Source organism: Labeo rohita, chromosome 5, assembly GCF_022985175.1.
Source record: "Labeo rohita strain BAU-BD-2019 chromosome 5, IGBB_LRoh.1.0, whole genome shotgun sequence".
Classification (NCBI taxonomy): Eukaryota; Metazoa; Chordata; class Actinopteri; order Cypriniformes; family Cyprinidae; genus Labeo; species Labeo rohita.
Genome location: NC_066873.1, coordinates 8,091,423 through 8,222,432, shown reverse-complemented (window position 1 = coordinate 8,222,432; position 131,010 = coordinate 8,091,423). Strand labels below are relative to the sequence as shown.

Genomic DNA, 131,010 nt, shown 5'->3' with positions numbered 1-131,010 from the left:
TTTTCAGAACCAATTTTAGTACCATAGCAAAATAAACTAATTATATCAGAAGTATTAAATTATTTTATTTACCTATTTGAAAATAAAAATAAATTAAATCAGTTCATTATTTATGCTAACAATAATATTGAAGAAAAATATTTTGAAATATTGGCATGTATCCTTCAAATATTAAGTGTTGTTTTAAAAGGGTCAAGTGAAAAATGAGTGGATTCTCACTAACTTAAACACCTCTGATTGGCCATTGCATATCACTGTTCACAGAAAATGATAGAAATATTCACGGAAGTGTTTGAATTGAGTCTGTACTTGTACTACAGAAAGACCGGTATTACTTTGCGTTTTAAAAATTTCAGTATCGATGTGGTACAGAAGAACTAATAGCCTACTGACAATAATCAAAATCATTAGTTAACATTTTTTACTGAATTACAGTAATTGTACAGTAATTTATTGAATTACTGAAATACTTCTCTTAAAGTTGAACATTAGATAGAAGGTTTGGAAACACATCAATGTTCAAACTGTCAAAAGTCAGTAGTGATTTTCATGCCCGATTTCAAGCAAATTCTGATTAATTAAAATTTTTGAATTTCAAGAGATAAGATGAAAATGAGAATTAAAATATAAATATAAATATAAAATATAAATATAAATTCTAATTTTAAATGGCTATAAATTTCTGTAGCCATTTAAAATTAGAAGTAACCACTACATTTTAATCACGATCCAATAAGGCTGGACAATACATTTTGCAATATATTTTTTTCTATAACAGTGATATGATTTCCGATATTTCAATATACATTATTAGTGTTTCCTATACATTGTTTTATTTGTGGTGGTTGACTTCTTTGAATAATCATGAGCACTGCACATTTCAAAATCACCCGCAGGACGGGTGTTTAAATAGAAATGTATCTTTGAAGGGAACCGACTGTCTTCGGAAAAAGTTTTGATGCCATTTTCATTTTATCTGATGAAATAGCATTCATGAGTGAAATATGGATTATCTTCCAATATTTCACACATCATGAACAGTGAGCTTGGTCTGCCAGTATTTTCTCCTCTTTGCGTTCGTCTTCAGCATCTCTGGCCTTTGTTAATGTCCCACTGACAAATGACATTTTAGAAGATGCTTGCAATACAGTCTTATATATATATATATATGAAGAGTTCAGATGCAAAACCAGCTAAATCCATCTGACGTCTTTCTTTAAAAAATGCATTTTATCAGGCTCAGATGTATAGGTTTCTATGTAAGTTCTGGTACTTCTGATTGGGCTGAGGCTGGTATTTTAGTGAGTTTGAAGAAAAAGTATTTGATGGACATATAATATGTGTCGAGAGCATTCACTCAGTATCATTATCTCATTTTTGACCGAGATGGCTTTTAGCTGGTTTTGCATCTGAACTCTTTATATATATATATATATATATATATATTGGCAGGACCATGAAACAAACTCACCTAACAGCAGGTTACACAGCGCAAAGCTAGACAAGAGACAATGGAAACAGGAAAGCTATATATACACAGAGACTAATGACTGGGCACATCTTTAAATAATCAAACAATGAACAGGACACACAAACAGGGGTAGCACATGTAAAGAACACAAGAGGAGAGGGGGACACATATGACAAGAAGCAGGAACCAAACAACAAAATAAAAGACATAAAAAATAAACAAACCTAACCAAAACCTAAAAACAGATATGACATCCTATTTTTAGACACTTCACTACAATAAAAGTATACAGATTCAAGAAAATACAGGTATCAGTCATTGCACACATCCTGTCCTAAAAATTTACAGATAATGTATAGTACTCACCCCATTGTCATCTAAGATGTGCTAGTCTTTCTTTCTTCAGTTGTAAAAAAAAAAAAATAATGAGGAAAACATTTCAAAACTCCCATATCATTTTCTCCTCCAACTTCAAAATCATCCCACTTCGCTGCAAAAGTACCGACCCAGTGTTTACAAAGTGCAAAGAAGGTCAAACGCACTTTACAAAAAAAGGTAAAACAGCAATGTAGGATGAGGTTAAAAAGTATATAATTTTATTTATTTATTTATTTATTTTAGAAAATGACAGATCGTTTTGCTAGATAAGACCCTTATTGCTTGGCTGGGATCGTTGGACATTCAAATTTGCGGGCACCATAGAAGTGGATTATCACCATATGGAGATAATTCCTGAAAGGTTTTCCTCAAAAAAACATAATTTCTTGACGACTACAGAGAGAAAGGCATGAACATCTTGGATGACAACGGGGTGAGTACATTATCTGTACATTTTTGTTCTGGAAGTGAATTTCTCCTTTAACTCACCCGGTGGGACCACGATGACCTCACTGAGTGGACAATGTACACACTCTTTGGTGGGAACACACCCTATTTGCAACTCGTAAGACAGAGAAGACGTCAAATTCCACAAAACACATTCTTTGTTGTTTTCAGACTGTTGCTGAGGAAGACAAGAATACAGAATTAGATGGAACAAGTTGGAATCAGTTGGAAATTTTACTTCTAGACAAGCTAGTCAAGACAAACTTATAATGTGAGCTTGACAACTTAGAACATTTTTAAAAAATGTAAACAATGTAAACAGGTTGAAGGATAGAATGACAGAAAGATAGAATGACAGATAGAATCTATTCTCAACTATACTTCAGCCTTGTTTTTTTCACACTGTGGTAGCCCACCACACCGCTACTATGTTCTATACCAAACCGTCCATATTATCAGCTGACTTGCATTCTACTCAACTCCAGTGTGTTACACCACACTGTAACATGCTGCACAACTAGATACTGCCAAACAGTCTACACAGTCAGGGACTCAACAGTGGGTTGTGCAACAACTTTTAGCTTACCAGCTCTATATTTCCTATGCACAAAACTGCCATCCATACACATCCACACAAATTTTAAATGAGAGGACAACAGGAAGCAGTCTTTGGCAGTCTCATCCAATAATGAGTCATGAGATGTTAAAAATTGTATTATTTCCGTCTCACTGGCCACTCTTAAAACGGAAGTTGAGCGTATTAAATTGTGGGTTGTAGCGTGCCTCTTAGTGTGCTATAATTGTACACTCTCAGAAAAAAAAGGTACAAAAGTTGTCACTTGGGGCGTTACCATTTAAAGGTTGCTATACGTAGTGCAGAGGTTTTTGAAAAGGCACCGTCGGAGTGACCAACTTTATTCTGAATGATTAGGTGTGTTTGATTAGGGATAAAGCTAAACTCTGCAGGACAGAGACCAGAGTTGCCAATCTCTGTAGTAGGTCATGAGTGTAGTTTAAAAATATATTAAAATGTAGCTAAAGGATGGAAACAGATGTAAGTTTAGACCAGACTTAGCTTTAATCCATGTGTAATAATTCCTAAGTAACTAACTGAAAAAGGATTATACTGTACATATAAATTACTCATACTGTATAGTTTTTCTTTTGCATTCTTTTGGGGTTTAAACCCACACAAAGGTTTATAAATGAGGATCTTTAACCACAAAGCCACACCACACCCTAGTATACAGTGCTGTCTCAAAGCTACACTGATCCACACTCTTACTGTAAACTTTACACAAGGACCCAAACTTAATCAGGGTTTGGACAAAAAGATATGGCCAAGATATTCATGTAATTTGATACATTACAAACAATACAAAAACCCTTTTGTACTCATATGACATAAGGATGGGCAAATTATTTAACGTGTTTTTTTTTTAATTATTATTATTGTTTTTATTGTATTGTTTTATTATTGTTAGTAGTAGTACTATTATTATCATCCATTATTATTTCTGATAATTTTACTAAGAAAATATTATAATTATGAGTTTTTTTTAAGTAATTAAGTATTTTCACAAATGAATGTTATAATGTGCTGTTATTTAGTTATGAAATAACCAAAATCAATTCCGTAAGATGAATACTGTGCCTTAATTAAACTGTTAATTTCTGGCACAGCTTTAAACAATTCAGTTGAACAAAAGAGTTGTACATTGTGATGTTTCACCCTGTTTTACATATGTGCAAATGCAGAATATACACAAGGAGGCATAATGATTGTATAACAATTGGATCCCCCAAAACTGCAATGTATTGTTACTGACCTCTTTCCACCTTGTAGTGTTGAACTCCGTGTATTTTACACGGAAGTTTTTAATATGTTTACTTTCCTCTCCCCACTCCACCTGAACAGACAGGTAGCCTGAACTTCTTTCGTAAGTTAGTTTTAAATAAGGACCGCACAGTGCTGAAAAAAAAAAAAAAAAAAAAAAAAAAAAAAAATTGCACATTCCAATGCAGAATCACATACTAACCCGCAAAAATGTCTTTTTGGTAATTTAAGGGTATTTAAGCAGCTTTTACTAATACTAGAACTTTTAGTAAAAACTCTTTTTACTATTTCTGGAAAATGCAGTCTAAATCAGTATATTTAGATTAAGGTCAGGGGTTAGAAAGAGCTAAAAGAATAATAATTTTAAAGTTACTAATACTAATATTGTTGAGAAACATACTCATCATGGATGGAATTCCACTGAAATTTTTGTAGGTGCACCAGGGCAAATCTTCACTGTTTGCAATAATGTGAGATGTAATATTCCGATTTGGGGTAACAACAGAGCCCTCAGAAGTCCAAATTCCGTTCTTCTGATGTACATTTACACATTTACAGCTCCTCCTACACAGCAATATAATTCTCAGTTATCAAATGGAGAAGATGTTCATTAACTTTTAAATCTGGTATGAGGAAGCCATAACAATCAAACAATAGCAATGGTGTGAAACTCAGCCTCGGACTGCAAACAGAATAAAGTTGAAATCATCACATTTGTCACTTCTAAACTTATAAACTTACTGTTGTGTGTACAGTGTGTATGAGGTTGATATGTCTCCTTTCCATTCACAGATGGACAAATGATCAGATTTCTTATACTTTATGTAGCATGCCAAATCATAAACTCCTGTGAAATGAGAAATATCCACTGATAATATAAACAAAAAATAATGTCACTTGCTAAAAATACAGTACACAACAGAACTTCAAAGTTTTAAAAATGAAAGGTAAACAAAGTATTTGCCCTACTCAGGAGGTCTAAACCATTTTATTTTCTAGTCAGTTTCTGTATTTGAATAAAAACAAAGAAAATAAAGACAAAAGAAAAATAAAAACCCAAAACAAAACAAACAAGCAAAAGGGGGGAAAAAACTGTTTCACCACTATTTTGACAACAAATGTTAGTTTGTAGTTATTCATAAACTTTGGTTAAGGGGCTGAAGGTGGAGCTTGTGAATGCAGACACAACTTTTCATGTAAAATCAGAGAAATTTAACGATTAAGTCAAAATTATGACATGATACTTTATGACTTTCATTGTTAAACAGTTAGACAAGTTTTAAACAAGTTTAAGGTAAAAAAAAATGTTCAAAAGAAGAAAATTGTTGGCTTACATCATTGGTGGAAATGATAATTTCTTACCTTCTGTGCTGTTACATTGATCTTTAAATAAATTCAGCTTTTCAAGTCTGCAGTTACAGGGTCCTACAAAGGTACAATGATAAGATGTGTTATTTTATTCAATTTAAGTCATTTATAATTCATGCATTTATTTATTTGTATCTTTTGAGTTTAAATAGAAACAAGGAAATGTGTACAACCATTTTTTGTACAAAGAAGTGCACGTTGTTCATTACTGACCTAAAACACTCCAGAATCTTAAATGTCTTTATTTTATGTGAAAACGTGCCTTATTTTCTTAAAAAAAACAATTTTTTAATCCTAAAACATGTTTATTGTTTACACGGTTAAATGGAAAAACAAAAATCGCACATTGTCAATATGATCTCTGACCCAAATGAACGTAAAAACACACAACAGGTACACTTATGCTCACTGACCTTTTAACGCTTCAGTTGTCCAGAGAGATACGAAACCTGAAATTAATAAACCTGCTGAAATTCCTTAAGGACTTAAGTAGCCATATGAATAAAATGCCATACTATACCATACTACATACCTAGAGTAATGTAAAACGCAGCCGAGCACTTGCGCATTGTCGCCTCCTCTGACAGTCCGCTACTCTTACTCACGCAACCTACCAACTAACGGAAGAGTGTGGGGTATTCCCTTCCCATCACTCATGAAACTAGCGTCCAACAGATCCTCTTGAACTCTCATAGGCTGTCTCAGAACCTAGTGAACTGCCTACCTCGAAAGCATTATGGCTGTTTTATGTTTAGGAGCGCGCAGCAGTTTTGGCCATTATAGGCGTTAAACGACAGTGACAGAAACTCAGCTGATTCGCCACAGCATTCAGGACATTTCTGTTAGGGGGACCATGCGTCCTTTTTCCGAACATGTCGTCCTAAAAAATGCGTCTAAATCGCCCAAAATGCCCGTCATTAGGCTTTTGCTTTCTACAGTCGCCAATCACTGTGTGCGTTTTTGTATTAAAACCATGCGCGGGACTGTTTTCTTGATGCCGCTCCTGCTGAATTTCAGTTAAATCTGAATTTTTGAATTTCAGTTGAATCTGACTCCTGCAGCTCGTGTTGGATGCAGGGTTGCCAAGTCCGCGTTTTTTCCGCCATGGAATTGGGCTACTGTTGCCATGGATTGATTTCCGCCCGTGGGTTAAAGGTTTGAAATATTGCATAAATTACATTTGACTGAAATGCTCTTTACATTCAAACACTGTACATTACATTAAAATATTTTGCATTCTATCCATGATAAACTGTGGTAGACGTAAGTTTTGTGAAGGATTGCCACTGGTAAGCAGGCTTTTTTTCCTGATAAATCTCCATAACAATTATTTATTTTGGGTTTGGATATTATATAACCCCCCCCCCTCAAACCACCCATAAACCCAACCACAAATCACACCCCCATACCTCTGTCTGCCCTGACCCACACTGTCCAGAAGATTGAAAAATAGTCACCCTAATTTCTGTGCTTGTGGAAATGTGTTCTTTTATTTATGTTTCAGAGCCAGAGTAAATTTTGTGACACATTTAAGAGGTATAAAAAATAATGCAACAGGTCTCGCCCTCATGACGAAACACTAAAGAAAATATTTTGTCTGTTGTTCTTTTTTTTTTTTTTTTTTTTTTTTTTTTTTTTGCTCTACAGTGAAGAAATGAAAATGAACAATTTTTAAATCTGAAGCATTGACAGAATTTATAAGAAAACTGTACCTTTAAATTTTTGTAGCCTGAGGGGTTCATGCACTGTCAAATTAGCTTTATTACCAAGTATGTTTATACACACAAGACATTTGACTTGATGGCAGGAGCTTCCAGTGCAGCGTACAGACAATACAAGTGTAAACATACATGGTAGTGCAGACATACATATGAATAACATAATAATGCTCACATTATAGGCTGTATACACTGCATGGTAGCAATCTGTGACATCATAGCCATACAATAACTAAATGGTAATTACTCCTTTTTAAAATCAGCAAACCATCAAATTGCAGTGGAACTGACCTATACAGAGTTTGTGCAGAAAAACAGTTTCACTTCTGCAAACTCAGAATAGAACTAGCATGCATTGTTGAACTTTGTGGAGGCAAGTGTTTTGACACTTGAAATCACTTATGGCTTGAGAACTTTCCTTTCATATTCTCTCACTGAACTGCAGGTTTGTGTCAACACTTAAAACAGCAGGTTTACAGCAAAACATTGATTTATAGGCTATTGCAAAGAGTAAGATGTACATACTAGCCTTTAATTTTTCAGGGGAGACCAGAGGAGTGTTGTTTGTGTGTGAGTGAGTGTAACTTTGATACCCAGCGCTGGGAAAAATAGAAAAACCCAGCGACTGGGTTACTACCCAGAAGGTTGGGTTAAACATTTAACCCAACTGAATGTTTACATTTACAAAAATAAATTGTACACCAAACAAGAAATTTCCCATCCTTTAGTTCTCAAGTAAGTTATAAATACCACCATTAAATAACCAGTTGTTAACAGTTTAACTGGACAGATTTATTAATTATTTTTATTAATATTATTATAGATATTATAAGTGGCCTACAGTAGTCAACATTTGAAGTTTTGATCATTTTGGTCAAGAAAGTTAATCAAAGTTGTCCTAAGACAAGAATGGATATTGTTTTGGTTTTAGGACAACTCTGATGAAAGGTTTTGATCCACTTCAAGTGTTGACTACTGTATATGCTTTATCTTTATTAATATGACTGTTATTATCTCATGACAAAATTCAGTTTTTGTTTACTATGTTGACAGTTGAAGTACTACATAACAAGTACATAATGTGTGATGGGAACTTGCCTTTTTAAGGGAACCAACACTTTTCTTAGATTACTCTAAGGTCCTAGAAACTTTCGAGAAATGACTGAACCGTTTCACATGACAGATCTCAGAAAACTAAAGACAAACTGTTCAATCAATTCACTTCTTTGCTTCTGTTGAGCTTTCAAGGAAACGTGTTTTCAGTTTGATGTATGCACTACACTCTAGTGTTGACTAAATCGACTGATTCTTCATCTGAAAAGGAGTCGATGTTCATGAATAAAAATACCATATATTTACACAAACAAACAGCACAAAATCAGGATAAACAAACAGTTTTATCTAGATAATGTCTTTGGCAGTTGTATAGTTGCTTGACATACTGTACTAGAGAGTACGTGGTATGAGCTGCGAGAAGTTAAATATCTTTCTTTTTCTCCTGCACACACACACACACACACACAGGAAGAGACATGTTCACACTTCAGAGACTTCAACGTTAGGAGGCCCAACTTAGGAAACACATTGCAGTGTAACACAAAAAGTTTGTCCTCCTTAGCAGCATCTACATATTTCATTTATCAACACCGAAAAGACATCCAGGCAAAACTGAAACACTGACATAAACAATTCTTACAATTTAAATAAGATTCGCTGTGTATCGGCATCTACCAACCTGCAATGTTGTTTGTGTGTATGGAAGAAATCTCACAGCTTTAATGTTAAAGAGAGTTTTTACCCAGCTTGCTGCTAACAGGACATGGAACATGTTTTTGTCACAGCTCGAACAACGCCTACCGCACGATGATCAGTGGGTTTGATAAAATTTGTAAGAACATCCTTTCATTTTGTTTACATACCAGGCCTTATTCTGAGAAATGAATGTGAGCAAGATCGAAAAAAATATAATTCCTTATATTTCCTTTGCACATTTCAAGTTTGTTCCGACGTCTTGGGTAAACATTAAAATGTGAGTCAGCCATTTGTGTTAGTCTGCCTGACAAATATATATAGAGCAGTCAAAGGGACATTCACAGGAAATTGGTCACATATTTAGAGTAATGTACAGCGCAGTTTTAAAATTCCCCACCTGAATGATTATCAATACTTCTACCACTCATTGCTTTGATCACCTGACGAATGGAAGGCGACGGTCTTGATCCTTGATTTAGATAAGAATGTGTGGGCTGTTTTTCTCTGTGTGACATTGTGGTAAAGGTTGAGACTGAATCAACATCTTTTCAGAATCATACAAGGATAGTGAGATGATAATGACAGTGGGGAGAAAAAAAAACATGAAAAGCATTTATACCCTTATTTTTTTTCTTTTTTTGCTGTGTTGCAGCCATATGCTAAAATGACTTCTTCCCCCACCCCCACCCCCACCCCACATGAACTATTGCTTTGATATACATTTTGAACTGAGACCCTATATAGACATGAGTGTGCCTTTTAAAATCATTTCAGTTTGTTGAATTAACCACAGTCAAAGTGAAGATGATTAAGAGAAATAGCATGCACCCAAGCTAAATAGCAAAGAGACTGAATGACTATGTGATATTTTAGTTGTATCTTTTTAATAAATGGTTAGTTATTACAATTTTGATTTTTACTTTGTTATTGTGGGGTGCAGCATGTAGACTGACGTGCTTTATTTTTTTTAATATTTTTTTTAGTATTTTATCATAGGGCTACAACAATATGTCAAACAACAACAACAACAACAATGAAGAGGTCTGAATGCTTTCTAAATCTACTATAAACAAGCTGTGCACTCTTCGTGCTTCTTCGTTTTTTGTGTTTTTTTTTTTTTTTTTGTGTGTGTTTTTGTTTTTGTTTTTTTGGATAAACCCCAAAACCCAAACACTAACCCCAAACAAATCAAAACAATTTTAATTGGACAGATCGTTAGAGTCATAAAATCAAACTTTTGTAAATGAGCGCCATCTAGTGTGAAGTATTTGTACTAACTAGCTAGCTATTTCACCTATGTAATGTAAACTGTCACAGTACAAAGTTAGATACTTTGATTTTAGCACTTTATGATGATGTTCCACTTCAAAACAGCAACTTTGCGTGTTCTGGTATTGTCCTACCAGTCATTAGAGCAGGGATCGTCAAATCTGGCCCACAAGATCCACTTTTTGCAGAGTTTTGCTCTAAGCCTAATCAAACACACCTGAGCATGCTAATCATTGTCTTCAGGATCATTAGAAAATCACAGGTAGGTGTTTGATCAGTTTGATCAGGGTTGGAACTAAACTTTGCAGTGCATTGGCCCTCCAGGGCAAGATTTGAGGAACCCTGCATTAGAGTATTAATAGACTGCTAGCAGATATTAAGCAGACACTGTATCTTTTTTACTTTGGTCTTAAACAAATACATACTTTGCAAGTATGTCAATTTATTCTACAAATCCTAATCTAACTACTCTTTTGATAGTGAGCTGACATGTAGTTGCAAGTTATTTAGTGTAACCACTTTGAATGCTTTGATAATGTGCGCAATGATGGCTCTTTTTATTCTTTTGCTATGTAAAAAAATGTCCCTTAAATAGCTGATGTTTGATCTGATTTTAATTGTGAATAAAACATTTAAATATGCGTACATGTAAGTTTCTTGAAATGTGTTTGACAGACATAGTGAATCTATGCATCTTGTAGTGATGAATAAGTTTACATTTTACAGTTTAGTTATGTCAGGTGCGGCACAGCTGCATGAACACTGGACAAAACACTTGCTGATTAAGAGATCATAAAGCATCTCCCATTGCTTTTTAATACTTACAAGAAACAGCCTAGGGATTCTAAATCAATGAAAATAAAGGAGAGAGCATAAAACAAAAGTTTGAGTGCATTTTAGCTGATGGTTTGACTTATAATCTTGGGCCGGTTTAGATAAAGGGTCTTTTTCTTTAAGACTGATCAAATTTTTTAAAATTCATTTACATAAAAACTTTGATTAGTCTAAGTTGAATACAAATTACTGACTAACCAAGACTGATTACTCTTGGTTAACTGCTAGTTGGTCAAACTAGTTCTTAAGACACTGTCTTAACACAGAGGCTAAGTTTATGCAACTGGCACCTCTTATGCACTTTCAGTGAATCTTTATGGACTAATAACAAGAATGAACACCTGAGTGCACTGGGCTCTATTTTTAAAGCACAACAACCCTGCACTACACAAGTAGTTACACAAAATCTGAAGAATTGGGTTTTCTCAATCAGTTTGGCTTAATTTTCCCTTTTCCTTCCTAAAAACAATATAACAACAGATGAGTTGATGCAAAACCATCCGTTCAGTTATAAAAATTTGTCAGACTCATGTATATTTCATAAATATCTATAACTTGTTTGTGATATGTGCTAAATTAGCAAATGACCTGCCAAACTAATGACGTAGGAATTTTACCAATCAGCCAATAATTTTGGTAGCATGTACATGGACCTTGTCATCATTTTGAGTAAGTTTTTCCATGTATTATATGGGTCATTCTATAATTATGGGTACATTTAGAATTTAAAAATGTGAAGAAAAGTTTTCCCTTTTTCCCAAAAAAAAAAGTTTTCCCTTTTTCCCAAAAACCCAAACATGACCTTACAGCTGCTTTCAAACAATCTATACTGTAGAAAGTGCTATGTAAATAAAGGTGATCTGTAGGAATATGTGCGTTAAATACCATCTATGTTTGCTACTGTCCAACATGGTACCTTTACTGGATAACACAGCTCACAGGTAACTTACTTGAAACTTTTTGTGTTTTGGGCCTATACTCAACATGGAAGCCTAGAACTACTGAGCATCTGGTATGTTTGGAAATATATTTTCATAAACAAAACATAAGTTTAAGTTAAATTGTCTTGTTAAAATGTGCAGCAATAATACTTGAGTAACACAGTTAACACTCAGTTAATCCACTCATGACACAGGTTTGGTAGTCTAACCAATTTTAGGGGAAAGAGAGAGAACATAACTTCTAGTGTTTCATCCATGTGCTTCTAGAGGAAATGTCATCATGCTGTGCAAATAATGCGAGAATGTGACAAACCATTCTGTTTAGTTGACAATGATTTTTCGGACACAAATAAAACAAGTTATATCACAATAAACACTTAATATTTTTGAAGTGCACACCCAAATGTCTTGTTAACATAACCCAACTGAAAGCAAAACTATGAAATTAAGTTTTCATACTTAAATGCAGAGCAGAATGAGCAACTTTACAAAACTGGTCAGCTGAATACCAGGCTTGTATGTGATATGAACATAATTTTTGAACAAAAGATATGGCTTTTTTCAACAAACAGTAGTGTGATTGGGAACAATATAATTGTGTACTAAAAAAATTAGGCATCAGGGCTTTATATTGATGAAAATATATTAAAAATATACTTCACGGACATGAGATTACCCACAATTATAGAATGACCCATATATGACTTTACATGTAAAAAAATGGTTTACATGTAACACATTGCTACAAAATTAAGCATACTAGATACATGGAAATGTGCATATTATTGTACGGTATTGAGTTTTCCTGGTAAAGCTTACCTACTATTTGTGTTTGTATTTGTATACTATTTGTAAATTTGTAACTAAAAAGCTGATGTGAAGTGATTCACAGCCTTTTTCATCTAGACAAAAGTGACTGGTATATTATAGTAAGCAGTGAGTTTTAACAAAGAGAAGGAAAATGAAATTAACACATTTTTCCAGGGCTGACTTTCATTCTGAAAAATCATCTTTACAGTTTGATCAGTAGGGCTCACACAATTGCAAATAAATGTTTAATTTTGGAGACACTGGCCAATTTATTGACACAGTAACTGGGGTTTGAAGCATGAAATGCTTTGAGTAAGTTACTACATTTTGTATACTATACACGCATTAGAGTTGTGATTTTCTATAAAACAGCTGGACAATGTGACAGTTTAGAGATTATTAGTTTACACTTTATTTTGAGGCTCCCCTTTAGAAATTCAGTTGACTATAAGTAACTTTGCAACTGCATGTCAACTAGAGTATTAGCAGAGTATTTCAAAGCAAAAAAAAAAAAAAAAAAAAAAAAATCGTGTCTCTTGTTTTCATAAAAGATACAGAGGCCCTTTTTATCCCTGCAGTGAATGGCAAGTCTGCACCTGTCAGCGTTCTTCTCTGGGCAAACCTTTTTCTGTGGGCGCAAGGGTCAGTAGTGCGCCATTGATTTAAAAGGCCTTGACCAGCGCGCTAATTTCTCATTGGCTGATGGGCGGAGTTTACTTGGCCAATGAGCGCATACTTTAGTTAAAGACACTGCAGCGATGCGTTAAGCAGGACGCGCTACAAACTTCTCTTTCAATGGATGTTTGTGTTGTTATGAAGACTTGAGTTAGTTAAAATTACAGCTGTATAGTGAAAGGGGATCACTCGGGCGCTTAGCTGGAGCTCTGATAAGGTGTCCTTCAGCATGTCATTAGTTTAAGACAATAAACGTGATGTTTTAGGGCAATGGAGAGTGAGCAGTCAGAAACATTTGGAGCCGGTGGAGACGATTTATCAGGCTCCGACACGCTGTCAGAAGGCGAGACGCGAGCCGAGCCGTATGAATCCGAATTACACTTTGAGGAATTTAAATGTCACTCTCCAGATTTTGTAGGTCTTGACGAAAAAGTTAAGGGAAATGACTCTGATGAATGCAGCGACGAGATAAAAGCGAAAAATGGGGATCACCAAGAAGAAGGAGAAAATGAAGGGGACGAGGACGAAATGGTAAAGTAGATTGATTATGATAGCACTTAACACTTATGACATACAGTATGTGTCTGTGTAATAAAATCTGTAAGTGCGCAATTGCAGGTGTGTTTGTTGAGGGAAAACGCTCTGCATGCAGTTGTTGTTGGGTGGTTAAAAAGATTTCCCATGTTGTTACTGTAGTTTTGGAGAATGTTTGGGAGGTACTTAAGGGGAATATATTTCCCCTCTTTGATACTGACTGATATTGATATTCAATATCTGTAACCTGTAACCTAAGGGCATCTTCAGTTAATTCATTGTAAAGCTATAGTATTCACAGACTGAATTATGATCCTCCAGATGTTTAACATCTACGTCTATAACCATATACAGTTGCTTTATTCCTGAATGTCTATCAGATAGATAGATAGATAGATAGATGCACATATTTGCATACCATATTACACTATATTACAGGATATACTATATTATTTATATACACTTCAGAGATTGTTCATTACAAAATCTCTTTTTCAAAACACTTGTTCATTTAATCAACCCCTAAAAAAATCACTTTTGTCAGTTATTTACACATTAATATTTACTTTATTTTTTTTAATTTTATTTTCTATGTTTTTTAAATATAATCCTAACATTATGGATTTGCCCTTGTATTAGATAAAATTGGGAGACATTCTGTTTATTATATTAGCAACATTTTACTTAATATAATATTTGAAAGAGCCTAACCTGTGTGAAGATGATACAAAAGCATAAAACTTGGCGTGTTTATAATTTGGCAGCTTTTTTTTTTTTTTTTTTTTTTAGGGGTTGGGTAGGCTTCACGAATACATCCAAAAACGTGCATCACCTTACAGTCAACATGAACTCAACCCAGTTTACTTTTATGAAAGCATGTACCTGCTCTTGATGCATGATGCATGATGCATTGGAGCATATGTGTCATAATAATTTGTCAAAATGTAATAACTTGCTCTGCATATAATAAGGCCTTTTTAAATGTATTTATTTATTTTTTTTTATCCAGGTGTTTTCCAGGCACAGTTTTCACAAATATTTCCCTGTTAGTCTCATACTAAACTCTGAATTCAGTTTTAAGTTATTTGTTAAGGCATATATGCATTATTGTACATCTCAGTGATTGCAGACAGGGAGTTACTAACATTCAGCTGTAATTCATCCATCTGTCATTTGTAGGTGGTTATTTACAAGTACTCTACATATGTACTATGAACTTTCTCACATGCATTTTAATCTGGTTTCAGTTTCATTCAGCTGTATGTTTTGTTTGGTTTGCACATGGTATAAAAACAAAAGCTCCTATTGCTTGTTTCATACAATAGGTTCTTAAAACCAAAGTAGGATTCTGTGACCTTTGTTTGCCTAGTCTAACTTGAAAAGTAGGTTAGTCATTGTCAAAGTCTTTCTGACTGGTTTGTCGAGCATACCTAATATGTCAGACCCTTTTCTCTGGGAGTGACGTCTAATTGGCTTGCCCGAGGATTAGGTTGCTTTGCCACACCAACCAGATACGTGAGATGCTTGTCGCTCTCAGAGCCATGTCATCACCTGTTTACTTACAGCCAGGTCAAGCGAGTGGAAACAAGTCATCTGAAGCTCACAGAGATAGATCTGCTCTTTTGCCACAATAGTATTACAGTGTAGAAGACAGACGTCTGAGAAACAGTGCAGCTTATCTTCCCCCACTGCTGTTTGTTTACATAAAGGGATTCCAACTACTGCATATTTATACACCCTTCATGTGAACGATCATTAGAGGGCCTGATCTGCATGTACTTATGATGTTGTAGCCAACAGCACTTAGGACATTTTAGTGTCTGGTATTGACCATATTTAGTTAAAGCAATAATATATATATCATTATCATTACCACCATCACTGTACTTTGTTATAGTAATGTCAAGATGATGAATGAAAGACTTTAAGTTAGTACTTACAAAAAGGACATGAACATTATTTGTTTGTGTACCATCACAAAAATTTTTAGGAAAGAAGAATATTGCATGCTCCAGTTAAGTTTTTTTTTTTTTTTTTTTTTTACCAACCATATAGTCTTGTTTTCAAATGTAACAAAATATGTCAAAAACATGAATAAAACTGTATTTCTTCTTAGAAGTATGTTCAATTTTGATGCGATTTTGAATGCAGGTGTGTAAAATCGGATGTACGACAGAATCTTAGCATTTGATTTTTTTGTAAAACGCACTGAAATGTTTGGATTCTCAGTTTTTTTTTAATTTATAGTAATTTGACTGCATGCATCTGAATACACAAAGAAATACATTTTAAAAATTAATATTAAGTGATGATGCCTACAACATGAAAAATAATCACTGTTTATTAAGGAATATCAGTCACTGCAAAAAAGAAAAGAATGAATATGTATGTATGTATGTATGTATGTATGTGTGTGTGTGTGTGTGTATATATATATACACATATATATGTATATATGTGTGTGTGTGTATATATACACTGTGTGCAGAATTATTCTGTGTTCAGAATTTATCTTCCAAAATCTGGCAGTAAGTTTTGGGAGTTCATGTTTAGTCTCTTATCCTGAAAAGTCTGACTTGCAGAGATGGACTAAAATGAACTCCCAAAACTTACTGCCAGATTTTAGAAGATAAATTCTTGAATCAGAGGTACAAGAGGATGTGATGCTTGTCCTTCAAGAGTCACTCTCAACTTATCTGTCTCTAAAGCATATAAAAAAACTGTCTTCATGTATTTCACAAGACGTCAGCTTGTTATTCTTATTAAGTCAGGGGCATTTTTTAGGATTTTTTACCAAGCAAAGTCTCTGAGAACCTGACACATTGTACTTCTGAAGACTCCAGGTAGGTTGCAGTTCTGGAAAATGGTGGCGCTGGAGAACTGGAAACGGTTGCTGATGGTGTCACACCTAATTCTTCACCTTAATTCCTAATTCTTTTGCAGTTAACATGCATCTTTTCTTCTCCACCTGTTTTTTCTGACCATGCAGACTCAACAAGCATTTCACTGTCCAATGGTCAAGCCTTAACTTTGCAAATTCTTGTAATGCATTAGTATTGCATTCTTCTCATGGGCATTTAATAATTTGGACTTTTCAGTCTGGGTTAAATCTCTTTTTTGGCTCATTTTAGCTGAAACGAAAACATGCCTAATAATTCTGCACACCTGAATATAAGGAGTTTTTCACTTCCAGCCTTCACGGACAATTATATATCACATATAAATGATTAAACACAAAATTAACAGTAGTTATTAAGACTGATGTGGTTTGGAATTGGTAAAATGTGTTTGGAAAAAAAATATGACCAGAATATCAACATGCCTAATAATTCTGCACACAGTGTGTATATATATATATATATATATATATATATATATATATATATATATATATGTGTCTGTGTGTGTATAATATTTAATAATGTGAATAGTATTGTATACTTGTGGTGGTGGCCTGTCTGCAGCAATGCTGTCTTGCGCACTTACAGTATTTCAGCCCAAACCTGACCGCTTTCACTCATCAACCCCTTTTTAGGTCTCTTAAATAGCCTCTCTCTGTTTTCACTCTTCCCTCAAGGATACTGCCCCAGAAAAGCCAAAGATGTGAATGCAAAGACAGCAACACTGTGACACTGTCCTAAACGTGTCTTTGATGCTTACAGTTGTGGCTTTAGGGACTATATGAGGACAGACAGAGCTTTGGAACTGTGGTTGTGGTGTAGTGGTTAGGTTTTTGGTTTTAGCCAGGTGGCTTTGTATGGTAAAAGTCTTACCAGTCTTAATGTGCAGTTTCTCGTATGTTAATTCTACTGAGGCACTTTCTATTCTGTTTGTTTGGGCATGCCAACCAGCCTGACACAGCAACATTGCCTCAACCAGTTCCCTTTAATGCTGCTAATGGTGCAGTAACTTTTAAATAATGAACTTATGATGAAAGAGCAGCAAGTTGTTTAGGGAGAGTACATCACCCAGACTTTATTCAGACAGGCATTTTGACTTCATTAACTCGTATGCAGAGTGTCCCAAAGTGAAATGAGAAGGGGTGGTCTGAATTGGAAAGGGCCGCAAGTTGGAATTTGGACTTGGGTCGCCCTAAGCAGTGTGTACGAAGCATCAGAAACCTGTACTGTTCTGTAGTAATGTATTTGTGCAGGAAAGACTCATCATCAGGAAAGATGATATTACATTAGCAAGCCTAAAAGAATTATAGTAATGTTTCCTTGATTATTGTCATAATCTCTCATTCTTATTTATACCTTTAATCTTTTCAGGTCATATTTTTGACCAGTGAATCCTTTATGACCTCATGAGGGTGCATTGTTCTCAAAGTGATGAGAGCTGTTATGTTTTTTTTTTTTTTTTTATATAAATCAGTCTGAATTATCTGTTGAGGAGGTCTCAATAGGACTCAACAAGTGAAACTCCATTTCCAGGGTTATAAATAACCATCCATTTATTTTAACAGGGTTTCTCGGACCTGTAAAGAGGATGTAGAGTGTTGGTGGAGTGAATGGCTTACTAGCTAAGAGGATTTGCCCTTAATCTGTTTAGGGTTTCTCCTGTGTCCATTGTGGGTGATGTCATCTCATCACCAGCATGCCTGTCTGGTTGCTGTTGATTTATTGGTTTCGCTTGCTCCACTGTTGATGAGGCAGATATAGTACTGGCATCTGGGAAAACCTTGTAATGGCACTGGCAAGGAATTTCACGGCACCACTGTGGACATCTTCAGATGGGTGTAGGGTAAGAAATCCTCAAACATTAACTTTTAAAAGAACTGAGTAGAGGAACTTTTTGTTTTCAAATTATTTAGCTTTTGATATTGATTGTTATCAACCAATAACATATTTTTGCTGTAGTGTAGATTTGTCTAGAATATAACCTTATGAAAACAAAACATTTTTAGAATCCTGAAAAGGTGTTGAATTTGAACCTGCAGATCATATAATAGCAGTACAGCTGACAGTGTGGTTTGGTTGGTGCTATTATAACGAAATGGCTTACTGTTATGCCAGCATAGGTATTTTTTTAAGTGCCGACCTGTTAACACCTGTTGGAAACTTGGCTGAGGTAACAACCAACCATTTTGTAATGTATCTAATGTAAACTATGATGTCTGTTCTTTATAAACTGTTTCTGTATTTGATCTTGTGAGGTGATGGCCCTGTTTGAGATGGATTTTTGTTTACAATACTGCATTATCAAAGACACTCGCTAAGCCTGAGGATCCAGGGAAAGTGAAAGGCTTGGCAAATACATCCGTTTTTTTAGGGAAGTGTGTACTGGTTGCTCAACACTCTTTTAAACACTGTCTACACGGAAAATGAGCAATGTAAAAAGCTAAATTGCTCTCATTGCACTGCTGTATGCTATGTGACATCCATTGTGCTTTGCAGTGCGGATGGCGCAGTGTATTATAATAGGACTGATTTTTGTAGAAATTTGCATATTTACACCATAGTATGTACCCTGGTCATAATTTGGTTGTGTTGTAAGGCTAAGGTCTCATCAATGATTTGCATTAAAAAACTGATTCCTTTGTTGCATATTGGGCTGAAACTATTAGAATAATGAATAATCAAATTCACTGGATTAATTTACTGGCTGAGCAAATGTTATTGAGATGAATGAGAGTGCTAACAATAACTTAATTTATACACGTCCATGATTCACAAAAGCCTGGTTGATGAAAAGTGTATTTGTTGTTGATGAGTTATACTTAGTATTTTAAAACACCCTTTTTAAATCACAAGTTAATTATATTAATAGAAATTACTGCCAAAACAAAGTCATTATTGTGTTAAATGGGAAAAACATTGAATAGACATTATAAAAATAAATATTTTGATTCAGTATAGAATTTTTTTTTCTAAACATTTAAGGCATTAAACATTTACATGCCTATAACGTTGTTTTGAAAAGCTGCATCTGAAATGGCAATTCAGGCCATACTGACAGATGCAGACCAATGCCAAATCAGTCAAAACAAGCACCAGTCAACATGTAAATTGCATTTACACTGCAATTAGAATTGCAAAATAAAATGTTATGAGTTAATTTTAAATGGTCATTAATGATTTTAAAAACAAAACAAAGTAAGTTTTGTAGTGAAAGTATTTGGACGTATACTATATGTCAGGAGCATTCACTCAGTATCATTCTCATTTTTGATGCCTTTTAGCTGGCTTTGCATCTGAACTCTTCATATATATTATGAATTAATATTCTAAATATGAAACTGTCTTAGTCATTTTCATTCATTCAACCAATATGTTCAACAGGCTGATTCATTCAGAAAGCAAGTGACTGAAATGGATCACTGAATCATTGCCACACTCGATTCTTCAAAATTAAACATTAATTAAAAAATGTTGTGCATTGCACAGCAAAGCACAACAGCTCTGCTCTGGCTTTGTTTGGGAAGTATTTTCATTGGGGGAAAAAAACCTGTCTAGAATATAACAATATTATTTATTTATTATTATTTTTGAACAGTTGAACTGTATAAAATCATTGAAATCATAATCACATTAAGATGACATGTATCTTGTATCTAGTGGGGTGTGTTAAAAGCATTAATCATTGTAACGGTTTTTTGTTTTCCCCATAAATAATTGCATCAAATTAAAGTGTTAAACCGACAGCTCATTTATTCATTCATTTATATTTTTGATTTGGTGTTAGTCCTTGTTATATTCAATTTTGCGAGTTATTTTAAGTAGGTTTTTTACTTACTTAATTTATTTATTTATTTATTTTGCAAGGATGCATACTCCATATCCTCTAAAATGTATATCATGATTTCTGCAGGCATCTGTCACTTACTATTTTTGGAGAATCCTATGATTTGAGATGCGCTAATCTTATCTTGGTTTTAGACAGTTATGCTGCAGACAGAGCAAACAAGCGTAGTGACAGCTTGATCCTGTTATACATTATAACCACAAAGCTGTCTACACTGCAAGTGTGATCTAGTTTTAACACGTTGTGCAACGGCTTCTTTGATTTATAGTGGGAATGATCCAGTTTTGTCCTGCAACCTGCTTTCTCTGATTACAGTACACACACTGTGTGTTCCAGTTCACATACTGTCCATGTTAAATAGTATGTGAAAAGAATGACTGTATTCCAAATTATCCTTTTTTATTTATATGTTGGGTTTCTGTTTGCACAAACAACATTTTGTTTTTGATGAAGCAATTTCTTATTTTTGTATTCCAGATTCAGTGCAAGCATTTCTAAATTTATTTTAACATTTATAGAATGGCCTCATTCACTTCCGTTGTAAGTGCATCACTGTAACCCAGATTTTATTGTTTTTTTTTTTTTTAAGAAAAAAGGAAGGAGAAATGGACATGTGTTGTAGAAATCATCATTATGCCACAAATGCTATAGAGTTTAATGTGAGTTTAACCATGAATGTTGCTTTGAAGTTACACTGTAATGGTGAAGTCTGCATGGCGTGGTTTGATGTTTGATAGCAGACACACTGCCATCTGGCATACTTCTGTGGCATTTTGGGAGTTCCTTCATGAATGAACATGTCCAAATAAAGACGAAGAGCAATTTCCTCTTCCTCCACATGTAAGAAATGTGCAAGCGCATGTACTCGATCATGCTTCTAAAAAAAACGCACATCTGTTTATGTCCAGAGGGAGGTTTTGTCAACACAGGAAACATGGCTTTGCTACTGAGATTTTGCAGGGCTACTGACACCAGTAAACCGTCAGGGGAAAGGAGCAATGCAGTGTGAGCGGGGACATGCCTCATTTAGGCCAATGGGAACTTCTGTGACACCAGGACGTTCTGGTGAGGCTGACCCCAGCAACACAGCGCAGTAATGTGAGCTGTTTAACCTCCAGAGGACATGATTTAGTTGGAAATGGAGCAGGGGAAATGTTAAGGTCAGGCAGATGTACAGTGATGACGTTAGCTATTGCCCTGAAGTTTTTCATCACTGGGAGTGTAAATAATTTTTTTTATTTAGGGTGAAATATATCATTTCTTACTTATCTCTGGACAATAAACTGTTAGTTTTGAATGAATTTCATGTCACATTTTAACTTTTGACTATGGACTTTTTGTCATTAATTAATCCAATTTATTTATCTTCATGCTGTTTTGAACTTTTTTTTTCCTTTAGAATTTTTGAAGACTTTTAAATAATATTACACAATAATATTATCCATTGCACAAATTATATTTGGTTTCTCAGAAAAACCAAATATCATTTGTTCTTAAATTTCTAACTTTACATGGAGCATCAGTTTTAATATTCAGGATGGAGAAGGAGCTGCAGAAGGAAATTATTTTCTGTCAATAAAACGTCATGATACTACATGGCTTTCGAAAACTCGGAATAGAGCACAAATGGACTACTTTCGCTGTTATTTATATATGCTGGCCTCATTGGACCTTGACAGCCTCTGGTTACTATGAACTGTTGGAAGCTCTCTGCAAGGAAGTTGTTCAGTTCTCTTTTGTTTTCTAGAGTAAAATGAACAAGCATACTCATTTAGATGAAGGCAAGTTAATAAGTACGTAATCTTAATTTTTAGATGAGCTCTTCCTTTAATAATGACCATATATGACAGGAAATTACATTTAGAAAATGGAGGCATCAGCAAGTGAACTCCATGAATAGCATGAGTTTACATTTATAAACTTCTAAAAGGTAATGCAATTAATTCTTACTGTAAAACAAACATTATCTGTTCACGTAATTATTTCTGTGTGACATTTTGGAGGATTGTTTGAGCCCACTGTGTCTTAATAGCTTGACATTGTGTGAGAAGCCTTCTCAATTCCTCTGATGGTTCTCAGGATGTTAGGCTGCTGTTTCAGACATAACTCTGCCAGACTAAAAGGCTGTGGACCATTGAAAGCTGTAGCTTTTGCTTCATGCCAAGGGTCTCCAAGGTTTCAAGGCTAAAATGTTAGAAAATGTTAGTTTCTTCTCACGTGTTATTGACTTGTATTTCCATGCATGCCTGTTTACATATGGACTGCAAATTAGATTTTGTCCAAGTAGGGCAGTTCATGGCTGCAGTGTAAATCAAGGGATCAAGGTTTGACTGGTTAGCGTGGCCTCGTTATGCTATGTTGTAGATACTTTGCACCATCTGGATTCTTAAAAGCATCTTTCTACGTTGAAGGTCCTTTATTAGTGCCTATATATTCTGATGATGAAATTATTTTTTATTGGCAAATGTCATCAGTCTCCTGTGCGCTACTATTCAAAAGTTTGGGGTCATAAATATAATATTATTATTATTATTATTATTATTATTATTATTATTATTATTGTTTTATTTGTATTATAGCAGATTTTTTTAGCAGTTACTCCAGTGTTCAGTGTCACATTATCCTTGTGATTCTAATATGTTGTTTTGGTGTTCAAGAAAATCTTTGGTGGAAATCGGTTAAATGATTCCAGGTATAAATAAAAGCCAAAAAATGTGCCCTTGGTTGAATGGCCAAAGAGACCCCAACACCCCCCTTTTACGTGGTTGGCAGGACCTTACACTGAGTCCAGGGGCACCACAGTGCTTTAATCTGTCTTTGCGCTGAGGTAAAGGTTATTTGAATACATGAAACAATAACAGAACTGTTTAGTTAAACCATCTGTATCTCTCTTGATTTGATTCGCTCAAATCTCTTATGTCAGATGACTTAAAAAGTTAGATATTATTCTTACATTTAGTCTTAGTTTAGTTTGTAAACTCTAAAAAGATGCACAGAAAATAGTTTTATTTACTCATGTTACACTCATTTCCCACTTTAGTAACTGCTCATTTTGGATGCTGAGTGTTAAGGTTTTTTTTTGTTTGGTGGTATCTGTATTTATTAACCTTTTATTTTTACCGGAGTTAAGCTCCAACCTCCCTCAACACTCTATTCTGTGTTTTACTGTCGTCTTTTCCCACGGAATCCGGCTTCTTTAACACCTTTGCCACGGGTTGTTTTTCATGTCCGCGGATTGAAGTGACCCCAATAATATTTAGCCTCTGGAATGCAAATTTTATCAGGGAAACTTTTTATTTTACCCCCAGGAATGGAAGTCTTACCTGGGGACCCCCCTTGAAACGCGACGGGGCTAGTTTTGGGCTATTTTTGAGTAGCAGTGGGTCGGGTTTTGTTGTGAAGACCTGGCAACCCTTTGTGATGGTTACTAGGATTGCAACAGTACAGTTAGTCCACGGTTCAATACGCACCTCGGTTTTTAACCAGGGTTTTCGTTTTTTTTTCAATTCTGATATCTTTCCACTTCAGTGTGTTTTTTTTTTTTTTTTTTTTTTGCAACAAAATAACAAAATACTCCCGTAAACCTCTGTACACTGGAAAAAGCGTGGTTTAGTATATGTGTGCTTAATTTTTCTTTTGAGAGAGGCATTATTTTTTTGGATTTTTACACAAAAAGTCAAATTGCTGAAAGAATCACACTTATCTTGAATTGACTGCTCCAGTGATTATAAAGAGAAGGATCTCTGATCGCTTTCTCTGTATATTATAATCACAACCTAGAGACAGATGGGTTTCATGCTACTAACAGGAACAGTGTGACGTTGATCGATTAGTCACAGGCTTGATTCATGCAACAAAGAACATCTGTATATGAGTTCTTATGTATTAGACAGATCACAGGTCATGATGGTCAAAAAGTGCAGTTTAAAATTTTTGTGTTATGTTTCACAAGGTGTGCAAAGGTTTTTTTTTTGCCCCTAAAAGTCTTTCTTTATGTACTGTAACAGCCGTATCACTCTTGTGATCGATGGGCAGAATGATGAGTTGTTCAGAACACACCATCTTGATAACATGACATTGACTCATGTGAAGGGACATGTCGAGGGGAAATAGTTACGTCACAGTACAAATTATAAATGAGAAGGTGTCATTTTATTATTCCTCAGATAAATGCTGCACTGGCTTAAAACCTGTGCTCTTTACATTTAAAATTAGATAACCACTGCATTTTAATCACAATCCACACAAAGGTGCTGCATTTTTTTTTTTTTTATTTAAATACTAATTTTTTATTTAAATTGGATTGTATAATTTCGAAATCTGAATCAAAAACGTAATGGTCTGTCTTTGTCTTGTGAAATTATGCTACATAAAATATGTCTGCACGAAACAGACAGAAGATGGGCTTTTGGCATTTGACAAGGTGAATTCTTTCTCTAACAGCAGGTGGCGCTTATGGAAAAGTTGCAATACAGTGTTTCATTGGTTATCGCTGTAAACAAAGCAGCGCTGCACATATAAACACTACTTTAATATGCATTATACAGAGACCAGATGAAAAGAAAATATTGTCTTAAACTTTTCTGAAGATAGTCAGTTCCCCTCAGAGATTCATTTATATAAATACCACACCCCCAATTGTATCACTTCAAATGACTGATTTTTAACCATCTTCTGGTTGCATTGTTACATCCCTAATTGCAGAGTAACCACTTGTATGTGTGAATATAAAGAACCATCACATTCTCAGATTCATTATCCCTTTAATGATAAAAAGATCTTTGTGTGGTACATCTTTAAGCAAAGCTTAACCAAATAAGAACTTGCCAGTTCCACATGTTTCATATTTCAGTGCTGTTGTGGCTGGTGGTTACATGGTTTAGTGTTAAAATATTAGCCTTGGCTATTTTGGGCACATGGGCTGCAGTGGGGTTCGCTGCTTCGCCTATCATGCGAGGTTGACCTTTTGCATATGATATAGGTCTTCATGTTGATTCATTTCTGACAGTGACATATGAGACACCACTGCTCAGATGCACAGACAGCTTGTAGTAATGGAAAATGTGTTGCTAATGACATTAGCAGCACCGGTTTGGAGAGATTGGAGTTCAGAAGATCTGTTTTCATGGCCATGTAATGCAAAAGTGAAGTCATCTGATACACAAAGATGACCAGAAGGCCCTATGACATCAGCATGTAAACAAACACTGCTGTTTATAAGTGGGTAGGAAGGGTAAATGACCTAGATCTGTTGTGTGTGTTCAGAGAGAAGCTGTCTCTTTGATAGATCTACAACAAAACATTGTAAGCCCTTATTGTTTCCATAAGCGTCACCACTACAGGTATATGGAAATTTCTCAGGTCAGGGATACATCGACTACTACTGCTTGTATTGTTTTAATTTCAACAATGTTCACAGATGTACAACATAAGGCAACACTTGTGTGGTTTAAAACTTTGAACCAGCAAGTCGTAGTTTGTACTCAAGGACTGAATTTGTTTGCTGACTAAGCATGAAAAACTGTCAGTGGCAGATGTAGAGATAAACCACTAATAGGGAGAAACATAAGTGACTATCCAAATGTTTTAACTTTCACCCATTCCCTGGTGTAAGTCTTTTATTCTTGAGTTTTCCCCCCTCTTCCTGTTGTCAAATTCTCAATGTAATTGCTAAAAATTACGAGCAGGGGTCATGCCTCCAGTGAGCTCCTGCTCCGTTTCAAGCACACTTAGGGAAGTAACTCTCCCCCAAATTCTTGTATTACCCAGTGGAGCAATCCGCAGACGTTCGCTGATTATTCAGTAAAGGTTCACCTCCTTCATCAAATCATGTTTGTTGCCACAACACTCTTGAGTGTGCAGTATGCAAGAATAGAATTGGTGCATTGATGCATCTGCATTGAATATATTGTGTTGAAATGTGTCTTGAACATATACTTTCCCAATAAATATTCAAAGAACATTTTTTACTTATTTGTCCAGTTTTGTTTATTTATTTATTTTATTTGTTTGTCATCTTACATTTAATGTGTATTAAATTTGAAGCGGCACTTTGTAGACCGATCAGTGTATGACATCAAAGTGTAGAGCAATTCAAAAGCTTTATTACTCTCACGGTACTTTGATGTCATACACTAGGTCTGCTATTCGGCGCGTCACAGTTTATTGGTGACGAACATGTAGGGCAACAACTCACTGCATGATGTATCTTATAAAATACAGTCATATGGCCCAATAATACAAGAGATAACCCTCTATTTAACCCTGAGTTTTTGGCTCATATTTATTTAATGAAATACAGTAGGTATAGTTAAGCAGTATTGCATGATTTTTTTTGGGGGGGGGGTGAATTCTTTCTCTAACAGCAGGTGGTGCTTATGGAAAAGTTGCAGTACTCACATATACATGATTAAATGTTTTGATCCACATGTTGACTTTCAAATGTTCTCTCTCTCTCTCTCTCTCTCTCTCTCTCTCTCTCTCTCTCTTATGTATATATATGTATATATATATATATATATGTATTTGTGTGTGTGTGTGTGTATATATATATATATGAAAATTGAGATTTATACATTGTCTGAAAGCTGAATAAATAAGCTTTCCTGATTTGTTAGGATAGGACAATATTTGAAAATCTGGAATCTGAGGGTGAAAAAAAAAAAAAAAAACTTTGCAAAAAATTGCAAATAAAGTTCTTACCAATGCATATTACTAATCAAACATTACGTTTTTAATATATTTACTGTAGGAATTTTACAAAATGTCTTTATGGAACACGATCTTTCCTTTGATATCTTAATGATTTTTGGCCTAAAAGAAAAATCAATCATTTTGACCCATACAATGCATTTTTGGCTATTGCTACAAATATACCTGTGCTGTTTAAGACTGGTTTTGCGTGTATATTTGATGATGATCCTAATAATAGCGCACTGTTTACTCAGAGTAACACCAGCATAGTATAAATGTGCAAATTGAGATGCAGCATAACATGTTTACACTGGCATGGACTGAGCATTTTCAGTTAAACGAAGCATGCATCTTTCCAACTGTTATCAGTAATGTTGCATTATGATTCGTAAGAATGAATTGTACATAACTGTAAAATATGTATACTCTAAAGACAACTGATGCTTTGCCAGGCTGCAGGCATTCATAATTTCTATTAGTGGAGAAACTGACATTTAATTATTCCTACTGTTGCTGAGTGTTTTGAATTGGCTGAACTAACTGTGAAATGTGAAATGTACCTCTGATATTAAAAAGCACTCTTATTATGTAACAGAGTGCAGTTTCACTTTGACCCTGCTTGAGGGAGATGAATTGAATGAGAAAGAACAATGGTCGACTAGGGAGAATGTTTTTATTTTTTTTTTTTATGTATTTATTTTATCTAAAGATAAGTGCTTTGCTTTTGGCTATCAGCATGTATAGAATTGTGTCTAAGAAACAAATTCTTCAGATAAAATGGTTTGATCAAGTATCTCCTCTGATGTGATACTCATTAGTTTCTAGGCAACACAACAACATCCCTGTCCAGCATTACTGATTGAATTAATGACGAGCACTGGGAGATGTGTCATATAGTGTTACTAATCTGGTCACACAACGTGGCATATGCGCAGGTCCTTAGGAATACATTTCCATCTGAAAACTGATTGCAGTCATGCGTGGGACAACAAGCCCTTCTGATAAGCGAGAAATGGACGTCATTCTCTAGAACTCTGCAGATACGTCCCCTTCTTTGGGTTCAGAAACAGCAGTGATGGTAAATTGTCTCCCCAGGAGCGTTTTAGAAGCAGTTTTTTTCACAGCATGCTGTCCTTCTCTCACTTTCTCCGTCTTTTCCCTGTTTGTTCTTTCACAGTTGTTGTTATATATATATATATATATATTTAGGTGACGAAATCATGAAACGATGCACTTACAAAACACTAATGTGGTCTTGCCATGATTTACTGATGACATCACATTGTATTAGCACAGTATTTTTGAGATATACCATGGTACTATATGATTACAGTATATACCATGATATTTTTTTACCTTGGGTACATTTAGTATTACCATGGTATATAATATAGTTATTAAGCTATTCATGTCTTTACTATCACTTTTGATCAGTTTAATTTGTCCTTTCTGAATACAAGCATTCATTTCTTTTAGAAAAACCCTTACTGACCCCAAACTTGTACATATGCTAATCAGTGCTGATGGTATTACCATTGGATATGTCACTGTATTATGTATTCAGGATATCAGTATTTCTATTTTGTTTTTTGTTTTTTTCTCTTGTCTGCTATAGGCGCTTGTATGTTGGTGGGTGGATGATCTTGTTTTTTTTCCTAGCACAGTGCTGAGTTAATTCTGCCATTTTTGTTTCTTTATCATTTGTGGTGCAGTTATTTTCCACACTAATGGATTCAGACAGAGAAATGACTGCTTGCCCCTGTATGTGCTTTCCTGACGCTATGCTTAGCTGCCTCGAAATGAGAAACACCTGCAACAAAACAACTTAGCTTCTATTGTATCATTATTTTCCCTGTGTGCTATGAGTTGTCTAATTCAAGAAATAAATTCAACTATTCTCACAGCACAGGCTATGCAGCCATACTTTTTTTTTTTTCTTAAAGGAGAACTCCACTTCCAGAACAACAATTTACAAATAATTTACTTAGCCCCTTGTCATCCAAGATGTTCATGTCTTTCTGTGTTCAGTCGTAAAGAAATTATGGTTTTTGAGGAAAGCATTTCAGGATTTTTCTTCATATAATGGACTTGATTGGTTCCCCCGATTTTGAACTTCCAAAATGTAGTTTAAATGCTGCTTCAAAGGGCTCTAAATGATCTCAGCCGAGGAAGAAGGGTCTTATCTAGCGAAACGATCTGCCATTTTTTTCAAAAAAAAAAAAAAAAAAAAAAAATATATATATATATATATATATATATATATATATATATTTTTTTTTTTTTTTTTTTAATACTTTTTAAGCATAAAAGCTTGTGTAGCACAGGCTCTGGGATGCGTGTTCACGATGCTACGAATTAGTGATGGGTTGTTCTTGAACGATTCGTTCATTTTGAACAAATCTTTAATGTGACTCGGGAAGAATGAGTCATCTCGGGGACTGATTCATTCAGTCGTGCATGCACAACATCCTTTTAGGTTCTGTACTGGAATTAGTTCACCTGTTTCGAGTCTTCGTTCATTTATCTTATGGGACTGTCACATGATGAACGAGCGACTCAAACCTGAAAACTTGTCAGATAAGAGGTGAGGTGAGCTAATCACTAAAGACCCAGGTAAACATGAATTAATCTTTTCTTTTTCTTATAGTATTATAGTTTTGTCTTGTTTGTAGTGTAATCAACATTTGTGTAAGCAGTAGATGTGTTAGGGAAGTAACACGTAACATTTTAATTATATTTAAAAAAAAAAATTTGATCTGAACTTCCCATCACTACTACGAAGTTCATCGTCTGTGTACTCCGGCTAAAAAAAAAGGTAGAGTATGGCGAAAAACTCCATCTTATTTTCTCCTACAACTTCAGAATCATCCGACATCGTTGTACCTTGTTTTTGTTTGTTAACAGCGTTTGACTTACTTGCACTTTCTTAGTCTTTGTGCATTCGCTTTGTAAACATGGGATCTGTAGTTCCACCTTTATTCGGCATGACCTTTCGACATGATTTGATGGTACGTGAACGCGCATCCCAGAACCTGTGCAACACAAGCTTTTGTGCTCAAAGTATACAAATTTTTGTTTTCCGAAAAAAAAAACAAAAAAAAACCAACCAAAAAAAAAGACCGATCGTTTCGCTAGATAAGACCCTGCTTCCTCGGCTGGGATCATTTAGAGCCCTTTTGAAGCTGCATTTAAACTACATTTTGGAAGTTCAAAATCAGGGCACCAATCAAGTCCATTATATGAAGAGAAATCCTGAAATGCTTTCCTCAATAACCATAATTTCTTTACGACTGAACACAGAAAAACATGAACATCTTGGATGACAAGGGGGTGAGTAAATTATTTGTGAATTGTTGTTCTGGAAGTGGACTTCTTCTTTAACCCAGTTTGAAGGAGTGCTGATAGGCAGATACAGCTGCAAAAGCAGTTTTGTGAGACATTCATATTTAATAGATGTTGTTTTGTGGATTATCAATTACTTTTTTAACATAATTCAATTTGATGAAGCTAGTTGCATGGAAATCAAACAGTTCATATTGTTTTAGTTTTACCTGGTTAAAAGTAGTTTAATATGTGTTAAATTTATATTTTGTTTAGCGAGTGGTTATGCTACATTTTGTCATTTAACTGTCCATAGCTTCTGTTTTGGACTGTGGTAGATTTTGTTAGACACAGTAGATATGTTTTGCCTGCAATTTCAGGCATTTTATGGGTCACCAAAATCACACAGCAGTTCCTGTATACAAAGAACTTAACTCCATATATCTGTCCTTCATAGTCAGCCAGACTGCCAGGAAGTATGATTTATGTGAATACACTGATGCACACCTTTAATCCTCTTAGAAAGTTCAGGACTGAATTATCCCCTTGAGTTATGCTCTAATTATATAACCTTTCATATCTGTTTGTTTGAAATCCAAAAGTGTAAATCCCAGGTAATCTTGTTCTAAAGTTTATAAAGAAGGCGGGGTCAGAGAGAGCAGTATTAAAGCTTTAGACATCACACAGTCCCAAAATGAACTTTGTATCACCCGTGATCTGATCTACAATCAGGGAACAGAGACATCATAAAATGTACAATAAAATTGTAACTCTTGCTTCACCTCTGTCCTACAGAAATTTATTATAGTGTAACAATGAGTCATAGTTTAAACTGTCTGCATGGCCAAAATGCATGATGGTTATTTTACAACATTATTTGTTTTTATTATAGATGGACAGTTGAGATATGTGAAGAAACTTTGGCGAGTGACCAATTATGAGGTCATGTTTATATGTATGGCAAGTCATAAAGAGATTGTCTTATTTTGTGTCCAGCAGGCCTGGGTTAAAAATTACCACCTCATGAAAACAGACAATTTAAGCACTTGTTCTGCAGGCACAGTTTTTGTTTGCTGTAGGTGTAGGTTTGCTTTTAAGTTATGAAGTCATGCAGTAGGCTTACTTTTGTTTGTATTAGATGACTATTGCTTGTTGGCTTTCATAGATACTTTGTGGTTGAGTCAAATATTATGTTCATAAAAAGTTAGTGTTCTTGTCTATATTAGAATGTGCAAAATAGTGTTTTTTTTTTTTTTTTTTCTTTCCTCAGATGTTTACCTATTTTTTTAGCCAGCAAATTTGGATTTAGCTCAACTCAAAGGCATTGAAAAAATGGGAACAAAATATGAGTCATAATTCAGTGAGATAGTGGACTCATTATGTACTTTAAATTTGTATAGACTATGAGTTTGTATCAACCAGTTGGAATTCTATTCTCATCCAAGCAGAATTATTGTCAAATATATATGGATATGTATGTATATATGCATATATGTGGTTTCTATATATACACGTACATACTCTTGGTTTTATTTGGTTTTGAAAAAAAAAAAAAAAAAAAAAACGCATTATACAACTTTAAAAAGAGTTTAAATCTATAACTCTAAAAGTGTAATGTGGTGTAACTAAGTCAAGAGGAAACATTTGTGTACATCTTAACTGCTGTTTTTTTATTTTTTATATAATCAAATATTGATTATTCATACATAAATAGTAATAATGCAATGAAACCGATTTGTAAAATGTACTGGACTTTTGTTTCACCCTGACATGTTTGACCTTTTAGCCCTTTATTGGTTAATTCATTTGTTTGTTTGTGTATTTTAAAGTATGTAGGCTTATAAATTGTATTCATGTGTTTTTTTGGTTTGTTTTTTTTTCAACTTTTCAATAAATTATTCATTTCAAATGAAAAATCTAAGATAAAATCCACATCATATCATTGACCAAAAGTGTACAGTAAATAGTCTAATTAAGATATTCTATCCTTCTTCTGTGGTTAGTATAAAAGCAGTCACACTTTAGGGAAAACATTGTATTGTTTTGAACACAAACCTTTTGCTTTCTATGCATGATTATATCATATCTTAGCCTATTTTGGCTGAGGAGCACACAATTTTGTTGTCTAGTGTGTGAAAGGGGTGGTGGTAGTGTTTTGGACAGGGCTATTATGCTTAAATCCTCTCAATCAACTGAATTTCTTTATAAACCAATAATTTTGACTTTTAAAACTACAGGATAATCTTATGGGAATCATATTCTGCAAATAGTTTCTAAAGGGTAAATGAGCAAAAACTTCCTGGTTAAATATTAAAGCGATTTTTCCATATTTTATTTAATAGTGACTACATTTTTCTCAAAGGTTTTTTTTTTTTTTTTTTTTTTTTTTTTTTTTTTCCTCCCCCACTCAGACTGAGGTGCGTAAAGCTCAGACCAGTGAGGCCTATGGTCAATCAGTAGCAATACAAAACCTGTCCTAATGTCCCAAACCTGTCCCAAAATGTATATACGCGCACACATTTTAGATGTTTATATCTTTTGGGAGGGTAATCCATGAACTGGAGAGATGCAGAGTTCTGCTGTCAGCATTGGGCATAAAGCCAGATTGCTCCAGGTGGTTGATTTAATGAATCATAAAAAATAGCTTCTGCCTTTTGATGAATATGCCTTATAGCTTATCATCAAAATTCTGAATGGTTTAGTTTTTCATAAGCATGACATAAAGTTAAGTCAGGTTATGATTGAAATGTTAGTTGCAGGCCTGAATTTTTTTTTTTTTTTTTTTTTTGAAACTTGGCTGTGAGGCACATTTCCTTCCAGCTCACCTTGACTTGTCTTCCTGAGCACTTTGGCAGATTGTTTGGGTCAGAATGTTGTGTTGTGAGAGATGAGGTGCCCAGGAGTTATAACTTCATCAGACTTCTCAATATGCAGTAGAGGTCGACCGATATTGGATATTACAGATACCGATAACTAGGTCGATAACTTTGTAATAAAATGAATACAAATATTAATATTAATTATATATTGATCATTACAGTTAGTTCATTGTTCATTAATGTTAACAAAAGCAACTAAAATTTTTAAAATATATCAGTAAATGCTGTAATTAACACACTCTAACAAGGAACAATACTTCTATTCAACAGCTTTTATCAATCTTAATGTTACAAATGGACTCATATTGTAAGGTGTTACCATTACATCAACAATCAAGCTAAAGATGGTCATCATTAAATATCTACACAAAGGCCACAGTATTGAAATTGCATACATATGGATATTCTGTACTTTCACAATTTAACTGCTTCTATTCTAGAACATTTGTGGTTATCTAATCAAAATATTAAAATATGTGATGGGTGATCAAAAGTTCTGAGACTATGCACACGATAAACAACGTTAGTCTGTTTGTGTAATGATGCAGTATAGCGCACCTAACTTGACAGACAGCTCTCGTTAAACCCGTAAATTGAAAGTGAAAGCTGTCTCACTTTAAAGCCGTTTTTTCTCAAAATTTTCTGAAAATCATCGCTATCAGCCAACTTAAGATAGCCATAACTCTGTTATGTTCAAGCTATGAACAAAATAAAAACAGTTTTGGAAAGGGCTTGAACCCAGCGTTCATATGGTATCAAAACCTAAAAAAGGTAAAATTTCACCACGTGTTGGGTTTTCCTAGATCGCATCACATATGTTAGTCACACAACAGGCAAAAGTGCAGCGCCACGTCTAGTAGAACTCGCAGCTATCCGGTATCACACACACTGGACGCATCGGGTTCAATTCAAGCGGCGGTCTACAAGACTTTATGTGATCACCAAACGTTCAAAAGTATACTGCTGTCTTTTCTCCACTAATGCAGCATCTAGTCAACAAATTCATTGCTTAGTAATGACATGAAAACATGCACTGCATAATTCCTTCACGACTGAAGAAAGAAAGACACTAACATCTTGGATGACAAGGGGGTGGGTACATTATATGTGAATCTTTGTTTTGGAAGTGGACTTCTCCTTTAAGTCTTTATAAAACTAAATACATAAAGTCTTTATAAAGTCTACCATTTACTTTTGGGCAGCAAATGCTATTACCAGCACTATATGCCACATGCATTTTACTGGTCCAAGGTCTAGGTCACCTCATGTTTTTTTTTTTTTTTTTTTTTTTTTTTTTTTTTTTTTTCTATAAGTCTTTCCCATTGTCATATGACAGTGTTCCCCTTAAGATCTGGGTCTTCTCACATGTGTTTTGTTTTTATCTTTGGGTCATTGCAGCTCGTTTAAGCTACTTCACAGAAATGTGTGTAGTATCATGAATCACTTTCCTCAAAGCAGAGGGAGTTCCATTCCAGTTAGAGAACACACTGGGCCTCCATTTGTTTACTTTTGTGGGGAGGAACCTCTTCCTCTACTCTTCCATTGTTCCGCAGCGAGGTGCTACTCAGCTCTGCAAGCCTTTCAACTCTTTATGACAATGGAAAAAAAGGACGTTTATGTCATACGCTGTGGTATAGTGTTTGTGATAGCAACAATGGCAAACATTTTTCTTCAAGGCCAAATGTTTACTGTATTTGAATTCTGAGCTTCACTTTCAGTACAAGTGTATCTTTATACATAATAGCCTTTCAAATCACACACACATAAAAAAAATCTTTATATTTTGGATGGACAAGGAATAGTAAAATTACTTGAATTACTCTGCAGTGTATCTGGTAAATAAATGTGCACTGCTTGTGATGCAGATTGCTCTGTTGATTAATATGGAAGCAATCTAGTCCTGTCTCCATGCACACAGTTTTATGTGTTGACACAGCCCACACCCCTCCACCACCTAAAACAAATCGGAATAAATTAAAAGGCAAGACTTGTATGTGATTGCTCATGGTACGTGAAGCACATGCAGCCATATATGTTTCTGACATGTTTATAATAAAGATATTTTGGTCACATTTGGTTGGGATTTCTTTTCATTTAATAATAACTATTTGTTGTCATTTCTCAAATGATATTTTCCCCAATGTGTTTATCATTTGAGGTGGAAAAAGCCCTCAGATGTGTTTGCTTGTCTAGAAAGATTGTATCTGTTTGAGAAAAGGGCTTGTTTTGTTCATTGAGTGCTGGAGGGGGTAAAAGGGTAACCTCAAATTAACTGAAAGTGAAGGAAATTGTTGGTTATATAACAGCATTTAAAAAATAAAAATGACAGTTGTGATGGTAATAACAGTGAGGGGATTTAACAGTATCAAATGCAACACTAATAATGATGCATGCTGAGATTGAAAATTCAATCAACATGAAATGACATTCACTGGTATTTAACTTTGACTGAGGTTGAAAAATAAGGAGTGACATCAGCCAAAAAAGGCAAGGCGTTTTAGAGCTGGAATAAGTTGCATTACATTACATTGCAATGTGTCGTCAATATAGTCAGTAATGGGCATGCAACCATGTGTTAAATATTTTTGTAAACACTGCAGTGTTCTTCCTAATGTGATCTTTCTCTGTAATGGTTCCCAGATTAAACTACATGTTGATCTCATCTCTCTTCCAGCCGGATAACATCCTCTGTCCCCCCTCCATGCCCTTCCGCAAGTTCAGCAACCCAGAAGTTTCTCACGGCTCCAGTTTAGCGCTGAAAGTTAAACGACAACTTAGTGAAGACGGCAGACAGCTCCGAAGAGGAAGCCTAGGGGGCGCCCTTACAGGTAATTCCCTGACCTTTGTGTACCATCAAATGTAAAGAGGAACATATTGTGTAGAATCATATTTTTATAATCCATGATGATAATGTTATTCATTTTAATTGGACAACAGAAAACAACAGACAATAGAAACACTATAAACTTTTTTCATTGCATAACAAACAAAACACAGATAACACGGATGACATTTTATCACTTGACTTTATTAAAAATATTATTAAATATTATGAAATAAGAAATTCTAAAATAAGACGTTAAATAACTATCTTATTTTAAACAAGAGAAAAAAATACTAAATACATTTTAAAAAGTCATCAGCATAAAAAGATGTCTTGATTAAATTTAAAAATGTTTACATTGTACTGTTAAATTGAAAGGATTTGTTGTAGAGTGAGGGGAACTAAAATACAATCATACATATAAAACAAACTAATTACAGTGCCGTTCATTAAAAACTGTAAATATCTGCAAATGGGAAATGCACTGTACAAGTAAACTAATTTTTTTGTGCATGTTTTGTGTGCTTGATGCTATTCACATTATATAAGTTGCTTAAAGGATTAGCGCACCCAGGGCTTGACATAACTCTTTTGCTCACCAGCCACTGTGGCTAGTGGTTTTCCATAATTACTACTCACTGAGCAATTTCACTGGTTACAATTTTGTTGTTGGGAATTATATTTTCTATTACTAAAGTTGCTACATACTACAATATATTTAAATTGCTTTCCATGTCTTTTTTTTTTTTTTTTTTTTTTTTGCCTATTTAAAGGGGATTTTCCTCTAACTGTATTAAATGCATGTGTCATCTTTTATCAAATTCTTACATTTTATTAATAATCTCACTTAATATAATAAGAAACTATAGGGCTGTTACCAATCAAATGAAGTCAGTGTTAACAAAACTGATCATTCCACTGCAGAAGAAATACAGCTGAAGTGGCATTTTGATGCATTTACAATGCAAAATTATAACAGCATAAATAATGTTATAAGCTTGGTGTTTTAATTTTTTTTTTCTTAAATATACAAATATGAAATGTTGGAAAAAATGCTAAGATAAGCTACTTTAAATATGAAAGTAAACCGCCAGTAGGTGGCAGCAAGTGACTCTCGTAATGAGTGAGTCCTTGAGGCATGCCTTCAAATGATTCATTGAGATGGCTAATTCATTCAAGAAAAAAAAAGTTCCTGTCTTGACTCATTCAAAAACACTGAATCATTCAGTAACTAAACACTGCTGTATGTTGCTTAGAGATACGCAACTTTTGCTGTGATCTTTGTAACTATTTTCATTAACCAAATTGAGCAAAAACAGTTAACATTGATAATATTGTAGCTACTAAAATGTATAACTACTCGTTTAAACTCTTGTATAAAATCAATGTCAAATTTACAATCATGATTTTCAGGGAAAACTTCACTCACTTGGTCATGTCATGTTGCTTAACTAGGCTATATGTTATAAATATAAAAACTTACATTACTTAAGTTACATTTTTACCACAGTAAGTTTCTTTTGTGTGCAGTTGCGTTCAATTGTTTTGATTTCTCCATGAGATTTTTTTTTACATACAGACAGGCTGCGTGAGCGATCTTATTTCTGTTGATTGCCCATATTATTATTATTACCCATTAATTGCCTTTTACCCCGAATTTAATAAAATCTGAATTATTCTCGCCCAAATTTTAAATTTATTCAGATTAGTTGTCCCGTTGGGCGAGTAAATTTCTCTTTCACTTGCCCCTTTACAGTTGAGGTCAAAAGTTTACACCCCTTTACACCCCAATACATTTTTGGAATCTTTATTTGTGTTCTTAAAGGAGAACTCCACTTCCAGAACAACAATTTACAAATAATTTACTCACCCCCTTGTCATCTAAGACATTCATGTCTTTATGTCTTCAGTCGTAAAAAAATTATGGCTTTTGAGGAAAGCATTTCAGGATTTTTCTGCATATAACGGACTTCAGTGGTGCCCTGAATTTGAACTTCCAAAATGTAGTTTAAATGCAGCTTCAAAGGGCTCTAAATGATCCCAGCCGAGGAAGAAGGGTCTTATTTAGCAAAACGAGCAGTCATTGTTTTCGAAAAATAAAAATTTTTATACTTTTTAAGCACAAAAGCTTGTGTAGCACAGGTTCTGGGATGTGCGTCCACGGGTCGTTCTTGAACGATTAGTTCATTTTGAACGAATCTTTAATGTGATTCGGGAATGAATGAAATGACTCAAAAAGATTTGTTCATTTTTGCATCACTACTACGAATCACGTCTTCGAATCACCACAAGTTCATTGTCTGTGTACTCCGGCTCAAAAAGGTAGAGTATGTCGAAAAACTCCATGTTATTTTCTCCTACAACTTCAGAATCGTCCGACATCGTTGTACCTTTTTGTTTGTAAACAGCGTTTGTCTTACTTGCACTTTCTTAGTCTTTGTGCGTTTTGTAAACACTGAGGCTGTGGTTCCGCCTATATTCCGCATGACCTTTCGACGTGATTTAATAGTACGTGAACGCGCATCCCAGAGCCTGTGCTACACAAGCTTTTGTGCTTAAAGTATGCAAATTTTTATTTTCCAAAAAAAATGACAGATCGTTTCTCTAGATAAGACCCTTCTTCCTTGGCTGGGATTGTTTAGAGCCCTTTGAAGCTGCATTTAAAAAACATTTTGGAAGTTCAAAATCGGGGCACCAATGAAGTCCATTATATTGAGAAAAATTCTGAAATGCTTTTCTCAAAAAACATAATTTCTTCACGACTGAAGACAAAGACATGAACATCTTGGATGACAAGGGGATGAGTAAATTATTTGTGAATTGTTGTTCTGAAAGTGGACTTCTCCTTCAAGGGTTTGGAACAACATGAAGGTGAGTAAATGATGGCGATTTTCATTTTGAGTAAACTAACCCTTTAAATAAAACATGTTTCAGATGGGGAAAAATTACTTATATAGCACAAAAAGGGGTAGTTTATGCAAAAAGTTCTGTTTACTCATTGGACTGAACTAGTTCCAGGTCTGTTGGAGCAATTTTATTAATTTATTTTTTTAAAGAATTGAAAGAATTTTTTTTTTTTTTTTTTGGAGAGAGACTGTGTGTTTGAAATTAACAAAATGGTCAAATATTTAATAAAGTATAGTGCCATTTAATTTTTTCCGTTTAACTTTTTTGGAAATGGCTCTGCAATTATACCGTTTTCATTAGACGGGAAATTGTAACCACCGTATTCGACTACACTCTGTTCCCTTTGATGTTTGTCTTGCTGTTCCCCAGTGTCTGACGTGTTGAATCAGGTATATAGGGCACAATGTTGAAATGTGCTGAGGGTGTCTAGCTGGCATTTCCTCAGTTCTGTGGATGATGACTATGTGGAAGCTGTTTCGCATTGAGCAGGAATTGCAATTTTCCTCCTACGTATCCTGTTTTTTTGACCTAGCTCTGTGACCATGTAGAGCCCACAAACACATAAATATGGGTTAGCAATAGGTTGTCTGGGAGACGATGCTATAGCTGAACTAAAAGTCTCTTTCTAAGAGAAAAAAAATATAAAAGGTTTTATTATTTTAAAAGGATCATCTCTCACCTCTCCTACACTGAAAACTGCAAAGTGATCGGTTCAAATTTCTAGTTTATGTATTTCAAAACACTATTCTTTTTATTGCCATTTTTGTTACACTGTAAACCTTACAGCAGTGAGGTATTGCTAGTTGCCTGGGAGAAGATTTATTTAGTATGGACAAACAGCTGCTTATTCATATGTAGAGGACATTAGAAATCCAGACAACACTTAATCCTGAAGAACACTTGAAACATAAAACATAAAGTGAAGAGCAGGACAGATATGCATGAATAGACACGTAATACTAATGGTCAGGTAAATCCATTTTAATCACATGGAGAAATTCTGTTTAATACATTTGATTGCATTTTATATTTGTAATAATCATCTCTTATATTGTCTTGACTCAGATTAATTGAAATGAACACTGTAATGATGCTTTTGTCATGGCCTTACAACCCCTGCTGTTCCTTTTTTTTTTTTTTTATTTTTATCTTTGTTCGCATGGACAATCACCGCTCACATTTTCTTCCTACAGTAATGCATTATTTGCCATATAAGCAGTTATTTGGAAATAACACATCAAATATTTGCTTCTCTCAGTTGTATGCAGCACGTAATGCACCATGAAAACAATTCCTGAAATATAAGACCACAACAGCGTAAATGTATCATATTAAACTATATAATTTGGTTCTAACAGATTTAATTTAGTCCGACATGACTTCTCAACCAACAAATTACATTTGGTATGGCAGCTCAGTGTGGTGAAGGTATATTAGATTATCAATCTAAACTCTGAACAGATCGACGGGGGGCTGGAAAAGGATCAGTCAAGGTGAAGAGGCCGTCCCAGTGCTGTAATATGCTGTGAAGAGCTTGAATGTGACCGGAATATTGGTCTGTCTGAGCTTCTTTCTGTTTTAGTGCACTGTAAAAAAAAAAAACAATTTCTTGAGTTAACTTAAAATAATTTGTTACCTGGCTGCCTTAAAATTTTAAGTACAGTCAACTCAAAAAACTTTTATTCAACTTGAAATGTTAAATTGTACTAAGTGACAGCTTAGATACTTGAGTTGATTCAACTTAAATTTTTAAGGCAGCTGGGTTACTTACCTTGCTTTTAAGTTTAACAAACACAAATATCTAAGTTGTCACTTAGTACAACTTAACATTTTAAGTTGACTAAACTTATTTGAGTTGACTGAACTTTAAAATTTTAAGGCAGCAGGGTAACAAATTATTTTAAGCTGACTCAACAAATTGTGTTTTTTGTTTTTTTACAGTGTGGATGTGTGAAGTCAGTTCTCCTCAAGTTAATGCTAGTGTTCTAGCAGAGTTACCGCAAGACTAGTTCATCGTATTAATTATGAATAATATGCAGTAATATTTGACAAACAGTGTCCCCCCAATACATGCCCTCGTTTTGAATAGTAGGGCGTTATATATTCTAAATGTAATAATTAATGTAATTTATAGGGTTCCTCTTCAATAATTTCATATAATTCCAATGGTTAATATGTACAATTCATCTTTCATATGCATTAAAGCCAATAATTGAGTGGCTAACTGAGTGAAATCATTCCGTTTGAATTGCGTGTTGCTACTGTGATGTACTGTATCTTCAGTGAAATATAAGGGAAAACAGTATATGCCTGCATGTATGTCATAGTCAAAGCATTCAAAGATTCATCTGAACGGTAGATTTATTAACTAAATTGTCAAAACAATTTTAAAATGCACAAAATATGATACACTGTTCATATACATTGAAATGTTAGTTTGTACAAAAAAAAAAAAAAAAAAAAAAAAAAGATTCTGTCATGTTGTTCCAAAACTTCCAAAAAAAAAAAGGGTAACACTTTATTTTGATAGTCCGCTTTCGACATTCTACTAACAGTAAGTAACTTTGCAACTGCATGTCAACTAGTCATTAGAGTATTAGTAGACTGTCTGCTTAATATCTTCTAACACTCTTCTAAACTTTGCAAGTATATGTCAACTTATTCTACTAACCCTAAACCTAATCTGACAGTCTGCTCTGAGTTAGCAGACGTGTAGTTGCAAATTCATGGGAATTAGTTGACATGTAGTTGCAAAGTTACTTATAGTTAGTAGAATGTCTAAAGTGGACTATCAAAAAAAAAAAATAATAATAAAAAATAAAAATAAAATAAAACATATTAAAGAATGTAACATTTTAAAGAATGTTACAACAATACTGGACCCCGTTGACCTTTTGTATGGACTGAGACTGAATCACTGAGATGCCTTTCAAAATATCTTCTTTTGTGATGTGCATAAGAAAGTATGTCATACAAGTTTGGAACAACATGATGCTGAGTAATTGTGTCCTTTTTGTTTAAGAATGTGTGATGCAGACTAGTGAACTTTTTTTTTTTTTTTTTTTTTTTAATGAGCTCAGCATTTTTAGTACATAGTTTTTGCATAAGGCACCAAACATAAGTGCAACAGTCAAACTTATCCATGCAGCGCACTGTACAAACACATTATGTGTGAACAGTTCTTAAGTGGCCAATTATTTTTGGGTCTGCCATACAGAAAATCAATGTGGGTATTCACACAAGTCATGTGTCTAGCTAACTGGACAATATGACCTGTGCTGCTCACCATTCACATGTCTATAGATGCTGTCATTTGGGTCATGTTGAATGGCATATGTTTGTTATGACATGTCCGTTATGATGTACCAGTGAGTCATTGCCTGTGAAACAGCGAGGCACTCCCAGAATCCACTCTGATCTTGTCTGAACAGATTTTTCTTTTTCCCAGGGAAGTACCTGCTGCCATATGCCTCAACCCAGCAGACATGGTCAGCTACGGGCTCAGAGACCACCAACCTGGTGCGCATGCGCTCACAGACCCTTGGCAAATCTGCACCATCTCTCACAGCCAGCCTGGTCAGTATACCAGAAAAAAATTGAGTTTAGCCTAATATCATTCATGTGGTAGGTTCCCCACTCGCACACTAGGGGGCATTGCTGTATCACTTTCACTGATATTAACATTAACGTATAAAAAAAACAACTTTAGTTTCTGTGCAGCTGACTTACAGGATGTTGCTTTTAAGCAGGGTGCATTTGGAAACCTTCTGGTGTTTTGGTCAAAGAAGCAAACACAAAAGAAAGAGTCAGGCATTTGGTTTGAAATTAGAACGAAGTCTTATGGACTGGTGAGAATTGCTAGCCTGATCTGACTGTTCTGAGAAAAATTGTAGCCACTAATTAATTAGAAAAATGCATAAAACTTAATCAAACTCATTCCAAGGGGTGGGTGAAAAGGTAGCCCCTGGTCTTGTAGCCCCTCCCCTATACTGTTTCTTTCTTTGCATCCAAACAAATGGCTCAAAACACATTGAATGGCAGTTTGTAGTACCAAACATAGTTTCAGTTTTTAGACCCCGTCTCGAGGTCCTTTGCTGATCCTGCTCCCCTCTCTTTTCCCAATGCTTTCCTGTCATCTCTCAACTGTCCTATCTATCAAAATACATAAAAGGCCATAAAAATAATTAAAGGGACATTTCACACAAAAATGAAAATGCTACCAGAATCTACTTGCCTTCATCTGTTTTAATTTATTTAACACTGTTACACTTATGGAGTTATTTCACAGAATGTCCAGCCTGCTCTATTTCTTACAATGAAAGTGGTGACCAGAGGGTGTCAAACCCAATAAAAGTACTGTGGTTGACTTGTGCGAAGAACAGTATTTACAAATTCATAGTATAAAGAAATTAAGGATTGTAGCAAGTTGGAGAAGCAGTTGTGTTGCTGGATCAGTAAAATTGTAAAGTTTCTTTCGTCAGCTTTTACAGCTTGGCTGACTGTAGTCCATAACTTTTGACATTCTAGCAGTTAATAGCAGTTCCATGGACTTTCAATGGTTGGATAAAAATTAGATGAGAATATTAAAAATATCATCTTTTGTGTTCTGAAAATGGAAGTCCTATGGGTTCGAAACAACATGAAGATGAGTAAATGATGACCGAATTTCCATCTTTGTTTGAACTAAACCTTTAAAAAGGATATAAAGTCTACTCGCAGTCATTTCTCTGAGTGTATAGTGTGAAGTAAATAATTATTTGATACAATTATTATTGATTTCTCAGTTGCACCATTAAATTGTGTAATACTTCTATGTATCAGCATTTATCACTGAAAAAACAATATTTGTTGACCGAAAATAAACATACTTTAGTTTGTCTATAAGACCTCACATTTTTTTTTTTACGAAGAGCCATGTTGACCTTAATGTAGCCATATACCGATTCCAATTTTTTTTTTTGACTGAATACCTTCAAGATTAAAGGAGTTTTTTTAAACATTGTTTTTGTCTGTATTGAGCTGGATGCTGTGAAGATATCCTGAGAACCTGCCATGTCTTATTTGCCTCTCCTGAGCCGTGGCAAACAGAGGTCCAGGTTCCATGTTGTGCGCCTGATTGAAATTAATGACCACAGAGAGCAGGGTCAATGCTGCAACAAACAGAATGTCATTTACTTAGCGGCCGTATCCGATCTGCTTTCATTGGCACCTCCTGAGTTTCTCTCCCTCTTCCCTGCTGAAGTAAACAGCCTTTGACCAGCTTAGATAACCAGTTGAAACCATATTACTGGTTTCCTGTATTAGGTATGCTGCTTGGGGTTGGAAAACGAGATCCAATTTTTATTCAGAACCTTCTGTTCAGTTAAAATAAAAACAATAACAATAACAAAAGGAGATCAATAATACAGTAACAAATGATTCCAGTTACATTTGTTCCTATTGGTTCTTGTCTTCAGGGAATGACTCGTGACACCATTTCCTTGGTGTGGACAGAATACTTAAGTACTCTGCTTCCATTTACAGTGCAATGTAAGACTTAATTTTTCGAAGCTTTAAGTCTGGATTTAATATGATTCTTGAATCTGATTTAATTAATCTTATAGAAGGACTCTGAATTAGTATAATGGATTAAAAAGTTACTAAGTAGGTCTGTTTTTTGACTTACTAAACTACATTTATTATGTGTAATTGGAAACTTTTCATAATGCTACTTTTTAAATCCTAATTTAAATGCTTAAAGATTAAAATCTTCATTAATATTGCTAAATTAATAAATATTTTCAAATTACTTTTCAGGAGTAATTTCCATTAAAACCAACAATTTTCCACCTAATATGTTATACAAAAAATAAAATGCATAAAAATAAGTAAAGAAATAAAGAAATCAAATAAAGAAATAAAGTATTGTGCAGCTTTTCCAATAAAGCTGTAGTTTTGTGCAAAATGTGCAAAAACTGTGATCATATTTTATTATTTTGTATGTTTAGGATACTAGAAAGTGCTTATTACCCTTTTTCAAGATAAGGGAGTCACTATTTTATTTTAAAAAAATGTTAAAAATGTCATTTACACCGCCATGTCCATTACACAGTGATAGTGAACACAATATGTATTGTGAGATGTAGTGGAAGTAAAAGGAAAAAAAAAAAAGTCTGAGTTTCTTTTGATTTTTATGTGTACATGCTGTTGCTCTACAAAAAAAGAATTGTTAATAGAATCCTGTCTCTTCTCTCAGTGTTTGCTATCATCTCAGCTGCTTTGGCTTTATCAGGCCGTTTACATGACCCTGCTTCTAAATTGGCCTCCCTGAAAATCAATGATGGCTGGGCCTTCCCGCTTTGCGCTGACTTCCATTGAATTGCTAATGGCCTTTTCCCCTGTGCCATTCCCGTACTATCTTTTTGGATGTTCCCCCTCCTGCAAAATACAAAGGGAAGTAGTATGTCTTGGGAATGTTAACACTGTTTAGTGAAAACGAGTGCCTGTGGAGTAGGCCGACGGTTCATATGTGACCTTGGAAAGATATTCCTCACACACAGAGAGAGCTTATCTGTTTTTCCTTTGTAAACCACATGTGGAGGGTATATGGGCTTTGGCTTTGGTCTGTTTGGATATTCAGGAAATTTGTAAACTGTATGTGTTGTTGGAGTCAGTTGGGATAAGATAAAATGTGGTTTTGTTGTTGTTGTTGTTGTTTTTTTTTTTTTTCTTTTTTTTTTGCGCAGTGATCATGGTGGATATCTCTCTGTTTTATCAAGGGGATTTTGTGTTTACTATGCTTTCTGCTTTTTATCGAGTCCTCTTCACAAGAACTCTAGGAAGAAGCAAGAAAAAAATAGTTTGTGCTTCAGCGGAAATATGTCTGTCTAGGCGTTTTGTGGTGTTGGATGTGTATTATCTCAACAAGAAAATACTTTAGAACCTTAGAATTGTCCAAAAGGACTGTTAATCATGAAGTTAATGGAAATTATTTAGGGGGAATCAACTATATGAAGGTTTGTGAATAATCTTTGACATCTTATGTAGCAGCGTGCAACTTTAATTTTGCAGTCAGCTGTTTTATGGGGTACATAATGCTTTATAATGCCTTTTTTTAATGATGCAACCCAAAAAATATGATTTTTCATAACAGATTATTGATAATCTAGCTTCACTATAGAATTACAGTAGCTATTCTTTTACCTTTTGTATTAATATTTGAGTGAAAAAAAGCCTAAAAACAGTCATGTTTGTACAGAATTAATGTGTTTGGATGAAAATACAGTTGAATGCTATATTAGTGTGTCGAGTTGCGACATTGCATAGCAACTGTAAACAGTCGTCAGTCATGCAGTATTTACACTAGACATGTGAGACATGGCGTGACGTGTTGAAATGAAATCATTCCTATGACAATCAGCTTTGCTGTCTACACTCCAAGAGCTCATCTGTGACTAGTTTTCTGTTAGGAGTTGGAATTTTTCAACCATGTGGTGGGTATACAGTGGTTTCTGTTATGGCTGTAAATGGAAAACTTTAAACAATCATACCATATCACATCACAAATAATCTTTCTTTATGCAAACATGAATTATTTGTTTCTTGTGGAATACACAAAGGAATGTTAAATAATGAACAAATTGTAAACTCTGCTCTTTTCTATACGTTGAGTGTGGATGGTGAATAGTGACTTTTTTCGCTTGCCTTCCACACAAGCTGTGAAATCTGAATGTAATTTAGCATGTTATGTGTAAAACACTGTCCAAATTGCCAGGAGAGCTTTTCAGATGTGACCAACACCTTTTTCTGTTCAGTTTCTTTCCTAGGGGATTTGTGCTCCATAAATCAAATTGTCCCAGCAGACCTTACACTGTCATATCTGAAACTGATAAATTATGCAATTTATTAGAAAGATTTTGAATCGTCTCTATGCTCTATTGGCAGGTCTGCTTAGGGCAATTGCGGTTTTTATGAGTATCCAGCAGTAGTCGCACAGGGTAGAATGCAAATGACGACTACAAAGGGATTATTTATTCGTTATAACACTGCAGGAGTCACAGTGAGTCACCAGAGTTAAAGGTCCCCTTAGAGAACATTTTCATCATTTCCCAAATCCTGTCTAAAATATAAAGAGATGTTTGTATTATAATATAATATAATATAATATAATATAATTTAATATAAAAAAATTGCCATGTTAGTATTTTCAGGCAAAATACCATAGAGGGTACAATTATGGTTATTACTGTAAAACTAAATTAATACATTTTATTAAATTGATATAAATGATTTATGATTTCCATGATTTATAATTTTGGTAGAAATTACCTTAGTAAAAAATTAATGGATGTAAAATGCACTTATTTTATCGTTAGTATAGTTAAAATATATTGACATATTTATTGACATATTGCTCAAGACTTACTGATATAAAAATTGTAATTAAACCTAAAATGTAACTCCTGATGAGGACTGTATGAAGTGCATTTGAATTAAATTAAAGTGCATTAAGTACAAAATTAGTTGTTCCAAATTTAAGTATACCAGTTTTATGTACTAAAAGTGCAATTATATTTATTTTTCACTTGGGTAGGGGTGAACTGGTATTAAAATTCTGATATAAACCTAAAAGCCAATTATCATTTTCACGTTGTGGTTAATAACAGACAATAAACAATATTCAGTAAACAGACAATATTCAAATTCTGTGCTTTATTAATTAAGAAATAGTAACTCTATAATAAGTGTGAAAAATGGATTTTCAATTTGAGATTTCCTAAAGATTACATTTTAAAAGTGTTATACTGTAAGATTTATACAAAAATACAAAAACAACTGTATATATTATAACGTATACTGAATATGTTGTATTTTCTGGAAAATAAATTGCACCAGGTAAAAATAGCATTGAGAAAAATAGCATTGAAAGAGAGAAAAAAAGAGCAAGAAATAAAAAATAACACACATAAGTCACATCAGTGTATACAGTGAATCGCATTCGGAAATAATGTAAAATACCAGTAAATAAAATACAATGTTTACAACACTTTATAAACGTGTTTTAGTGCCCCTTACTTCACAAATTATAGCGACATTCATTAACATTTAAAGCAAAACAGAAACTACAGAAATGCGCTGTTTTGCGTGTGTTAACTGCGCATTTAATTTGCTTTGAAGTATATTAGCCACAGACCTTGAAATGTCTACAGTTGTTTTATTCTTTACAATTTCACCCAAAAGGATGTTTATTAAATATTTTGATTTGATGGTATTATATAGCTTGAGGTGTTTCATTGTCTGGCTTAAATCCAAGAGGAACTGGTCATAGTGGATGTTTGCTGAGACACAGCCAGCACTTCACCATCTGTGAATTTTAGCTTTTTCTACTATCTGAATTGTTTACGTGTTTGTGATAGTACTAGTGCAAAGTCCTCAAAATGGCCCTGACTTTATGTGGGTTTGTCCTCTCCTCCACCTCAATCTATTTCTCCCTTCAGCGAGCATTACAGCTCGTCATGGTGTACCATGAAGCACTTGTGTTTTCATGCTGATTGTGGACCCGTTGAGCCAAACAAATCTTAGCCAGATCCACTGTAAAAGAGAGCAAAAAATCTGATCATAGATCAGCGTGAAATTTTACCCTGCTTCTGTCATGGCATCTCATCTGTCCAGAGCATGATTAACTCTGACAGGAAATCAATACAACTCCTCCTGGCCAGATATGGAGATAAGACATCATAATCCTGATGTTGAGGCTTTGTGGCCGCGAGACCCTCTTCATTATTTTGGCCAGAGATGTCCTTTACTGATAACTGAGTCTTTTGTCTTAGCCTGCTTTCTGAGCCAGAACCGCAGGGCAGGAAGAATAACGTCACTCAAACCGACAGCTTTTCAGGTTTTATGTTTGTGCTTTTGTTGTTGTTTGATTGACAGACATATTGGTTGGTATTTGGTCATTTTAAAAAGATCTACCATTTTTCTTTTTTAATTTAATTTATTTATTAAAATTAAATGATTTGTTTTAATGAAATTTTGTTATTTAGACATCTCCATAGTGGTCAGCCACTTGCCATTTGTGTTTAATGTTCAATGTTTTAAGAATTTTTCTTAAGAAGAGTATTTCTGTCCTTTCTTGTCGCATTTTGCATTGGCGCATATGTCCGTTTCCCTTGACTTTCAAAATCATCTCAGGAGGGTTATGAGAGGTGAAAGCCTCGTTTAGTAAACCAGAATGGAATTACAGACATGCTGCATGTCAGTGTGTACGCAGGGAGACGGCAGTTAAATGGGAACTGTCTTTCTGATGAAGTGGGAGCAGTTGGGATGTTGAACCCTTGACTCACTGGCCCGTTCCATTTTGAAATGGTTTTCTGTTGAAATATCACTGCATTAACGACCAGGTGAAATATGACATTGTTTGTCATATTTTCTAACCTTCAAAGTGTTACAAGATGGTGAGATATAATTGGAATCAAGCAATAAAAATGATATAGTTCAGTGCAAATTTACATGCCGTTTTATCCAGGGATGGCAGGTATTGGCAGTAAATAAATAAATAAATAAATACAAACAATAATGAAAACAAAATGAACACTATAAATGATTTCCACAGTTTTTCCCAAAAATTAACACAATGAACAATGTTTAATCTTTTTAATTTATATGTAGCAATATAGCAATTGGTGTTGTCAGTATAGTTAAAGTTTTTTATTTATTTTTTTATGTTTTTGAAATCAGTCTTATTTTATGTTATTATTCATTTTTTATTCTTTTTTTTTTTTTTACAATACAGTTTGCATCCAAGCAGCCAAGGCTGTATTTATTTGCATATTGTCATTACAGTAATGATTTATACTTTAAAATATATTTCAATAGAAAATGTTCTTTTAAATTGTAATATTTTGCAGTATTACACTTATAAATAATATGCAGTCTTGGTAAGCATAAGAGACTTCAAAAAAACAAAACAAGATTGTAATTATTCCAAACTTCTGACAGTGATAGTGTTTTGATTGGTAGTGTAGCAATAACTTTATGCTTGCATCACTTTTACTAAAAGTGCTGCTAAAGTTTTAAATTGATTCTTTGAAACAGACCTTTTGAAATGTTTCACAGCAATGAATAAAACCTTGAATATAATCTAATGGATGGGTTTAGAAAATAGATAAATAAATAAATTTTGTGGCAGTGTTGCTTAAACTTTGTATTGCCAGATCAAGAGTCTTGCCTTAATTGTGGCATTTGATACAATCATATAATATGATATCTAAGAATGTGGTTCTGTTGCATGACATCATTATGTGCTCTGATGTTATATTCGTACTGCAGGTGCTCTGTGGTGGCCGTCAGGTTTGCCCTTGGTGTTTGATGTGTCAGTAAAAGCGTGCTGTTATCAGGTCTGGTGGGACGGCCTGTGACTGGAATGGTTTCAGGTCTGTGAAGCCGCGTTGTGTGTGTGTGTGTGTGTGTGTGTATGTTTGGTCTCTGCAGGCCCCTGGCTCATATCCTTACAGCCCTGACAGACTCAGATGGGCTAGAACGGAGCCGACCTCACAGGTCACTCAATCAACCTTCACCACAGGCCCCTCTGCGCTCACCTCTGAAGCCCCTTTCCACTTTACGTCTCTTTCGCTATCTCTCTATTTCCTTTAGACTCTAGACTTCCATATGGAAGCCTCTCAAGTCTTCCACCCGCTGAGAACAAAGAGGTCTCCCACATCCTGTCATGACCATTGGCCAAAGCCCCCCTTCTTCACCTGTGATGACCTCAGCAGGACCCTGCAATGCCCATCTCCCGTGTTCCCTAACCTCATTCATTTTTTTTTTTACCAGTATCAGAAAGGATGCACAATGTAATTTATGTACAAAGTGTCCTTTGTTGGTCCTAGAACTTCCTATCAAACAGTTATAAGCCTATCCACCACTCTAATCCTAACCCTAACTCTAATCCTAACCCTAATAAGGCTTCATAACAAATCTTTATTATGTTTTTCATGAAATTTACATCTTGAGAGGAGCTCTCTGTTAGCATTCCCCTTCATTTCAAAGGTTGTTACTTAGTCAGAATACATGGCCTTTCAGTAGAGAAGCATGGATTTTACCACAGAATGGTCATGGTTATAGCATCTGCAAGGGATTTGAGGAGTACAAAAAAAAAAAAAATAATAATATATATATATATATATATATATATATATATAAATAAAATAACTTAAATAATAATAATAATTATTGTTATTATAATGATGTTTAATGTATTAGAAAATGTATTTCTTAGGGCTGTCAAATTTGCCTTGAAGTGATAGTTTAGCCAAAAATGTCATTTACACTCATGTCATTCCAAACCCATAAGAGTTTTCATTCAACTTTGGAGCATAAATGAAGATATTTTTCATGAAACCTAATAGATTTATGTCACTACATTGCAAGTCCATTCACCATTTTTTTTTTTTTTTGCCCTCATAATTATAGATGTGAATGTGATGTGATCACTGTTGTATGATCTTCTACTCAGTGATCTTGGTCTGTCACTCTATTTGCGCAAGTATTTACTCTCTAGGTTCTTACTGGCCATTCACACAGAACACATATTTGCTCGAGATGCAGTGCTCAGGAATGGTGTTTAAAATAACCAAAGACTGTAGAATACCCAAGACTTGTCACTCGTATAGTTTTGAATGGGGAAAGATGCAATGCTCATTATGGCCGTGAAGCCCTGTCTTCTTAATGAAAGAGCCAGTCGTTGATTAGTAAAGTCAGCGCGTCACTGCAGCTGCTGTTAAAAGTCCCAGTTGCTATAGAAACAGTCAGCGTTCTGAGACATGCGCTCAGTACTGCGCATGCCCCCTGGCTGATCTAGCCTGAAAAATAAACTTTTTTTAACGCTATTGGAACATAAGGAACGATATTTATAAGACAGTTTGTTGTCAGATTTCATTGGTGATTTCAAATATGAAATTTAATTGTAAGCTTGGTGAACAATTTTGGAGAATTTGATGTTTCCCTGTTCAAATAGATAGGAGCTGCAATTGCTGCCCTAGAGGCGTTTCAAAGATGGCCACCGAGTGAAATGACTTGCCTTAAAGGGACTTCGAAAAAACGCAGCCAACAGGCAGAATGCCACCTACACCATGTTGCCATCAAATATAAAAGTTACATGCCAAACGGCTCTGCTGTAAACAAAAGCTTGCAATGCTTGCCCCGCCCCTGTGGTCTTCTGATTGGTCCACTGTTTTGGAACTGACATTGATAAACTGCTGCGTGTAAAAGTTTAAACTCTTTTAATTTGACAAGGGGGCCTTAAACTCGCAACTAACATTGCAAAAGATGCAAATGCAACGGTTATACACACCCATTTAGCGCAGACTACACACGAGGTAGTCTCAGCCTCAGATGTCACACCCACAGACCATTGGCTGAACGTCTGATGCATATGGCACACTTAGCTGGAAACATTTCCGAAGTTTTAAAGTTATCATCAGATTGGTTAAATTATACAGGATTTCCGGGAGACGTGTGTTCTTTGACGTTCGCCTGGAAAAAAGATGGCGTGATGCCAAACCCCCTCACAAAAGAGGAAAGCCGTCGTGTTTACAAGTGTGACATTGACCATTAATCAGGACCAGTTAACTCTGGGTTGTCAAAAGTATATGAAAAGTTAAAAGTTCATGGCATAGAATCTTTAAAATATGTCTAAGAGTTTTACATACCGATCTGTTATTGTGGCAACATTTCCACGGCCCTAAACATTATGCGGCACAAAACGAAACGTGATTGATTGCTTGACCTGTCAGTCATATGGCCTCTTGGGTGGGCCTTGGCCATTCAAAGCGGCCAAGGTTCCCAGACCTTCTGCCGTCAGTCTAAAGGTTTGGCTTCGCGAAACTACACACGCAGTAGTATGTTTTTAATGGGAAAGTATTAACTGCATTTAATTAAAAATTAAATAACCGATATGGTAAAAATTATGTCGGTTAGAGGTTGTGAATTCTGGTATCAATTACTTGGATTCCTCGTCCAGCCCTATATTTATAAAATGATTGTGAAAGTAATTAAAATGATGTGTAGACAATGATTTTTTTCTTAATGATTTAATTTAGAATTTTGTTTATATATAAAAATTTAGGGTGTATCAATACACAGTAGCTATAGGTAGGTATACCTCAGTTTTGGGGTCACGGTTTGATACGAGTTTGGTACAGTAGGAATTATGTTTTTTTAATTTATTATTTATTTAACAGACAGTAGTGCTACATGTAGCATGAACAGTTTTTTTTATTTGAATTAGACTGTATATTTTCTTGCTTAAAAGCAAAAACAGAATGGTCTGACTTTAGATTTTTGAAATGATACAACGTAATACACCTGCATAAAACAAAAACAGCAGATGGACTGAATGAAAATGCAGATTTATTCTCTGACAGCAGGTGGTGCTTATGGACCAGCAGCAGTGATGTAGAGGGGTCATTCTGTAATTGTGGGTATATCTCATGTCCGTAAAGTATATTTTTAATATATTTTCATCAATATAAAGCCCTGATGCTTAATTTTCTAGAACACAATTATATTTTTCCCAGTCATACTACTATATGTTGAAAAAGCCATACCTTTTGTTCAAAAATGATGTTCATATCACATACAGCCCTGGTTGCTCATTCTACTCTGCATTTAAGCATGAAAATGACCTCAAATATAAATTAATTTCAAGACATTTGGGTGTGCGCTTCAAAAATAATAAGTGTTTATTGTGATATAACTTTTATTTGTGTCAGAAAAACCGTTGTCAACTAAGTTACCCACTAGAAAACCCCCCTCAAAAAGGAATGGTTTGTCCAATTCCCACATAATTTGCACAGTATGATGATATTTCCTCTAGAAGCACATGGATGAAACACTAGAAGGCATGTTGTCTCTCTTTCCCCTAATATTGGTTGAACTAGCAAACCTGTGTCAAGAGTGGATTAATTACTTAATTATTATAAGTATTATTGCTGCAAATTTTAACAAGACAATTTAACTAAAACTTATGTTTTGTTTATGAAAATTTATTTCTAAACATACCATATGCTCTGTAGTTCTAGGCTTCCATGTTGAGTATAGGCCCAAAACACTAAAAATGTTGACTAAGTTACCTGTCAACTGTGTTAACCAGTAAAGGACATGGTGGACAGTAGCAAACATAGATGGTATTTAATGCACATATTCCTACAGATCACCTTTATTTATATAGCACTTTATACAGTATAGATTGTTTCAAAGCAGCTATGTAAGGTCATGTTTGGACTTTTGGGAAACTTTTTTCTTCACATTGTCAAATTCTAAATGTATCCCTAATTATAGAATGACCCGGAGTTTCCTTGTTTAGCATTGTTTCCTTGCATTCATACCCCATGACAAAGAGCAGCTGCGCTAATAAACACTACTTTAACATGCATTATATAGAGGTAGGAGGAAAAGAAAATCCCATCAAACATTTATGAAGATGGTCAGTTCATCTTAGAGATGCATTCGTATAAACCCCCACATATTTGTCTTCCTATATTTGAGCATTGTGAACAGTGAGCTTAATCTGCATGGTACTGTATTTTCTCCTCTTTACAGACTTTATAAATTGTTTTAATTGTGTGAATGTTTGACACCAATAATTATCCAATTTGATCACATAATTTGAAATTAGCGTTTTATTGTTCTACCTAAAGACTGGAATACTGTAGGATCCAGTGATGTTCCAAAACCAACAAGGATGTTGTTGTATGTGAGTAAATTACGTCATGCGAATTGCATGCAGCAGTTGACTCAACTGTATTCCTCATTGAATGTATTTCCTGCAGTTCTACAGGAAATAAGGGTGATGGTGTGAGTTTTCGCTTTTGTCAGTGAAGTGGTTTCCAGCCAATTATGTTTTCAATTCCTACATGGGTTGAAAAGCTTTGTTGTTGAAAACCGTTTCCTTGAATACACTTGAGAGGAAGTTCAGTGCTTGCATTCATACCCCATGACAAAGAGCATTTCCAAAACCGAATGAGAAATGACAAGTGCTTAACAGTAACAAGTTGTCTCTTTTACTGTAACATTAAAAGGGAATGTTGTAATTGTTCCCTTCCCCTACCATTCACTATACTTGCTGAATCGGGACTAATTCTCCCAGGATAATCTTCCACAATTGTTCCTCTACAGAGAAGAGACATATTTTAATCCAAGTTCTTTGCCTCAGTTTGAAAGGATTTTAAACTCCCAACGTCAGATAACGCTTCTTATCATTCTCTCACCAAATGAACACTGTTCTCCTGCAGGCAAACTGTGGTAGGTGAGCTGACGAAGAAGAGTTTATTACATTTTTACACGTTTGACCTTCTAAAATCATTTTCGTACATATTTTGCAGGTAACTGTCAATGTCTTTTGTGCTACTCCGTAACTGGCATCGTTCAAGCTTCGCTGGAGAAACAAGGAGAACTGGGGGGAACCCACTTAATATTCACATGGCAGTCATGGTGAATTGAAATGAATGAGTGAGAAAGACTGAGAGTTTGTGAGTGTGTTGGAGCGAGAGAGACAGTGTGTGTGTGTGTGTGTGTGTGTGTGGGAAGGTGAGAGAATGTGTAAGAGAGGGCGAGCAAGAAAAAAAAACACACAGCAGACTGTGAAATGGACGACTGGGATTGGCACGATGGTCGTCGCTTAAAGTTTCATCTCTACATGTTAATAAGATTGCACCGCTGTATGACACTCCAGGACAAGAAAAGATTGGTGAATATATGCCTTAAAAATACCACTGCAGCTGTCCATGAAATCACACTATATTGACTCCCAATATGTAGCTGGTTCTGGGGATAATTAGTTTTTGGAGGGCATCTTATTGGGAAAAACCAGGTCATACCAGTTTACAGTGGTCAAGTTAATAGAACATAGTTGGGTTGTTGGTAGTACAAAATGGTCTGCAGGATGGACCTTGGCCTTACCAAATGATAGTTTAGCTATGTATAGCTGGACTTTTGACTGTAAGCAAGTCTAGTGTGCTTGGTAGCTTATTTTGGCCATTTTGTTGCTGTATCTGTAAAATTACCAAAGCTATAACCATAGTTACCAACAATATGTGGTAAATTTGCTTCTGAGTATCACAAACAACAGACAAAGCGCAATATTTTGTCTGGAGATACTGTATCGATTCTCAAAAATGGAATATCGATATTTAGAAAAAAAAATCATATAAGATTTATGACAGTTGCTTCATTTTGAGCGTTTATCCTGACCGCTAGATTGCAGTCTACTTATCTCTGAACCTAAACAGTGACAGGAAATACTAGCATAAGGGCACGCCACTAATGCTAGCGTTAAAGGACGATGAAAGAATAGTTCTGCTCCCGCGTCGGTGTAAAGTGTGGCGTCATTTCGGGCTTTTGAGGTAACGTTCGGTCCAGGACACGGCAAGCAGCAGAACCGCCACGCGGCTGTCACCCGTCTGTACAGCAGAAGCGCCCCGTGCAGCCGAGGCAGCTCCCGCGCCGTGGTTCCGTTGCTTGCCGCGTCCCACGAAAGGGCCTTCGCTCCAGGCCCGATAGGGTAGCTGCGCGGCTGCCCGCCGCTTTCTCTCGTAGTGGGGTTGTTTTGTGCTCGCGTCGTGGTCTCGGTATTTATTGTTTTACAATTCTTTTGTTTTCTTTAGGAATCCTGTAAGCACTTTATTTTTTTATTGATATTAAGCAGATGTAAAAAAAAAAAAGATCACATGTACATAAGTATTCACAGCCTTTGCATTGACACTCAAAATTGAGCTCAGGTGCATCCTGTTTCCACTGATTATCCTTAAGATGTTTCTACAACTTGATTTTGATTTGAGTCCACCTGTGGTAAATTCAGTTGACTGGACATGATTTGGAAAGGCACACACCTGTCTATATAAGGTCCCACAGTTAAAAGTGCAGGCCAGAGCACAAACCAAGTCATGAAATCCAAGAAATTGTCTGTAGACCTCTGAGACGGGATTGTATCAAGCCACAGATCTGGGGAAGGGTACAGAAAAATTTAAATATTGCAATATTGAAGGTCCCAATGAGCACAATGGCCTCCATCATCCATAAATGGAAGACGTTTGGAGCCACCAGGACTCTTCCTACAGCGGGCCGCCTATGGGATTATCTTTGTGCCAATAAGAATGAACGTAACTTTATAAAACTGAACGTAACTTTCCAAGAAACGATCAAAAATATGACACTGCAAAAGAAGAAAAACACAATGAAAATGAAAAAATGAACTCAGTCGCACGAATTTAACATGCTCTTCAAATATGCCTCATTCTTTGTTAATGATTTTCAAAGAATCGTTTTCGCGAATCATGGATTCTGAATGCGTTGCCACAGCTTTCGCTTACGCTTCGCAAATTTTCGTTTGCTGTTTTGGCACAAACCTCTCGTGGGGGCGGGCTTAACAGCGATCTACTCTGATTGGCTAATGAGCTTTTGATGGACAGTTGCTCTCTGACCTGGAAGCACAGACGGTGACGTCAGTGGCGCGCATATTGGAAAGTTGTTGCGGTGTGCAATACGTCGTGCTTTGTTTATATTAAGTATTAATGTTATTAGTATTTCACCTACGGTCATCTCTTAGTTTCTAAAGATGAGCTCCCAGGAGAGACACGGAGCAGCATCATCTTCCACCTCAGCTTGTCCCTCAGGGCAGCTTGAAGTAAGTTTGTGTTGCTAAAGTAACGTTAATCAATAACATCGATAAAAGTTTTATTCATGTACAGTGTGCAACAGTTCTGATAGTTTCTATAAACAAAGCACGACGTATTGCACACCGCAACAACTTTCCAATATGCGCACCACTGACGTTACCGTCTGTGCTTCCAGGTCAGAGAGCAACTGTCCATCAAAAGCTCATTAGCCAATCAGAGTAGATCGCTGTTAAGCCCGCCCCCACGAGAGGTTTGTGCCAAAACAGCAAATGAAAATTTGCGAAGCGTAAGCGAAAGCTGTGGCAACGCATTCAGAATCCATGATTCACGAAAACGATTCTTTGAAAATCATTAACAAAGAATGAAGCATATTTGAAGAGCATGTTAAATTCGTGCGACTGAGTTCCTTTTTTCATTTTCATTGTGTTTTTCTTCTTTTGCAGTGGCATATTTTTGATCGTTTCTTGGAAAGTTACGTTCAGTTTTATAAAGTTACGTTCATTCTTATTGGCATAAAAATAATCCCATAGCCGCCCAATTATCACGCTGAAAGAGCTCCAGCTCTGTGGAGAGAGGAGAATCTTCCAGAAGAACACCATCTCTGCAGCACTCCACCAATCAGGCCTGTATGGTAGAGTGGCCAGACGAAAGCCACTCCTCAATAAAAGGCACATGACAGCCTGCCTAAAGTACTCTCAGACCATGAGAAGCAAAATTCTCTGGTCTGATGAAACAAAGATTGAACTCTTTGGCCTGAATGGCAAGCATCATGTTTGGAGGAAACCAGGCACCTCTCATCACCTGGCCAATACCATCCCTACAGTGAAACATGGTGGCGGCAGCATCATGCTGTGGGGATGTTTTTCGGTGGGAGAAACTGGGAGACTAGTCAGCATTGAGGGAAAGATGCATACAGCAATGTACAAGGACATTCTTGATGAAAACCAGCTCCAGAGCGCTCTGGACCTCAGACTGGGGCGACGGTTCACCTTTCAACAAGACAAAGACCCTAAGTACACAGCCAAGATAACAAAGGAGTAGCTACAGGACAACTCTCTCTCTATATATATATTTAATCCATTTTGGAATAAGACTGTAACATAAAAAAATATGGAAAAAATGAAGTACGGTGAATACTTCGCACTGTATTGCCGACACATTTTCTTACATTACAGGCCGTTGGCAGGTTCACCAATTAGTTAATTTTCGAGTGAGGAAACACCTTATAGTTATACTGGTTTCTGGTTTACCTGACTCTGATAAAACATGTTACACAGGATGCATTCTTGTGTTCAGAAACCTTTGCATGCATTTGCCAAAAGCCTAGAGCTCATTGCACAAGATGCTGAAAGAAAAAACATGTGAAAGGCGACAGAATGACCAGAGACATTGTCTGCATATTTATGGCAGTAGCAATGCTTTAAAATGGAGAATCTGAATCTAAAAGACTCTACTTTAATTGTGCAAGCTTGTTTGTGTTGGAAGGGAAGAAAACTCTTCCTGTCAGCTGGCTCATCACAATAATGAAGGAAGTGCTTGCAAACTAGCCATTACAGGATGCCCCGTCTACCCCCATGCTCTCATTGTGTGGTCTTTCCATCTTATTCCTGCCCAATTCACCCTGGCCGTGACCGCTGAGCTTTCTGACCTTCACTCCAGACTTCTTATCTCCAGCTCCAGTTGAAAGACAAATAGGAACTCAATACCGCTCAACATCAGCTCGCTAGCACCATTGACCAAATGTAGACGCACACACAGGATGCCAGCTGCATTGTTTAGTGCTGGCAAAACAAAGCACAACAGGATTTCCTGTCTCTTCTTTCCCTGCAAACAGTCACTTTGGGGCGCCACAAAATGTGCCTGTGTAGGGGGGAATGAATCGGCGGCCCTCATGGGATTTTACACTAAATTTCAGCTGCTGGTTTTCACCCCCCTACCTCTCTACTCCTCTCTCACCCCTCCTGCGTTCCCTATCTCTCCCCCTTCTCCATCAAACACGCGTTCACAAGCTCTCTCTTTTTCACATGATCACATCCTCTCTCCTCTTCAAACACGTACATGCTCACACATTGTCCTGAAGTTCAAAGAGAGCGAAACGGCGACATGTCAGCTGACCGGCCCCCTCCAATCAGATAAGTTCTGATGTAAGTCTTTAGCAGCTGCTCGGATCAGATGGAGCGTGCCTGTAGGATCGTGGGAGCGCTAGAGGAGGCAGCACGGTGCAGTATGGCTAAGTAGCGCCGAGATGCGCGCACACACAGCGAGAGAGTGCGAATGAGAGAGTATGCGCTCTGCCTCTCCGGCATGGATGAGTCCAGCATTCTGAGAAGACGCGGGCTACAGGTAGGGAATATAGAGCGATACGGGGCGTGGGTGTTTGCCGCTTCGTTGGGAGTTTTGAAGCTTTTGCGTGAACACTTGGATGTGGAATGAATTACAGAATAGAGTCTGTGTCTTCGCATGCTGATACATCCAAATGCTGCACCGGAAGACAAAATGTGAGTTTTGTAACTGAAAAGACTGCAAAGTTCAAATATTGGTACTGATTTCTGTGTCTGTGCAAATAGTTTATACCTTCAGAACTTGTCAGTTTCTTTTTAAACAAGATCAGCAACTTTACAAAACTGATAGAACACAAGAACATTTTCTTTTTAAAAGAAGCTATCTTTGTTAGACTGTTCAATTCTTGGTAATCATAAAAAACTTCATAACTATGTGTATATTTTTGAATATTGTATTTAAGCTGGATTCTGTGTAAGATAGTTTCAGAACAGTTTAATAAATGATTTTAATAATCAGCTGGACTTTTCCATCTTAGTGTGTAATTTGTGTATTGCCAGTAAATTTTAATGTAAATGAAATGATCCAAGATGTGCACGATTTTGAGAAGTTAATGCTTTTTTGTATTCATTGTTGTACGCCATTGTCACTAACATATTCCAAACCAGTATGACTTTCTGCTGCAGAACACAAAAGAAGATATTTTAAAGAATGTTGGTACAAAATAAATAAATAAATAAATAAATACTGAGATTTCTTAAAATATCATCTTTTATTTTCTACAGATGGAAATTTGGTGTAACTGCAGTGTGAGTTTATCAGGACTAATTTGTCATTCATCCACTGGTGGTTAATCTCTTGGTGAAATTAGAGACTCATAGTCTTTGTTTAGGCATGGGAAAGGACACTTGTTTCTAAACTCTGTGCTGTGGACATCACCACAGCTGGTGATAAAACAAAGATCGTTTGCCCTGAGGACAAGATTCAGAGTTCTGCTGTATGATTTCATGTGGGACACAGCGATTTCATTTGTCAGTCAAATGCATGTCAGTGCGCAGTTTCACACTCTGTATTTCTTTAGGCGGTGAACTCATAAATCGGAGACTGGAGGGAATGGAACATTTTTATATGGTGTCTTTTATATTCAGGAAACTTCCTGAATTGAGTTAATGTTGTAATTGTCACTACAGCAGAGAAGGTGAATGTGTTACATGGCTAAATTTAGACAGGTTGATGTCGGTGAGAAGGTTGAGTCAATTAGCTGCTTTATGTCAATTACATCAAGGTAGCTGCAGCATGCAGGGCAATTGTTCTGAGACCCGCTAAACACACAGCGTCACTTCTAATTGTGTTTGGGAGAGCTTTCAGTTGAATATAATTATGTTGGTGTTCAAATCTAAAGGCTTTTTCACGCCAAGAGTGAACATTCGCTACAGAAACTTTGAATTGAAACAATGCATTCCTGTGAACTCAAAGAATTCCTATTTGCATCTAAAATCATAATCTGTATTTGACTGACAAAAGAGGAACAGAGCAAGGCTTTTCCCTTAGATAGATAATTTGTTCATTTATTCTTTCTTATGTGTATTCATTCATTCATTCATTCATTGTGATTTTTGCATCCATTCTTGTATTTTAGCTTTCATTCCTTCATTGTGATTTTTGCATTCATTCATTCATTCATTCATTCATTTTTTGCATTCATTCACTCACTCTGTTTTTTTGCATTAGTTAATTTGCTCATTCTTGTATTTTCTATTAATTATTGTATTTTTTCATTTATTCATTGTTGTATTTTTTGCATTAATTAATTAATTCATTCAATCATTCATTTATTCTTGTTTTTTTGCATTCATTCACTCACTCTTTGTTGTTTTTGCATTAGTTTGTTTGCTCATTCTTGTTTTGTTTCATTCTTGTATTTTTTCATTCATTCATTGTTGTATTTTTTGCATTCATTCACTCATTCATTTATTCATTTTATTCATTGTTTTTTGCACTCATTCACTCAGTCATTCTAGTTTTTTGCATTAATTCGCTAATTCTTGTATTTTTATTGTTTTTCATTCATTCATTCTTGTATTTTTTTGCATTCGTTCATTCTTCTATTTTTTGCAATCATTTATTCATTCTTGTTTTTTTTTTTCATTTTATTTTTTGCAATTATTGAATTTTTATTAATTATTTTAACTCCTTTGTTTATTTATTCATACATTTCTATTTTTTTTATTTTCTTTTTTTATTCTGTAATCATTCTCAATTATTCATTCAGAAAGATTGTTTTCAGTCTTGGTGTAAATAAAATGTACCCTTCATCAGTAGTTTGCTTTGCTATGTAATTTTGTGTAAAAAGTGGCCATGCAGGGAAAAGTGTTAAATTAAAATGTTACAGTCTCAGTTTAACCAACATGCCATATAAAAAGATATTTCACTTTCCAAAGCATTGGCAGTATTTTCTCACTACCACCCAAATGTTCTGCCTGTTACGACATTAGATTCAGTAATGCAATTTAAAAAGACTAAAACATATTGTTTAGCAAATAAACATGGGTCTTCCGGGCTCTACCCTGTAAGATCGGCTGGTTCCATTGAGGATATTGTTGTCAGCAGAACATATTGAAATGGGCGGTAGATACTGGCAGGTAATTAGAATGAATAGACAGTAGTGGTGCTGTATTAACTTTGTAATTACAGTTGCGGTGAATGTGTGCGTTTAGAAGTCTCTTGGGTTCACCTCTCCCTGCATTTGTTTAGTTGCATTGAGCTTCACTTCACATTTAGGCTTGGTTAAAAAATAAATAAATAAATAAAATTAGATGTGCACATGTAATTACTTTTCTTATTGCATGGAAGTAATTATTTGGCAATCTTAAGGAATATGGATTGTGTTTTTTGAATGGTAATCTGTGTTTAAGGCCTAGGCAATTAAAAGATATTTATGGAAAATCACTTAATATCCTTTATGCTTAATATACACTTAATACGCTAATAATGTAATGTTTGTTTTGTGAATGACTTGCCATCAAATTTGATTTATGCGTATGGTGAGCAATCATAGTCACAAGAGTGCTTTGCTGTACGTGATATATGACGATGTATCAGAATTCAATAAGCGTGATTGATAATGTCTAATGAAAGATGTTTGTGCCCATATGGACACATCAGTCAATTTTTCAACACTATTAATGTGCATGATTCACACGTTAACTGTCTGTTTTTTTATTTTGAATTTTTTTTTTTGTTTGTTTTTTTATATGCACTGGACACTATACTTTGTGCTCTGCATTAACTATGAGCTCTGGAGAACAAACAAGGGCTTTCAAAGTTAAAGATGAAGATGAAGACAAATAGAGGTAAAGGAAAGTCAAATAGTTTAAATTTCAATTGTAATAAAATACAATTAAAATAAAAATATAATATAATATAATATAATGTTGGTTCATTATTATTTGTTAATATAAAAACAAAAGATATTTGAAACACTCTTGATAAAGGATTCAACTGAAATACTAATATGGCAACAACAGCATGTTTCTTCTGATATGTTGTGCAGTTTTGTGTTATTTCTATATTCATGGCAACATCAAAAGCTCACCAGTCCAGCACAGTGTGTGTTCAGCTCTTCTGGAAGTTATCAGCACATCTAAGTTAAATTTGTATGCGCTGCGTGCCATGTGCTGCCTATCTGCACGGTTGACACAGTGTTAATCTAGCAGTGGGAGCCCGACTCTTGGCCAGTAAATACATACTTCTTCACATACGCTTCTTAGGCTGTTGGAGAATCATAAAAGGGGGGGGGAGGATACAGCTTTGCGTGGATTGCAGAAGGTAAGTAAAGCTGGACTTTGTGGAGACACTGAAAAAGCATTCATGAAATAAGTGGAGAAATTGCAAAAGTGGGTCTGACTGACTGACATAATTGGACTTCAGAAATGTTGAAATTAGATTGTGACACTGAGGTGCATTTCACCTTCAGAGGTGCCAATGAAAGGAAACAAGTAAAAGGAACTTTAAATGAGCTCCAAATCAGAAAAAGCTTGTCAAGGTTAAGTGACCCACATCAAACAAATGTACATTTTCTCTACTTGGTGCTTGACAAAGATGAAATTTAAATAGAATTTTTTTCCAGCAAATTAGACATTGTTTTGTTCTGCACAACTTAAATTAGTCTCAAATGATGAATCAGAGATCTGTGTAGGTGAATGTAGTGTTTATATCTGCATATTACATATTACAATGTTTGGGTTGTTCCGATTCTTTTGTATGTTTACTATGCATGCATTTTCTAGAAGTACTAATTTGAATGGCACCATGGTTAAATAAAATATGAATGACATGAATCTGATAAATTTATACAATCCAAAGTGTAATTTTTAACAAGAAGAGGGAAAGTTTGTCAAGACAAACTTTGAATGTTGTTCATTTATTGGATTTAGGTTAAGTAGATGCAGCAGGTAACAAATGTCTCTATAGCATTTATATGATTAACTGAACAGAAGAACTTAAACTATTACATTATGGTAGAAGATCATATGAGGGGGCAGAATAGTGTATGTGTGTGTGTGTGGCTTTGCTGAGATGGTAATCTTTCTAAACACAGGCCACTAAAACATTAATGAAAAGAACAAAGCTTTTGGCATACTTGTTGCTGTCACCCTGTTTTACTGCATTCTCTGTAGTCTTCTAGAAATGCCATATAAATACAGACCTTCCCAGTGTAGTATAATAAGGTGAATCAAAATGCTCAGACAAAAGTACAGAATACTGCAGGGTAACAGATATGAGTGTGTGAAGGGAAGCTAGGCACGTTCCTTCAGCCTGTCATATCAGCTGACCTTTACAGGTGATGAAAACACTAGTCTGTGGCCCTGAGGGATCTCTGAGTGGCATGACCACATTATTAGCTGGATTGACCTCTATAGCACTTCCCAGCCCATGTACCCTGACCACTGACCTTCTGTCGGACCAATACAAACTCCAGCTGAATGCAGAGTTCTTCCTTTTTACTGAAAGAACAATGTACGCACTCCCCTACCTCCCTGTTTTTTTTTTTTTTTTTAAAAAGCTTGGACAGCTTAGAGAATTCTTTTCTTTTCTTTTCTTTTCTTTTCTTTTCTTTTCTTTTCTTTTCTTTTCTTTTCTTTTCTTTTCTTTTCTTTTCTTTTCTTTTCTTTTCTTTTCTTTTCTTTTCTTTTTTTCTTCTTTCTTTTTCTTTCTAATGCTTTGTAAAATTTGGTCCTATTGCGTTGTGTCACACTCTTAGACCGCGTACATGCTGCATTGTTTTTGGATGACAACTGCACATTAGCGTTTAGACTACAGATAAAAACTTAAATAAATAAAAGAAGTTTCTTATGCTCATCAAGGCTGCATTTGTTTAATAAAAAATCTAGAACATTAACATTGTGAAACAGTAACATTGTAAAATATTTTAATATAAAATAACTGTTTTATGTAAATATATTTTAAAATGTCATTTATTCTTGTGATGCATCATTATGCCAGTCTTCAGTGTCACATGATCCTTCAGAAATCATTCGAATATGCTGATTTATCATCAGTGTTGAAAACAGTTGTACTGCTTAATATTGTTCTTTAATAAATTATTAGCAGTTGTTTAAAATATAAATCTTTTGTAACAATATAAACTAAAAGTTTGTGGTCGGTACATTTTTGTTCTTTTGTTCTTTGTGAAAGAAAAAAGTACTTTTATTCACCAAGGACATGTTGAATTGATAACAAGTGATAGCAAAGGAATAATCAGGAATAAATTTCATTTTAAAATATAATAAAATAGAAAATAGAAAACCATTGTTTTTTCTGTATTTTTGATCAGGTAAATGCAGGCTTGATGAACATATGATAATTCTTAAAAAAAAAAAAAAAAAAAAAAAAAAAAAATCTTACTGAAAATGTGTTACTGACATTAAAGTGGTCCATTTGACTCATATTCAACATCTTCTGGAGGCATACAGTAGGTTTGAGAAACAGTCTGATGCTTATTCAATAAAAGCAATAATTTAAAACAAGAACATATGTTTGCCACCAAAACTGGCATGATGTGTAGTGACATGGCATGTTTGAAAATTCGCAAGCACAGATATCACAAATGTCACAAAGTCCATTATACACCAAGCTCTCATATGACTTCAGAAGATTTGGAATATAGCACAAGTCATGTGGGCTTACTTTTTCTTTTTCTCAATAGTTTAAAAGTTTAATAGTGTAAATCATCTTACATTTTTATTGCGTGGAAAATAGCTGGTAAAACATTCTGCAAAATGTTGTATTTTCTGTTCAATGGAAAAATGTCATACAGGTTTGTAATGACAGAAAAGGCAGAGTAATTAAAATAGTTTTTTTTTTCTTTCTTTCTTTTTTGTTTATGCTGGTTTATTGTTCGTTTGGTAAACACTGTGGAGTCTAAAGCAGGAAATGTTGCATATTTCCCTTGCCATTGTGGAGAGTGAGTCATTCTGATTGTTTTGTCTGTACAGTTAAAGTATTAATTTTATCATGAATCATAATGTAAACATTGCCTCTTTTGACCGGAGGTCTTAGCGCCACTGTCGTTGTGGCAAATAACAGATGGTAGATCCGGGTTAAACTTTTCCATCACTTTTCCATTTTTGGGGATGGGAAAAAAAAAAAAAAAGGTGGGAAGAATGAGGGGGGAAGCCCTTACAGAGACAAGTCAGCATTTCACATTGCCACACTTTTGATCTTGAGATGGTGCAGAAATGCAGCAAATTCAAAGGGAATTATTAATATGCTATCATGGCAAGGTCTTTAAAACAGTATCACAAAAGCTTTGATGTAGCTGGAACATTAGGAAGTTTTATGTTGTGGTCAGGACATGCAAAAATGCAGAGATGTTTAAGACAGTAGGCAGATGTTTTACTGTTGTTTTTTTTTTTTTTTTCTCCCTGTTGTGTCAGATGAGAGGAACAGAGTTACTGGGCTGCTTTAGATTGAAATTTTACATTGGATTTACTTGCTGTCATTGAAATTACTGAAGGTAGATGTCTTCAAACACCCAAGGATGGTTTGAAGTTGGCTGTCTGTCAATACCTGAAACAATGTTTGAAGGCACCATGACCTTGTATTGCTGATCACAGATTTATTCATAGTTAAATGATGGATCTACATCTGTATTTAAAAGCAGCACATACACTACCAGTCAAAAGTTTTTGAACAGTAAGATCAGAATATTAGAATGATTTCTGAAGGACCATGTGATGGGTAATGATGCTAAAAATTCAGCTTTGAAATCATATTAATAAATTACATTTTACAGTTTATTCAAATAGAAAGCAGTTATTTTAAATAGTAATAATATTTCATAATATTACTGCTTTTGCTGCATTTTGGATCAAATAAATGCAAGCTTGGTAAACAGAAATTTACTGTTCAAAAACTTTTGATTAGTAGTGTAAGAGAGTAATATTTGGTCTAATCTTGAAAAGAAATGTTTAAAAAAAAAAAAAAACTATTTGTACTAGGGATGGCCGGCAAGCTGCTGTTAAAAAATAAATACATTTATCTATTCATGCATTTGTTCTAAAATGGATTAGGATGTTTCCTACTCTCCTTCTGAATCAGCTATTATTGGCAAGTAGATTTAAACTCAGAAGAAATAAAAACTAAAAAATAAAGTTTTTTTTTGTTTTTGTTTTTTCCACTTTTTTTCACTGGGGACCAAACTATTGTTCGAAAGTTTGAGTTCAAGAACTTTTTTTATTTTTTATATATTTTTATTCAGCAGTGACGCATTAAAGTGATCAAAAATTACAGTAAAGACTTTAACAATGTTAGATAAAAATGTTTCAAATAAGTAATGTTCTGAATTGCTCTATTCATCTTCCAGAAAAAAGAAAGAAAATGTTTCCACAAAAATATTAAGCAGCACAACCGAAAACAAAATATTTATTGAATATCAAATCAGCATATTAGACTGTTTTCTGAAGGGTGATGCCATCACAGGAATGAATTTACATTTTACAATTGACTAAAATGGAAAGCACTTACTGTAATATAGTTCACAATAATATTGTTTTTACTGCATTTATGATCAAACAAATGTAGCATTGGTCGGCATAAAACACTTTTTCAAAAAAAAAAAAATTGTAATGTTGAAATAAAAAGTGCATTTAAATAAAGTGTTTGTTTAAAATGTTAATACTTACATTAAGTATTTTGTCTCCGGATATCAAGTCTACTTTTTGGGTCCGCTTTCTGACATTTTACAATTTGAACTGGATTACTGTTTCTCCATAAAATCTTTATGCATCTTATGCAGTATGAATCTTTTCCACATCTTCACAATGTTCATAGTCCGATCCTATTTAACTTTCCTCCATGACTTTTTTTTTAGCATTCCATTGAAACATGATGGAAATATAATTCAATCATTCTGGATTTTCCACAGGCACATCTTTCCTAGTAGCTTTAAGAGTGAATAGTAATGCATATATTCATGTTGAGCCGTGGGTGAGCCTGCCCAGCTCTGAATTTGTGGGTAAACCCTGCTAGAGTCACACCATTTCACTGCTGTTCCCTGCTGTGCTCTGCAGCAGCTCCAGCGCTCCTTTTCATTCATTATTTTTGAGTAGCGTGAGGCTACGGTATCTCAGGGTGCTGCAGCACCATACGGCAGAGCTTGAAGTCACAGTCGCACATCAGAAGTTCAGAACTAGCTGCTGCTGGAAATGTGACATCCCATTTTTGGAAACAGCAGTCCAGCTGGAATATATGCATTTTATGCTGAACACATGAAGTCTTTTTTCTGTTAATGATCATGATGTAGGAACAGAGACAAGATGGTACTTTAAAAAATAAAAAATCACTATTAATTACAAATTACTGGTTAAATTGTAATCATAATCACTGTATAAAAGTTACCTGATTACTTTAGTTACTGGGTTTATTCAAGACATTTGTGTGTTAATTTTGTGGCTGTAACTACTAATAATTATTTTCAAAAACAGATTCTTCCTTTCTTTTTCCATTTGATCTTTTCTTTATATATGCGGACCTAGAGTTTATTAGAGTATATTAGAGCCTAGAATAACATAACATATAACATAACATAACGTATAATATAACATATAACATAACAAAACATATATAACATATCCCCTTATATAAAAAGCTCTCAAATTGTATCCATTAATGTATCAGCTCAAATGCCCTCTTGTGGTCTCCTGTGACTATTGCACATGCTCATTAAAGAATGATAAGTGATAGTAAGTGATGTTGTTTTTGTTTTTTTGTTGTTTTTTTTGTTTTTTTTTTTTAAAGAAATTAATAGAATTAAATATATTCAGCAATTATGCATTAAGTTGATCAAAGGTAACAGTAAGTACATTTATAATGTTGCAGACGATTTCTGTTTCAAGTAAAAGCTGTTCTTTTGATTTTTCTATTATTTATTAATAAAAAAAACCAAAACCTTAATTAATGATAAATGTTTTTGAGCTCCCTTGAAAATTGCCTTAAAAACTTACTGTATTTTTTATCAAATAAATGCAGCCTTGGTCAGCATAAGAGACATCATTCAAGAACCCCAACTTTACCTCACTGAACCCAAACATTTGAGAAGTGCTGTATTCAGAACTACTCCTACAAATGACTGAGATCACATACAGTCAGAGCTGAGGACTGTGAGTGCAGGGGTTAAATATTCATGTTGTCTTTGGGACTGAATGGATCTAGAGAACCGCAAAACTAGGTCACGACTGGCACCACTGGGGATGCCATTAAAATCTGGGTCACCTGTTAGCATGCACTGACGGTGAATGACTAAGCAAAGACGGCTGTTAATTGGCTGTCAGGGTGCACAAGTCACACATTCAACTTGGACAGAAGTAATGATTTTAACATTAACATTAAAATTATAACACACATCACCTTTAAGAATGAAGTATTTCATTATATTCTTAAATGCGTGTGGTTTATTTATGCAGTCTAACGCTGTTTGTTCTTTTTCTTTTGTGCTTTCTTACAGAAAGAGCTCAGCCTTCCCAGACGAGGAAGTTTGTAAGTAAATCAGCTTTAATTGTCTTTAATTTAACACAACACGCTATTATGCCTAGACATAAAACTGCATGACCAGCAAAACATTTTTAAAAAAATTTTTAATCCTCTACAGACCAGAGTCAGGGTAGTATAGAATAAAAAGTGAACAAGTAATTGTGACTTTTCAATCTAACAATTAAATTAACTGCAAAACTATATTATATAATATCTAAAAAGTCAGAATTGTGTGACATTAACTCCTAATTGTGAATGTACAACTTTAAGAAATTTAGGCCTGGTTCTCAGATAGGGCTTAGACTAAGCCAGGATTAGGCCATAATTCAAGACAATTAAGTAATTTTTATAAACATACCTTAGAAAAAAAAAACATTGCTAGTGTCAATCTTGAGACAAAACAAAGGCACTGATATATTTTAAGATCAGTCAGTGCAAGTTTCTTACAGTTGAGCAGCTTACTTTTTTAGTCTGGGACTAGGCTTAAGCCTTGTCTGTGAAACTGAGGGATAAACTTCAGAGAAGAAATTTCAGAATTCCGAATTTATATCTTGCGGTTCTACCTTTTTCTTTCTTTCTTTAAAAAAAAAAATGCAAGAAGCAGTCTGAACTGTGAGATAAAAAGTCACAGTTTATTTATTTATATATTTATTTATTTATTTATTTTTAATTCTGTGGTGGAAATGGGCTTTCGTCGGGTAGGCATCATTAAGATTATGTTAATATGGCTGTGAGGGACAGATTGGTCTGTTCAGTGAGTTATACTGTTGTGTAGTTTGTCATCGTCCAGCCATTGAAACATTGAAAATGCTGCTTTTCAAAAAGAAACCTTGTGTGTTGAAAAATGTAGGAGTGACCCAAGACTTTAAGGCAGTACAGAACTTCCATTAATCCATTAAAGCCTCCTTTTATTTAATAGAAAATTACATACAATTATTAGTCTGCTGTGATCCAGTTTTTCAAGTGTATTCTTACAGCCTTTGTTTTACAGTGAATTACTAGATTTCATTATAAAACTTGCACTTCTGAGAAGAAATGTCTTGTTCTCTTGGTTATATTCGTTTTTTTATGCTTTGAAGATTTTGAGAGACAAAAATGTGAAACGTGCCTAGTTAGCTAAATTTCTGAAAATAACAGAAAGTTTATGTAAATTACCTTGCCAATTACTTCCCATGTCGAGCTGCTGTATGCAAGTTGATGAGTAAACAGTTCTTTTGTTGTCCTTGCATCTACATAAAAAGATTTGCTTGTTAAAGCACAGCTTGCATTCATACTTTTTATTTATTTGTTTATTTTTGGAGTTGCACATTTGCATACAAATAATATGAAATAAAACCTTGTTTAAGAATTGCAGCTGATAATGATTACAAAATGATAATGGCATACCTGAAGATACCACTGAGTTTTGTTTACACCATCATGTTGAGCTCAAGCCTTCCAGGCAACCTCTTGCATAGGCCGAGTCATCACACAGCTGTCTGCCATGTCTCTTAGCCTTGAACTTTGGCAGTGACCAGAAATTTGAAATGTAAGATCTTTGACTCTTGTCTGAACTGGGAACTGGGCCCTATCCTCTATGTTGCAGCATTTATGGTATGGCTTCATAGTTACTTGAAATGAAATTGAAATCACAATATGGCCTAGAATGATTATTAAGCTGTAATCTCCTTGTAAACTGAAGTAATTATTTAACCTCCATGGGTGTCATGCAGGTCATGCATGTATGGAATGACTTGAAGGCAAGTAAATGATGACAGTTTTCATTTTTTTTTATTTTTGAAGAATTCATAATGTGATCTAAAGTGTTGTTTACTCTCATCTCTTTATAGGATGCATATTCATCCATTACATTTATTAATGAAACCTTCACCTTCCTGTTGATGTCTGATTTCTCTGAGGAAGTCTTGGGTGACAGGACAAACTTATATTACTGACAGTTCAAATAAACTAATCTGTGCATTGCACCCTTGCAGTTGGTTTGGATTTTCAAACAAGATCAGATGCAACTGCAGCTGCAACTCATATAACATGATTTTTTCCACCATTATTTTCTGTTGACTGTTCATCAGTTATCTGTTCACATGGCTTTAACTGGTAAATAAAAAAAAAAATCAAATCCCCCCTTTAAGTGCAGATTGTTTAAAAATATTTGTCAGCCTTTCCTAGTGAATCATAGTTAGAAGTTTCTCCAGAAGTTCCTTAGAAGTTCCTTACAATTATAAATGTTATAAATGTATAGACTAACATTAAAAAACAAAAACAACAACAAAAAACAGAAACAAATAAGACTGTTGTTGTCTGGTGTAAAGTAAGTGCATTAAGCTGTAAATCGAATGTGGGTAGTATAGCTCGTATATTTCGGTTTGGGAAAGATGAGATTATGAAGAGCTGACATTTGAGTGCAGGCTTTGGTATCTGAGCGAGCACAGCCTGTGATGTTGTTGAGATCTCTTCTGAAACTCTAGAGCAGGTATATGTAAGGTAACTTGGGTCTTTACAGAAATACAAGAAACTGGATACCTTCGATAAAATACCCAAAAACCTCCATTTAATCCCATTAATGTCCAGGAGAAATAATTGCAAAATTCAAAACATCTTTCTGGTGATTTATCATGCTGTTGTAGTTGTTCTTATTATTTTCCGCTCTTGCCTAAGTGCCGTTAACATAACATTGGTTAAATATTTCTTCACAAACTATTAATGTATCCATTACATTTTGAAACACAAACAGCTTTAAAAGTGATTAGCCAGGTCCGTCAGTCATCTGCATTCCCTCTGAGTGTTGTTATCTTCACTCACAATGTTCTCTGGTGTCTGTAAACAAAAAAAAAGTTCAAGAGCCCACAGGCATTCACAGCACATGCAGTGACTGTGATGTTCCACCCCCTCAGTTCAGACTCATTACTTGTATTACTTAGTTATTAGAAATTGCAAGTCATAAGTTTCAAAACCCATTACCACAAGTGTATAAAATCAAGTATCTGGCCATGCAGTCTGCAATTATAAACATTTGTGGGGGAAAAAAAAATGATCGTTCTAGAGAGCTCATTCAAGCATGGTACTATGATAGGATGCCACTTTTGCAATAAGTCAGTTTGTGAAATTACATCCCTGCTAGATATTCCTTGGTCTACTGTAGGTGGTATTATTGGAAAGTGGAAGCGTTTACAAACAGCAGCAACTTGGCCACAAAACAGGAGACCACATAAAATCAAAGAGCGGGGTCACTGAGGCACATGGTGCATAAAAGTTGTCAACGCTCTGCTGATTCCATAGCTGAAGAGTTGCCATCTTCCACTTGCATTATTATCAGCACAATCCTGTGCGGAGAAAGCGTCATGGATTTGGTTTCTATGGCCAAGCATCTGCATGCAAGCGTCACATCACCAAGTACAATGCCAAGAGTCGGATGGAGTGGTGCAAAGCACGCCGCCACTGGACTCTGGAGCAGTGGAAACATGTGGAGTAGGTCTTTTATATAGGGATTATAGAGATGACAGGAAGCAAAGTGGGAGAGGGGGAAGAGGCGGGATCAGAAAAGGTCCTTGAGTCGGGATTCAAACTCTGTATCATCTCCAAATTAAATCTATTAATAAGATTGATGGATGGCCCTAGTATTAGGCCTAGATATATTTAATTATAGGAATATAGAATTAAGATCTTTTAAATATCACTCAATCCTGTTCATTCATACGGTTTTATACTCTTATCAGTAAAGTTTGGAGAAGTCAAGATAATAACAATTCAAGTAGGGTCTGACATATGTTGATATGTCTGTTTGGTGGTGGTGATGGTTGTTGTGGCTGTTTGTGTTTGTGATAGGTCAGAGATTTAATTTTCTATATTTAGCAACCATGACAGTTGGCAGTTTTTTTTTTTTTTTTTTTATGGTGACCCTGATGTGTCTGGTGTCAGTTGAACTGTCAGACATATGTGGAGGTGCTAATCTGTACTTTACCAAGATCACGAAATCACAGGTTGTGCAATAATGTTTTTATTTTGAAATAAGGCTGTAACATTAAGAATATACCTTTACAATATACTTTATATTGTTTGATTGACTGTGTACCACCTTGGTGTGTTTTCCACTCCCCCATTTATTTATTCAGGTCAATTTTTCTACAATAACAGAAGTGCGGCAAATTTACAAAACCTGTTTCTAGCCATTCTATAATTTACTTTTTTTTTTTTTTTTTTTGCTGGTTTGCATATGCTGTTTCTACCTGTTTTAGATATGTCACACTTTTTCCCCACTCGTCGACACTCTCATCCTATATTCACCGTTCTTTTCCAAGCATTTATTTGTACGAGAAAACTGAGTGCTAGTCAGGTTCTCTGACAATACACGTTCGTTGTACCCGTTTTCCGTCAGTTACGCTCTCTGGGTTGGATGTGTATGATAGATCTTCAATGTGTCAAAACCTGTCAGAAACAAATTAGAAGAAAAAAAACATGTCAATGAATTTTATTGGCCTTTTGCGTTTATGATTTATGGCCTGCTGCTGTGATGGCGGCATGGGCATCGTGTGATGAATGTGCTGTTACGGTTGTCTGTTCATTTCTGAGAGGGAGCGAGTCAATGCAATGGTCATGTGACTGGGCTCGATCAACAGGGGGATGTAGTTGAAGTGGTGAATGGGGAGGTTATGGACACAGGTCATGATCTCCAGATGCATACGCTGAATGTTAATGAGAGGTGAGTCACCTGTTTATACATCAGCGTCAGCAGCAGCAGGTCAATGGCCCTGAGATGTTTTTTCTTCTTCTTTTTTATTATACCATATCTATTTTTTTAATACAGAATTATTTATTAAAGATAAAGTAGCTTTAATAAATCTATAAAAAAATATTAAACCAAACAAAACGTTTGCCATCTAACAAATGCTGCAAAATGAAAGCAAAAAAATGACCTATTATAAGGGATATGAAGGTCTAATGAAACTGAATTTCAGCTTAGCTTTTATTTTTATATTTTCAATTTTCGTTTTTTAGTAAATTTGTGCTACTTAGCCAGTATGGAAAAGAAAGGGTTACAGCAATTAATGAATGTAAATAGAGGGTAATAAGTGAAGTGTGACCTGTTAAATCCCAATGGAGCAGTCCCAGCGACCTCAGCTGATTGCTTCATTCCCTCAAACACATGCGTGCATGCACACAATGAGCCTTGAACACTCTTGAACAATCTAAAACATTAAAGCTACTTTGATTTTTCATTAAAGCATTGCCTGTTTGCTTCAGATAAATATGTTTCAGATAAATAAGTTTTACTAATCCAGTTTCTCAACATGAATGAGTTTGGCCTAATTTGGCAGAACTGCAGCAGGTGTTTAACTGGGTTCTGTCCTTACGCCCCACTTCCTGACCACCTGTGGTTTCTGCTTGGTCTTTGATGCGATGTACACTGTCATCTGCAATTGTGTGCTTCCGTGAGCCTGCCAACTGTGGTCAACAATTTACTTTTTGTGAAATGCTGCCCATTTAGACTGTGTATTCACATTTGTTGTTTAATTGGTCTTGCCTTCTTATCTTCATCCTGTTGTTTGCTTCTAAGTGCTTCTAAGATTGTTGTTGCTTCTAAGATTTTATGCGTGCATTTAAATTTAAATAAACAAAAAACAGATGATCATGCTGAATGTGGCGTCCAGGTTTACAGTAATCTCAGTATTGTACTCAAGCACATATTGCAGAAAGTACAAAGTACACATGCAAATCCATTTATCTGCACCTGTGAGAGTGTAAGTAAAATGTTTTTTTTTTTGCTCCATAAAAAAGGGAAAAAAGGGACTTTTTTTTTAACCTGTTTTAAGATTTATTAATGATTCTAATAATTTTGGTTTGCATCATCATTTCAAAGTGCATTTCATATGTGATTTTATGTATTGAAGCATGTTGTTGCAGTACTTGGCTATTAATGTTTGTATGTACTGTATATATTTATTTGCCAAAGCCATATTTCACTCCCATTTATCACAAGACAAGTGTTAATTTTACAGCATGTCTTCGTCTTTTTAGCTATTTCGTACATCTTCTAGGTCTTTTGAGTAATATGTCTCTCATTTTACTGGATCATATTGATGTTGCAAAGCAGAAGGACACATGTGGTTTCAGGTCTGATGTCTTTCCCGGCTTTATGAGTTTCATTAGCAGGTCTTTAGCGGAACTCGGGTTAAATTGCTTGTTAAATCTTGAGCTCATTATAGCAGCGGTCTCCAAGCACCTTTGTCCCCAGTGAAGCTCAGTGCCTGGTACAGACTAGTGCAATATTCTCCATGTATCATAATCACAAGATTCTATTCAAGGGGTTCTACAAAATTTGCTTCGTCATGAGCAGCTGTGTTCCTTAAAGCAGGGGTATTGAATTAAAGTAGAGTAAAGTAAAGATATATTTCCTTCCCAGCAGAGAACATTACTTTTTTGAAATACATTTCCTTCTCGGCATAAGTCATAAAAGATTAGTATATTGGCCCTAAGAGCCAAAGCACTGGTGTTTTCTACAAAAACAAATTATTTTATCAGTTGGCCCCAATTAGATATGAATATTAAAAGGTAAGATCAAATGTTTTATCAGGCTATTTTTACATTTTAATACCTCTGGATGGCAGATGGCCATGTGACTGAGAAAGTACTATGTGGTTTTTCCTCTTGAAGTCTGGACCATTTTCATTCAGGATGTCTTGATTAGGTTTTTTGTGCCTCTGATCCAATCCGAGCCACTGAATATTGAGGATCTGCTGTTAAAAGTCACGATCTAATACCTTGTATTTTCCTAGTGCTTGGTGCACACTTTAAGCAAATAAAAGTATAAAGTTATTAAAATCCAATCCAATTTATACATGTATGTGTAAAAACTATGTGGTCGCAATTATAAATATGGAACTACTGATATAAACTTATTGTATTTCATATGTAGAATAATTGCAACATAAAGGGGAAAAAAGTGGAGATCAGGTTAGAAATCATGAAGCTTGCAAATGCCAGAATACCAGTTTGTCAGTCAAGTCTAAAACAAGATGCAACCCACGTCGACGCGTTATGACAGTGACTCGCAGATAATCTGACAGCAAATCAAAATAAATGGTAAATAAATGACTTTTGAGTGACTCGTTACTAAATTATGAACCAAATATGTTAAACACTGAAGCTTAAACGCCTGTGTGAGGAACTAGAACATAACTTACTGGTACTGGTTTCTGTGCGGCACGCATGCACATTTGAGCCATCTTTTCCTTTTCCTTAAACTAAGAATCGGGCTTAGGATAGCCGATACAGATTAGTTAAAAAATAAAAATAAAAAACTGGTCGGGACATACCTTATTTTTATATTTCGCCCAAAAAAAATGTCTCAAAAACAGTGCTTATAGTAATTGAAACACTGTCATCTTGTGCCGAAAACAAGTAATTAACTAGTAAGTTTTAGTTGGCTTTTCTTGCCATCTGCTTTTTTTTTTTTTCTGTGCACTTGTGGTATGTACAACTCCATTGTTTTCATGAGCTGCTCACTTTAAACTGTAGAAACGGTAAAATGGTGCTGCTGTTATTATATCTTAAAGTTCAGCTGGAACCAAGCAGTTTCTAGGGTGTTCTTATTAGTTGACAGGTCATTTCTTCAAGGTTCCTTTGATGTTTTTGAGTGGTTTTAGCATGTTGCTATTTGATTGCTAGGGTGTTGCTAGAGATTTTGCTAGAGCATTTCCATACGGTTGCTAATGCATTCAGCATGGTTGCCAGAGCATTTTTTTTTTTTTTGGTCTTTTTTATTAGGTCATTTTTATTAGGTCATTTTTAAGCATTTTTTTTTTATTTAGCTTTTATTTTTTTTGGAAAAAATAAATAAATGAAAACTTAAACTTATTTCAGTTTGTTGGCAAAGCAGCATTTCTGTTTTTCATAAAATTATGCTTATCTAATATGATCTAATTATACAATATTTATATTGGCAACACTTTAGTATAGGGAACAAATCTCACTAGTTGCTTATTAGCATGCCTATTTCTAACATATAGGCTGTTTATTAGTGCTTATAAAGAACATATTCTCCATGACCATATTCTACATCCCTAAACTTAACAACTACCTTACGAACTACTAATAAGCAGCAAATTAGTAGCTTATTGATGCTAAACTTATAGTTAATAGATATGATAATATGATTTGTTAATAGAGAGAATTGGACCTTAAAATAAATTATTTTCTTTTAACTTGCTTACTAGTCCAAGTTATAAACTCCCACCTCTAAGTCTCTGTAATATTCTGTTCTCTAAATATAGCTCAAGTCCTTCCTTCAATTGAAGTCTGTGGAATTTTCCTGCCCTTTTTATTATCTGGCAGGTCAAACCATAAGTCATATTGCTAGAAAAATAACAGCACACCTTTGAGATTTGAGATAGGATTCATATCTGTAGCTTCTGTGCTGGATGAGTTACACACCAAAGTTTAATACTTGGGGCTTGTACAAATCCTTAACTTTTACTATAAGCAATGGTTATGTTTGCCTTCGCAATCACTAATGAAGTGTCTTCGTGCCTTGTCTTTGGTCTCTCTTTGTTCTTTCGCAACATTTATTGGTTATTTTGCAGAAGAACACTGCTGCAGTGTAATGTGGGAAAAACACCAACGACCTGAATGATGGTCAGCAGCCCTGCTGCAGATAGGAAGTGCTGCATGTACTGTAGACTTCTCTGACTGAGCTTTGCTGACGTAAGTCTCCTTCCTCAGTGGAGGAGGGGCGTTAGGTCTGTTTAGTGCTGGTGCGTGAGCGACAGGGGAGGGGAAAAGCATTGTCGCCCAGCCTCCCTGCCCTCCACAGGCAGTTGATGATCACATCTGACAGCTCGGGTTGGAAGTTGAACGGCTCAGAGTGCTGGGTCCCCAGTATCTACTCCTCCCCTGTGAGCAGCTCTCAGCCGCTTTCTCCACACGAGAGCCTGGCTTTGGCTCTTTGTCAGCGCATGGGGGTGCGGGCAGACGAGCCGCGTGAATATATCATGTACACAATAGAGTGAACGAGTGCAGCACGACCATGAAAGCCCAGCGGGAGAGGCTGAGGATTCCAGGGTTGACATTGGAGTGAGTATTTTCCCTTCTCTCTCATGTCTTCTCTGGCTGTGATGACAGCAGACTGTTTATCTGCAGTGTGTCTGTCGCTGTAGCGGTGACGGCACATCTGAGCTGAGCAGTGCAGCATTACCACAGTAGCAGCGTCTGCGGCATGTGTTGAAGGGTAAATATAGGTTTGCCAGCTTGTATAGATCCAGCTAGTGTCCCTTTGCGGCAGCTTTGCATGTGGTTTTTATGGAACGGGCTCATGTTTGGATAAAAGACGATGATGCTAGATCAATACAGGATTATCATCTGGCCATGGCTTGTCAGACTACAGCCAGAAGGACTTGCGCAGCAGCTGGGTGACCTGCCTTTCTGTTTTGCTACGCTGAAATCTCCTTTCGCAGCATTTTATAGCTTTTGATCACCATCCCATATTGAATTAGCTAGTTGAATCCCCTCTACAGAAGGCCTGTTTGTTGTCGACCTGTTAGCAGGTCAAAGACGCCACCATACTGTAGTGTTTGGTGCAGCGACAGAAACGGTTAATCTCTCGTCATCTTCGATTGGCCATTGATGTTTTGATAAGATGAGACGCCTTTGTTTTTGTTTACAGGGCAAGAGATGCATGTTTGCGGCTGTGATCAGGTGTTGCATCATGGCTGCTGTTGCTAAGGATACAGATACATGCGTATCTCCTGGACATGTCAGCTCAGCAGTTTCACAGTCTGACATGTTTTGTTTCTCAGCAAAAGCACCTTCGAAGCGCTCGAACGCATGATGTTTGTAGATGAATGATTATTTTTTTTTTGATGTTAATTCAATTTGAACATGTGGCCGGTCTATATAATATCAACAAGTATACAATATGAAATCATTTCACGCATAGGCGATGGAATGAAATGGACCATTGTTTTGGCAATCCCTTCATCTCGCAGCGTCTTACCCGAAAAGCCTTCAACGGTCATGCATGACGCTGCTCTGTGGTTAATGCATGCCATTTCGTGTATGTCTCTACACACATATAAGCTCTCAGTTTCAAAGGCTACATCCCGAGAGAGACTGTTCTTGTCCATAATGAACATTCACAAAACTCAATTTGACTTCCAGCCTCACTCCACGAAGCTTGAGCCCAACTCCCACAAGCCCTTGCAGCCCATGCAGCCCGCTGCACGCGTTTCATTTTTGGAGGTAAGCGCGTGCTTCTTTTACATAGCCATTTTGTTTTGAGGCTTACCGTGTTCAAGGCTCTATGTTCCGCCACTGAAAATGAAGAGTTCAGTGATCGAAACGGCACAGGGTCTCTGTTCATTTATCTCTCTTGAGTTTTGTTATTTTTACATTCAAAGGCTTTGAATGGGATTTTATTTTCTAAAACTGTGTGGAATAGCTTTGTTTCTTGTGCTTATATAACGTTCTTAGATTCACCCCCTTCCCCCAGCCTTTTTGGTGAGTCTCTCATTCGCCCTCTTTTATGTGATAAATAGGATTTGCTGCTTTGACCATTGAACATTTCGGGTGGAAAAAGCTCTGCACCATTTCTGGTGGAAACCAGGTCATTTCAAAAGCTTAAAAATGAGGAACTGTGGCAGTGGTTACTTTTACAGCAAAGACAAAGGAAGTATATTCTCCATTTTTGAGAAAGCAAGACTTTTTAAATAGTATTATGTATGTTTTTTTTGTTTTTTTTTAGGCTTGCACAATATAATATAATATAATATAATAGTTTTTTGTTTGTTTGTGTTTTTAGGCTTGCACAATGAATTAACCAGTTGGAAAACATTGCAGTTTTATAGGTTAGAACAGTGGTTCTCAACTCTCAACGGTGGTTCTGCACATTTTGTATGTCTCCCTCATTTAACGCACCTGATTCAAATCATCTGAACTGAGTGTGTCAGATTCAGAAACATACAAAATGTGCAGAGCAGTGGACCCAGAGGAATTGAGAACCACTGGGTTAAAATACACAAAATGTATTAATGTGACTTGAAAAAATAAAATTAAAGAAATAAATAAATACATTTAGAAAAAGGCTAATTGTTATATAATATAATATAATATAATATACAATTAGAATTAATATACTACCAATAGTGTGTTGACTGTTTTGCTTTATTGAACATGCAATGGAACTGACAGTGAGTCACAAAATCAGAGACCCCTTCCTTTGAAATCTGATCACAAATAGTCGCATGAGACTCATTTGAGACGCATGTTGCTACCTTTTAACATGTCTCAGCTCACACTCTTGTAATCGGATCACAACGGGCAGGTTTTAAAACCAGGTATAAACAGGACTAACTATTGATTGCTTGAATCTTCACTCATTCTTTGGAAACAGATTTGACAATCATCACATTTTGTTGAAGCATCCTTTTGTTTCACAGCTTTGCTTCCTTTTGTTTCAAACATTGCTATATGTTGCTTTATGCTTTTGTGGCCTGTTCTAGAATTTTATATTCAAAGAACTGTGAACTGCTCAGTTAGTCTGCCTTTGTTTGTCATCATGTAAGTCTTTTGGGCTTGATAATGAAATGGGTCATTGAGCTGTTTGAACTAGTTTGATTAGTTGGTGTTTACACACAATAGTCGTGAAACTGTTTAGATGATAAAGAGGCCATGTCTTCATTTCAGAACATTCATACAAATGGTATATGAAAAATAAGATGAAAAGTCTTGAGCGCAAAATATATTCCTTTATTTAATACTGGCTCACATGGAGATACATAAAAGTACCCAGATGCCTGTAGACTTGCCATGGCTGTCATTCCCCACCCCTCAAGTGTTTGCAAAGAAACACTAATAAATTGCTGCTGTATCAGTAGATTATTATTTTAGTGGTGTTACCTTACAGTAGTTTTCCTTAATGTACTTATTTTTTTTGTATTTGAGTGAGCCTTTGAAAGTATACCCCACTTACCTTCAGTGCAGATGGATCTAGTGGATCTTTCTTTTCAAGCTCTGAAATCACTTATACTGCACGTTGACAGCAATCAGGCTTCACACAGACAGTGCGCACAGATATCAGCGGACTCTGCAGATAAAATTATGCCACACAGATTTTCTGCGAGCCAAAGCAGAATGCAGAAAAGAAACGTATACTCTGGGCTTTATTCTAAACTTGCTAAGAAAGATACCTTGCAGTTTGCTAAATCAGAGCACCGCTATTGTTTTTGGTTCATCTTCTCCAAATTAGAGCATCAAAAACGGTGCATACAGATATAGAGCACAGGCTGACACAGAATAGACTGGTCTTGGATTGTTCCCAGGTTTAAGTTTGTATTCGTCACTGGCCTTGCAGGAAGAGATAAGAAGTCATGAGACCAAAGTTGTTACATGATTGATTGAGCTAGACTTTGTTCACTTCATGCGAAATCTTTGAAGGTTGATCAGTTGTCTGTATGCCTGGTTTAGTCATATGGTCTCTTAGGCTTGTCCCAACTTGTTTTCTCATAGTGACATTCTTTGCCTCACACCTAAGTGGCTAGCAGGACTTCTGCATTCAACAGTTAATTGTCGAGGGCGAGTGGCCCCATTCCACCCCTCCAACTTCATCTGTCATGTGTCAGGGAGGTTGGGCCTCTCCATGTCCCTGCCTGCCAAAAGAGCAGATTGAAGAACAGAACAGGAGGAGATCAAAGGTGCTGAAGTGGAAGAGAGAGGGTGGTTTTCTTCATATGGCAGGTCCAGTGAAGAAAAAAGGAGAGGGTGCAGGACTTGCACATGGTTACACTTGAAAAGCTGTGCATTTCCATTTCAAATGGTCCGATGGCTTCTGGAGCAGGGCCAGACGGGGAGAGCCGTGATTGCATTCACTGCGTCGTCTGCTGATGATGCATTGCTGCTCTGACTCACGCCCCCCTCCCTTCCTTTCCTCTCCCCTCCCTGTCTCAGGATGTGGTACGGTAGGTGCCTGTTACATGATATGGAGCGCGCTTGAGTCTACGGGATGAGTCTACGGGATAGCGGCAAAGCCGTGCGACTTTCACATCAAAACAAAACGTCATCCTTCTGGAAGCGGTCCTGGCCCTCTGTCCCAGAGGCACCCGGCGTTCGAGCAGGAGCGGATATGACCTGAATAAGAAAACAGCTCAGAGGAGCTTTCACACTATTCGATTTAGGACACTTCAAAGGACACACTGTCCCCCTTGACAGCCCGTGTATGCTGCAGCGAGCAGCAGATGTGCATGGACGAACCTCTGTAGTGGCAGAGCGTTGCTCTGGGAGGACTTCCCGGGACTCTTGCGTTGGGTGCCTACTTCTCTTGGAAGCCAGGCATTTCTCCTCATTCTCTTTTCCAAGACAGCTCAGAGCACTTTGGGGACATGACTTTGGGACAATGTCCGATTCCAGCTTATGGACTCTACTCTCCAACTTTTCTATGCCTCACTTTATCAGTGGAGCAAGATTACGGCGCTCCAAAAGGTAATCAAGTTTGATTACTTGTCATGACCTGTTGGGTTTTTAGGTGGTAGGCATTTATCAAGAATTAAGTTAGTTGAGGTTTGACAAGAACAATATGGTAATGCAGGTGCTGTGTTTTCTATTGTGTTAGATTTCCGTCATGAATGTTGAACTGGAGTACCTCTTGATTGTAATCAGGGCGTTATTGTTCAGTCCATGCAGCAGGCACAAAAGATGTTTACGTATGTGCGTAATTACCAAGCATTTGCCTAAATATGCATGTTGAATGTGAGGAAAATGGATTGTTCTGTAAATCCTCTTGAGGAGAGCTGGCCATCTCAGTGTTATCTATTGGATACAGTCGGATACACACTCTTGCAGAAAATGCTGAAGTTGCGCCATATCCTTTTCACCTCTCATGTGACAAGAACAAACCTTTACCAAAAGGCCAACCGGCCATAGATATCTTTGCTATCAAACAGTCATGTACATTTCTGCTCGTGCTTTCCATCTTGCACACTTTTTAATCCTGGGAATGACCTATTTTACCACTGATTATACAGATGATCCGATTAGTATCCTCAGGCTGAGTTGACTGAATCTGTCATTTATGTTTGAAATGAATTAGGTGTGGAGAAAATGCAAAGAAAATAGGATTGTCTTTTCTTCACAGTGCTATATTTATTGGTTTGTGGGCAGAGGTTTCAATAATGAGTAATAGCTTTATCTGTGATAATGGCACTCAGCTGTTACGCCAATAGCAAAGCGGTGTATTTCTTCTGTGCTTTATAGTGAAGTAATATAATAACTAAATTATGCTGTGTATGTACTACGTAACTAAATGCGTGATGTGTCCATCCATCAAAGAGATCTTCGTAATTTATATTACTGCTGTCAAATCTAAAGTTTTTACTTTCAATCATATTTTTAGAGCTCAGTTTCTTTTTGTATCTGACCAAAATGGCCCTAATCTATGCACTCTTCTGAAATGTTGGCCATGAATAAAACCTGTCATGTGTTAACATGAGTTAGATAAGTGACACTTGTAAAGTAACTTAGTAATCAGAACTTGCTTTTGTTTCATTTCTGTACTGAATGGCACAGATGCTATATAGATTGTACTTCCAGGCAATATTTAAAAGTGAAGCTACAGGATGTTTCGTTGGTGCTTAATAAACTGAACATTGTGTAATTAGCATTTATCTAATGAATACTGTATTTATATGCAAAGAACAGTGAAGGATTTAAGTCTGTTTGTAAATCAAACAAAGGACCCACTGAGGACAAGCCAGTGAAAAAGACCATTAAAGAGACAGCTTCACAATTAGCCATTGTGAAGTGTCTGTAAATGCCTTATGAGTCAGTGACGAAAGTAAAATATCTGCTGTCAAGTGGCAAAACAGTGACTGATACTTGATTCAGTTATTACGTTGCTTACAGTCATTTCTGCGTGGGTTTCTTTTAGATGTAGCAGAGCGATTGCATTTTCATCATAGCTATACAAAAAGAAGTGTGGCGCTGAGTACTGTCCATTTCTAATCTGCCTGTGTGTAGCAGCCGTATAAATAGCAAAATCTGATCCTCTTTATCCGAGCACTCATGAACCAGATATTACTCTGAATCATGCTACATATTTAAAGAGGTCATATCATGACAGGACTTTTCTTGCTCTTTTATGATATTGTGTTAACATTCAAATTCTCAAAACTCTGTAACCAGTTTAAAACACAATTTACTGCAAAAATAGCTTATGGCATCTTAACATCCTAACCATGTGCTCACTACCATATGACTGCCCTTGTTTACATATTTAAAGTTGCATGTCTAAACATACCTAAAGTCCAAAGGTTAGATTGAAAGTGGAAAATGGTGATTGTAAAATTTAATTGCATCCGTATTTAGTGCAAGAAACCTAAAATAAGTGGGCTTTAAGGGAAAATATCAAAACAAGAATGGTACACAAATGAAGGATATGTCTCCTTTAAAGTGCTTCATAATGATTATTTGATTCATTGCCATTTTCCTTACTTGACATTTGATTTATTTTTTCCCCCTTTTAGAGTTGTCAACCTCTCTGTCAGCATTCAGCAAAATTACTTAAATTGTTTTCGATTTTCTTGCATATGTAGACAAATGTCATATTATTCAGTGGTTTGTAGTTATGTTTCTAGATGTTTTATGAATCATATTCTTCTCTACTGGTAGTAGTGAAGGTCTTGCTTGAGTACTTAAGACTGTTGCCTAGTTCATCCTAGTTCACTAAAAGCTTGAAAGTGTTTGTTGTTTTACTGAAATCATGCACATTTTCAGCTAATGTGGTGACTCTCTAACTCTCTAAGAGGAATATTCAGCTGTCTTAACCTTCCTGCCCGTAATAAGTGGTGACCAACGCTTATTTCACATGGCCCTTTCCTCAATAAATTGTTCATGTTGTTAAGAGGGAAATATTCAGAGACGTTGACAGTCATGGTTGTCATGGTTGACAAAAATCTGCATTCTGGGCATTCTGTTAAATATCTCTTTTTGGGCTCCTCAAAAGAGAAAGAAAAAAAACATGAAAATGAGTAGATGATGATAGAATTATAATTTTTGGGTGAACTATTCCTTTAACACCTCCATGAATGTGAACCTCCATAGATTCACTGGCAGCTGCTCTCCACAGTCTCTTTGCTGAGGTGATGATCGCAAGGGCTTTGCAATGTCATCTGTGATGTCTGCCTGGCTGCCATTCAGACACCAGCTTTGGGATCAATGGCTAGAGAAGAGGCCACAGTCACATGTTCAATTCCCCTCTAGAATTTCACCCTGTCCTCTATTATTGTGCTGCTAAAGCATAACTATTACTTAGGACTGGGCGATATGGCAGAAAAATGAAATTGAATTTGAATTATTTTTTTATCTATGTTTTTTTTTTGGTGGAATGTTTCCAGAAATGGTGCAGATTCAAGATTCAAATTATTATTATTATTTATTTTTTTTTTTAACTAGTCAACTTAAAAATGTTACTATAACATGATTCAAGTACCATTCTTTTTATTAAGCATCAGATTCTATTCCAAGTGAAGTGGTCAGCATGGTGTAAATGTAAAACAAATGACAGAAAAGGTACATTAGATGTTGTACAAACTTGCTTACACATGTCCTATATATTCAGAAATAATATAAAATAAAAAAAATGCTACCTATTTTTTAGCCAAAAACAGTTTTATAAGTCAATTTAAAAATCAAGACAATTCAAATTTAGAATGACAAAGTATAACACCAGCTATAGGCTATTATATTAACAGTAAACGTTTTGTACAAGCAACAGCACTAACAGCACCTTTCAGCCTGTCACCATCATGCAAAAATGAAATATCAAACATACGGTAATAGGTCTTTATAGGGTTTTGCTTTTCACTGCACTGCCTTTCCATTGTTTTTCTATGTAAATATGCATTTGACAGACCATTTCACTCACGTCTTGCATCTTTGGCAGCATCTCGCACATAAAACGCCACTCTTAAAACGCTATTCTAAAACTTGTGTTTTTTCCCCTTTCCACTGCCTGTGCCTTCTTTTTTCTTTCAGCACAAAAACTGTTCATAGCCACTTAGGATTAGCAATATGTTCTTTGTTACAGTCCTTTAATCAGGTGCACCACCTAACTAAAATAGTATTTTCTTGGAAAAGATGTAATCTTTGTTTTATTTGCAAATTTGAAAAAATCTTTTTTACAATGTATTCTTAAAATAGAATCAAATAGTTAAATTTTTAGGTGTGTATTCTTGCCAGATGTATCTTGTTTCTGTGTTTGTAAAGCATCACATATTGTACATATTGTGTGATTGGTAATTACTCTGTAAATCGGTAACGCTTAAAACGTTTTTAAGCTACAGTATTTTTTCCCTATTCAGATATAAGGCTTTTGAGAGTGTAAAGATCATATATTGTGTGGATGTGAAATAATTCACTAAGGTCATGTAGGAGAGTGAGTTTAATTCCATTATCAATGTTTTTCTTGGCACATTCACAGAAGTGTTAGAGTAAATGATATTTGCTTTTACCTAAGCAGTTCATATCAAACTAATATAAAATCAGTTATCTAAAATGATACTTTAAAATCTAGTGATATTTTATGCAAGCCATGTCAGATGCACAATTAAAGTTTCATTGCCTCTCTAATAGTCCTTTTTTGTGTCAGTGTGTCAAGGTGTTAAAATGACTCACCTGTCTTAATGCTTCGGTAACACAAAGGTATTATTGCAGTGGTCTGTTCACAAAACACAATGCTTTGGTTTGTTTTTCTAGCTGCAGAACAAGCAACAGAAAAAGTCTAATAGGGAGTGGACAGTCATCAGCCCTTCCTCGACCACACTCACCTCTGTCATCACACACAGGTAACCGGTTTAGTGTGTTTGTCTGTTTGCATATTTGCAGGTGTGTTATTACTGATGGTTTCTACGTCTAGTGACTGTCCAAGTGACACTTGGATTCTTGTTATATGCATTGTAGCCCTACCCATAGTGGGAAAAAAAATAAAAAAATAAATATATATATATAATACTTCAACTGTTTAACTTCGTTGCTTCACACCTGGTTAGGACCTGCTGTAATACTTACCTGTGTCACAGAGAGCAGTCTGTTGTAAAACAGCCAGGCCCACAAAACTTGATAAAGCACTGCGGGGAAAAAAAAAGTGTGTTTGAGCAGTGCTCTTGTGTCTGATTCATTAGCTGTGCGCTAGGTCTTTATCTCTCTCATTCTGCAGACTAGGCACATGCGGCCCGTGTACTGGAAACCTTTAAAGAACATTCAGCATAACTGTTCATTTAATTACAGCGTATTAATGTGATTTAAAAGTCACTTTAGTTTTATAGTCATGAAATGAGCCAGCTGACTCATAACAGATAATACTCAGAGGTACCTTTCAGCATATCATTTATAGAATCATGAATTATGTAAGGATACAGTATTATACATTTATTTATGTATTTGTTTGTTTATTTTTTACAGTACTAATGTGAATTTAGGGATCTACAAGATTAAAAAAGTTTTTGCTTGAAGTCTTGAAGTCAACAAGGCTGTGTTTGATCCAAAATATAGTAAAAACAGTAATCTATTGAAATATTACAATTTAAAAGAACTGTTTTCGATTTTTGTTTATTTATGATGATTTGTGGTTTGTATAGATGTATATATTTTATAGATTTATGATATTAATATTTATGATATCCTATAATGGCAAAGGTTTGGTGGTAGGGTTAGGTGTAAGGATGGGTTAAGGTGTGGGGGTAGGGACTACGTTGTAATTAGAGATGTACTGTAACTATAGAAATTAATTACAGATCTAATCAGAGGAATTCATTTTTTTATATAAAAAGTACAAACACAAAACATTATGCACGCAATAAGTGCATTGAATCAAGTAATTACTTTAAATGTAAGTGGATAGTAGTTAAAGACAATATAAAGTGGGTCTTACTTTTTTCAGAATTATTTGGTGAACAAAGTGCAAAAAATGTTTTGGAACAATGTAGAAATCTTTACTGTCACTTTTGATAATTTTAATGCATTTTATATACATATGCGTTTGTATTGTATTGTATATACTGTATGTATTATGAATGATATTCTATATGTATATACTGTATGTATTATGAATGATATTCTATATGTTAACACAAAAGAAGAACACGCAGATCAGTGGCAGATTGCTCAAAGTGGGTGCTCGGACAAAAATAACTTTTTGGCAGAAAAAGGATAAAGTCGGCACATCAAGGTGTCAAAAATGTAGAAATTTATTAACAGACTCTCACAAAGGTGACGTTTCGACCACAAAGGCTCTTTATCAGACGATATATTGTATTCATAGCACTGTATCAGCCATCTGCCGCTCTGTAGATATTGGCATCAGCTATTGCAAACCTCATATCAGTTGATAACATGCAAATTCCACATCGTTATTAGTTTCTTATTTGCATTCATTTCAATTCATCTGACTCTGTTTATCAGTTGTGTGTGAATATCAGTAAATGAGTCACCACTAATGAGCAGCTACCGTCAGCAAAGCTCAGGGGCCTCTCTTTATCAACACCGCTGGGGCCATAGACATGTCTTTTAATTAACGATTAACTCTTTCCCCTGTTCAATCAGGTTAATTATCTGTAATTATTGCAGGGCAGAAAGCTGTTTTTCTGTTGGTGGAAGTGGGACACAGGCTCTAATGACCATGGTTTGGGATCTCCCAGACCCTCAATTGTGGCCATATTGCCAAAAGCAATCCCCAGAAACAGTGGGGTTCAGCTAATAAGAGAGCACATATGGTGACAATGGCGTATGGGCCTTTCTGGTTTAACTCACTCCTATGTTGTTTGCCAAAAAGCACAAAAGGCATCATAAGATACTATAAAAACTGTCCATATGAGTTATTAATTATGATCTAAAGCGTTTGAAGCAGTGTAATAGTTTTGTGGGCCAAACCAAAACTTTTTGTTTACTGAAAATATTCCATATCCTTTCAAAAGGAAAGATGGTAGAGCTGGCATGGCCATATATTGGCCATATATAAGAAGATTGTAGAGTATTGTTGGCGCAGTGAAAAAAAAAAAAAAAAGTGTGAAACCTTATTATTATTATTTTTTTTTTTTTCAGGCACCAGTCCACAAGACAGCCCTAGAAACTTTTCCCCTAGTGCTTCAGCTCATTTCTCCTTCACACGCAGGTAATGACATGGGCATGGTCATTTATAGCACTATTCTGAAAAGATATGTCCTGTATTTCTGAGCTACCAAGTTTTTATGTGGAGTATGAGCAAAAAAAGAAAGAAAAAATCCAATATTTACATTAAAGATGGGATCCAAGTAGTATCGCAGAGAGGTGGGTTGGGCTTTTTTGACTTGGTAGAGCAAGCAAACACTCTCTCATTGTGGTGTAAGTACCAGAACGTTAAAATGTGGAAAGATGAACGTAGTGTGTAAACTACCTATAGCACTCAAAATGCATAATTTAAAAGATAAATATCTGTATTATTAGAATAGTGGTCTAGATCTGTCAGGAATATCAGGACACCAGTACAACGTTCAAGCAAACAATGTTCTTTGAAGTGAGGAGCATGTAGCTGATGAAAGCTCTTGGTTGCTGCTTTTGAAAAACTCAGGAGCTGACAGGCTTTCTACCATTTTAGATGGGAACAAATTTAAAACCGTGGTTCAGAAGTTCAGATTTAACCTGTCACATCAAACTCTGATTCGATCAGACAGAATGGGGTGAAAATGGGTCTTTTATTTAAAAATTAATTTCCTTTTTTTTTTTTTTTAACTTCAGTTATTATTACTTTATTTATTTATTTCCTTTTTTTTTTTTTTTACACTATTATAATCCTCTAGTCATGGACTAAGAGCAGACAGGTAATTCAAATGAAACTCATTGAACCAATCTCATGATACCTGTCTTTAACATTTTCAGGTCATATTCCACCAATTCAAAAGAATAAAATATTTTAGGGAATGACTTAATCTTTTTTTTTTTTTTTTCTTTTTTTTTTTTATTTAGACCATATTTTTTTCATTGTAATGTTATTTTTATGATGAAAATAAAACAAAACAAATTTGAACTGAAATAGTTAAATTAACTTTTATACATTATAAAATAATATATTTCGTAATTTGTGGCTTTTAAAAATATTTCTTTACTGTAATTAAGCATTTTTTTTAATTAAATTCTATTTTTAATGATTATGAAGCATTTTAGCAAATGAGAGTTTGGGCGAAATTTCTTTTTAATTATCATGGAAAAATTGTCAATTATAAAAATTCGTAAAAATCTTAATGGCCCTAAAAACTATAAAACAAATATCATTTCATATATGGAAGGGGGTGCAATCTGACCTGGACATGTTTTCATGAGATTCACTCTATTCTTGTACATTTGTGCCAGAAATCAGCCATAGTGCATCACGCACCTTCCCATGTACATTGAACTGTTCACTGTGGATATGGACATTAAGTGCCTGCACAACCATTTTTGGGCATTTTCTGTATTTACTCAGCCCATGTAACACTCCTCCCAGTGTTTGTGGCGTTTGTCTTCCTGTGATTATCATCAGATCATTCAATCAGCGAGGAGACCCATAGGAAATTGCTCACAGAGCACTGCTGGAAAAGATAGCAGCCCCGGCTCATGGATTACACTGCCACTGTCTTTCATCTGCTCTACTTTGAAAATAAATGACTCACTCAGCATTTTCCTTTTATCTAGTGTACCACTCGCCTCTCATGTCTTGGATCCAAATGCAATGCAATCTAGTATATGCCATTTACTGATGATGATTCTACACAGTACCTGCAATTATTTGAGGGGAAATGGACTAAGAGATGTCTGTGTTTGTAGAACTGATGGGCGGCGCTGGTCCTTGGCATCCCTTCCCTCCTCTGGCTATGGAACAAACACACCCAGCTCCACCGTCTCTGTAAGTACTACATGTTTTTCAAGTGGAAGAACTAAGTGTGCATTCACTGGCAGAGATTTGAAGCAACAAAATGACTTTGATAATGAAGTTTGAAGGACAAAATGACATTCGTTTTCATTGGGATTTGAAGAGATTTAAGCAACGCCCACTTTTGGCATTGTAGCAACGTTAAGCAGAATTCCAGCATAAGCAGTCAACGTCAAACACATATTGGTGGTAATAGGCAAGTAAATAATTGTCAGTATGAATGCCTCGTTTGAGTGAACTTAAATTAGCATTGAACTGTGAAGATAAAGACTCTGTTCCAAAATCTAGTGAGCTACTTGCTGTCTACTGCTTATAAAAGCACTTAACTTATAACTGAAAAGGAACCTTATTAGTTAAGTAAAACACTCATTAGCAAATGAGAAACATGGCTTACAGAACAGCCTTTTTACTCCAAGACCACTTATTGTCTACAACCCTCACTCCCAATTTAAAAATAAAATTACATTAAATGAAGGATTCTGGAAGTTTTAAGATTCAAATGTACTTAAGGGTCCCCACCCTTTTTTTTAATCAATATATTTACATGATCTTTCCAGTCATTTGTGATTTCATAGGATTTTCAAATATACTTTTATTTACCATCTATATCTGATAACTGTTCTTGTGGAGGTATAAGAATATATAAAATAATAATTATTTTCGTTTTAGTAGTTTTCGTTTAAGCTCCCCTTGGAGGTTTGCTGAGGCCCCCTGGTTGAGACCCTGGACCACGTAAACAGTTGTAAGGGTCTGAAAGCTGAATACATAAGCTTTCCATTGATGTATGGTTTGTTAGGATAGGACAATATTTGGTCGAGATACAACTATTTGAATATCTGGAATCTGAGGGTGCAAAAAAATCTGAATGAAAAGTTGATTTTTCAATTTTAAAGTTGTCCAGATGAAGTTTTTAGAAATGCATATTACTAATCAAAAATTTAGTTTTGATATATTAATGGCAGGAAATTTACAAAATATCATCATGGAACATAATCTTTACTTAATATCCTACAAATTTTTGGCATAAAAGAAAAATCATACAATGAATTATTGGCTGTTGCTACAAATATACCCATGCAACTTATGACTGGTTTTGTGGTCTAGGGTGATACATACTTAAAAGTATCAGTTTAAAAAAATGGGTACGTCAGAACATTTAAGTATTAAATTAAATTTGTTTAGAATCAACATTTCTAGTGACTCTTCTGCTGTCTTAGCAGTGCATTCTGGGATTTTATCTTTTCTGCAAATGTGATTCTGCCTTTGACTAATAAAGACAGCATTATGTCACCTTTCTGTCAGCAGCACATCTGCGATGGCTTAAAATGCTATTTAGCTAAGCAGCACACTAGGTTTTGGAACAGAGGGATCTCCAACTATCAACTAAAATTGTATGCAGCTTGTTGTATACAATGAATGCCACCTACATTACTTTTTTGTATGTTGTTGACATTTCAAGCTTCATTGCTGTTTCTGCTTTGAAGCTTTTGGTTTATGTCTGTGTCCTTGCGCTCACATGCACAACTGAATTGAAATTTGGCTGAGACTGTCTGCCACGGGCAACAGATGCTGCCATGACTGTCTCCCAGTCTGATTCATGTGCCTCTGAGCAGCGCCAGATTTGTTTGCTGGTAAATATGTCCCTGAATCCACGCCAGACTGCCCACCCACTCACTCAATCTCTGGTTGTTGTTGTTTAGTGAGACAGTTGCTGCAGCTGCCCATCTTTACAGGAAATGGCAAATGGTATGATGCTGGCAAACCAGCCAACCAATGCTCAGTTTACAGAAGTTTCCCCTCAGTAACATTTGTTAGTAACATGACATTTTTATTAGTTAGAAGACAGTAAAGACTTTCACATTGTTACAAAAAAAAAGTATTTCAAATAAAGGCTGTTCTTTTAAACTAATAGTTGCTGAAAATTTAACTTGCTTTTTAAAGTATTCAAATAGATTTCAGTGTGAATGGGGCTGTGAGTTTAATATCAGGGCACAGTATTACCAGTTTATTAACTAAGCTACAGACAAAATATCCTTATAAGCGAATATACAGATTAATATTGCGAAATTTTGTCCTGTCATTGTTGGTTAGGGCACAAAATAACAGTCTTTAAAACTGTGAACAAATTGTGGTTTTGATACAGTACTTAGTGCAAAATGAACTTTTTGACAGAATCCACCACAATATATCATCAGTTTCAAAAGAGTAATAACGTCATAGTTGAATAGTTGAAAATTCTGTCAAAGTGGAATGATATGCGGTGTAGTAAATGATGACACTTGTGTTTGGGGTTAAATATTATTTTAGATGCCTCACTTATATACTTGCATATTGACAGAGCTCTCTGCTCCACGTCATTTGTACAATTGCATCATCATGAAGAAACAGGAAAACCGATTGCTGTGTTTTAGTTTTATCCATCATGTGCATTATCACCTAATGATGTGTTGTCTAACACATCAGTGGGCATCTTTTCTTTCTTGTTTTGTTATCATTTCATTTCATTTTCTCTTCTTTTCTTTTCTTTTTCAATGTATTTTCGTTTCATTTCCAGTCGTCCTGTTCATCACAGGAGAAGCTTCATCAGCTGCCTTTCCAGCCCACACCAGACGAGCTCCACTTCCTGTCCAAGCATTTCTACACAGAGAGCATTTCTGGAGATGACCGCAGGAGAGCTACAGCTATGCGACCACGCTCCCGCAGTCTCAGGTACAGGAAGTAACTTTCTGTATCTCAATTCAAAAACTGAATAATATGCAATACTTATTGCATACCAAATTAGTACATTAAAAGTAGTATGCCAGAGATGGTAGAGTACATGTTTTTTAAGATAATATTACCCACAACTCTTTGGACTGCTAAAGAGGAGAAGATTGTTACTGTTCTTCATTGACTCAGATAGCTTAATTGTATTTAAAACAATTTATAAATTGTATTGAAAAGTTAAATAAGACATACTGGTCATTATCACAAAATAAACCAATTTGAAATAAGTGTTGAAATAAATATATGTATGCAAACTGGGAAACAGCATATTCTTTCTCTTAATATTAATTATTTATTTATTTGTTTATTTATTTTAAATTAAGAATTATGACATGACAGTATTTTGGGGAAAAAAAGTTTTTCTTAAATTGCATTGGCAGTCCTGGAAGATCCCCATCATGCTGTGACCATGAGATTATCATGATGAATCATGTGTACAAGGAAAGATTTCCCAAGGTAAGTGTAACCTACTTTCACCAGTCTTCTTTATTGTCGAGTGATTGTATCTTTAAAGGCGAATTCATTGTTGGTTTGTATTCTCCACCCTTCAGGCCACAGCTCAGATGGAGGAGCGCATCAAGGAGATCATTCAAAGCAACTCCCCTGAGAATGTCTTGCCTCTGGCTGATGGTGTCCTCAGCTTCGCACACCATCAGATCATTGAGCTGGCCAGAGACTGCCTGGAAAAGTCCCGTCTCGGCCTCATTACCTCAAGATACTTCTGTGAGCTCACGGATAAACTGGAAAGGCTCTTTCAGGAGGTAAATGATGCCTCCAGAGACTTTCTTCATTCTTCTGAGCTAAAAGTTTCTGTATTTAACATACTTTTCCCCCCTGTGTATTCTTCCATTTCAAGTTGTTTCTGATCATTGCTTTTATTGATGCGTGCATATTGATGGCCACTTCTAATGTGTTCTGTCATTGTAATTCAGTCAACTGAACGATCAGAGAGTGCAGAGGTGACCTTCATCAAGGACCTGGTGAAGCAGATTCTGATCGTCATTGCCAGGCCTGCTCGACTCCTTGAATGTCTGGTAGGTTGTTTAAGAGTTCCCTGGGTCTGACTTCTGCTTGTAAGATATTTTTTAAAATTCAAATCAGTATGACCAAATGCTTTACGTTTCTGTCTGGTAGGAGTTTGACCCTGAAGAGTTCTACCATCTCTTGGAGGCTGCAGAGGGTCATGCCAAAGAGGGCCAAGGCATCAAGACAGACATCCCACGATACATTATCAGCCAACTTGGTCTGACAAGGGACCCACTTGAGGGTAGGAGGACCTCAGTACATGGTTTTCATTTTTTAGTCCTGGCCTCAGAGGGTTCACCCATGGGCTGTTCATAAGCTGTTTGGTGCATTTTGCACCAATGCTGAGAGCGAGTAAAAAATCACTTTTAGTTTGCTTGGTTGACAATCATGCAACTTCTGAGAGTCTGGGCACATAGGTTTTTATCAGTCCGCCAGGGAAACAAAGTTTTATTCACAGGCTTTCAGGCTAAATGCTTCTAAGGAAGAGATAGTTGCTGGAGTTTAGAGTCACTCTGCTGGGAGTTTGTTTTATTGATTTACAACATTAAAACAAAAAGATTTAATTGGGCTATTTATGACTGGTTAATAGAAAATACATTATTTTATGACAAACATAAAAAACAAAATCCTGGTCAAAATTGATTACAGTTATTAAATATAAAATTATTTTCTTGCATGAATATTTAGTATGTACTCTGTTAAATTCAGTGTTTTTTTTTTTTCAGTCACTTTGGTACCTTGCTACTGTCGTCTCTGGTTTTAGTTTGTTAAAGACAATTCATTTTCAGTAATATTATTGATTAAACAACTTTTAGACAGACTTTGAACTTAACTGAGCTGGATAATGACACTTACTTTGCCATACTGTCACGGTTATTGAGCTAAATTGAATCAACATTTAACTAAATTGAGCTAAATAATGACTCTATTATCATTTGTAGAGCTATTTTACAGCTGAAATTGAATTAGTTTCATAGTTGATTCATTTTTGTTTTACTGCACTGTATCAGTGGTGAGCAGGGACTTTTTTTAACTGGGTATGCTGAGTGTCAAGCATGTTGCCAAATAACATACATCTTCAACGTACATTGTTTGATTTAGTCAAATTGTGCGTCAAATACAACACAAATTTTAATATGATGCATGCATCAACGTGATGCTTACGTAACTGGCACAAATTATTTACATACTTATTCCCAACATTTTATTATGTAAGCTTTAAGTTCTCAATTTATAGTCATGTTTATATTAGCCAATCTGTAAACCCATATCTTCAAATGGCTTAGATATGCAAAGCATTTGGATAAAATAGGGTTGGGCACACCAGAAGGCTTTAAAGGCTTTAAATTTGTTGCATACAGACTTTTTAATGGTGTATCAATGCATTTTATATGCTCAAGGTCAGGAGCCAAGGTACAGAAAATGATTTCTATTCTTTGTTTTGAGTTTTATTTCTTGTAATATTAGCCAAAAGCCACTTACAGACACAACATACTGTAACGAAGCTATGCATTTGTACTCAAGACTATCATTAACAGTAATGAGAACAGAATACGCTCATAGACCTTGATGCCTCTGTCTTGCCATCTCTGCCAGAGCAGTGTTGGTTACAAAGCCCTCCAAGGCTTTCTAATCCTCGGAGAACATCCAAATCATTTGGTGTGATGATTGGAAATGGAGATAGGCAGCTGTTGTGAGGGCTTTCTGATAGGCTTAGTTGTCTTTCGAGGCAGTCGAATGACCCTCCGGTTCATTACCTCCTGCTGTTCATCAGTTACTTTTGGAGCTTCCTGAGAACAGCCTCACCGGGATTTGTTTGGAGTAGCAGTTTTTCCGAGTAAATGTTTTACGATGTGTGTAGATTTTACCATTGATTTCCACACCATTTAACTCATTTAGAAACCACAGCAGTCAGCTCTACCAAGTTACTCTTTTGGAAAAAGTGACTTGATTCTTTGTTTGTTTGTTTTCTATCAGTCAAAAAAAAAAAAAAAAAAAAAACTATGCCAGAACAATAGTTTTGACTATTTTAACAATAGTCTCTCTATTCTGCACAGAAGACAGCCTCACAAATATGTAAATCTAAATGAAAGACCAACTAACTAAATAAACATTATATTGATTTTGTTTAGCAAGAATAAAAAAACAGAGGGCCATAGCTGTGACTGTTTGTATTACCAGATTTTTTTTTTTTTTTTAAGTGTTTTTTTTTTTAGTCCTGCATCTAATTGATTGTCATTGTCTTTCAGAAATTGCCCAGCTAACTAGCTATGACAGCGGGATTGCAGAAACTCCTGAGACGGATGAGTCTGTCAGTGTAAGTAGTTTTAACTACTGTAAACCAATTAACCAAGACAAAGTAGTACACTACTGTAGAGCACAAACGTTGTTCAGAAATGTATGGAATATAAAACAATAATTGTAACAATTAACTGTGATTATTAAAGCATACCACAGAAAAGTTATTGAATGGGAAAATGTACATTTTTTAGAAAAAAAATTGTTTAAGGATGAAATGTATGAAAACTGCTACAGTATTTTTGATTTGCTGGTAAAGCAGTCAACGTAACAAAAATATTATTAAAATTATATATCCAGTCCCACAGTTTGAGTGCAGCACTGCGGTCCCGGCGTAAACCCTGTGAGCTTGACTTTGAGATGATCAAACTGATCAGTAATGGGGCTTATGGGTAAGTAACTTAAACATGCAATGAGTTCATGTAACAATATTGAGGCAAATTATTAGGTAAAATGTTTAGCATTGTATGCTGCGTATTGTTTCACATTCTATTTTGGTAGTGTTAATGGTTTGCAGCAAATATATTAGTACATACATCACAGCAAGCAAAATCATAGTAGTCCATTCCAAGCTCAATTAGTTTTCTCTGTATCGTTGTTACTGTGTGTTAAATAATCATACATTGATAACTTAAACCAAGATTTTTTTTTTTTTTTTTCACAGTGCGGTGTATTTAGTGAGGCACAAAGAGACCAAACAGCGTTTTGCTATGAAAAAGATTAACAAGCAGAACCTGATGCTGAGGAACCAGATCCAGCAGGCCTTTGTGGAGAGAGACATCCTGACTTTTGCTGAGAACCCTTTTGTGGTCAGCATGTACTGCTCCTTTGAGACACGCAGACATCTTTGCATGGTTATGGAGTATGTTGAAGGTATGCTGTAAAACATTTACAGTGTTAGGGAATGTTACTTTTTAAAGTAGTGTGTTTCATTATTCGGTTTCTTCTAATAAATGTAATGAAATATGTACATGATTATATTTTTTGGGTAGTAACATGTTGACTGGTATGCAGAGTAACTAGGGGACTAATAAATCAATGATCTGTCAATAGTAATGATGCTAGATTTAACATTTTAACCACCAAGTGTGTCTTAATGCAGCTAGACATTTTTCTCAAAAATGTAATTTAATTTAATCAACTATGTACTGGTCAGTGAATAAGTAAAATATGAAACTATTCACATTGCTTTTTAAAAATAATCTAATTATAAAACATGTTTTATGCATAATGTTACCCTATTTATGCGATATATTCATATTTTTTGCAGCATTCATTTGTATGTTTCCTCTCCTGACAGGAGGGGATTGTGCTACGTTGCTGAAGAACATGGGTCCTCTCCCTGTGGACATGGCTCGAATGTACTTCGCTGAGACTGTGTTAGCACTGGAATATCTCCACAACTATGGAATCGTCCATCGAGATCTCAAACCAGACAAGTAAGCTGTGTGTGACTGATTAGTGAACTACCGCATGGTATATGTAAAGAAAGTGAAATGAACATGAACAGTTTAAAATCCAAGCTGATGGAAGCTGATATAACATGCTTTCTAGCTAGTGATTTGTATTGTTAGTTGGTCCAAGCTGGCCTAAAATCAAGTGGTCCCAGCAAATGCAGAGCATTTGTCCAAACTGGCAAAAAAAAAGCTACCAGCTCTGTTTTTTCCCAAGCAGGGGTCTAATTCTAGTATAACTAATTGTTTCTTTTTGTGCTCTGTTTTGTTAAATTCTAACAGTCTGTTGGTCACTTCAATGGGACACATCAAGCTGACAGACTTTGGCCTATCAAAAGTGGGGCTGATGAACATGACCACTAACCTCTATGAGGGTCACATTGAGAAGGACGCTAGAGAGTTCTCTGATAAACAGGTAAAGATCCAATTCTCTACAAAAGTCCTGACAACTTGATATTTTATTTAAATTTGCATAGTCATTGTCATAACCTCTATGTTTGATATATTCACTGAAGATCTGGTCTTTAGAGAAGCATGAATTTCCATGCTGGACCAGGCTGGTTTATCTTATTTAGTGCTAGTTTGATGTTGATCTAGTATGACATCATACTAATGACCCGCCTTGTTTATCTTAAAGATTGTAACATCTGCATACATTTTTCTTAACAGGTGTGTGGGACTCCTGAGTACATTGCTCCAGAAGTAATCCTAAGGCAAGGCTATGGGAAGCCAGTGGACTGGTGGGCAATGGGCATCATCCTCTATGAGTTCCTGGTGGGCTGTGTACCATTCTTTGGAGACACTCCAGAAGAACTGTTCGGCCAGGTCATCAGTGGTCAGTCACATTCTGAATTCCTGTTGCACAATACAGGCATGCATCTTTCAGCAAGAGCTTTAGCGGATTCAGACTGTGTTGCATAATTTCATCTCTGCTTCCCATTAATGCATATCAGTATCTCATAGGATCAGCAAAAGACCCCCACAGACATGTGGGTCTACTGTTCTTATCCTCCACCTGTTGTTCTGCAAACCTGGATCTCTCTGGATTTGTTCATTGCTGTCTTATGCAAATGAAATCACACATCATTCTGATTTTATGAGAAGGATCAAAGTGCAAGTTGTCTTAACAAAATGTTCATTTAGCTGAACAAAAGACTTACATTAAGTACATTGCCACATAGCTTCTCTCTCACAGATAATAATAATCAAGCTTTATCAGATTTGGCTTTAACACCAGAAAGCACGTTTTACATTTTTAAATTAACTCTACCACAGTATAAAAGAAATATGTTAGCTTTGTTCACTTGAAAACAGAGGTCTCGATACTAGTATTATTCATATTATTATTTTATTTATAATTTTATTCTATTTTCTAGTTAGGCTAAGAAGTGTATATATACAATTTATTTTTAACATGTAGTATCATTTTCGTGGTCATGCATATGCATTTCTAATAAGACTGTCATTTAGATCATAATCATATCTATACCTTTACGTAACAATAGAACATGTCCACACATTTTAACATTTTGGATCAAGTTAAGCCAAGTAAAGTATGTGCCCTCTCTGAAATTTAGAAAACATTATGATATGATTTGTATGGGTTTGAAATGTGTTTTTCAGTTCAGTATATTTGCTCTGTCCTTAAATTAGACCTAAAAATGTAAATTGGCAAAATATTTGTGTGGATTCTTCTATTATCCCCATGTGTTTCTGCAGCTCCCAAATGTTTCTGCTTCCATTAGTACTTTTAGTGTTGGTTTTCTGTTATGGGCAGGGGTTAAATTGGCCTGGAGCTCATTGCTTAGGCTGGTAACTCATTTGTGAACATTCATTGTTTATTTTCAAACAATATTCCGTTTAAAAGACACTCGGGACAGTTGACGAAATGCATCTGCACGTTTTTAAGTCTTGCCACTTTAAACATTCATGGTTTTTAAACCGTACTTTACACAAAGCAGCTTCTCAGACAAAGCGTGAGAATTGAGTTGTTTTTTGCAGCTTATTGTGTATGTTCTGATACATGCAAAATTCAAAATGGGGAGTTCTCACATAAACACAGTCAGTTATATCTTCAATGAACTTAAACTGAGAAAGAAGCGCATGTGTAACAATATGTTAGATCTGTGCAGTCGGTCCTAAAAAGACGGCAGTCTATTTAACTGATTGCTGTCTGTGTCATTAATGTTAATCAACAACAAAAAAGACACTAGTAAAAATCACTCACTGCTCTTGACTGACTTTTGTAACTTTAACTGAAAGATTTCAACTTGCAGTGAACACTATGCAGTGTTATTTTGTCCAGTGTTATGATTTTGATCAGCATTTTAGTGTTCATAGCAGAGGGCTCGCTTTACTTGTTATATTTTAGAGTTTGTCATTTGATATAAGATTTTGTAGGCTTTGCACGCACATGTGCAGTCCTTGAAAGCCTGAAACCATGGACCCCCCTCTCGCCTCTTCACATAACAAATCCCAGTTTAACCGCTGGTTATGGGATTGGCATAGGTGTGAGTCTTAAATAATGAGCCCAGCTAGCTGCTATTGCCCTGGGCTTGGATGCATATTCATGCTTCCTAATAAGATTCAAACATGGGGCTCATGTTGCTGTAGAGACAGTCGGAAAACAAACAAAGCACAGCTCTTCGTTTATTTCACCCCCTGGCCTTTATGCCAAAATCCCTGTCCTTTTCTTTCTGATCTAAGATCGGTTTTGTTGTTTGTTGGCAATCGTTTGTTATGATTGTGTCAAGGGCCCTGTTTTTTGATTAGTAAAAAAAATGCCAAATAACCTCTGGATACTGGAAATCCATGCACGTTCCTAGAATTGATGCATATGAAAGTGGATATATTAGGATGCCTGTTTATGTGCAGTAGGCATTTTGATGCATTTTAATAATTATGTTTGATTCATATGTAAAAATATTGTCTGTATTCATTAGTCTGGTGTTGTGCATGAGTGAATGGTTGTGTGTTACAATAAAGAGCCAACAAAACCAGAGAGGAGCTTTCATGTTGAATGAAAAATAATGATTTTTGGAAAAGACGTTGGTTTTGTTCCATTCAGTTAGTGAGGATGAATCTGTTTGCTGCTTCTTGTCTTAGATGAAATAAACTGGCCGGAGGGAGAGGATGCACCACCAGCTGATTCTCAGGAGCTGATTACCCTACTGCTCAGACAGAACCCTCTGGAGCGCCTCGGCACTGGTAAGAGTCCAAAATGTTTGCCATAATACTTGCCAAACAACAAAAGTGAGTAAAAATTGCTTTTGGCAAGTAAATAAATGCCTTGTTATCCAGTAAGATATTTTAATTAAGGCCCAATTCTCACTATTACCAAACCATTATTATAAATCATAATAGAAACATTCTCACACAGCCAATAAAACCAAATTGGGGCATTTTTATCAGAAATGCTTAGTTCTCCTTTTAGCCATTAAAAACAGACATACGGGTCATTCTATAATTGTGGGTACATCTCATGTCAGTGAAGTATATGTTTAATATATTTTCATCAATATAAACCCAGATGCTTAATTTTCTAGTACGCAATTATATTTTTCCCAATCACAGTACAATATGTTGAAAAAGCCATATCTTTTGTTCAAAAATGATTATATCACATACAACCCTGATATTCAGCTGTCTGATTTTGCTCATTCTACTCTGCATTTAAGCATGAAAATGACCTCAAATATAAATTAATTTCATAGTTTTGCCTTCAGTTAGATTCGGTTATCAAGACATTTGGGTGTGGTTTGTCCCATTCTCACATAATTTGCACAGTATGATGACATTTCCTCTAGCAGTATATGGATGAAACACTAGAAGTTATGTTGTCTCTCTATCCCCTAATTTCGGTTAAACTAGCAAACCTGTGTCAAGAGTGGATTAATTAACTGTCAACAGTGTTACACAAGTATGATTGCTGCCAATTTTAACAAGACAATTTAACTAAAACTTCTGTTTTGTTTATGAAAATATATTTCTAAACATATCATATGCTCAGTAGTTCTAGGCTTCCATGTTGAGTATAGGCCCAAAACACTAAAAATGTCAACTAAGTTACCTGTCAACTGTGTTATCCAGTAAAGGTAACATGGTGGACAGTAGCAAACATAGATGGTATTTTATGCACATATTCCTACAGATCACCTTTATTTATATAGCACTTTCTACAGTATAGATTGTTTCAAAACAGGTATGTAAGGTCATGTTTGGGTTTTTGGGAAAAAGGAAAACTTTTTTCTTTACATTGTCAAATTCTAAATGTACCCCTAATTATAGAATGACCCATACAGTCTCACTCATAGTTCACTCACAGGAATTTGCACTGCATAATCTTTCTCTTTGATGTCACTTATGTCTACCCACACATATAAAAAGGAAAAGTGCAGCAATTTCCTCCCCTTTTAGTAGAATTAGACAGCAAATTCACATTTAGCCTCCTTGCACTTTTCCTTAGCACTTAATGCAAGTCTTTTCCTTAGAAGATTCCAGCATCATATTTTTGCCATCACTGAAAGTGAAAATACCACAACCACAAACCCTACATGAAAACTACAAAAAAACAAAAAACAAAACAAAAAACAAAAATTCAGGTATTTAATACCCAAAGTGGAATAAATAGAATTTACCACTTGCTGCTTTGTCACATTGCACCTGTTTAGAAGATGATAAGGTGGTCAAGTGTTTCTGAAATTTTATTGGATGTGTATTTTTAAGCAGGAGGGGCATATGAAGTCAAGCACCATCAGTTCTTTCACAGTCTGGACTGGAACAGCCTGCTGAGGCAGAAGGCAGAGTTCATTCCCCAGTTGGAGTCTGAGGATGACACTAGCTACTTTGACAGTGAGTGACAGCAGGAGTGTAGTCATTGTCCTTCACGGTCCACGCAAGAAGTGCAGGGCTGAGAGTCAGTGCCCATGTTTGGTTTTATGTCTTAAGGGATGGTCAGATGTTCCCAGACTGATAGATTAGTCATATATTAGTATAGCACAGTTGGTTGGTAATATGAATCTTTGTCATTTGTTTGGAGAAATGTCAACAGTTTGCTATATATATATGTGTATGTGTGTGTGTGTGTATGTGTGTGTATGTATGTATGTGTGTGTGTGTGTGTGTGTGTGTGTGTGTGTGTATCTATGTGTGTGCAGTAATAACAATATTGATTTAAGTAAAAATGCAGTTTTTTTTTTTCTTTTTCAGTGTATGTTATAATGACCAAGCTAGATGACAGAATGTTCCTTTTTTGAGAACTTCTTAGAATAATGGAATCTTAAAATACCTGACATGAGAGCATCTTGACAACTGACATGACCGCACAATGTGATGCATTTTCTTTTTCAATCGCAGCACGATCTGATAGGTACCATCACTTGGAAACTGAGGAGGAGGATGATACCAATGACGAAGATTTTAATGTGGAACTGCGGCAGTTTTCCTCGTCTTCACACCGATTCTCCAAAGTGAGTTGTGTCACATTTTCCTCACACACTGCTTAATTCATGCAGTGCAGAATGAGTCAGATGAGAAGAGTTCTGACCAGTGTATGTTTAAGTAGAGATGTGTGAAACTGTGGTCATGCGCATCCTTATGCTCAGGCATGCAAGCCTTTGGTGCATTGCAGTATCAGTTGCTTCCAGAAACTATCATGCTTGCAGTGAAGGAATCTGGTGAAGGCTGTGTTTTATAAATATCTGCTGGAATTAAGGGATTCCTGCTTGTTTTTATTTTTTTTATTTTATTATTATTTTTTTTTGTATACACAAACTAGCAGAAACAATAGCTATTGAGGGGCAGGAGTGGGGGGGAGAATAAGATTTATTGATTCTCTGTATTCTTTAGCGTTTTAATTTTTTACATTTATTAATAATGTTATTAATATCAATATAAAATATAATTCTGCAGCCCCCTGGGTCTTGGCCCCCTGGTTGAGAACCACTGTATTAGATGGATTTTACTATTTACTATTTCACACTCCGCACAGACAATTCAATAGCGCACATTTTTCTAGGTTAACATTAACCTAGAAAAATCAACTAACAGTCAACTAATAGTTAGTCGACTATTAGAGAGCATCCCTAGTAAGCGCCAACTAGCAATTATCCAGAACACCCTAGGAGCAACCTAGCAGTGCCCAACAGAAGCGTTTCAAGTTACATTTCTTCGCTTCAGGATTGACTGTTATTCTCATGGTTTTATGCTGTAACATATGTTTATTTATGTATATATTATGTTTGTTTGTGTGTGTGTGTAGGTTTACAGTAGTCTGGATCTGTCTCGAGGACAGCTGGAAGAGAAAGGGGAACAGCCAGAGAAGACAACAGACAGTTCTCTCACTGCTGACTCACTGAGCTGGACACCAGACTTCACTGAGATGTATGTTACCCACACACCCTTTCCATAAAAATAGATTAGATTCAAAATAGATGTAAAAATGAAGAGCTCATCCTAAAATAAATACACATCTCTATACTCGCATGCCACTGGCCAGACTGTTTGTTTAAAAAATATATTTTTGATGAATTATTCATTTTGATATTAACATTTAACATATCATTAAGTCAAATTTGACTGGAAAATCCAACATCTGATGATAGATGATTTTAAATTGTCCATTTATGGTCATTAGCTGGACCATGTTTGTCCAGATCAGGGATTGGCAATGTTGGTCCTGGAGTGCCACTGTCTTGCAGAGTTTAGCTTGAACCCTAATCAAACCTGAACCAGCTAATCAAGGATCTTCAGGATTACTAGGGCCAGAGATTGTCTTACTATAGGGAGATGAGAGGGTCTGTTTTACTTACTATTGGAGAAAGCATAACGGCTACTTGGATCAAGTGTCCCTTAATAACCAATTACATTACAGCCTTGATGTCACTGAATGTTCAGTCAGAGTTGTGCGACACTCAATTGACCATATCCACGCATTACTTCCTTGTTTTAGACAAGCCAGCTCAGTCATTTACAGTCAACTGTATTGTGTCATAATAGGAGTGTCCTTTGCTCGTTTTCTCTACATAATCCATTCACAATTCACAAGAAAATTTTGTCTAAGAGGACCAAACGTCAATGTATAGCGTTTTAAGAATGTCAAACGCAAGTGTAAAAAATTATGCGAGTAAATCCACTAAATATGCGCAAATCATTTGATATGATTGACAGTAATAACCGAACGAAACATCTGACAAGCTGATGTCAAAAATAGAGCTGTGCATTAAATGATTATAGGCTATTTAATAGCTTTTACAGTTCAAGATAAAACTGTTATTAAATATATGTAGAAAGATGCAGTTATTAAATTAAATATAAAATATTTTAAATTCATAGTGATTCATATTTAATTCTTATACCATTAATATTTAACTTATGTAATTTGTAGTGAAGTATATATAAGTATTTAATTAATTAATTAATTTATTTATTTATTTTAATGACTTTCTGCACTTGCTATACTATATACTAAAGTGCGGTAAAAGTACTAAAATTTGTTATACGAGTAATTTTATAATCAAAAAGCAAGATGTAAAAAAAAAAACTATGGGAGTTGAAATGGCAGCTGCAGCTAATGAGTGAACCTCTACTGCCATCTTCTGGTTATGGGTAATTTCATGTCATTTTCATCTTAAAAAGTCGTTGTTTTCTGTGAAAAAGCCTTTTTTTTCATGTCATCTTTAGGAATGAAAAGTGAATCTTTGAAGTGAATTTTACTGCAGAGCTGTAGAACTGAAGAATAATAAAGGCTTCGAAATATTACAAGATTTCAAAGATCTGTTCAGGCCTGTAAAGGCAAGTTATTGATTATCAAGAATACTATTAAGATATCGTTGAAGAGAAGCATCTCTAGCTTGGTAGCGTTAGCCTAAACAGTTATGACAGTGTTTAGTTGGCAGCATTTAAATGTACAACTATGTGTCTATGTACTCTCTTGGGATTACCAGGCTTAGAATTTGAATTATATGTTGTTAAATAATATGAAACTGAATGTTCATGCCACTATCATTATTTATGATGTTGCAATTATTATTATTATTTAAAAAAAAATGGCCTCTTGTCTCCTTTCCCACATACTGCCTGACTGGAAGCGATAGCATTAGCCGTTACACTTTTTCGCTAATGGTTGCAGGCTTGCATTTTAGCGGCTTTGCAAGGGCTGAAGGGGAGACACTGGCACAGGACCAACATTGCCTATCCCTGGTCCAGATGATTGATCCGATTGAACTAGCAGCTAGTGGGGTCAAGGCCAACCTTATAGTCCACTCTTAATAAAGCTGGTTAGAGCTGGTGGACCTCTCTGGACCACCAACAAAACTTCTATGTTACTAAAACTACCTTAAATTTGTCGATCCTGACTTTTTCGGGTGGAATGTGTCATTTCAACTTGTTTCTCTTCTCCAGCCCTTCTCTCTCTCACTCATCTGACACTGAGAGCACCAGTTTGAGCAGATGTTCCGGTCTTCTTCCTAAGTTTGCCATCTCTGCAGAAGTGGAAGATGGTGAGGGCACTCTGGCTCTGGAAGACCCCAGTAAAGTGACCTTTAGTATTGGGGAGTTGCCTCAGGATGAGCCTGATCCCACCACACCCTGTAGCACCATCAGTAACTCCACCCTCTCAGGTACAGGGGTGATTTACAGGAGATAGGAATGAATAAATGAATGAAAGAATGAATTTTTTTATACAATGAGTTCTTGCCAAAGTACAATTGACCCCGAGTTTAATTGGGGGAAAAAAGTGATTTGTTTGTAATCAAGCAGATAGCAAAATTATCTAATGGGTTTAATTAGGTCAGAGGAATTTTAAATAATAAAAATTATTTCAAGGAAGTAAGTACATTGCAAAACTGTTATAACTAACTCTCCCTCCCTCCCTCCCTCTCTCTCTCTCTCTCTCTTTTTTTTTTTTTTTTTTTTTTTTTTTGGAGTAGGCAGTTTCTCTGAGCACTTGGATCAGGCGCCATCACGGGGAGATGGAGTAGAGAGTCTGGACAGCTCCTGTAAGCCTTCCTCTGATACTGGCTCCTTCCTGACAGCTCCCAAACCTGAGGCCGCAGAAAAACAGTGTGTAGTCAGCAAAGTCACAAAATCAGTGTCTACCAGCGCCCTGTCACTCATGATTCCTGGAGGTGAGTGTGTAGTATGTGTGTGAAAGAATATGTTGGGATATCTTTGCAGGCATGACCAAGTTTTTGGTTTTGCCCATGTCAGTGGTTTTTGGAAGGTGGTTACCTAATCACCAGTTGGTTGATTGTATTAATGTAGAATTTGACCTCTCTCCTTTGTTCCCCTAGATGTTTTTGGTGTGTCACCATTAGCAAGCCCCATTTCTCCATACTCACTGTCATCAGACCCATCTTCTAGAGACTCCTCCCCCAGCCGAGACTCCTCCCTCAGTGGTGTCATCTGTCGTCAGCCAATCATCATCCACAGCTCAGGGAAGAAGTTTGGCTTCACTCTAAGAGCGATCCGGGTCTATGCCTGTGACAGTGATGTTTATACAGTTTATCACATGGTCTGGGTAAGTGTGGCAGGGCTGTCCAGTAATAGCCACTATAAAACCTAAACAGCTGACAAAATGTGTTTTTACTTGTTGCAGCTGTGGCTTGTTAGAAAGAACATGGAACAGATTTTTCTTATCTCAATTTACTGCATCACAGATAGTTAAGATATTGATGAAAGTTTTTGAATTATGTGTGATTGACTGTGTATGTTGTATTGTTTGGGAATAGAATGTAGAGGATGGTGGCCCTGCTCACAAGGCTGGTCTCAAGGCTGGAGACCTGATCACTCATGTGAATGGAGAAACAGTTCATGGACTGCTTCACACTGAGGTGGTGGAGCTATTGCTAAAGGTGCAAAAACCAACCAATGTGACAACCGCAACGTTATTTTCACTGCTTGTTTTCCGTTAATTTTTTTTATTACAGTACGTCTGTAGGTGACACTTGTATGCTTTTTTGCAGAGTGGAAGTAAAGTCGCGATATCTACTACCCCTTTTGAAAACACTTCTATCAAAACTGGTCCAGCTAGAAGAAATAGTTACAGAAGCAAAATGGTGAGAAGAACCAAGAAGCCAAAGAAAGAGAAAACTCAAGAAAGGTAAGAAAAAACAAGAATATCACTGTTCTTGTCAATTTCAGGTTTTATAAATGTTCATGTAATCACATAAATTTGGATAAACTACCTAAACCTCAGAAGCAACATCTCCCTACTGCCACTAGATGTAGCTGTTGCTGCATTGTTTTTGTAATGTTCACTCTGTGTTCAGAGTGGTAAATGAGTAGTATATACTGTATATATACTGTTTTATCCTATTTGTGCTTGATATATTTTTTTTGTTTTTGTAAAAATGTCTTACATTTTGGATATTTGATGAAATAAGTCAAGAAGAAAAATAATGAGAATCACTTTTGAAATTGCTTAGCGCATTGCGTTATGAGGTGGTATTCTATGCATTATGCTTTCAATATATATTTTACATATTTTGCATGCATATTGTACACTGCAAAAGTAATACGAGTAGGATGGTTTGTCTTTTTGAATATTCCAATATGTTTTTTCAGATCAAGCTCTTTTTTTCCTCTCCAGGCGGCGTTCAGTATTCAAACGTTTTGCCATGCAGCCCTCTCCACTTTTACACACCAGCCGTAGTTTCTCCTCATTAAACCGCTCGCTGTCTTCAGGAGAGAGTCTACCTGGATCTCCCACACACAGCCTCTCACCACGCTCCCCCACAGCTGCCTTTCGTCCAACACCTGACTTCAACCAGTCAGGTGTGTGTCTTCCATTACCCGTCCTGATAAAAAAAAAAAAAGTATATTTTAATAATGTTGCCTGTCATGTGTCAGGAGGTGTAAATATATGCTGTTTTTGTGTTCTGGGCACATCCTGTTTAGCTCAGTGTGGAATTATAAAATCTGAATGAAAGCAATTAACAAAAAAAAAAAAAAACAAGGTGGCACGTATCTTATTTATTTATTTAACTTTCCACACTTTCTTCCAGGTGGCAATTCATCACAGAGTAGCTCCCCCAGTTCCAGCGCACCTAACTCACCAGCAGGCTCTGGCCACATCAGACCCAGCACTCTGCATGGCCTGGGTCCCAAACTACCCGGACGGTTACGTCAGGGTCGACGTAAATCAGCAGGGAGCATTCCCCTCTCACCATTGGCTCGCACACCCTCCCCGACCCCTCAGCCTCAGCCGACTTCTCCTCAGCGGTCCCCATCTCCCTTGCTGACTCACACTGTGGGAAGCTCCAAAACTTCTCAGGCCTTCCCTGCCAAAATGCACTCACCTCCCACTATTGTACGCCATATGGTGCGACCTAAAAGTGCAGAGCCTCCTCGGTCTCCACTCTTGAAGCGAGTTCAATCCGAGGAGAAGCTTTCCCCCTCTTACGCTGGTGACAAAAAACATTTATGCACTCGAAAGCACAGTTTGGAGGTCACCCAAGAAGAGTCTCAAGGGGAGTCCTCATCTAGAGGGGAGCATATCCCACCATGCATAGAGGAGAGCACTTCCTGTGAGCCACCCACCATTACTCGGGTGAGGCCTGCTGAGCAGGGTTGCCTAAAGCGGCCTGTCACTCGCAAAGTTGGTCGACAGGAGTCAGTAGAGGAGCTAGATAGGGACAAGCTGAAGGCTAAAGTGGTGGTGAAGAGGCAGGACTGGGCTGAAAGACGAGAGTCTATGCAAAAACAGGACACCGTGCAAGATGTGGAAGGTGCTGCTGCTGAAGATAAGGAGTGGAGTGTCCTTACACGTCCCAGTGTGAGACCCCAGGGTTCTGAATCTGGATCCCTGGACAAGTCTACAAATGCTACTTTGAAGGATGTCCTCTACAAAAAGTTAAATCCAAGAGTTTGTGAGAGCATAGCTGAGTCTGTCACCAGTGGAGAATGTGTATCACTTTTAAGTGAGAATGTGAGGTCTTGTCAGTCAGAGCGGCAAATTTCTCGGTCAATGAAGGAAAGTAATAAACCAGAAAGAATAGATTTCAAAGCCTCCAACATGGAATTAGCCAGAAAGAGACAGTCCTTTGAGGATAGGGAGGACTCCTTGTGTCGAATATCCTCTGGTGTTCATGAAAGCATTCATTTCAACACCACCAGGTCCAAAAGTCTTCAGCTGGATTCCGCGTTGGCTTTAGAACATGTTAAAGGGGGCATGTGCAACATCCATGGCACTTCTGAAACTTTGGCACCTAAGCTTTTTAGTGGGAGAGGAGAGAGTGCAGTAGAAAAACTTCAGATGATTGCTTCTGATGGTCCTATCAGGAAGACTTCCTCTGAGTACAAATTGGAGGGACGGCTTGTGTCCTCTTTAAAGCCACTAGAGGGCACCTTGGACATTGGTCTGCTTTCTGGACCTCGTGTATCCAAGACTGACACATGTCTTTCCAAAATGGCAGACAACCATGGTGATAGTTCCATGTTGGCAGAAGATCTATGTGGAAAACAGCCAATTCAACAGAAAACCACAGAGAAACAGAAAAATCCACATGCAGGGATTTCTGGCACACTTAACCAGAAGGACAATGTGCATTTGAGCAGCAAAACCATTACAAAAGAAGAGTCAATTTCCAATAAGGACTTTACAATAAGTCCTGCTTGCAATGAGGCCTTGCATGATAAAAATAAATTTAATGATGGCGTGAAGTTGCAGATTACAAGCACTAAAGTGGAGTCCATAGACACAAGTGTGAAATCGGAGACTAGGCTAAAGGCAGCTCAGGAGATGAGAGCTGCACGACACAATGCTCACTTTGCATGTGGAAAAACACCCTCCATCAGGGAAGTCAGCAATGAAGACCAGGAAGATGACATGGAAAGTATAGAGGATACATCTCCAAAGCAAAAAGAAACTCAGCTGATACAACCGGTCCTTAGTAAAACAAATAAACCTGAGGAATTCCCTGTGTCTTCTGCTGTTCTTGCTCAGCTCAGCTCTGTCCTGCAAATCCCACAAGCAAATTCTACCAAAAATAATAGTAGGCTGAGTGAGACAACAGTCGGTTCACGCAGTTCAGTGATGTCTGCATCTCCAAAGCAAAAAGAAACTCAGCAGATACAACCGGTCCTTAGTAAGACAAATCAACCGGAGGAATTCTCAGTGTCTTCTGCTGTTCTTGCTCAACTCAACTCTGTCCAGAAAATCCCAGAAGCAAATTCTGGCAAAAATAATAGTAGGCTGAGTGAGACACCAGTTAGTTCACGCAGTTCAGCAATGTCTACAGATAAGGATGGCATGAATAAAGACAAACCAGCCGATACAAAGACCACTGCATTGATAAAGCAGACCCATTCATCAGAAGGTGTTACAGACAATGCAGTTGTGACATCAAGCCCAACTTTGGCTACAACCAAGACTGTAATAGATAGAAAGGATAGGGCTAGTAACACCAAAGACTTTCGTGACGTCAATCCAGAGCGTCTTCAAGATTTAAAAAGTTTGGGTAAAAACATGGAGTCTGCGAAGGGAGACAGAACTGATGGTACGCCAACCTCAGGGCAGGCTAAACCAGAGATATCCATCAAAGAAATGGCACCCATCCCGCAGAGTCTGTCTTTAGCTTCCTCAGTCACAGCATCCATTGTGTCTTCTGTCTCAGCAGATGCACCTGAGACCCCTATTACTAAAAGCTCATCATCTACCCTTCAAAGAAAATCCACTCCATCTGCCATTGCTGCCCCATTGAAGGACATGCCTGCTACTGATTTAAAATCCCAGGCCAGTGCAAGCACCACCCCACAACCTTCTGGGTTGGCTGAAGTAAAAACAACCACCATCCAACCTCTACAGTCTGATCAGACCTGTGCCAAAATTTCAGGCTCTGTTGGCTTGGCCAATGGACAGACAGCAAGTATTTCAGTTCAGCTCTCCAAACAAATCTCAGACAGAACACAAAATTCTAGTGCATCAAGTGGTAGCAGAGAATTCAGTCTGCAAACCCATCAGTCTCAACAGGGTTTAAACAAAAATCAACCTGCAGACAAAATAAATGCAGAGGAGGCAAGTGGCCAATCCAATTTAATGGTGAAGGATCTTAAAACCTTGCCAGCATGTGGGGATAAAATGGCTCCCAAAAATGACTTAAAATGCAGTGAAAAGATTACTTGTGCCTCTAACCCTACCACTTCAGTCAAAGCTGAAGTTTCAGAAAACTGTGAAAAGCAGGAAGCCATCTTCAGAAGTCAAGTAAACATGAATATCACATCAAAGGACGCGGGTGCAAGCCCACCAAAGACTAGAAGTTGTGACATTTCAACAAAAGACACTGTGCATGTGCAGTCTGCTGTTAAAACAGAAGTAAAGCAGAAAATCAAGAGTGCTCCTGATTTAGACACTGAGAAGCCTAATAAGCAAGTTATGGACATGTCCACGACAGAGACAAGTTCAGCACAGACTGCAATAAAACAGACGCAGCCGTCTAGTAGCACTATACTAAAACAAACCCCTTTGAGCTCGAAAAACAAGCCCAGAGTAGACTCTCCACTTGTTACGCAATCTACTGGGAAGGCAGTTGAAGATAAGGGAAAGCAGGAAAACATAGCACAGCTCAAAGACAACATGGTAAAGCCAAAGGAGCTAAGAGAGTCAGTCTTGTCTATGTCTAAGTCGCAGCCTCATAAAGAGACCCGCACTGGTTCTCAAGGTGGCTCAGTGCCAGTGTTGCCTGTACCAGCTGTTAAAATCCATGTGTCTAGTGGGCTTCCTTCTGGTAAGGGCAGCACTGCTGCAGTTGAATTACCTGGACCTTCCTCAAAGGAACAAGTGAAGTCCAAAATTGATGTTCCAAGATCAGAGTCTCTCAAGGGCTCCAGCACAAGAGATCCCATAGGGACAACTACTACTACTACATCCAGTCCTGACCCTAAACATGCCTCCAGTGAGTCAAAGATTACTGACAAACAGGTCTCAACCAACCGAAAAGAGCAAGTGGAAAAGAAGAGAAAGGAACCTACTCAAGATACGTCGTCAGCACCTAAAGCTAACCGCAAAGACTCGTCAAGAGGCGTGCCTTTGGCAAAGGATAATACTACTATTGAAAAAGATTCAGTCCGTTCTAAACAAACAAAGGATACGCCACGTGGGTTAACTTGTAAAAAGTGATGTATCGTATTGTATTGTAGTTGCCAAGCATATTGAATTTCAAAGACTATGAGGATGTAAACATAATTTTTGTCTATATGTAATATCATGAAGCCTTCCTATCTGAGGACCGGTGAAGCTGTTACTTTGGGTTTTCATAAGAAACCAGAGATAAATTTGTTTGTTTGTGTTGTGATCGATAATGCTCCGTTAATATTATGTCCAAAAAAGTGTAGGCTGAATGTTGACTTGTTTTGCTGCTGATTTGTGGTCTTGTTTTAGATCTTGCAAAAGCACCAAAATTAGTCATTTGTATTGTGTTGCGGTGTGATGTAACGAGTGGCGTGTGCAATAATTGGGGAGACGGAGTGTAGATGCCTTTTTTAAGGATTAAATGAACTGTGCCAATCTTGGTTGAGTGTAATTGTACCAAACAAAACGCACCTCAAATTTAGAGCTGAAGGTGCATGTTAACTGACTGTGTTAAAAAAAAGCTTCACGCTTATTCAGGCTAGCGTTATCATGTATTACACTGGTTTTTGATGTATTTAAAAACCACTAGGAAAATATATGTAGCAATGGTGCTATTAATGTGGCTTACACTCTGCAAGTAGAACAGATCGCTTATTTTCTTTTCTTTCTTTTTTTTTTCACTTATTGTTTCTTTCTTTTTTTGTTTTTGACCTTATCAGCAAAGTTTTGTTTTGGGTAGTGGTGCACAGAGGGAAAGCACTTTGTCCTGTGCTTCTCACCTGGAACTATTTTATATTGGAATCATCTTATGGTTCTGGAATCGTAGTGGAAGGGGCCTTAGAGGTTTTTGGGGAAATATGACTTGCTGTTCTTAGCAGGTCATGGTGAAATTCACATTCCTTTCACATACATTTCTAAGGATTAATTTTTATGCAATATATTGTAAATACAGCAGCATTAATTGTACAGAGGGATAGGTTGAAAACGAGTGTTGTATGTTTTATATGTATATATTTTGCTATGTCATATGTTTGTATACTGTACTTAATGTTAGTCTCCTGGTGATGTTATCTGCTCAGTAATTGCGCTGATATAGAGTCTAAACTAGCAGAAAAATGATAGTCTCGCTCTGAAATGAAGTGTACTTGAAGTTTCACTAAGATATGTAGGGGTTAACCACATGCATTTTCAGATATGTATTTTAAGTGACGCAGTAGAGTTGCTCTCTGAATGTTCATCGTACTTGATGCCACTGACAAGGAAGTCACGCATTTACATAAAAACAGGGACAAGGCAGATGTAGCACATTATATAAGAGGCAAGTTTCAGAGACTGAAGGATTACCCCGTGATTAAGGTTTGCTACTATGTAGATTATATACAATCTGTTTTTCAAAAAAGAAAAATGTCAAGCTTTTAGGGCTAACATTTGGCATACAGGAACATGATGCATTTCCCCTAGTTTAAAGGTTAAAAGGGCTCATACAGGGATAATCAAATGTGCTTTAGCAACACTAAAGGTATGTCAGGGCTTGTGGTAAATGTCAGGAGTTTCACTGCATGTTCGTTCTTTGTGCCCAATCATATTTATACTTCTTACATATTCATATGCAAAGGACAACCCTTATAAATGGGGATTGTGTAATACTTTACTAAATGCATTTGTGCTATTAACATCTCTAGTCACGCAATAGGACTGCTAAGCGCATTTCCTGCACTTTTTACCTTTGAGACCTTTCAAAGCTCTCTTTCGTTTTTTTTTTTTTTTTTTTTTTTTTTTTTTTTTTTTGAAGGTTGTGCACAAATGTTAAAAAAGGATATTTGTCATTAGTTGTGCTTGATTTGACCTTTAGGCAGTTGCATAGTCACCAATGAAGGTTAGCATCAGAACAGAGAAGAAGATGAATCATTGTGTCTTTTGATATTTGGTCTTGACTTTAAAACTGCTATAGCTCTGCTGGTATGTATACATCACGTACCAACTTAAAGTAAAGCGACTGTGTATGTAGGCCAATTTCAGTATACTTATATTGTGAAACATATATATTACAGTATGATATTGAAGTATTTGCGATTAATGTTTTACATAAACAGGGCATATATCTGAGCTAAACACACAAATGTGCATAAGTAATTAAACAACAGAATGCACAGTGTAAAGAGAATCTTTAATAAAAAGATTGTAGAGATTTCAAAGTGTATTAGCCGACTGAAGTTTCAGTTCTTTATAGACTTTACAAATGCAGTTTAGGAGGTCTAACGTGATACGTACAAGGCACCTTAATACTAAAAACACAACGCTTATTGGGAATTTGGGAAAGAGATTCTAAGCAAACATACTGTAATAGAAACTTTAATGATAACGTGAATGTTTTATAGGACATATGCATTGTCTGTTCTCAAATATCAATAGTATTGCCATGAATTAACCCCAGATATTTATGTTGTTGGTGTTTTCTTTTCCTCCTTCCCCTTCGCTCTTCCCTTTTCTGACTTTTAATGTTTAAATCCTTAAAGAAGCACATTAAATGTTTGTTTACAACTACTTCATGGATGTATATTTTGTACATTTGTGTTATTTGCCAAATTAATGTGCTACGTCACAAGCAGTTATGCTATGATCGGTGTGTGTGTGTGTGTGTGTGTGTGTGTGTGTGTGCGCGTGTGAGTTCCTCCTAGCGGACACTTGATGTTGAAGACCATTGGTGTGGTAGCCTAATTGTTTGTTGTCTTTCCAGTTCAGTATGTTCTTGCTTGTTTTCTGGAGATTTCTTTCCTCTCTCTATGTGTGAAAACAGTGTTTATGTAGATGACTCTGCTTATCATTGTCTTTTAGGATCTGTGCAATAAGAGATGTGGTTTTGAGTTTTGTACATCACCCACAGAAAGCTCTATGGATGTCATAGATGTTGTATACTATACAAATATTTATACTTCTAAAGTTGTATAATACTGAAAATAAAAAGGCATGTCAAAATAACCTTTTATTGCATTTTATTGCCTGTTTACTTTATACAGACCGCTATTTGTTATTCAAAAATGGGGAGAAGATTTTAGTCCATTTTTAATAGCTTTTTCAATGCTTTGACATTATTGATTGATAATACATTTCTTTTCCACGTTTTTCTACATTTTCTAGGCAGTTTGGATCTCCAACTTAAAGCAGATGCATTTGGAGGAAGACCAAGCAAACTCTTCTTATTTTACAGCTGCGAATAGCTTGAATATTTTCTAATTTTCCTGACAATGCAGAAAATGCTAAATGTAATCACAATTGCAACTACAATTATAATACACACAAGTACACCTACAGCTACAGGAAATTCACAATGCAGTTCAGCATCAATAATCCTTGTTCCTGTGGCATTACAAACAGTCTCCATTAAGTGTTTTACTTTCATTTTATTTTTTTTAACCCAGCTGATGAACTCAAAGTTGCTACAGTTGCATATCAGTGGATTGTAGCTCAGATCAACAGTACTGTCTTTTCCCAGATCCGTAACACTTCCGACATCCACTGTCACAATGGCATTACTGGCAAAGTTAAGTTGGAGAAAATCCAGAGAGTAAAATCCAGATGTGCTCAGTTTGACCAACTTATTTTCACTTAAGTCTACTTGCCTGAGATGTGTGAGACCTTTAAACAAGTGCTCTTCAAAAGCAGTTATTTTGCACGAAGATAGAACGAGGGTTTCCAAAAGAGGGACGTATTTAAAGAGCTCCGTCTGGGTAAGAACCCCTCCTTGAATGGTGTTCCCCTTCAAATTGAGGAGTTGCAAGTTCTTCAGACCTTTAAAGATGTGCACGTTTGTCAGACTGGTATTTGACCAGGAAAGATTTAGAGTTTTGAGATTCTGTAGATTAATAAAAGGTGAGCTGTCATTCGAAGTGTAGTTTGAATGGCTGAAGTCCAAGTGCTCCAACTGTGGAGTTGCACCGAAAGGCTGTGAACTCAAGAACATTTGTGAGCCATAGCTGAGATTGAGGAGCTTCAGTTCACTCAGACCAAACAGCTGGTCATTACAACAAGGTCCCCTGGGATTTATTAAACTAAGACTGAGATCCAGCTCCTCTAGGACTCTGAGACTCTCCAAGCATCTACTGCTAAAATTAAGTTTCTTTGAATTCCCACTTACAGACAAGTGCGTAAGCAAGGGAAAGTTTCTGGTGTTGATGTGGCAGACATCTTTAAAGTGGTTCTCATCTAGCACCAGATGGGACAGTGTGGATAGGCCAGTCGTGTTAAATTGCATTGAATCCAGGTGGGCTCTAGTAAGATCAAGCGTTTTAAGCCCATCAAGGCAATGAAAGGTGGAATTATTTAGGTCTAAGAAATGCTGAAGCTGGAAATCCAGGTCAGTAACAACAATCTTGCAAAAAGATTGTAGTGCTGCTGATGGTATGTGCACCGTTGGATCGGTTTCATACAATCCCAGATTCAGTCTGTTGGCTTCAAGGCCTTCAAGCCCTTTCAGTAGGGACGAGAAGTTCATCTTGCTAAGACAACCACTGAAATCAAGACTACTCAAGTTCAGTGACTGAAACGCACCTGGTTCTATATAGACAAAATCGTTTCCTTTGAAGCTGATGCTTATCCCGTGCACATTGTGGAGTGGTGCTAAATCATCCGCACTTATCCGGTCAATAGAGTTCATGTCCAACTGCAGGCTGCGTAAGTTTTGACAATGGAAACTGCTTAGTCCATCTAATGAGCGAATTTCACTTCCCCCAAGGTCCAAGACCTCCAAATATGGAAGATTGTCTGTTGGGATGTCTGATAGGCTTTGGATCTTTGACTGAGCAAGGCTTAGATATTTCAGTGATAGAGGTCCAGAAAAAGCTCTTTCTGCGATGAACACAAGCGGGTTTCCAATTAGGATAAGGACCGCTAAGTCAGCCTGATATTTGAAAATGTCTTCATACATGAAAGTGATGCCACATCTGTGAGTTATAGGGTTAGATGTGAGAAGAAGAAACATTAGATTGTCTGATGCACAATTTTAAACAATTCATCTTGAAATAAAAGCCGTTTTGCTCACCTTGTCAGGTCTAAATAATTCAAGCTCTTTAGCCTCTGAAAAGTGAAGTTGTATAGAGAAGGAAGATAGTTGAAGCTAAATTTCAAATTTTCGACAGAAGTTGGTATCTCATCTGGAATGACTTGTAAGCCCATATCACTACAATCATAGCCATTGGCTATCTGGGGGAAAAAAGATTAAACCAATTATTAATGTTACATTGAACATTAAAACATAACATAAACAGTGTATTAATTCATGCCTCACTTTTGTCCATAATGTTGCAAATCATGCTAAACCACCATAAAATGTACCTGTTGACACCGTCTCCTAGCCCATGGTGTTGCTTCATTATGCAGTAAAAAGTGAAACAGAATAGTGTAACATAACACGTAGGAAACAAAATGCTTCTCCATAGTGTACAGGACAGAAGAGAACAGTGTCTCTTCTTCATTTAAATATGTAGGTAAAATAGAGGAACTTCACGTAAAACAAGAAGTGCTCAACTATAACTTCCCTTCATGTCAACAATGGCTTTCTGTATGTTTAGAGGCCCACAGGATGTCACTGTGATGAGGTACAGAAAGCACGCCATTCTCAGTTGTGGGTTTTTTTTTTTTTCTTTAACCTCTTTCACTGTGGTGAAATACATCAAAACTTTCCAAAAAAAATCTGCTGATCCTCATTAGGTCAAAAAAGTATATATATTGAATTTTTGCTTAGCAGCGCAACAAATACAAAAAAGTTTCCACATAAGGAATTTTTTTGTTTTGTTTTCTTCCTAAAAGAGTAGTACAATAAAAGAAATAGAAAAAAAAAACTTTAAAATATGGAGTAACCATTTGTGTGAAAAGAAAAGCAAAAGCAAACAACTTCAAATTGAATTATATACTTTATATGATTGTGAGAATTGTACTGTTTTTAATGTAAATAGACAACGGGTTTATTCAGAGGTGTGTTTAACCGATTTATTTAAAAATTTCTCACCTGAATGTATTTTAGAATTTTTGTCTAGTGTAGATCTGAAATGTCTTTTGTAACTTTCTGTTAATTGTATACCTTGTGTGATTTATTCAGAGATCGCCATGAAAATAGACTTGATTCTGACATGGCATTAAAAAGGGACTAAATAAATAAATAAATGTAAGATTTAAGATATTTGTTCAGTTTGCACATCAGTTTCAACAAAATTATCTTATGCTTATCTTAATGATGTTTGATAAAGTTCGGTAGGAGCATGATCAGTTAATCAACTAATTCGGCACAGGTACAACTCGTCTAGCTAATCATCCAAACTAGCACAAGTCATATATATATATGCACACTGCCGACTTACCACCGTCATTCAACTGTTTTTCGGCATCCCCCCTCTACCCCAACTCCTCACTCTTAATCTATCCTCATCCTATACTTGGGATGGGGGGAGTTCTCTGGGTTCGGGCCATATTGCGGGCTCGGAGCCCTGCCCCAGGACGGCACGCCAAAATATGCTTACTGTTTACTCAACCAGATTAGATGTAAGGGTGAACTCGTGAATTAGTATTTGTTGAGGTAAAACAGTATTACTATTAGTGTTTAAGAGGGCAATTATGTTCCAGAAGCTAGAATGTTATTTGTAGTGATCTTTAGTTGCATTATACCTTAAAAGAGAACAGTATACATCGAAGGTTAAATCTTAGAAATAAAATATTTGTCAAATTTGATTCAAAAATGGCTGACAGGCCAAAGTGAAGGATGGTTAAAAGTTAGAATGTAGTTCAAATGTGAACTGCAGATACCACAATTAAAGCACATTTAGTTATTTTATTAATAATGACAATGATCATGATAATAATAATCACATGATGTCACAAAGACTAGTTCCAAAACCAGAAACTATTTATACTATTTTTTGTCTATAAAACATTGCATCACGTCACAACACTATTCACCACAGATTGTGTTTGTCTTTTATGTGATACTGGACTATTATATAAGTTAGTGAAACCAGAAGCTGCTATTTATATACCTAATCAAAATATTGAAGTAGACAAGGTGTGCCTTCTTTATATTTGCTTTATACCATGGTCCGCTCGAATACTCTATTCTGATTGGCTGGAAGGTGTGCGTTCAAACTGTTGAATGCCAAAGGTAGTTCCAGTCAGTTTAGTCACTGTTCTAAATGAATTCAATGACTTTACTTCACACAAATGTACTGTAACTCACACAGATGACTGTGAACACAGTAACATTCAGGATCACTTGTTTTCTATGTGATAAAAGCAAGGTGATTTTCCTAAGCTTTATTAACTTTGTTAACTGGGCGCTGACTTTGTGGCATCATATTGAAACTGAAAGCCTGGCCAATCCAATGTCTCACAAAAAACTGTGCAATAGAAACAGTTTTCCTGTAGGGGGTGTTATTTTGCTCTCTTTTGCTCTCCTCTGTAATAGGGTGAAAAATCCAGATGGTAATACACAAGACATGACTCCAGATTTAATGACTTCCTGTATGTCTAGTGTACACCACATGATCTCTGCTGGTTTACAAAACATCTGTCGGGAATTTGTTGAGTCAACTAAAAAAGAAAATGTTACTGTTACGGGGAGAACGAGACGAGAGGCGAGCGGATACATGCGCAAGCTTTTATTGGATTGGCGGGACAAAGACATAGTCATACAGGCAAGGTCGAGGCAGGAGCAGACAGGAATAATACAGGCAGTAGAAGAGAATGGTCCAATAAACGAGAGCTATAGTCCAAAAGGCAGGCGGCTAGACAGAAGAGAACGGGAAACCAGGCGGGAGATCCAAAAACCAGGAACTAGGAATACACTAGGAAATACTAACAAAACAACAATACAATAATACAACCAACCGTGAAGTGCACTGAGGAGGAGCGGGGTTTTTATAGGACGCCTGATTGGTCACGGGGACTGACGCAATCAGAGCGGTGGAGGATGGGAGATGCAGTCCGAGATGCATAGTGACAGTCAGAGTGTGTAAGTGATGCGAGAGTGACATCTGGTGGTTAGTGGACAATGGGACATAGACCAGATTTGTGACATAGCCCCCCCCAAGGAGCGGCTTCCAGACGCTCCAACAGAGTAACAGTTCAGGGAGCGGTGGGGCGGGAGCGAGACAGGGCGAGGGCTGGAGGACCAGGTCCCTGCGGAGGACCCGGTGATTGAGGCAGGACCGGCAGCACAAAGGCCCTCCAGGACGGAGCCGGGGCGGAGCATGAGGCACAGGCGTACTCCAGGGCGGAGCTGAAGGTAGAGCAGTCCTCCACGGCAGAACCGGAGGTGGAGCAGGACTCCTCCAGGGCGGAACTGGAGGCGGAGCAGGACTCCTCCAGGGCGGAACTGGAGGCGGAGCAAGACTCCTCCAGGGCGGAGCAGGACTCCTCCAGGGCGGAACTGGAGGCGGAGCAGGACTCCTCCAGGGCGGAACTGGAGGCGGAGCAGCCCTCTGGGGCGAAACAGGAATCTGCGTCACGGTCTGGGACCTGGGGAAAGCAGGGACAGAGGAGGCAGACAGAATAGGGGAGAAGGCGCAGCAGCCCTCCAGGGCGGAACAGGAGGCGGAGCAGCCCTCCGGGGCGGAACAGGAGCCTGCGTCATGGTCTGGGACCTGGGGAGAACAGGGACAGAGGAGACAGACAGAAGAAAGGGAGAAGCAGAGAGTTTAGAGTTTAACGCCCCCTCCATAAGAGGTTCTACAGCTGACGCTGACACCTCTGGAGGCATTGGCGCAGCTTCTCCGACGGGGAAGGCCTCTGGGGCAGACTCGAGACCAGACGGGACCTCTGGAGCAGGCTTGAGATCAGACGGGAGCTCTGGAGCAGGCTTGAGATCAGACGGGAGCTCTGGAGCAGGCTTGAGATCAGACGGGAGCTCTGGAGCAGGCTTGAGATCAGACGGGAGCTCTGGAGCTGGCTTGTGACCAGGCGGGAGCTGGGACGGAGCAGGAAACCGCGTTATGGTCTGGGACCTGGGAAAAGCAGAGACAGAGAAGGCTGACAGAACAAGGGGAGAAGCAGAGAGGTTATTGGGGGATGCCGCCTCCATGGGAGGATCTACAGCCAAGGCTGACACCTCAGGAGGCATTGGCATGGCTTCTCCAAGTGAGGGGAGCTCTGGAGCCGACTTGTGACCAGACGGGGCCTCAGGGATTGACTTTGGAACAGACGTGACCTCAGGAGCTGACTTGTGAATAGGCGTGGCCTCAGGGGCACAGTGTGCAGCCCACACACACCAAATGGCAACCGCCATTAAAGGAAGAGCAGCATCGGGAGGTTGTGGTGGATCCAGTACGCTGGCTATCATGATAGGCCGTGATCTTGGGATGTCTGACGAGATGTGACTTGACTTAGGGTCATCAGGAGGGACGAGACTGGACCCTGGGCCGTCAGGCGGGACGAGACTGGACCCTGGGCCGTCAGGCGGGACGAGACTGGACCCTGGGCCGTCAGGCGGGGACGAGACTGGACCCTGGGCCGTCAGGCGGGACGAGACTGGACCCTGGGCCGTCAGGCGGGACGAGACTGGACCCTGGGCCGTCAGGCGGGACGTGACTGGACCCTGGGCCGTCAGGCGGGACGTGGCTGGACCCTGGGACAGCAGCAACAACTTTGTTTGGCTCATGAAGATCAGCTGTGGTCTGACTTGGTTCTTGGAGATTGGCTGTGACTTGACTCGATTCGTGAAGAACAGTAGTGAACTGCTTTGACTCATGGAGACCAGCGGTGACTTGACTTGGCTCATGGAGATCAGCAGTGACTTGATCTGACACGTGAAGACCAGCAGTGACTTGAACTGGCTTGAGAAGATCATTGACTTCACTTGACTCAGGAACCACGGCTGTTACCTTGCTTGACTCAGGAATGACCGCCTTGACATTGCTGGACTTGGAAGCCTGACTGGACTTGGAAGCCTGACTGGACTTGGAAGCTACAGCCACAGCCTGACTTGACTCTGGAGCAGCGGCTGAAGCTTGACTTGGCTCTGGAAAAACAGCAGCAGCTTGACTTGGCTCATGAGGACCTGCTGTAACCTGGCTTGGCTCCTGAAGAACAGGTGTGACTTGGCTTGACTCGTGGGGGACAGCTGTGACTTGGCTTGACTCGTGAGGAACAGCTGTGACTTGGCTTGACTCAGGGGTAGCCGCCGCGACATGGAGCGCCACTTTAGCTGCCCGTACTGTCATTAGGGGTGTGTCCAGCACGTGGGCCATCATGACCACAAGTGGCGTCCGGGCGCTGACCACAGGTTCTGGAATGGCAGCCATATTGTGGAGCGGCTTGGAGACGGCGGCCATCTTGTGCATTGGCTCTGGCGTGGCAGCCATCTTGTGCAGTGGCTCTGGCGTGGCAGCCATCTTGTGCAGTGGCTCTGGCGTGGCTGTAATTTGACTTGACACAGGAACTACAGTTCTGGCTTGATTTGAAACAGGAAAAACAGTTTTAGCTTGACTTGCCTTAGGAAGAGCAGCTCTGACTTGACTTGATGCAGGAAACACAGCCCCAGCTTGACTTGACACAGGAACAGCAGCAGTAAACTTGCTTGACTCAGGAAATACAGCTGCAACTGGACTGGACTCGGAAACGTGACTTGACTCAGGAAACACAGCTGCAGCTTGACTTGACTTGGAAACTCGACTTGACTCAGGAAATGCAGCTGTAACTCCATATAGCTCTGGTATGGCAGCTGTGACGTGACGGGGCTCTGTTTCCGCCGCCATCTTGTGAACGGGCTCCGCCGTCGCCGCCATTGTGTGAGCGCGCACCGGCGCTGCCGCCATCTTGTGAACGGGCACCGCAGTCGCCGCCATTTTGCGAACGGGCACTGCTGTCGCCGCCATAGCTTGAGCGCGCTCCTGCACGGCCGCCATTTCACGAGCGATCCAGGCGGCAAACGTGGTTTTGGCGTCGTGATCCGGCGTAACCACCAATCTGCGAGCGGGGTGCGGGGCTGCCGCGTCCGCGTTGTCGCGTTCCCCCTTCTCGACCCCACAGTACACGGCGAGCCCACACACAATAACGCAAAGTTTAAAAAAGCAGCCAGAGATGAGCGCGGACCCTCGCGTCTCAGCCTCGTTTTTAAAGGATCGTTTATGCCATCACAAAATATTTCCATGATTGTACAGTCCGGGAGGGTGGAATAATTCGAGATGGCCAGAAACTCACGGATATGCTGTTCTAGAGTGCGTGGTCCTTGCTTGATCCGGAAAAGAATCCTGTCTGTGTCCATATCTGTCGATTGTCCGGGTGTGAAGCTGCTGGATCCTTGTGTGACGGTTGGTTCTGTTACGGGGAGAACGAGACGAGAGGCGAGCGGATACATGCGCAAGCTTTTATTGGATTGGCGGGACAAAGACATAGTCATACAGGCAAGGTCGAGGCAGGAGCAGACAGGAATAATACAGGCAGTAGAAGAGAATGGTCCAATAAACGAGAGCTATAGTCCAAAAGGCAGGCGGCTAGACAGAAGAGAACGGGAAACCAGGCGGGAGATCCAAAAACCAGGAACTAGGAATACACTAGGAAATACTAACAAAACAACAATACAATAATACAACCAACCGTGAAGTGCACTGAGGAGGAGCGGGGTTTTTATAGGACGCCTGATTGGTCACGGGGACTGACGCAATCAGAGCGGTGGAGGATGGGAGATGCAGTCCGAGATGCATAGTGACAGTCAGAGTGTGTAAGTGATGCGAGAGTGACATCTGGTGGTTAGTGGACAATGGGACATAGACCAGATTTGTGACAGTTACCCTGTTGCCTTCATTTTTTGTTAACTTAACAATAACTTTTTTGTTGAATTTACTTACCCTCAGAGTGTAGTCAAACTTTAAAAAGAAGTCAGAGCAAAGCAAAATGTGTATCCTTGCTTTGACATAAGTATCCCATAGGGACAACTCGTACTATTAAAGTGCATCCAGTCCTGGCCCTAAACATGCCTCTTGTGAGTCAAAGGTGACTGACAAACAGATTTCATTCAACTGAAAAGAAGAGAAAGGAACCTACTCAAGATACATCGTCAGCACCCAAAACTAACCTCAGAGACTCGTCAAGAGACATGCCTTTGGCAAAGAATAATACTACTATTGAAAAAGATTCAACTATTTTATATTGGAATCATCATATGGTTCTGGGATCGTGGTGGAAGGGAATTTTTGGGGAAATATGACTTGCTATTCTTAGCAGGTCATGGTGAAATTCACATTCCTTTCACATACATTTAATAGGAGTAATCAGTATATTGCAAATATAACAGCATAAATTGCACAGAAGAATCAGTTGAAAAGATTGTTGAATGTTTATGCATTTTGCTATGTCATATGTTTGTATACTGTACTTAATGTTAGTCTCCTGGTGATGTTATCTGCTCAGTAGTTGCATTGATATAGAATCTAAACTAGCAGAAAAATGACATCTCACTCTGAAATGTGCTGTTTTATGAAGTTTCACTAAGGTATATAGGGGTTAACCACATGCACTTATTTTTTTCACTTATTAACAAATAAAATAATATATTATTAAACAAAATAATAATAACCAATAATAATTACAATAAAAAATATAGCTGAAAGCAGCAATTGCGGGGCCAAGCACAGAATGAGGAGCTAAGCATGGCAAGGAGCAACAGACCGACTACAACAATGAGTAATAAAAGTCATTTTAGGATAATATCAGTTGAAATGACTGAAAAATCATAAATACAAGCACTAATAATAGAATTTATTGGCTTATCACTTTTGACCAATAGGTGGCCAGTAGGTTATCAAATCAATGTGGTGTGTTCAGTGTGAGCTTACAATGACACACACAAACTTTGGTGTCATTATGTCAAAGCTTCACAGAGATACAGCCTCAGAGTCAGACTCACAGCATCAAGTCTAAAATTTGTGGTGGCGCTGTACAAAAACAGTTTTGTCTATCGACACGAAATCCGTAACTTTGTGTCAGGACAGTCTGAAGATGATTTGAGTCAAATTTGGTGAAAACTGGACCAACGGTTTAGGAGGAGTTCGAACAAGTAGGTTTTGTACATTAATCAAAATGGTGGAAAGGAAGTTCAACCAACTATGGTATAATTGGTATGTATGTTGTTGGCATGATCCAAGGGATGTTTTGGGACCAGTTTCATTACAATAGGCTAATGCAATCAGAAGTTATTAGCATTTTTAGAAATTTCATTATTAATGTTTAATGAATGGTGTATTACTTCTGACCAATAGGTGGCGCTGTTACCAAATTGAAGTGGCGTGGTCAGTGTGAGGTGACAATGCCACATACAAAGTTTGGTGTAAATATGTCAAAGCTTTGTGGAGATACAACCTCAGATGCAGTTTGGCATCTTTCCAACAAATTTGTTGATGTGCTGAAGGAAAACCCTTTCGTCTATTGACACGAAAACCATAACTTTTTGTCAGCATGGTCGGAAGATGATCCGAGTCAAATTTGGTGAAAATTGGACCAACGATCTAGGAGGATTTTGAAAAAGTAGTTTTTCAATATTAATCAAAATGGCGGACAGGAAGTTCATCCAATTATGGTATTATTGGTATCAGTGTTCTCGGCATGATCCAAGGAATGTAACAAGACCAGTTTTATTAGAGTAGGCCAAAGTAAACTAAAGTTATTAGCATTTTTGGAAATTTCATTATTAATGTTTAATGAACGGTGTATTACTTCTGACCAATAGGTGGTGCTGTTGCCAAATTGATGTGGCGTAGTCAGCGTGATGTGACAATGGCACATACAAAGTTTGGCGCAAATATGTTAAAGTACTGCAGAGATACAGCCTCAGATGCAGTTTGGCATCCTTCCAGCAAATTCGTTGATGCGCTAAACGAAAACCGTTTCCTACTAAGCATCGACACGAAATACATAACTTTTTGTCAGTACGGTCTGAAGATGATCTGAGTCAAATTTGGTGAAAATTGGACGAACAGTTTAGGAGGAGTTCGCAAAAGTAGGTTTTCAACATAAATCAAAATGGCGGATAGGAAGTTCATCCAATTATGGCATAATTGGTATCAGTGATCTCGGCATGATCTAAAGAATATATCAAGACTAGTTTCATTAGAGTAGGCCAATTAAAACAAAAGTTTTAAGCAGATTTCTAAATTTCGTTATAACTTTTGACCACAAGACAGCGCTACATCCAAACTTTTTGAGTACTGTCAGGGCATGGTGCCGAAGACACATACCGAGTTTCGTAATGATATGTCAATGCATTCATAAAATATAGCATTTTTGGACAAAATTCAATATGGTCGACACTCAAAATGACTGACATGGGAAAACTGGATATGGTTGGACTCAGCATGACGCACCAAATCTGAAGAGACCAGTTTTGTGATTTTTGACCAAACCATTCAGAAGTTATAAGCAAAAAAAGCCATTTTACATATCTCCTGACTACTAGGTGGCACTGTGCCGAAACACTCCAGGTAGCCTCAAGTCATGCTTGTTATTACACACACAAAGTTTGGTCTCAATACGCCAGACCGTTGCGGAGATATAGCCTCACATACATTTTTGCGTGCTTTTCATAGAATTCATTTGCGCGTTATTCGAGAACGGTTTGACTAATCAACTTGAATTCCATAACTTTTTGCCAGCATGGTCTGAGGATGATCTGAGCCAGTTTTGGTGAAAATCAGACAAACCGTCTAGGACGAGTTCGAAAAAGTAGGATTTACGAATAAAAATTTATAGAAAAAAAAACTAAACCGTACAATTTTTGAATCTTGGACTTCATTTGACTCGGCATGAGCCAAGGATTCAGAGAAAAAAAGAATTTTGATTATGTGCCTTACGTTCAAAAGTTATTAGCATAAAATGATTGAAATTTTGGACAAGTGGTGGCACTAGAGAGTTTGAGTTAGAGACTCCAAATTTGCTGTGGTTAATGATGAGACTATCCTCTATCAGTGTGCCAAATTTCACAACTTTCCCGCAAGCGGTTCTATGGGCTGTCATAGACATCCAGAGCGGAAGAAAAAGTACGCTAACGGACACAATAGGTGTCATCGCACTTTCAGTGCTTGGCCCCTAATAATAATGAAGAACAATAATATTAAACGGCCAGGGTTAAAAAATAAATAAATAAAATCCTTAGCCTATCATGATCCACAACTATTTGCCCCGCAGCCGGTTCAGTCTCCTACAGTACAAGTAAACCAGTTGTTTGGTGAAAAGAAATGCTTATTCAAATACAGATTTTCCCTTAAATATGATCTCTTGTAACTAGTGGGTAGACGCTCCATAACAGGCCCCCATATGCAGGGATACCTGCAGGATTTCATCTGAGGATACGCACAGAGACACAGACTTGTATTTATTTATTTGTTTATTTATTTATTTATTTGACGGCATTTGTAGACACATAAAACTATGTTTCTTCTTAGTTTCTTTTTACCAGTTGTGCACGTTAGGGTTTTATCTTACATCTCATGCTGTTAAATTAATGTTTATTGCATTATTTTAGTAACATGTAGTTACCATGTCAGTGTTTAGTACACTATGTTTACAGTAAAGTTCTGGCATCAACAGCTGCCGGTACTGTACCATAAATTTCACTTTTTTTTTTTTCAAATTTGTTTTTGTTTTTTTTGTTTTTTGTTTTTTTTTACAATGTTGAAGTTCAGCATCAATAATCCTTGTTTCTGTGGCATTACAAGCAGTCTCCTTAATGTGTGTGTGTTTTTTTTTTTACCCAGCTGACACTCAGCTAAACTCAACTCAACTTAAAGTTGCTACAGTTGCATTCCAGGGGGTTGTAGCTCTGATCAATAGTACTGTCTTTTCTCAAATCCATAACACTTCCAACATCCATTGTCACAGTGGCATTACTGGCAAAGTTTGGAGAAAAGTGTTAAACCAATCATTAATGTTACATTGAACATTAAAACATAAACAGTTTATTAATTCATGGCTCAGGTTTGTCCATAATGCTGAAAATCATGTTAAATAAACTACCATAAAATGTACCTGTTGACACTGTCTCCTAGTCCATGGTGTTGCTTTATTATGCGGTAAAACGTGACACAGAAATAAAATGCTTCTCCATAGTGTACCGGACAGAAGAGAACAGTAACTTTTCTT

The 131,010-nt window shown here is 36.7% G+C and overlaps 3 protein-coding genes across 14 annotated transcripts in view; 1 reads left to right on the top strand and 2 right to left on the bottom strand.

Annotated features, from left to right (window-relative positions):
- The window catches only part of LOC127164938 (leukemia inhibitory factor receptor), a 23,668-nt gene extending 16,844 nt beyond the window's left edge, over positions 1 to 6,824 (bottom strand). Inside the window, exons 1-7 of one of the 3 annotated variants that reach the window (XM_051109120.1) lie at positions 6,034 to 6,824; positions 5,915 to 5,950; positions 5,496 to 5,558; positions 4,875 to 5,001; positions 4,534 to 4,697; positions 4,126 to 4,268; positions 2,339 to 2,474 (exon numbers count right to left, since the gene is read on the bottom strand). The gene's annotated coding sequence lies outside the window, so the exon portion shown is untranslated. The remainder of the gene's footprint in view (positions 1 to 2,338; positions 2,475 to 4,125; positions 4,269 to 4,533; positions 4,698 to 4,874; positions 5,002 to 5,495; positions 5,559 to 5,914; positions 5,951 to 6,033) is intronic. The other 2 variants (XM_051109119.1, XM_051109121.1) reach the window with 2 other exon arrangements.
- Positions 6,825 to 13,595: 6,771 nt separating this feature from the next.
- Positions 13,596 to 117,876, top strand: mast4 (microtubule associated serine/threonine kinase family member 4). Of its 10 annotated transcripts, none has more exons than XM_051109033.1 (29): positions 13,596 to 14,031; positions 36,346 to 36,499; positions 42,851 to 42,978; positions 70,342 to 70,373; positions 88,101 to 88,189; positions 90,444 to 90,513; positions 92,181 to 92,259; positions 94,859 to 94,995; positions 95,433 to 95,508; positions 95,604 to 95,813; positions 95,985 to 96,086; positions 96,187 to 96,319; positions 98,328 to 98,395; positions 98,677 to 98,768; positions 99,041 to 99,249; positions 99,677 to 99,815; positions 100,113 to 100,245; positions 100,500 to 100,665; positions 102,936 to 103,037; positions 104,556 to 104,681; positions 105,186 to 105,298; positions 106,090 to 106,211; positions 108,231 to 108,448; positions 108,758 to 108,955; positions 109,121 to 109,347; positions 109,559 to 109,681; positions 109,793 to 109,929; positions 110,419 to 110,603; positions 110,834 to 117,876. In XM_051109033.1, exons 1-29 carry the CDS (start codon positions 13,771 to 13,773, stop codon positions 114,943 to 114,945), a joined length of 7,941 nt encoding a protein of 2,646 aa, XP_050964990.1. In that variant the 5' UTR covers positions 13,596 to 13,770; the 3' UTR covers positions 114,946 to 117,876. The 10 variants fall into 10 exon arrangements, with proteins under 10 accessions (XP_050964990.1, XP_050964989.1, XP_050964988.1 ...); XM_051109032.1 differs by having other exon boundaries at positions 94,841 to 94,995; positions 104,559 to 104,681; XM_051109031.1 differs by having other exon boundaries at positions 94,841 to 94,995.
- Positions 117,877 to 117,887: 11 nt separating this feature from the next.
- On the bottom strand, positions 117,888 to 120,340 carry cd180 (CD180 molecule). The gene is made up of 3 exons (XM_051109042.1): positions 120,229 to 120,340; positions 119,936 to 120,096; positions 117,888 to 119,837 (listed from the first exon to the last, which is right to left on the bottom strand). Exons 1-3 carry the CDS (start codon positions 120,328 to 120,330, stop codon positions 118,100 to 118,102), a joined length of 2,001 nt encoding a protein of 666 aa, XP_050964999.1. The 5' UTR covers positions 120,331 to 120,340; the 3' UTR covers positions 117,888 to 118,099.
- Positions 120,341 to 131,010: the final 10,670 nt, after the last annotated feature.

What these genes read in the sequence shown, in the direction of transcription:
- mast4 (XM_051109031.1), top strand. Translation starts at nt 13,771, where the DNA reads ATGGAGAGTGAGCAGTCAGAAACATTTGGAGCCGGTGGAGACGATTTA. An exon ending in TGGAAAGGCTCTTTCAGGAG is followed by an intron (nt 95,814 to 95,984) that starts GTAAATGATGCC and finishes ATTGTAATTCAG; the next exon opens with TCAACTGAACGATCAGAGAG. An exon ending in ATCAGTAATGGGGCTTATGG is followed by an intron (nt 98,769 to 99,040) that starts GTAAGTAACTTA and finishes TTTTTTTCACAG; the next exon opens with TGCGGTGTATTTAGTGAGGC.
- cd180 (XM_051109042.1), bottom strand. Translation starts at nt 120,330, where the DNA reads ATGGAGAAGCATTTTGTTTCCTACGTGTTATGTTACACTATTCTGTTT. An exon ending in CTAGGAGACGGTGTCAACAG is followed by an intron (nt 120,097 to 120,228) that starts GTACATTTTATG and finishes TTTTTCCCCCAG; the next exon opens with ATAGCCAATGGCTATGATTG. An exon ending in AATTATTTAGACCTGACAAG is followed by an intron (nt 119,838 to 119,935) that starts GTGAGCAAAACG and finishes TATAACTCACAG; the next exon opens with ATGTGGCATCACTTTCATGT.